General features: G+C 39.2%; 1 protein-coding gene and 2 non-coding genes across 3 annotated transcripts; 2 read left to right on the top strand and 1 right to left on the bottom strand.

Moving 5' to 3' along the window:
* The first annotated feature begins 26,405 nt into the window (after nucleotides 1–26,405).
* Nucleotides 26,406–26,512, top strand: LOC124518555 (U6 spliceosomal RNA). The gene has a single exon (XR_006963685.1). It is a non-coding gene; the product is annotated as a U6 spliceosomal RNA (small nuclear RNA).
* An 18,165-nt stretch (nucleotides 26,513–44,677) lies between these two features.
* Nucleotides 44,678–128,984, bottom strand: IFT81 (intraflagellar transport 81). Its single transcript, XM_047088175.1, has 19 exons — nucleotides 128,721–128,984; nucleotides 125,956–126,114; nucleotides 125,333–125,436; nucleotides 124,748–124,928; nucleotides 122,542–122,631; nucleotides 120,644–120,709; nucleotides 120,221–120,331; nucleotides 118,307–118,391; nucleotides 112,186–112,349; nucleotides 110,450–110,545; nucleotides 102,878–103,024; nucleotides 83,144–83,293; nucleotides 73,594–73,722; nucleotides 71,493–71,582; nucleotides 59,709–59,795; nucleotides 58,631–58,702; nucleotides 58,457–58,546; nucleotides 51,078–51,119; nucleotides 44,678–45,393 (listed from the first exon to the last, which is right to left on the bottom strand). Exons 2-19 carry the CDS (start codon nucleotides 126,097–126,099, stop codon nucleotides 45,211–45,213), a joined length of 2,031 nt encoding a protein of 676 aa, XP_046944131.1. The 5' UTR covers nucleotides 126,100–126,114; nucleotides 128,721–128,984; the 3' UTR covers nucleotides 44,678–45,210.
* Nucleotides 61,112–61,221, top strand: LOC124518557 (U6 spliceosomal RNA). Its single transcript, XR_006963687.1, has one exon. It is a non-coding gene; the product is annotated as a U6 spliceosomal RNA (small nuclear RNA).
* Nucleotides 128,985–134,070: the final 5,086 nt, after the last annotated feature.

Here is a 134,070-nt window from a genome sequence, read left to right as displayed (position 1 = left end):
CTTGCCTCATGGGAATGATTGTGAAGGTTAGTCAGGTTTAATGAATACAAAACTAGGCAGCATTAAAGGCTTCTCGGAGAGGAGCGATGTGTAAGTTCTTATTGGTGCTGTTACCACATTGTCATCACCTCCGAGACTGTTCTTTGCAAGTCTGCTATTTGCGGGAGGTGGGAATATTCCTTTACACTGAAACTGATTTTTAGCCCAGAGTTGGCCCCTTCTGTGTCACATACCATTTATGCTCTTGGTTCCTCAACCTGTGGGTGTCTCTGAAATTTGTTTATAGGTTGCCAAAATTTAGCATAAAGCCAGCCTCCCAAGGGCAGAAAGATCAAGGTTCTCTTATGTAGAAATAAACTTATATTCAATTTATTTTGTGCATTGACCTAAACGTGCTTCTTGTTAACAAGGTTTAAAAAAAAAAAAATAAGAATGGGTTTTGAAAATACTCTATTGTTGGGGCGCCTGGGTGGCTCAGTCGGTTAAGCGTCTGACTTCAGCTCAGGTCACAATCTCGCGGTCCGTGAGTTCAAGTCCCGCGTCGGGCTCTGGGCTGATGGCTCAGAGCCTGGAGCCTGCTTCCGATTCTGTGTCTCCCTCTCTCTCTGCCCCTCCCCCGTTCATGCTGTGTCTCTCTCTGTCTCAAAAATAAACGTTAAAAAAAATTTAAAAAAATAATTTATAAAAAAAGAAAATACTCTATTGTCTTCCAAGGATTGCAGCTATTTTCAATCAATTGAGGACAGGGAGAGGAAAAAGAAGAGAAACAGTAATTCAGAATGATGGATGATTTGATCAAAGAACCTCAAAGGAATTAATAAAGGAGGACATTAGCTGGTAATAGGCAAGCTAGTTAAAAAAGCTAGGCAGACAGAAAAGACCCAGTAAAAAACAGTGACCTGGAAAGCAGGCCCCGGCCAACTTTCCAACCCTCAACAGCCCTCCTGTAAAGCGATGGTTATTGCAAAAGGCAGCCTGTTCCATATTTGGACAGCTCTCATCATTAAAGCCATCTCATTCTGGGCTGAATCCTCCTCCCCTAACTAGCTTCTCCTTTATATTGGTTCTCCTTTAGCTCTCTGGAACAACTCTGAATACATTTAATCCCTCCTCTGTGTGAGATCCCTCTGAGTATTTCATGATATCTATTGTGCTTTATAAAGTCTCTTTTCTCAGCTAAAAGGAACAGCTCGGTCCCTGAGCTATTCCTCCTACAGCAGGAGTCTGCAAACCCTCAGCATCCTCATTGTCCGGGCTTGGAGACACCCAACACTGAACACAAAAGTCTGGGCATAGTCTTGGAGCAAGGACCTAGTGGAGTTCGCACTGTCCTCCTTTGGTTCTGATGCTTTCCCCTGCACGTTGTTGATTTGTCTTAACAATCAACTGAGAACTGAGTCCTGTATACATAAACTGCAGTCATGTTAAATCTTCCCATGGGGTACTTGCACTGTTGATTCTTTTTAACCCAGGCATTGAACTCTGATTATGATGGAATGTTCTCATGTTCATTTTGGTCGTTGCAGTCTGTTGTGGTTTTTTTGGAGTCTTCATCGTCAAGTCATGTTTTATCTCTATGTCCCAGCTTGGGTTACGTATACATTTGGTAAGCATGACTTATGACTTCTATGTCTTCATCCAATAGAATGTCTAGACATTCATCCCAGATTAGAAAATAACTAATAAGCTGGATTTAGTTGTTCACTTGGCTATAAAATCAACTTGGCTATAAAATCAACTTGGCTACAGGTTCCAAAGTCAGGAAAATGAAAATCTTATAATGCACTCTCCTGCCTCTTTGTCTCCCATAATACTTTGTTATATAGCATTGGAATACTTTGCTATACATTCTTTTGGTTGAGCACCTGATGTGGTCAGCTTGATTTAAGGATCATGTTATATGAAAAGTACATATTTATATGCTAGGCTCAAAACAGTAAGGTGTTCACACTGAGAGGCAAGTAGGAACCAAGGCCACCCAACTCAGTCACATCTGGCATCTCCTACTGACTCTGGAACACATGCCTGGTGAATGGAATAATAAGCAGAATTGTTACACTATTACAAGGCTTTGTTATGTAAATTAAAGTCTCTTCAGGTAACTATGGGATGTTAATTCACTGCATTATTATGTAGCCCATATTTCTTGACTTGCCCATAAGAACTTAATGAGAGAACTATGCCAATGTGTTGCTAAGCTCTACATGCCTTGTCTACAACAGACTCAAAGTCCACGTTCTAGTGAACAGTCTCCAAGTCACATTCTAGTGAATTTTCAAATTTCTGTGAAATGTGTTCAGTTTGCATGGCTTGTGTTTTTGAACACATGCCAGTGCCTAGTGACTACCATGTTTTCTACGTGTTCACAAACTACAACTTTAACATCTGAGAATTTGCCAGATACATAATGCCTTTTCCAGAATTTGCCTCCCACCTCCATTGATAAGTATTTTTTTTTTAATTTATTTAAAGAGAGAGAGAGAGAGTGTGTGCGTGCTTGCATACTGGCACAAGTGCAGGGGTTGGGGGCAGAGAAAGAGGGAGAAAGAGAATCTCAAGCAGGGTCCACACTGTCAGCACAGAGCTAACATGGGGCTCAATCTCACAAACCCTGAGATCAAGGCTGGAGCCGAAATCAAGAATTGGATGCTTAACTGACTGAGCCAACCAGGCACCCCAATAAGTCTTCTTTTGATGACTCAGTGTCCAAAAGCCAACTGACTAGTTGATGCTTGTAATAAAGGGACTTACTGGGAGTAGACACCAAATTCAGAACAGCTTGATCCAGGTGCTCTAATAAAATCACTGAGAATCTCTCTATTCCTTGACTCTGCTGCTTCCCTTTGCTTTTGGCTTTGACATAGGGTCTCTCTAGGTGACAGCAGACCTGGCCCCCAGCATCTCCAGTTTATAGTCCCCCAAGTTTAGCAGGTTCATGGAGGGAACAGTCTAATATCTCCTGAGAGACCTGTGCTCCACCTGAAACAGGGACTGTGGTCAGCCCTACCTGAATTACATGGATGGAGAGTTGGGAAGAAGTGTTTCCCTGAAGCAGTGGTCTTCAAACTTTGGCATGCGGCAACATCACGCAGTGGGCCTGCTGGGCCCTATCTCCAGAATTCCCATTCAGTACATCTGGGACAGAGTCCAAGAATGTGCATCTTTTTTTTTTTTTTTTAATTTTTTTTTTCAACCTTTTTATTTATTATTTTTGGGACAGAGAGAGACAGAGCATGAACGGGGGAGGGGTAGAGAGAGAGGGAGACACAGAATCGGAAACAGGCTCCAGGCTCTGAGCCATCAGCCCAGAGCCCGACGCGGGGCTCGAACTCACGGACCGCGAGATCGTGACCTGGCTGAAGTCGGATGCTTAACCGACTGCGCCACCCAGGCGCCCCAAGAATGTGCATCTTTAACAAGTTCCCAGGTGATGTTGGTGCTGCTGGTTTAGGACTCGCACCCTGGAAAACAGTGCCCCTAAGGAAAATCAAATCAAGGAAAGGAATGAATGTTGGGTTGACAAAGCAGAAGAGGTCCACCTCATTGAGGAAAGTCAAAGAGCTTAACTCCTCTTGGAGGAAGTAACTAGCATGGAACACTGGGAAGCCTGGTTAGGAATGGCCCTAGATTATTCCATTGCAGTTTTGTTTTATCTGCCATCTATCTGCCACAGCCTCTCCTCTAGTTCTAAAGCTCCTGCCACAATGGATTATTTATCTGTTCTCTGCACTTTTGCTCAGGCTGTGCCTGCTGCTCAGATCCCGGCAAACCCCTAATCATCCTCCCAAGATGAAGGCTAAATCCCATCCCATCTTGGTGGCCTTCTCTGACAATGGCCATCGCTTCTCCATCACTTCCGATCTCACCACCCCAGAAATGAGTTGTGCCTTGTCCTGTGTCCCACACGGCACTCTGTATCTCACTCAACTATAGTATAGTAACTCAGGTTTGCCTCCTACTTCTCTGACTTCTCCTTCTCAGCCTTTTTTTCTTGCCTTTCCCATCTTGTACTCAACCTGAAATGCAGAGTGTTCCAGAACCGAGGGACGTGCGACATTGTTTCTCAATCCACAGTCTTTCCTTAGGCCCACTGCTTTATTTGCTTATTTTTTTCTGTTGAGCATCTGACTCCTTTCTTTTTTAATGTTTATTTTTGAAAGACAGAGAGTGAGTGCCAGGGAGAGGCAGACAGAATCTCAAGCAGGCTCCACACTGTCAGCACGCACTGTCAGCGCAGAGCCCAGCATGAGGCTCCATCTCACGAACCGTGAGGTCATGACCGGAGCCAAAATCAAGAGTCAGACACTTAACCGACTGAGCCATCCAGGCACCCCTAGGCCCACTGCTTTAAATTCCACCTAAATATTGATGACAGACACATTTGTATATCCAGACTCCTGTACCCCCGTCTACCTGATCTTGCCACTTGACCTTGACATGGAGTCACATGTGAGAGTGACAGTTGGGGGATGGGGGGGTGGGATGGATGGTCACCTCCCTCTGAGAAGTGAGCACACGAATAATATATAGCCATTTGCATAGTCAGAGCTGAGAAGAACAGCATTTGGAACAGAAGGAACAGCAAACTGGCAAATGCACATGTGAATGGTACTCTTTCACTCTGCTTATCAACCAAGTCACTTGTTTGCTGTCTGTGTTCTTCCACCAAATTATACAGTCCAGGAGAGGGGGGCTTGGGAGTCTCAGTCGGTTAAGCGTCGGACTCTTGATTTCGGCTCAGGTCACATGATCTCACGATTTGTGAGTTCAAGCCCCGCCCCCCACCCGGCGGGATTCCACCCTGACAGTGCGAAGCCTGCATTGGATTTGCTCTCTCTGCCCCTCCCACCTGGCTCGCCCGCGCGCGCGCGCTCTCTCTCTCTCTCTCTCACACACACACACACAATAAACTTATTTTTAAAAAATTCCAGGAGAACAGAGATCATGTGTACTTAAAATATGCACAATAATGAATGAATGTATGATAATTATTTGTTTTGAGGACCTGAGGGCTCCCTCATTTACTCTGTCCTCCCAGTGCCTAGCGTGATGCGGGGCCTGTAGCAGGTGTTCGGTACATATCTCCCAAACTAATTCACGAAGCCCTTCACTTCCTTTGCAATTACTGCTCTGGGAAAAAAAAAAAATGTTGCCATTTTAAAAAAAAATTAAAGACAAGAAACCCATGCATCAGTGCCAAACAAAGTACTGCGGAATGGTTTTCAAAACCATAACTCCCTGATGGGATAATGTAGTTTAAATATAGCAGCTATTTTTCCCTCCAGTCGGTTTGTTCTTTGATTTTTGTGGAAAGATTTCAAAAGTTCTCTTCCACTGCCCTCCTGTCTCACCCCCCAAGGTGCTCAGATCTTGAACAGCAAAATGTTTAAAATGAAGAGACGACAGGGCCTTCGGAGCCTGGTAGAAAAATGAACAGTGATTAAATGTGATTTTTAATTTTAAATGATGAGCCACTCAGAGTCTCCCTTCCCTGCCAGGTGCCAGGGTGTTGCTCTGGCGGTGGTAGGGGCACAGTGAGCAGGTAGAGTTTCCGTCGGGCAGAAATCCAAGGCTTGCGAATGTGCCGGGTAGGGTTGCAGTGGACAAATTCCTAGAATAGGATCTTTGTTCCCAAGCTCATGAGCTTGCTCCCTTGATGTCCCACAATAGAAAAAAAAAGGGGGTGGTGGTGGTGGAGGCATGTTTAGGTCTCCTATTGTGATCCCGCTGTCGTTACCTGATAGTTCACACAAGATCCCTGGAGGCTGGCTGCCCTCCCAAGTCACCTTGTGATTCTCTCCTGATTTCAGAGAGGGGGAGGGAGGGGGACACTGTGTATCCTGAGGGAAGCATGTCTGACGAGCCTGATCCGTTCCATCTGGGAGGATGCATCATGAGCCCCATCTGGCTCCAGCAGTCTGCCGAGGCTGAGGCGATGGTCCTCGCCCGCACACCCCCGCCTGCTCCGGTCTCTCACCAGCCCGCTCGGCCTTCATCCTCCCCCGAAAGCAGCAGCTCCTGGCTTCTCCCACTTGCAAGGCTTCCCCTTTTCCTAGCCCTTGCTTTCTTCTCTGCAATCCCCTTTGCTCCTTTCTCCCACCAGAGGCTTCTCTCAGTCTCCCAGTCCTTTTGCAGATGCCTCTTGGGACAGCCTTGTTCATTCACTCAGTGCTCCTGCACCACCCAGATCATGTCCTGATTTGGAGACAGATACACCCAATGTAAGGTCTTGTCCCGTGTCTCACATGCTGGAGTCCAGATACAAGGGTACTGCTTCCCCTTCCTTCCCTTAGTGGTTTTCCGTTTCAAATGGTGGTAGAATCCACAGCCTCTGCTTTAGCCTTCAAGCTTCGCTTTTGAATCTTCTCAGGTGGGTCCAATCTGCACAGATGTGGGGGGGATGGGTGGAGTCCAAGAAAGCAAAGGCTTGGCTGGAGATGTTTGCAAACATTAGACGTTTCTCTTCCATGACTCATCGGAGGAGAGCAGAGTCCTCCCTCTTCCTGGAATGCAGCAAACCCATGGCCAACTCCTACCCCCACCCTACCCCTGAAATAAAACAACCCACACATAGAGCCTTGTCCTTAAAAAATCAGATTTCCCTTAAACATCTGACATGGCAACTTGGGGAGGGGAGCATTTTAAGGCCTCAGAAGAGCAGCCTCTAAGAGGGATCCTCTGACGTGGGGACAGAGGAGTCTGCAGAAACAGCCTGTCATTTGCAAGCAAAGAAAGTGCAAGTGTTGTTAGGTGGGGTCCCTTGAAGAAAAGTGTCTTCACTGCCCTCTACCTCCTCCACTTCCCCCAACCTTTCTACTTAGTAGCTTCCTAATATATAACCTGGGATAGACAACATTTGGATCATTCTAGAGACGCTTGATTTCAGTGGTACATAAAAGGGCTCTAGGAGAAAATAGGCGGATGCAGACAAAAAGGAAGGAAAGGAGACTAAAAGGAAGACATCATTTATTAAACACATATCTGCCATGCATGCAACGTGCTAGGACCTTTTCACGTGCTGGCTTACTCCATCCTTGGGATAAGCCTGTCAGGTAGGTGTCATTCCTATCTCCCCAGATCCTGAAAGCTGATGGTCAGACAGGTTTAAGTCATGTGCGCAAGACACACAATTGGAAACTGCCATTCAGTAAACATTGTTAAGAACAGAAGATTATTTGTATGGGGGAACAACTAGTTAGAACCATTCCTCGCACCATAAAATGCAATACATTTCATAGGGGAAAGAGTTACACACTAGAAAAAAAAATCTGTGAAAACAAAAGCAGCAACAATAAGCATATATGGGTGGAAGGGAGATAAATTTCTAAGTACTTCAGATAAGGAGACATTTTTAGTTTGCATAACAAAACGTTACAAAACAAATGGAGGGAGTATATGCATTAGAGACTTGTAAGAAACTGTGTGATTCCTTGAAAAATCTTTTAAGGAGAGTAATCTGATTCTGTGGCTGCTTAAAGGCACTCAGAGAAAGACACATTCATATAGATCTTGACTGTAGCAAATATCTCAGTGGCTGGTCCTTGGAGCAGGTTAATTTCCTGCCCGGGGAAGAGGCAGGGGTCATTCTGAGTTCTGCAGAACTGTAGCTCCTGCAGGTGGGGAAGGGCCAGCTGTTGAATGCACTGCACACGGAGCCCTGAGAAGGATGCAAAGAAGAAAGTGACATCCGCTGAAAACCGCATGAGGCGGCTTCCGCCAGCAGAATGCAGTGACCTGAGCTGGAATTCTGCCAGGACAGTGGGATTAACTTCCCAAGCGCGCGCCAAAATGGGCCCCGGGATTTTTATTTTTATTCGTTTTCCATTACAAGTGCACAGCAACGCAAACAAGCCCCAAAACAATGAGAGCCACCGAGAGTCATTTTCCCTTGCGGGTGCGGGGTGCCATCTCAGGACCACACGTCTTGCTGACCTTATCTTACCGAAGTTTACAATTGAGAGTTTGATTACTCAGTTCCCCACCGACGTTAATGGTAGAATGGCATAATGATTGCCCAATTAAAGCAGTATGCACACACCAAAAAAAGGGAAATAAAGCAAGAGTGGGCCTAAGAAAAGATAGGTCTAGCTGTCCCAGTCGCCCAAGATCAGGAGCCTGTAGACACGGGGACTGAAAGAGATCTGACCGCAGGCAACTAAATGTCAATTAAAGAGATTGGGGTTAAGAGGGAAGGGAAGGGCTTAGTGCATTAGATCCAGACTTCAGGCTAATGATGCTCTCAGCGGGTACTTTCTGGCAGACGTTAGGTATGTTTTAACTTGTGATTTGTTCTGTTCCTCCAGTTTCATGATTCAGAGTTATCACAGGTCTTCCAAAATACCACCTTTTGGAAATTGTAGGAAAACAGATTCAGGGAATTGCAGCCACCTGGTGAGGAATGTATGCTCTTAGGCAAACTACTTAATCGGTGTCCCTAGTCCCTCTTTGGTGAGATGTGGAAAATAGAACCTACCTCAGGCAGCTTTCCTCAAGTGAAGTGTGTAGCATAGCACTTGGTAGAGCTGGTTGGTGGACAGACACACACCTTTATCTTAGGCTCCTCTTAAGATCCAGCCTCCTTGAAACAAATCATTGGGGTCAATCGTACAACAATAAACACATCTGCTAACATTATTGAGTATATAGAGGCTTCATATTTTTCATATGTTCCTTTTTTTAGTAAGAAATATGCCAGACATATAAAAAAGTACAATAATTATATAATAAGCACTCATATACCCATCATCCATTTGAAGAAAGGTAACACGCTTGGCACAATCGGAGTCCTTGTGAGCTCTGTGAATTCCTCCTCCTTTCTTTCTCAGTGGAGACTTCTGTCCTGAACTCAGAGTTTGTCTTCCTCATGCACAGTTTTATATTTTTACCAAAGATAAATATCTGTATGTATCTCCATAAGCAATTTTGCAAACTGTACTGTTTTGCATTTTCTAATCGTACATACAGACCTCACCAATTCTGTGTGTTTCCTGCATATTGCTTTTTTTTACTCACAATTATGTTGTTTTTTTTTTAAAAAAAAACTTCAGGTTTAGTTATATCTTTATCTACATCTACAGCTACTTCATTTTTCTTGCTCTCTAATTATATATATATTGAAATAAATAAGTAGAACAACACAGGAAAAGCTGAAATCCTCATTGTTCCCCTTCCTCTGTAATCCATATTATTAAGTTTACAATGTCGGATTTCCCAGACCAAATCAAAGATGAGGATTTCACTTTCTCTCTCTTCCCTAAAACACTTAGCTGTTTTTTCCCCCTTGCTTCCAAAATTGATGTGACTTCATTTAGGGCTGCCAAATTTTGCACTGCCGGTGCCTGGAAATAGACTGGTTTGCACCGTAGAGAACTCATCTCTGTGTGATAGGTCCCACCTCCTCTTTCAGACTGTGAAGGCTGCTCGTACCTTGAAGAAAGCATTGCCATGGGATTTGGCACTGTGGGAATATTGGCTGATGACAATTTCTCAATTGTCAGGTTTTTATAGAGCCTTAATATTAAAAGAGAAACAAGAGGCACCTCGGTGGCTCAGTCAGTTAAGTGTCCAACTCTTGATTTCAGCTCAGGCCATCATCTCAGGGTTTGTGGGTTCAAGTCCCACATCAGGCTCTACGCCGACAGCATGGAGCCTGCTTGGGATTCTTTCTCCCTCTCTCTCTCAAAATAAATAAAGGTTTAAACTTTAAAAAATAAAAAAAGAGAGAACCGAGTAAAACCCGCAGATCAGCATAAACTTTTCACTAGCCAGCACCCCCCCACCACCAATAGTTATGAAATGATGTGACTCCAGACATTTGCGTATATACTTTCCTTTTGGTTCCTCTGAGCTACCACAATAATTCAAACAGTTTAGTTTGTATAAGAACTACTATATAGGAGGGTTGTTTACACTAATATATATATATATACATATATATAATGTATATATATATGTATATATATGTATATGTATTTTGTTGGCAATTTAAAGGGCTTTTGGGGATTGGCTTGACTACAGTTAATTTTCATCTTACTCATCATATATAATGTAATTTCTTTGTTGTAAGTTTTGAGCAAATGCTGGTTATTACCATTATTATTAGAGAGAAGTACTTCACTGATTTGTAAAAATACTAGAACAAAATCAGCTTGGGGGAATCATGGGAAATGGCCAATGTATATGAAGATGATGCTTTTGTTCTTCCAGATAATGTGTTCTGGGTGGACCAGGTGGCTTGGTGAGGTTGGGCAGGGGGCCTGCCATGCCGTGTATGGGGTACCCCGCACAGCAGACAGGATTCCACTTCAAGACTCATTACTGAGCTAATCTTAGCACATGCATAATTGGGTTTTATAGTGCCACACCCCCCTTTCTTTTAATTGCAGTCAAAAACATCACATAAAATTTACCATCTTAACTATTTTTAAGTGTATGGTAGTAACTACATACACTTTGTTGTGCAACAGATCTCTAGAACTTTTTCATCTTGCAAAACTGAAACTCTATGCCAGTGTAACAGCAACTTCCCTCTTGTCCCCAGCCTCCCAGACCCTGGCAACTACCATTCTACTCTCTGAGAGTTTGACTGTTTTAGATACCTCATAGAAGTGGAATCATGCAGTATTTGTCTTTTTACAATTGGCTTATCTCACTTAGCATAATGCCCTCAAAGTTCATCCACACTGTAGCATATGACAAGATTTCCCCTTTTTTTTAAGTTTATTTATTTTTGAGAGAGAGAGTAAGAGAGAGTGTGCGTGTGTGATCAGGGGAGGGGCAGAGGAAGAGAGAGAAAGAGAGAATCCCAAGCAAGCTCTGCGCTGACAGTGCAATGTGGGATTCGAACTCATGAACCGTGAGATCATGACCTGAGCTGAAACCAAGAGTTGGACTTTCAACCGACAGAACCACCCAGGTGCCCCTCCTTATTTATTTATTTATTTATTTTTAAGGCTGAATGAAATTCCATTGCATGTATACACCACATCTTTTTTCTCCATGCATCTGTTGGTGAACATTTAGGTTGCTTCCTTCTCTTGGCCATTGTGAACATGTTGCGAGGAACGTGGTGTGCAAATAGCTCTCCAAGATCTGTTTTCAATTCTTTTGGATATATACCCAAAGTGGAATTGCTGGATCATATGGTAGTTCTATTTTTAATTTTTTTTAAGGAATCTCCATACTGTTTTTCTTAGAGGCTGCTCCATATCATTTTGATCCTGGCTGTACTGTCCTGCTCTTGAGGACAATACCAGTTTGGTGAGCTCACCTTTCACCTATGCTCTCTATTCTGCTAATTCAGCTGTAGCTACACTAGGTGCTCTGGGCTCTGGCAGCTCCACCCCACTCCACCCCCTAGGTTAGGCCACCCCATTCTACCCCCTAGGTTAGGCCTTTGAGAGTGATTCCAGATGGAGCAGGGCTCAGGCATAAGACCCAAGATCCCAGTGACCAAAGCATCTCAGATGCCATGTTGGCTATTTTTTTACTTTCTAAATCTGGGAAGCATTGCCACTTGTTTCTTATTTTCCTCCTCTTTCTTCCAGAAAGGCAGATGTAACTGTCAGAAGGAGTTCATCAGCCTCATTCTGTCATTTTTCTGCTCTTGAAGCTACTGACATGGATGGAACCAGGTCTCAGAAGCCCAGGTGCACAGATGTAAACTTTCAGTGGAAGCTTCCTCGTAGCTGTTCCCCAGGGTCACCTGTGGCTCTAAGGCATTAAGAGCACCAAACTCTTACAGGGCAAGGCCCAGAGTCATGCATGATTCAATTCCCAAGTCACAGAATGGATAGAGTCCTCCCTCAGATCTCCCACATAAGCTCCATATCAGACCAGAGAGTTTTAGTCTTTCTTTTTCTGTATGACCATTCCAGGAATGAGCAAACCGGCTCATTACTAGTCCTGAGCTGGTGAATCCTGAATCATCTAACCAGTGTCATTGTGGCACCAGCAGCTTCCCACCTATGCCTAATTCATTGGGCTTCAGCTGTAGATTTGACCTGTTGGGTGTTCAGAGGTCCATCTTAGACTTTTGGGGAAGGGTGGCAGGTATGGAAGGAGACACAAATACCTTCAAACATTATTCTTGCCCTCTGGAACCTTAGTTTCAGTGATGGACAGAGTGGAAGAGAGAGAGAAAACTTTGAAATAGTCTTCCTTCTTAACCCACGAATTCTCAGGCCTAGTGCTTATTGGTGCTATGTGTGCTAGAAACATGGGTAGGCTGGAACCTGTACATATTAACTAACCTATCTGGTTTAGCCTTGGAAAAATGATGTTTCAGGTCTAAAAAGGGATCATGATGAACCTAATTTTCCTCTCTAGACCCTAAGATTCCACTGAAGAGATACCCAGTTGGAGAATTTGGGAATAGAGAAAGATAACTGAAATCTAACTCGATTGGGAGGAAATTTTAAGTTTACTCATGTATATGAGCCTCAGGCTTTGAAAAACCATGCTGACCTCATTCTCTCTATTTTCCTTTCTGATTGCTACCTGTGATCATCAGTGTTATGTGTTAGTGCGGCTAGACTACAGTTCCCAGTTATTCAATCAAACACTAATCTAGTTGTTGCTGTGAAGGTATTTTGTAGATGTGATTGACATTCATGATCAGTTGACTTTAGGTAGGCATCATACTTCCTGATTTCAGACTATATTACAATGCTAAAGTAATCAACACATTATACTGGCATAAAAACAGACACATAGATCAATGGAATAGAATAGATAGCCCAGAAATAAATCTATGCAAATTTGGTCAATTAATTTACAACAAAATGGCCAAGAATATACACCAGGGAAAGGACAGTATCTTCAATAAATGATGTTGGGAAAACTGGACACTCACATGCAAAAGAATGCAACTGGGACCCCTGTGTCATACCATACACAAAAATCAGTTCAGAATGAATTAAAGACTTAAATTCAAGACCCGAAGCCATAAAACTCCTAGAAGAAATCATAAGGGGTAAGTTCCTTGACACCAGTCTTGACAAAGGCAACAAAAGTAAAAATAAAAAAATTGGAACTACAGCAAACTAAAAGCTTCTACACAGCAAAGGAAACCATCAATAAAATGAAAAGGCTACCTATGGAGTGAGAGAAACTATTTGTAAACCATGTGTCTCATGAAGGGTTAATATCTATACATAAAAATAACTCACACAACTCAATAGCAAAAGCCCAAACAATCCTATTAAAAAAAGGGCAGAGGAGTTGGGTAGACAGATTTTCAAAGAAGACATACCATGGCCAACAGGTACATGAAAATATGCTAAAAATCACTAATTATCAGAGAAATGCAAATCAAAACCACAATGAAATATCACCTCACATCTGTTAGAATAGCTGTCATAAAAAAGTCAAGAGATAAGTGTTGGTGAGGATGTGGAGAAAAGGGAACCCTTGTGCACTGTTGGGAGTGTAAATTGGTGCAGCCACTGTGGAAAACAGTGTGGACGTATCTCAAAAAATTAAAAATAGAACTAACTATCATATGATCCAGCAATCCTGTTTTTGAGTATATATCCAAAGGAAATGAAAACAGGATATTGAGATATCTGCACTCCCAAGTTCACTGCAGTATTATTCATAATAGCCAAGACATGGAAACAACCTAAGTGTCCATCAACAGGTGAATATGAGACCATATAGATATGATATATCTATATCTATATCTATATCTATATCTATATCTATATCTATATCTATATCTATATAATTCCTATATATATCCAACAGCTTCTGTTCCTGCTAGAGAGTTTCCTTCTAGTCTCCCCTTTCTGGTGGCACTCTCTATGGGTTTCAGGTTTTCCTGACCAGCCCCCACAATCTCATAAGCCAATTCTTACTATATATCTCCTACTGGTTCTGCTTCTCTGGGAGCCCTGACTGATGCAGAACCCTTCATGCGTGTTCTGGAGCAGCTAGAATGGTCTTGCAATTTCCAAAGGTGCCAGCTGCATTTCCACCTCTGAGTTTTAGCTTGTTCCCTACAGCCTTGCTGGGATGTCCTCTTCCAGGGAGCCACTTGTCAAGTCTTGACTCTCGCCTTCAGTTCAAAGTCCAGCTTGAAGAGCTGCCTCTGTGAAGACTTCCTGGCCACCTCGCCTGTATGAGTTCTCCTTCCTGGGAGTTGTTACAGCGCTGTGGATGACCACTCATTCGGCCTGCAGACCGACTTTATCTTGTTATGATCTGGTGAGGGTCAGAAGCGTGACTTCTATATCTTTGCTTCCCTAACTCTAACTGTTGCCCCACCTGAAGGATGTACCCAGACATTTGTTGAGGATGCCACTGAAGCCCTACCAGCATAAGCGGAGTGCCATCTTTAGCTTTCTGATGCACTTCATAATTCCCGTCGCTTCACAAGTGCCAGCATTTTCATGGTGTGCAGCACCCCCACCCATATTCTGACGCTCGGATAGGCTAGAGTGACAGAAGGTAGTGGTGGGGGGGCTTTTGGAACATGACTCAAAATAGAGAATAGAGCCAAAGACAAGATTTTGATGTAAACACATATAGGAATTGTGTATGTCAAGAGTCTGAGGCAGGGTACCTGGGTGGTTCAGTTGGGTGGTTAAGTGTCCGACTCTGGATTTTGGCTCAGGTCATGATCTCACGGTCATGGGATCAAGTCCTGTGTCAGGCTCTGGGCTGGGCATGGAGCCTGCTTCTGATTTCTCTCTCTCCCTCTCCACCCCTCCCCTACACTCTCTCTCTTTCTCATAAATAAGTAAGTAAGTAAATAAATAAACGGGAGTCCTTGATTTCTAGAGATGCACACTAAAATATTAAAAAAAAAAAAGAGTCTGAGGAAAGGTCTTACTGCCAGATTCCCACTTTCTTCACTTCCCCTGCTTGCAAGCATTCAAAATCTCTGGCTCCATGCAGGGAAAACCTGAAGGAACTGACTATCCAACAACCTGAGCCAAAGATCCTAAGTGGAGGTGCGGAGCAGAAAAATGGGAACACAACACTGGCGCCTGGCAGAGGAAGGAGTCCCCGGAAGGAATCTCCCTTTGGAGGACAGCCTGGAGGAAGCCTTGGGTGGTCCTGGAGCAGCAGGCAGGACAGGGTACCAGGCATCCGGGCATCCGGGAGCCTCACCCGATGGGAACAGATATTTGGGACTGGAGTCTGAGGTGAGGGATTCATGCAAATCCCTCTGGACTCCATGGGTGCATGTGACTAACCTGCTGGCACCTGCCTCTCCCCTCTCCCACAGGGTGCTGGGCTGCACCTTCTGTCCTTCTGACCCTCCAGGGGGAGGAAGGGGATTACACGACCTGTCAACCTGTCACCTGTCTGAGGTGACGGTGCATTCCTGTCTGACTCAGAGCACCGCAGGCTCTTCAAGGGACCCAGGAGCCCAGGAGGTTCCCATCAGGAAGCTCAGTGAGGGGGCACCTGAGAAGGCCCCTTTTCTTCTTCTGGCCTCCCTCCCTTTCTCATCTCCCCTGAGAACAAAAAGAATTGAAACTTCTTGGGAAGAGAAGGCGGGGTGCATGGGCCCTTTGGCTTTAGCTCAGTTACTTCCTGAAAAATCCTATACTGTTTCTAGAATGGTCTGAGCTTGCAGATTGAGTTTCAGTTAAGGGAAATCTTAACTCTGACCTTTCTTCTGAGGTGGGGCACCTCTGAGGGAGCTGACAGGGTGGCAGGGGCTGAGGTGATGGGTCGAAATGGAGACACAAGTCCTCACTGAGAACAAAGTTCTTCTGGATATGTCAAATAGGAAACAATTTTCCTCGCGGAGGCACCCCTAAGTTATCTGGGTCCGGACTGAAAGGCAAAATCAACAGCGTGAGAGCAAGAACGAAGTATGGACAGGAATGACGAGTTGCTCTGTGTGACGATTACTCACGGGTCTACACCGACTAGTTAAAAGATGTGTGAAAGGTAAGTCCAGCCTCACTAGTAACCAAGGAAATGTAAATCCAATCAAAGACATACAATTTGCAGCGACCATACTGCACTGCTCTTAAAGAGGACCTTGTCTTAGACACCCTCAGACACGCTGGGAATGCCTTCTGGCTTTCCGGAAAGGCACTTGGTAATAAGTAACAAGACTTCAAGAAGGATGACTCAGTAATGTCACTTCTAGGAAATGATTCTAAAGAAATAACAAGAGATGTGAGCAAAGATGATTTTATGCAAAGATTATCATTGCTTCATTATGAAAGGAAAAAAAAAAACCACCAACCCAACCCTTAAATGTCCAACAAAAGGGAATGGTTAATCACCATAAATGCATATTGGAGATTATGTCATCACTAATTTAAATAAGGGCACGGGTGTAGCCAGTTTGATGAAACCCTGTGTGTGAAATCCCTTTGCTGGCCAGGAGGAGCTCCTTTACCTCTCTGGGAAAGGAGGGAGGCCTCACTCCCTTCTCTGTAAAAGGAGTTTCTCGGCATCTACCAAGGAGAGCTGCTTGGAGAATGAACCGTGATAATGGGTGTAAAGTGATTAGCGGGGTTCCCAGTCTCATAAGACTCGATCAGTGTGAACGGTGATCATTTCAAAATGGACATGTATTCTTTTTTAATAAGGAAAAAAAATTCTAGTTCATGCTGTTTTAAAGTAATATGTCAGAAGAATTTCTGACGAAGCAGAACACAAAAACACATTAATTGTAAACGCTGATACAAACAATGGGTGTGCATAAAATCCGTCTTGCGCAAACACACACGCATATACACAGAGACGTGGGTGCAATTCAGAAACACGTAAAGGAGCTGCCTCAAGGTATTACCAGGAGTTAAGTTGTGGACTATGGGTGACTTTAGTTTCCCTCTTTATACGTTAGTAAATTTTCTTTTCTTTTTTAAGTTTATTCATTTATTTTGAGACACAGAGAGAGCGAGAGAGCAGAGGAGGAGCAGAGAGAGAAGGAGAGAGAGAGTCTCAAGCAGGCTCCAGACTCTGAGCTGTCAGCACAGGGCTGGATGTGGGGCTCGAACTCACCAACCAGTGAGATTCTGACCTGAGCTGAAACCAAGAGCTGAACGCTTAACTGACTTGAGCCACCCAGGTGTCCCTTCTTTTTTTCAAAAAAAAAAAAAAAATTTAAATGTTTATTTATTTTTGAGAGGGAGAAAGAGATGGAGAGAGATGGAGAGAGACAGAGCACGAGCGGGGGAGGGGCACAGACAGAGGGAGATACGGAATCTGAAGCAGGTTCCAGGCTCTGAGCTGTCAGCACAGAGCCTGACTCGAGGCTCAAACTCACAGACTGTGAGATCATGACCTGAGCCGGAGTCGGATGCTTAACCGACTGAGCCACCCAGCCACCCCTTAAACTTTTTTAAAAAAATGTTTTATTTATTTTTTGAGAGAGAGAGAGAGAGAGAGGGAGAGGGGCAGAGAGAGAGAGAGAGAGGGACAGAGGATCTGAAGCCGGCTCCATGCTTAAAGGCTGACAGTAGAGAGCCTGATGTGGGGCTTGAACTCACAAACCATGAGATCATGACCTGAGCCAAAGTTGGACACTCAACAGGCTGAGCCACCAGGCGCCCCTACGTTAGTATATTTTTAAAATTTTCTACAATCAGCACTTTATAATTTTTAAAAAGTAAAAATGTCCAGCAGATTCCAGATTTGGTGGTGGTGGGGGACCCAAAAGGGAAAACTGTGACCTCCAGCTGTGAGCGGCCCCTCCGTTGGTGTCATCCTCCACAGAAAGCCGAGTCACCCCTGTGGGGCCAGGGTGTCCTGTGAAATATATAGAGCAGGGTCAGGCCAGCTCGTGAGGCACGATGGCCTCGGCAGACCTTTCCAGGGAGTGGGCACTCTGCCACCGGGCCTGTATCGTAATGAGATAATGTTTGTGAAAGCACTTGGCCAGAGAGAAAACTCTATCCAGATAGGTGATTCCGGGCTTATTCTAGAGAAAGGAGGCTCTCAGAGCACATTCCATTAAGGAATTTCACACTCTTGCCTCCTCCTGCAAACTCTTCCCTTTTCCTCCCTCCCCTGAACAGAAATATATTTAGCAACCCTATCTAAACTCTCTTCTTTCCCTTAATTTGATTAAGGGGCTGGGGGGACAAGGGATGAAGTGGGGGCTGAGGAGAGGGGCAGATGGAGCTGCAGGGAGAGATTAGAGCAGGTGGACGGCTATCTGGGGCCAGAGTGGTGCTTGAGTGTGGACAGGACGAGGGCCTCCAGGTACTTAGTACAGAAGTGTAGAGGACAGAGGGAGGGAGCGCTTGGTCACGGAGCACAGCTCTCCGGCGGGATGAGAACCGAGTCGGGGAGGGTCAAGCCTTGAGAACCAACTGGGAGAATGGGGGGCATGTCCTAAGGGAGGCGCTGGCATTTTTTCCGAGTCCCTGCTGGCTTCCTGGAGCTTTAGGGTCTTCAGATCCTTAAGACGTTCCAAGAGACTAACACATGGTGAACCCCTGCTACGTATTAGGTATTTTGACATACCTCAGCCAATTTACTCAAATTAAGTAAATTATTATCACCTGTGAATATCATGCTCTGAAAGAAGAGGCATTTTTGCTTGCAAGCTGGGGACCAGACCCAGCTTGCCTTGCTTCCTCTGCTCCCCCCCGGCTCATGCTACCTTCAGGAGGAAAATAGTTAACAGTCAGTATGTATTCAGTGCCTTAGAAAGAAGTGGTTCTATTCAATCCTCACAATGTCTCTATGAGATAGATGCCATTAATGACCCCATTTTACAGAAGAGCAACCTGAGGCTTAGGGTAAGCAATGAAGCTGAAGTCGCAAGGCTGGTAAATGGCAGAGAGCGGGGCCCTCCAGAGCCTGGAAAGGTAAAGGAGTCTGAGGCATTCCAAATAAGAGGGGCCCATAGCGTGTGCTTCTTTGATAGTCTGGTTGCTTTTTAAGGACAGGGACCTTACCTTGTTTATCCTGTATTCCAAGCCCTGAACACAATGTCGGGGACAAAGGGAACACTTGCTGCAAGAACTAGAGATACTTGATAAGTTTGGCCAAAAGAGTCTCCACTGGGGGCCAGCTCGATGAGGATTAAGTGAGACGTATTTGCCTAGGGATTTCCAAGTATAAAATGTCACAGTGCTGAGCTTCAGAAAAAGGCTCTGTTGGCAATGGGGATCCCTGCAGGAGGCTTTAAAGGTGACCAGGACCTTGACAATGGGCAGTCCCAGGGAGAGGGCTCCAGCTGCCCTCATGGGTTGGATTCAGACCATAGTGACAATAAGGGGGAGGGGGCTGTCTGGCACACACTCCCCACTAGTTCCTTCCACAGGGACATCTCAAGGACATCTGCAAACTCTGGGGGATAAAACATAGTACAGGAGATGGGGGGTGGTTGGTGGGAAGAATGCCATCTGGGCAGCTCAGAAAGATGAGAGAGAGGGAAGTGGATGATTAGTGCTTTAATTAACAAGGACCTAACACCCTTCTAGAAATAGGTTTGAAAGAATAAAGGGCAGAAATCTATTCTCTTCTAGAGAGGACTGGTATCGTCCAGGAAAGGACCTCAGGCTTCAGCAAGTCTCATTGATTAATAAATACCTCATCGCCTTGTGGTCCCGTACAGCTTCAGATGAAGCATTTCGGGCTTCTCTTTTTTCTATAACCCGTGCGGAAGGCTACCAAAGGGCAGAGAACAGAAAGAGCCACCAAGTTCCTGGGCCAAGTCCAGGGTTTCCTGGCCTGTTTTCAGAGAACCTCAGCTTTTCTCCCCCTCTCACAGCAGTCCTTGGTGTCTTTATGTGAGCTGCTTATTAACCAGGGGATATCAGGACACTGGGAGGGGATTGCTCGCACAGTTGCCAGTGAGGGCAATTCAGAAACGCAGAGTGGAGCAAAGCTGATGTGTGCAGCCTGTGTGACAGACGGAGCCTGGCAGGATGGAGCCAGAGTCTGGTCATCAAGCTGGAGCATCGGATTGGAGGGTCCTGGGACCTGCGGGTGGCCAAGAGAGCCAGGGGCTCACTACCAACGGTGCCCATCCATAGAAGAGTTCCATCAGCCAGGACAAAGGATGGTGAATGGCTCTGGGGCCCAGAGCAGGAATCCCAGTTGTGGGGGGCAGGGCAGGGCAGGGATCATCACTCCCCTCAGAGAAACAAATGGAGGCAGCTCTTTCAATGCTGTAGGAGCTCCTCTACCATCTTCCTTTTCCAAAGAGACTACTTTCCAAGAAGAAGCCCCAAATTCAACATGCAAATCCTAGGCATCCCTCCTCCCCTTCTTTTCCAGTAAACTGCTGCTGACAGTCCCAGTGTACAGGATTACTACTGACAGGGCTTCACCAGCCAGCTAACACCCTGAGGTCAAACCGTGGAAGCAGAGCCCCCTGGGCCCAGAGACGAGTCTTGATACTTAGAGCATGGAATGGTTTCCTGCTGGGTCTAAAGACAAGCAGCTTAGCCAGGCTTCAGTTGGGCCACAGTGTTACAGGTCTTAGGTTTCAAGTTGGGATCAGCTGCGCAGAGGGAAATGGTTGGGGAAACTCTCTCTTGGCTTCTTTCCTCATGGTGGATGGCTAAAGGAAGAGAAAGCTTAAGCTGCTGAGCTGGTGTTGGTGCCTTAAAAATAATGATATAAACACAGCCCAGAAGTCAGCCTGTGGAGTCCCTGACGGGGACCAGAGAAGAAACACTGTCCTGACTTACCCTTCAACCCACGCTCTGCCCTCATCTATCACCTCAGAAGCTAAACAACTTCCTCAGATGGCCCCATGGAATATAAATCACAAGGGCCCTAGCTTCTAAGAAACCTGTCCACACAGCAGCCGTCAGAAATACTTGTCTATTGGGGCGCCTGGGTGGCTCAGTCAGTTAAGCGTCTGACTTCAGCTCAGGTCACGGTCTCACGGTCCGTGGGTTCGAGCCCTGCGTCGGGCTCTGTGCTGACAGCTCGGAGCCTGGAGCCTGCTTTGGGTTCTGTGTCTCCCTCTCTCTTTGCCCCCCTGCCCCCTGCCCCCTGCACGTGCACTCTCTCTCTCTCGAAAATAAATAAATATTAAAAAAAAAAAAAAGAAATACTTGTCAATTTCTTCTTCCTCTGAACAGGGAGCTAAGCAAGTCAGACTCGCAGATGAATGTTCCAGGTCACTGCCAGCGTGCTGCTCAACATCTCGGAGACTTGGTCCTCACCTACAGGTTGGGGATCAGTCATGTCTACCTCACAGGTTTGAGGTGGAAAGTGAGATGAGATATTTCAGGTGGGTGCTGTGCTTAGCACAGCAGTACCTCAATGAATGTTAGCTGCTATGTCATCATCATTCCATTGGCTGAAGAGGAGAACAAACACCACTTTAAAAAAAATATTTTTTAATGTTTATTTTTGAGAGAGAAAGAGACAGAGCAAGAGCAGGGGAGGGGCAGAGAGAGAGAGAGGGAGACACAGAATCCGAGGCAGGCTCCAGGCTCCGAGCTGTCAGCACGGAGCCTGACTCGGGGCTCGAGCTCATGAGCTATGAGATCATGACCTGAGCCAGAGTCGGACGCTTAACTGACTGAGTCACCCAGGTGCCCCAAACAAACACCACTTTTTTTTTTTTAACGTTTATTCATTTTTTGATAGAGAGAGACAGAGCGTGAGTGGGGTAGAGGCAGAGATAGAGGGAGACACAGAATTCGAAGCAGGATCCAGGCTCTGAACTGACAGCACAGAGCCCAATGCAGAGCTCGAACTCACGGACCTGAGCCGAAGCTGGACGCCCAACTGACTGAGCCACCCAGGCGCCCCAAACAAACACCACTTCTAATTCTAATCCCAAACAAGAAGGGCAGTGGGCCAGAGCCTCAGTGATTTTACAAAACACCAAGCTTCTTTCTCCTGTTTGCTCTCACGCCAAATCTGTGCCAGACGGGTGTATGCTTGGCAACCTCAGTGGCCTCCAAGTTGTTTAAATTCTCACTGAGTAGCCCAACAGATACCTAGACCCGCTGGGGCACAGACAAAGTCAAACGCTCTGGGGGTAGCAGTGGAAGATGGTATAAGAAATCATCACAAAGAAAGTTTGTGCAAATTCTGAGTGTCTGAAGAGCTGTGGTTCACTCAGAGGGCCCCCTTTTCCAGACAGGCAGGAGAGCTAGCTTACAAATTCTTCCTTTCGTACATATTTCCATGATGGCATCATAACGTGGAACACGTCTGGCTCCCAACCGAACAGGTAAAGACACGACAGCATTTCTGTTTGAAAGCTCTTGAGTTGCCAAAGCCTTTGCCTTCTGCTCAGGTGTCCTAACCTCCCCTGCCTGGGAATTGGATCTGGGGTAATGGGTGACCCAGCAGGCTCCGAGATGACAGATTCCTGCAATCGTGTAGCAAGGCTGGGACAACCTGGGGCATCTGGCCTGGCAGGGAGGCAGGCAGGCTGGGAGAGGCAACCGTAAGTACACCGACCTTTGTCCCTGTTTGCTCTTGGAGAGGACAGGCCCCTGCCAGTACTGGCCTCCTCTTCTCTGTGTGTGCCTGGGACTCCTGGCTCATCAAAATGTTCCCGGGAACCTGAGAAGGCCTGACCCTGGTGGGTGGCAAGCAGAGACCTCTTCAGGCGGTCAAAGGGCAGTCTGAAACTTGCTCAAGACATGGCAGGTATGGGGCTCATAGGCGTGTACGTGCTTCTGTTCCTGGGAGAAAGCTCTTCCCTCTTCTGGCTTTTTTCCCAGCTAGCAGGCTTATAATTAATTAACCACCTGCCCCTCCAGAAAGCTCTGTCTACTATGGGACACTGCTTTCTTCAGACCACTAAGAGGCCCAAGGGAGCATATTGGAGGACAGTAGCCCAAGATCTGAGCTCAGGGGCCTGCCTTCCGCTTTAAGGGCCTGTCCTCTGAGGGGGAAACACTCCTGTTTCTGCCCTGCTCACTGCCAGTAAAGTGGTCCACCCGAGGAGCCCGTATGTCCTTTCTTCTGGCAGGGTTCTCCAGACCCCTGGCTCCGCAGGTTGGGCACAAGGAGGGTGGCGCGCACATGTCTGTCTGGTGGGGGGTGGGGTGGGGCCAACTCCATGGCCCTTTGGTGGTAAACCCTCCTTTTTTTTCCCCCTTTCTTTCTTAATTTCCCCCTGAATGACGCTGCTGGGGCTTGAGGCAGGTCGAGCCAGAAAAGCAACTTCTCTTGAGAAAAGTCTGAGGGTTTTCTCTTTTAAGTAGGAAGTTGTCAGTGCAGGTTCCCTATCCCCTTCACCTTATGGAGGGCACTGTGCCTGGCATTCCCTTCCAGCTGGCAGGGGAGCCTGCGGTCAGAGAGAAGCATCCTTCTCTTTCACAAATAAACAAATCCAATCCATGTGCTAGAGGACTTAGGGTGTATTAATAGCCAGATATTTGTTTTCCTATTCTGGTGCTTGTCCCCTTCCACCAGTAGGAAAGATAAGAGAACACAAAATGTTCTCCACCAGCCACCCTTTCCCCCTCCCCCAGGGAGAGGCAAGCCAGGGGGCGCGAGTTCTTCTGTTTAAAGCCATTGCTGATGTACGAACTCTGAGAAAATAGACTTAAAAGTTTATATTCGGTCTCTCTTGGCTACTGTTGCTGCTCAGCAAAGAAACTCTATATTGTTTAAACCCTCCAGGCAAATGGGTTGCAAGGCAACCTTCAAACAATAGAAAATACCCCAAACCGAAAATAAAGGCCTTAAGGGCTGGAAACCTGAGGTCGTGCTCTGGTGAAGTGATTCCAAAATCCGGGTGAATGAGGATGTTGTTGACCAGGCCGCGCTTAAGTGGCGTCAACCCCTTTGACTGCTTTCAGCCTTCTTCATCCAGTTTCTTCCAGACACATGGGGTCCCTCTTCTTTTTACTCCCCGACTCTTAGTTCTTTCCATGGTCGTCAATGGAGACCATGGCAGGGAGGGGGCTCAATAGGCTTGTAATGTCCAACTGACTCCTGTCTTGAGGAAAGTTCCAAAGGCTCTAATCAGTGTACTCCCCCACTGGCTTCTACCCAGCCCTGAGGTCCCAAGAAACCCAGGAAAGGAGAGGGTGGGGCCCAATTTAATCACAAGGGCCCTTGGCGCAAGTAGGCAGGAGGGTCAGCTAGAGGGAAGTGTGACAGAGGCTGGAATGGCTTGCCTGGAAGACAGAGAAGGGGCCGCGAGCCAAGGAGCGTGGTGGCCTCAGAAGCCAGGCACCAAGTTGGATTCTCCCCTGGAGCCTCCAGAAGGAACAGAGCCTTGATGACACCTTGATTTTTAGGCTCATAAGACTTCTGACCTCCAGAAATATAAGAGAACACATTTCTGTTGTTTTAGGTTTGTGGTTATTTGTTACAGCAACAATAGGAGGCTGAGACAGCAACCAAGATCCCAAGGATCTTTCACCAGGACGAGAAGCTATGGTTGGTTCTTGGGCACAGGGCTGTAGGACTGCAGGCTGGTAACTGGCAGACCATAGTGTCTCCCTCCAGATGCACTTTACCACGGGTGACCAGACCATCAGAGGGCACTCAATCAGCTGGGCTGATTGAACGAACAATCAAATAAACACAAATCAATAAAAAGTCTGTTTCTTCCCCCCCCACCCCCCACAAGGTAGGCTGATCAAGTATTACCCCATAGAAAGACCTGAGCAGCTGGGACATTGTTTTCTACCACAACCTGTGGCCCTACCCCAACGAGTGTCATTCGAAGAGATATCAGACCAGAAAGGGAAACTGGAAGAAAGAAAAATAAAGCATCTCTATCCCCTATTCCAGGTCACTGGCTAGAAACTTGCCAAAGAATCTCCTGGTCTTTTGTCTGGAAGGAAACACTTAAGATACTTCAAGGCTCTTTTTCTTCTCCTTCTCCTTTTCTCCTTCTCCTTATTCTCCTCCTCCTCCTCGTCCTCCTCCTTCTTTTCTTCTTCTTCTTCCTCCTCCTCCTCCTCCTCCTCCTCCTCCTCCTCCTCCTTCTAAGTTCGTTTATTTCTTTTGAGAGAAAGGGAGAGAGAGAATCCCAACCAGGCTCTGCAATGTCAGTGTGGAGCCCAATGCGGGCCTTGAATCCATGAACTGTGAGATCATGACCTGAGCTGAAACCAAGATCTAGAAGCTCAACTGACTGAGCCACCTAGGTGCCCCAAGGCTCTTCTTTTGTGAGGTTTGCTTTTTAAAAAATTTCAGCCTTACTCTCTGATTAAATGTCTTCTGAGGGCTTGCATAAGAGAGCCCAGGAAACCTCCCCTCAATATCCAAAAAAGAGAAAACACAGGACTTCCCTGACTCCTTGACTACTTAGAGGCATAAACTCTCAAAGACCATAGTTTACTTTCTCATGATATTTCTATGAGACAAGAACCATCAGTCCCATTTTATACCCGCGGACCCTGAATTACAGAGAAGGCAAGCAACATAGATATAGTCACACAGCAACCCAGAGCGATTCACCCAAACTAGAGCACAGGCCCCTGGACCCTCGATCCATACTGCTCTCATGTTCCGTGTGGAGTCCCCGGCCCTGCCTAACCAGGTCAGGAGGGTGTGGCCTCTGGGTAGGTGGTCCTTGTGGAATGCAGAGATATGGAACCATTAAACCTGTCATCACTAGGGGACTAACTGACACCCCAGGGGCAAGATTTTCCAGACCAGAGCTTTGAATTGCTAAGTGTGTCTGGTGAGTGTGTGTGTGTGTGTGTGTGTGAACTTGGAAGGTGGTCAGGGGTGCGGAACAACTGCCGGGTCAAGGTGTTTGCACTTTACCTTGCATCTTGCATAAGTAAACCCATGAAGAGCTTTCATTTTTTTCTAGCATCAGTACAAATCTTTTCCTAGCTTCTCTCTTGACCACCCCTCGTCTTCTGTCTCCCTCCACCATTCTTCTGAGACAGTGTGGAGTCTAACTTTAGGGACAAAGCTAATAGATTCCCCAAACTCACTGCAAGGGCACTGAGCTGGCTTACACCAAACAGCTGCTGAGGCTTTAGGGCCAGAAGTGTGGAAGCCCACAGCTCGGTGTAAAGGCCAAGGTATAAAGGTATAAAGAAAAGGTATAAAGAAAAGGTATGAAGAAAAGGTATCAAGAAAAGAGACTGGAGTGATTTGGTTTAAGCATTTTAAAAGTGTAATGGGGGCACCTGGGTGGCTTAATTGGTTGAGCATCTGACTTCGGCTCAGGTCATGATCTCATGGTTCATGAGTTTGAGCCCCATATCGAGTTCACTGCTGTCAGTTGGTCAGTACAGAGCCGGTTCGAATCCTCTTTCCCCCCCTCTCAGCCCCTCCTCTGCTTCCACTTTCCCCAAAATAAATATTACACAAAAAGTGTAATGGACACTGAATGAGGTTGTCCTGTAAAAGTGGACGTAGAAATTAAGCTGATCTTGCTAGATGCCCTCCCTAAGGGCCCAGACTGGGCAGAGCCACCATGTGTAAGGGTTCACATGACACAGGGTGCCATGTCAGGTAGGAGGCAGAAAATGGCAGCTGCCAGAGACAAAGTCAAATGACCCTCAGAATCTGAAAGGAAGGTGCTTGATGTGGCAGTGCACAGACTAAAATTGGAACAATACAGAGAAGATTAGCATGGTTCCTGTACAAGAATGACATGTAAATTTGTGAAGCGTTCCACATCTGGGAAAAAGAAAATCTGAATGGAGGCAGGCGATAAAACCACACCGTGGGGGGTCTAACAATGTCAAGACAAGTGAAAGAAAGGGTTGGTGGAACATGGCACTTGGAAAGACTGGTTGGTGCTTCTTAAAATCTGAGACATCAGTGGGCTCAGGTCTGGGATTGGTTGACCATGTCTCAACCTTATACTAGTCCTAAACTAAAAATAACCAATGTCCCCCAAGTCCCCTTCCCTCGTGCTAGAGATGTACATGCACAGGCAGGGCAGGATGAAGGAATGGGTTTTACTGGTGAAGGAGAAATGGGAAGGGAAGATGGGGGCCCAGGGTGAAGGGTCAGGTAGGAGATAACCCCAGAGGCTCTTTATAAGGTCAACTTCTGAGAAGAAAACTACTGAGAATCCAAAATTACTAAGGTCGGCCACTTAAAGGCAGACACGTCATAAGAAGTGTTGCTGGGGGCAACCGTGAACTTGCAGTTATGGACTAGCCTCTACTCATCCTTCAGTCTCCCTGTACCTGGGGCCTCCCCACCATGGACAATCCAAGGAAACTTCACCTTCTCATTTACTGTCTACTTAGACTCCATCCTGTGTAACAACAAACAGAGGGATCGCCCACAGGGTATTGACCAAAGGAGACCCCCTCCATGACACAAATGTGACAGTATTTGTATAGCATTACACAGGCAAGGACAGGGACACAGTCTCCTGGTCGGTTTCCCAGCCACCACAGAGCTGTACTTACATACTTGGAAGTAAAAATGCCGTAAGAGTCTGCAGCTACTTTCCAGGCTCCCTGTAAGAGCTTCTGATTACCAACTGGGTGTCTCAGACCTTTTGGTAACAGGAAAAGATGCATCTTAGGGACTAGACAGAAACATTCCAGGCCCTGGGATCTGGTTTCTAGACCTGCAAAACATTTTTTTTTTAATAGTGGTAAAATATGCAGAGCGTAAAATTCACCATTTTAACCATTTTTAAGTGTAAGTTCAGTGGCATTAAGTACATTCGCAGTGTTGTGCACCCATCACCACCATCTGCAAAATGTTTAATCAGACTCTAAAGTGATGATCACAGCAAGGAGTTGATTTCCCTGGGAAGGCCTTTTCTGGCCTTCCTTTGTGACATCTTTCTCTCTTAAACTATAGTAGCTCCCTAAAAGGTACCAAAAGTCCTTTTGAGCTGAGCTAGAAATGCCATGGTGGAGTAGTAGTAGTAAACGCTCCTGTGTACCATAGTGACTCCCCGCTTCACTCTCTTTTCAGGCTCTACCATCCCTACCACTTAGCAATGATTTCAGGGCCAATCCAAATCTGAACCAGCTTTATAAATGCCTGTTTCCAAAGATCCCCTCTCCTAAACCTACTCATCCCTACTGGTTTCCCTGGATGACTGCATACTTAATATCTAAACAAAAAGGAAGAATTGAAAGGTTGAGGGGTAATGGTTTTTCAACCTTGGTGAAGTCAGTTCCATAATGGAAAGACTTCTAGAGAATGACAGCATGGGGAAATCTCTCTGGTCTGGAGCACCTAGGAAACTGTGAAGAAATAACTTGAGAAAGACTGTTGGGGGGGAACCCAAGAGAGCACAGAGGGACGGAGCAATAGATGGGAAGGGTGATGGGACCTACGTGCTCTTGATTCTCACATCTTGATTATCTTTATCCCCAGCTCTGTTCTCTCCTTGGAACACCAGACTCCTAAATATAGTTCCTACTGGACAGTTCCCCTTGTGCGTCCAGTAGGCACCTCCAACTTCATACAGACAAAGCAGAACCTAAATCTCCCTCTCTCAACTCAGTGCACGATAAAAATCTGAAAATCATCTTTTGATTATTTTGATTATGGCTGAAACAATCTTAAAAAGGAAAAACAAAGTTAGAAGATAGATCAATGGAATAGAATTGAAAATCCAGAAATAAACTGTCATGGTTTATGGTCAATTGATTTGCAACAAGGGTACCTAGACAATTGAATGGAGGGGAAGGGGGAACAAATAATCTTTCAACAAATGGTGCTGGGACAAATGGATACACGCATGTAGAATACTGAAGATGGATCTCATTCTTACAGCATATACAAAACTTAACCAAAAATGAATCATAGATTTAAATAGAAGAGCAAAAACTACTACAAATTCTTAGAAGAAAACAGGAGTAAATCTTTGTGCTTTTTTTTTTTAAGTTTGTTTCCTTACTAATCTCTATACCCAATGTGGAACTTAAACTCACAACCCTGAGATCAAGAGTCATATACTCTTCCAAGTGAGTCAGTCAGGTATCCCAATCTTTGTGCCTAAGAAGGCAAAACCTTCTTAGATACAACACGAAAAACACAAGTGTCAAAAGAAGAAACAGATAATTGGACTTCATTGAAATTAAAAACCTTCAGAGGACACCATCAAGAAAGTGAAAAAGGCAACCTACAAAATAGGAGAAGATATTTGTAAGTCATTTGTCTGACAAGGGACTCGTAGTCAGGATTCATGAATAATCAACAATAACAAGATGATTAAAAAATGGACAAAGGATCTGAAGAGTCATTTATCTAAAGAAGATATGCAAATGGCCAATAAACTCATGTAAAACTAGCCACCAGGCAAAAGCAAACAAAACCACCATGAGATACTACATCACACTTACTAGTTTGGCTATGATGAAAAGGGTGGGCAATAACAACATTCTTTTCTCCAACATCCTTGGTGAGGATGTGGAGAAACTGGAACCTTTCTAGTTTGCTGCTGTAAAATGATGCAGTTGATGTGAAAAAGTTGCTCAGCTCCACAAAAAGTTAAACATAGGGCTGCCATATGACTCAGCAATTCTACTCCAAGGTAGGTGTCCCAGAGAGCTGAAAACATGTCTATACAAAAACTTGCATATGCATGTTCATAGTAGCATTATTCATAGTAACCAAAAAGTGGAAATAACCCAAACGCTCATCAACTAATGAATGGATAAACAAAATGTATTAAGTATATCCACACAATGAAATATTACTCAGTCATAAAAAGGAACGAAGCAGGAAGGAAATTCTGACACATGCTACAACATGAATGACAAAGTTCTTGAGGATATTGTGGTAAATGAAACAAACCAGTCACAAAAGGACAAATACTGTATAATTCCACTTATATAAGGTACCTGAATCAAATTCATAGAGACCAAGTAGAATAATGGTTACCAGAGGTTGAGAAAAAAGGGAGAACAGGAAACTGTTGATGGAAATAGAGTTTAGTTTTGCAAGATGAAGAGTTCTGGAGATTGGTTGCACAACAATGTGAATGTACTTAAAATACTTAAATGTATACTTAAAAATGGTTAAGATGGTCAATTTTATTTTCCCACAATTTAAAAAAAGGGATAAGTGATACATCCTATAACATGGATGACCTTGAAAACATGCTAAGAAGCCAGGCCACATATCGTATGGTTCCATTTATATGAAATTTCAGAATAGACAAATCCATAGAGTGCAGATTAGTGATTGCCTAGGGCTGGGGGATCTGGGGGAAATGGGGAGTGACAGCTAATGGGCACAGGGTTTCCTATGGGGGTGGCAAAATGTTCTCAAAGGGAATGTAGTGATGGTTGTGAACTCTGGGAATATACTAAAAACCACTGAATTTTTAAACGAGTGAAGCATATGATATGTGAATCATGGTTCAACAAAGCTGTTAAAAATTAAGGTAGGGGGTCACCTGGGTGTCTCAGTCGGTTAGGCATCCGACTCTTGATTTTGGCTCAGGTCATGATCTCACGGTTCGTGAGTTCGAGCCCCAAGTAGGGCTCTTGTGCTGACAGTGCAGAGCCTGCTTGGGATTCTCTCTCTCCCTCTTTCTCTGCCCCTCCTCTGCTTATACTTGCTCTCTCTCTCAAAAATAAACAAACATCTTCTAAAAAAAAAATAAGGTAGGAAGACTGAAATTGAATGAGCTCTGCTTCTTTTTAACACTCAATCTTGTTTGGTTCTGTGACCTAACAATATCTCCAGTTCCCGACTGCATTCTCTTAACACACTGTTGCTATGACAGAATAGGGGAGGAGGGTTATTCTCAAACATGAACACAGCTAACTCAATCTGAAGAAGTTGGAAAGAATGTCTGCAGGCTTGAAGGAAAAAAAAAAAATAACCCAGCAGCAGAGATATATTTGCAGATACTTCAAAAAAAAAAAAAGTTGTACTAGGTCAAATGCATTTCTAGAACAACAAAACAAATAAAAACCTTCAATACAAGTGGCTTGCAAAAGGTCTTCAGAGTCTTGATTGCTAACTTAGCATCAAATAGTTTTTCTCACACTGGGGAAGTCCTACAGTGTTTAATCACTTTATAACCTCTTTTGATTTCTTGACAGGAGAATTCGGAAGGTCAAATGTGCATTCCGACCTGCTTCTCATCATTCTGTATTTGGTTATGGTCTGGAGCATTAAAAGATGTTTAAGGGTAGAATAGACTGTACCACAAAAATGATATTAAAAAGGACGGAGTTCAGTCTTGAAGGAAATCCTGTCACATGATACAGTATGGGTGAACCTTGAGGACTTCAGGATCAGTGAAATAAGCCAGTCACAAGAAGATAAATACTGTAGAATTCCACTTATATGAGGTACTGGAGCAGTCAAACTCAGAGACAGAAGGTGGAATCGTAGTTGCCAGGGGGAAGGGGAATGGAGAGTTGCTTAATGGGTAGAGTTGCTTATAATGTTTTCAGTTTTGCAACATGAAAACATTCTGCCGGTCTACTGTACCAATGTGAATATAGGTAACACTATTGAACACTTAAAGATGGTTAAGATGGTAAATTTTAGAATATGTGTTTTTTTTTTACCACAGTTAAAAAAGATTTTTTAAAAGATAGTGTTGAGTTAAAAGCCTTAGTAAAAATTTCATTTTTATTCTGCTATTAAGGAATGACTGACAAGGAAAGAATTTTCAAATTTGATAAAGGAACTTGTTGGCTGTATTTATCTTCACTTTTTACTCCTGCTGGAGTAACGAAAACAGATCACTTTGTTTAATTTTGTGATTATTTTTACTTCCTGGTTCCTGCCTGATTATGCAATGCTGTTGGTTACAAATAGAAAAAAATTTTATGTGCTAGTCTGTTATTTTTATGGCATTTCATTAGGGTGTACTGGCCTGAGAAATGTTTCTACTTATATCAAGTTTTTATGAAAAATTCTAAAAAATTGTAATTTTAGGGCCTGGGCCATTAGTTATCTTCCCTAAGGGCTAGGAGTTGATGCTATTTAATATTTCCAAGCTTATTCTTACTTTAACTGGTTTTACATCATACCAGCTTTCTCTTTCAACCAACTTAAAAGGTCATAGAATATTTCTTGAGTAAATCACAAAATCTTTCATAGAGGTTTTTTTTTTTTTTTCTTTACACTACTCCAAAATGTAATCGTTACTTGGAATGGGTCTCTGACAATTTGATACAAGATAAACTAAAAAGGACAGGCGTTCATTTGCAATCATGTACAATAGGTCAACTCTGAGAATAGCTACTATTCTAAACATATACCATGTGCCTTCCTGAGTTATCATCTCTGCTTTTAAACATAATCACCAGATGCATTTCTAAGCATGTTAAAGGCACAGTAACATCCATTTTCTATAACTTTACCCTAAGCCTGATGGGACTTCAGTGTTAGATTTATATGATGCCTTTAAAAAAAAAATTTTTTTTAACGTTTATTTATTTTTGAGACACAGAGCATGAGCAGGGGAGAGCAGAGAGAGAGAGAGGGAGACACAGAATTCGAAGCAGGCTCCAGGCTCTGAGCTGTCAGCACACAGCTCAATGCAGAGCTGGAACCCACAAACTGTGAGACGATGACCTGAGCTGAAGTTGGTTGCTTAACCTATTGAGCCACCCGGGTGCACCATAAGATACCATTGAATACTGAGAATGAGGCAGTGGTTAAGATGGCAAAGCCTCCAGGTCACTGGCAATTACTTCTAATTATAAAGCTGCATTGTATTTACTTTATTCTCTGGTTAACCAGGAAGATGATGCGCAGACAGTTGCTGTATACAGTAGGGCCTCCTTACTAGGGCCTGAATGGCAACTATATCTAGCTCCATAAAAATAAGGAGGAGACACAGTCAGCTTGGAGCCGACTTTCAGTCTTACCCACCACCTTCATACATTACCTTATTTTATCCTTTTAGTTATTCTTTGAAGTTGTCAGAGAAAGAAACTGAAGTCCAAAGAAATTAAGTGATTTATTCAAGGTCACATTCATTCACTTTTCATTCATTCATTATTCACCGATCAAAGTTGCCTGTGTGCGTAACTAGGCACGGGAAATACAACTGTGAACAGAAACTAATCCTGCATTCCATGCTCTTCCAGTCCAAAGGAAGAATCAGATAAGGAAACATGATTACCATATGGGACTTGTCTTTGGATGGCTTACCCTGTGTGCTAATCATTTTACTGTTCCCCAGGTGTCCAGCACTCTTTCAGCATGTTCCTATCCTGGCTCACTAATCTCATCTTCTGTTTTGTGCATGTGCGAGTGAGAATAATGGTTATATATATGGGCACACACATAAACATATAATATGAAATGTGTGTTTGTCTTTTAAGGTACAGGATTCCTCTATCTTCCATGCCATTAAAGGATCGTAGAGCTGTCTCCTTTACTAAGAGACCCATTGGCTCCCAGGAAATCTCATCCAGTTTCAGCCCTGGTAGTGACAGTACAGTGTCAAGGAAAGAATGCTAATGATTTTTCCACTAGCTGATCCCAAAAGCTTGGCACAGGAGAGTTCAGTCCACTGAATATTTATATAGCACCTTGATTAAAAGAGCTCAAAGCAATATTCTAAGTAGCTGAATTATAACCTCATTTTGTAAACTGCATATTTTCTTTTAAGTAGTAGTAACGTGGGGCTTAAACTCACAACCCTGAGATCAAGAGTCAGAAGCCTAACAAACTGAGCCACTCAGATGCCCCATTAGCTGTGTATTTCAAATACAAAAATTAGCTCCTTTACCAACCTCATTATCTGCTAAAAATAATCAAAAGATAAATTCCATACAAAGGAGGCCAGAAGAAAAATTGTAAATGGTGATAAACTCTGGGTAGGGGATTATACATGTTTTTAATTATCTGCCGTATTACTCAAAATTTCTACAATTAACACTATGGATTTTTCAATTAGAAAAAATACCACATAATCAATTAAAAACAGGTCATCAAAACTCAACCTCACTCATAAATCTAAAAATACAAATTAATTCTTTCAACTTATCATACTCACAAAGGTGTTATAAAGCCAGTATACCTAGTTTAGGCAACAGAATAGCAAACTGGGCTCTGTCATACACAACTGATGGGATTACAAATTATCACCAGTTTTTTGGAGAGTAATCTGGCAATGTCTATCTATCAAAAGTTTAAATGCACATACCTCTGAATACAATAATGCTACTTCTAAGGTTTTTTTTTTTTTTTTTTTTTTTTTTTTTGCCTGACACATATACTTGCATCAGAGTGCAAGACACATATAGAGGGATCTTCAATCAGGAGCGTGTTAATCAAATCGTGCTACATGCATGTAGTGGAACATTGTTTAAGAATTAGATACTTGCAACTGTTAAGAACAACTCTATATGGACATATTATTATAACTTACTCTTTGATGCAAAAAAGCAAATTGCAGGGGCACCTGGGTGACTCAGTCGGTTGAGCGTCTGACTTCAGCTCAGGTCATGATTTCACAGCTCGTGAGTTCGAGCTCTGCATCGGGCTCTGTGCTGACAGCTCAGAGCCTGGAGCCTGCTTCAGATTCTGTGTCTCCCTCTCCCCGCCCCCCCCCCCCCCTTGCTCATGCGCTCTCTGTCTCTCTCAAAAATGAATAAACATTTTAAAAATTTAAAAAAAGCAAGTTGCAGAATGGTGAATATAACCCCCTTTGTACACAGTTTTAAAAAGCTGTAAATACACATATGCGCTTGTGTGCACAATGAAAATGTCAGCAAGAATATTCCAAAAGCTAGCTTTGGAAATACCTCAAACAAGGGAGAAGACTGAAGTAGGTGAGGGATTTTTGTTTTTTTAAACAAACATTGCTTGATATCATTTGACTTCTGTTACATTGAGCTATATATTCATTTTTAACCGTTTTATTGGGGCATAATTCACATACCACACAAATTCACCAATTTAAAGTGGTTTTTAGTGTAGTCACACAATGTTTCTTAATATATCCACAGAGCCGTACAATCATCAGTGTGCAAAGATGTACACATCCGAAACTCATATAATGTTATATACCAAATTTACCTCAACAAAAAAATTTTTTTGGGAAGATGCTCCAAAAGTGAACTTACTAGTGGCAAGAGAATGTGTGAGACACAATCAGAGAAAGTTTCACATTTATTTAAGAGAGACAGAAAAAGTGCAAGTGGGGGAAGAGCAGACAGAGAGGCAGAGAGAGAATCCCAAGCAAGCTCCTTGCTGTCAGCCCCGAGCCCAACATGGGGCTCGGACTCACGAACCTATGGCATCAGGACCTGAACTGAAATCAAGAAACGGATGCTTAAACAACTAAGCCACCAAGGAGCCCCACAATCTGAGAGAGTTTAAATAGTAATGGAATGGTATGCATAAACAAGGAGAAAAAGATATGAGAACCAACAAAGTTGGAGAGGGTCAGGGACAGAAAAAAGGTACGATGTTAAAATGAGTTTGAACCAGAAACAGACTAGATCTGCCTTCATTAAATAAACACATCTGTATTTTGTAACAAAAAGATCAAGGTAAGATATTTGGGCATGATAAGAAAAAGAAAATAAAGAAACTTAATTTGATGGTACTGCAAATATTTGGGTAAACCAGATTCTATATAAATCTGCAGATAGCTGGATATAAATTCCATCTATGGAAGACACAGATAAAAAGCGTTTAGGGAAATATATTCACTTTGTAGTTGCTAGAAATTTCTCCTGTCTTAGGAAGGCTGACAGTGAGATACTAATTCTCGAGCAATGAATACTTACTGAACATCAATAATGTTCTGATTTGCTTAAGAGTATCTGAGAATATAAGGGGAGCTGGATAGAGAGAAAAGGGCTCCCAAGACATACTGACAGACTTAATAACCACAAACCATGCAGGAATATTCTTTTTGGCTCAAAGTTTTGTATGTTTTTAGATGAAGGATGAGAAAACATATATTTGAAAGATATTTTATGAAAACATTCAGCAAAACTCACATTTAATCTCTGTAATATTTAAAATAAAATTACCTTTTCTCTGAGACTTTTCCATCACTAAAATCTTCTTTGAGAACTACAGGTCTTGGGAGTATTTTGTAGGTATCATCATATTTTCCTTTTTCATATCTTTAAAAAGCACAGTTCAGGGGCGCCTGGGTGGTGCAGTCGGTTAGGCGTCCGACTTCAGCCAGGTCACGATCTCGCGGTCCGTGAGTTCGAGCCCCGCGTCGGGCTCTGGGCTGATGGCTCAGAGCCTGGAGCCTGTTTCCGATTCTGTGTCTCCCTCTCTCTCTGCCCCTCCCCCGTTCATGCTCTGTCTCTCTCTGTCCCAAAAATAAATAAACGTTGAAAAAAAAAATTAAAAAAAAAAAAAGCACAGTTCAGAAGTTTTGTGCAGTTGGAGGAGTTTCTGGCAGCAGTAAGAGAAAACTTTATTGCTTATCCTATAAAATCTATTAGTTTGGGTGCTATTAACTCTTATTTACTTAATTAGGGCAGTGCAGTGACTGTAGCAATTACTTTGGTTCAACATCAATAAAATAATGGAAATGTATACACAATAGCCACACCCATGGAAAAAATCTGTTTTTACTAAGGAATAAATGTCAGATTAAAGATAAAAGTCACCAGTTTTTGAATTAGGAAACTGCAAAGCAAGGCTGGGGCAATAATTTATGACAATTAAAAATTTAAGATCAGTCTGTTATCTGATGGACGGATCATCTTTAAGAGTATCTTAAGTAGTAAGTTTTAAAAATCTGTTGACTGTTCAAAATCACTCACCCTGTGGCTAACAGATGACATAACTGATTGGATACCAAATCAAGCAACAAGGAATCCTTGAGAACAAGTTATCCTTTGAAGTATTATAAAATGGTTTTTCTATGTCTACGTGTGTGTGTGTGTGTGTGTGTGCATGTTAACACATTTTACTGGGCATTCACGTACTGCGTATGCTGGAGACTGTTGCCAACAACATAATCATCTCTATAAATGCTCTGATTGACTATAACATCTTAGGAAACCATATGAAAATAGAAAATGTTACTATCTCTGGTAATATGCCATGTAGGACAATGATAAGACTATAATTCTTAGTTATTCATTTGCTTAAAGGTAAAATTGCTTTATCAAACAGGTTACCTAAGTCTTGTCCTGTGACTGTGACAACAAATTAAAAATGGAACTGCTTGAACCTCCAAAATATGCATAATGGTAACTGAAAGAATGTCACTTTAATGACAGTTAAAACCATCCATCTCCGTGGGCTAAATGTAGATACAACTGGAAGCTAGCCTTGGCTTTCGGGCTTGAGGTTAGACTAGTAGGACTTGTATTGTCATCTGGACAGGTGGCAATAACCTTAGCTGTGGATGTCAGAGCCTCCCCAGTCTTCTTTTAGATCTTACATCAAGTTACAATGAACCCTGGCTTTGAAACAAATTTTGAATGCCAGAAAGCAAAGGCGAAGGGTTAACTGCTTGATATTTTTTATTTCTTAGATGCTAAAATATTTTAAAAAGCAAGGCAGCTCAATTTAGATTACAAAAAGGCGCTCTGATGAAAAGCAAATGTGTTCCTGAATGTATTTTGAAATAGATGGTTAGAAAGCTAGCATAGAGTTTGTGGTCTAAATATATCATTCTTTTAGAGGCAGAACATATTGCTGGGGGAAAAATCCTCTATCATAGGGCTTATGGCATATAGTAACTAAAATGTTTTTCCATCCTTTGAATTTTCAATGCTGGGAAATATTATTCAGTAGACCCAGAGAGAAGTCCTAAATTGGAAAAGCAGCTGCATCCAAGGTCATCTCTCTTGTTTCCAAATATATCTTGAAACAAATGCAAGAAGGGCACTTTGCTGAGTGTTATCTGGACATATATAGTTTCAATCAAATTCTTCAAGAAGTGTCAGAATAAAAGTTGAACATTTGTTTGACACTGCAAAGTCACTAGCAAGTGGGTCTCTTTGAGCATGGAGGCTCTGCTTGGTGACTTGGCAATTACTACAACAAAAAATGAGTTCTTTTTCCTACTCTCAAGAAAAAGAAATCAAGTGCAGTTAAACACCAGCTCTGAAATCTTTTCTCACATTTTTTAATATATAGAAAATCATATAAACTTATAAAAATGTCTCTCAACAGAAGTGTAACTTTTACATATACTGCTTCTAAGCTCAGTTCCCTGGAATTATCAAATCTGTTTCACACATCTGAAAATGTTACATGGAACAAAAAAGTGATGATAGAAATGACATAGAGTTGTAACCTGAATCAAAGAATAACATGCTGAATCTTTGAGTTAGTGTAAAAAATATCTCCCTAAATGCAAAGCAATAAATAACTGGCTTATTGCCTCTCCTTTGTCATAAAAAAAAAAAAAAATCATGTTACCCATGATAACAGCCTCCCATGGCAGTGACTGTTTGCTACTCTCTACGATGTAGTAAGTCTCTCATTTCATCGAGGGTCTAAGGGAAGCAGGGATATTAACAACTCCCTATTAGCATACACCGATGGACAGAACTTGGAATTGCACGGACTCAAAACCTTCAGCAGTTTGGTTTCCAACTGCTTCTCCACCTCCAACTTGTTCCTGATTCCCTCCAGCCTTGTCTGGCTAGTACTTCAGGGCATTCCTTTCTCAGGGCTTCCTCTTCCCCACAAGCTCTTGCTTCCTCCCGGAGTCACATTCTGCCCTTGTGGCCAGAAGAGTTAACTTGTATCTGCATGTCCCTCTCCAGCCTGCCCAAATTGTTCCAGCCCAAAGTGTTTTTTCCTTTGAACGTCCTAGGTCTGTTAACTCTTGATCCCCTTCCAAAAAGCTGAATCAAAACTTTGAGACCCTAAACCCTGAGAAGAGTGTAAGGAAGTCTAATAGCTCTGATTTTCCTAATGAAAACTTCTTTGATCTCTGAAATATCAAACACTTTCAGAAAGTTCAGAGTGTATCAGTTTGCCCACTGGATAATCCAGTGCTGTAAACTACTTCAACCATTGGTTACGTTTTTCCGTTTTCCATCTTGGTAACTAGACTTCAAGTTCCCTGGAAGGAGAGGCCACGCCTTTTCTCGCTTCATATGCTTGATACAAAGCTGGATGCAGCAAAGGGCCAATGAGCACCTGCTGGTTTCATCCCTGCTGCCCTCCCATGCTCTCCCATTCACCTGTCCAAATCCTTATCTTTCCAGGCCCTGATCTTTCCTCCCTCCTTGATCAGACCTCCTTGATCAGACCTCCTCGATTCCTCTTTGATTTCTCTAGATCTCCATTTTGTTTGAACTTCGATAGCAACACAGAATTCAGCACTTGGTTATTAGGTCTTAGTATGTTTGCTGCTGTCTAACGTATTGTAGTCCTTTAAAAAAATTAATGTATCGTAGTCCTGTTAATGACAGGGCCGTGTCTGACACATTTATTGTACCTTTTCACAGAGTTTAGCTGGGTGCCCAGCACACAAATTACAGAGCACAAGGGCTTGGCACGTGACAGGAGCTCCTTCCTCTCCCTAATGGGTAGGTAACTTTACGAGCCATACTAGACTTCTTGTCACTTCCTGAGCATGCCATTTTCTTAAATGCCTTTACATCTTCCTCCTTTCCCATGGCTATCAAAATCTTAACTCCTCCTTACAAACCCAGCTCAAGTCCTACCTCAGTCCCCCATGTCAGAATTAATCGCTTCTTCCTCTGAGCTCCTTGATTTTTTTACATATAAAAGAACTTTTTAATTTTTGCTACAAAGTATTAGAGTCTTCTAGACTGTGAGCTCTCTGAAAGCCAAAACCAGATCATGTTCACTTTATATTTTAGCACTTAGCACAATGTCAGGCACCCAGAAGACAATAAATATTTGTATATAAAAAAATGAATGAATGAATTTACAATTTCATTCTCCAATTAAGAAAGTAATATCTTGCTAATTTCTTTGATTTAGCTTTGGCATTTTCATAGAGAGAGGCAAGAAATGTCTGTAAAACTATTCAGTGGATTTTGGATTTGACCAAATTAAATAAATTTTGTGGTTTTGTTTAATATTGTATTGTATTTCAACTCTTAAGTTGCGTTGCAGCATTGTTCATAAAGTAAGAAACTGGAGTCTATCTATATGTCCAGCAACAAGAGATATATATGATTTTAACACTTTCACAGAGAAAGAGAAAGATTTAAATTATAACCTATACAGCTTCCATTTGTTCTATGTCTAAATTTCTTTTTGCATTTACTTGACATTCATTTAGCGGAATTCCCACATCTGGTTGGTAGAGTTTATTTTTAAACATTTACTAAAGTTTTTTTTTTCCTTTAGGCACATAGTAAGTGAACACATTTTTTAAAATTATAATTTCACATGTATTATAGTTCATTAAATGGACATCAACCTGTCTGCATATACACAGCCAGCATATCCATGGGTCACACTGTAGTACCTACACCGCAATAGTGAAGAGCACAGGTTTTGGGCCCTGGCTCTGCCACAGGTATTAGTGGTGTGATATACTGTGGAAGTTTCTCTGTACCTCAGTTTCCTCATCTATTGAATGGGGGTGATAATACTTACCTCCTAGGGTTGCTGTGAGAGTTACATTCGTTCATACACATAAAGCATTTAGACAGTATCTGGTACATACTGAGGGTCCAAGAATGTGTTAGCTGCTATCATCATCATCATCATCATCATGATTATGATTACAAAGCTTCAGGGAGTTAATTTGTTCAATCTTGCTTTGCCTAACTGCTGTTTTTTAAAAAAACTTCCTTCCCAATCTGAGTTTGCTTCATTTTTAGAACCAAGAGACTAATCAGGCGGTGCTCTTTAACAATGAAACAGGCTCCCTCGTGAGGAGTGAGCCGCATTGCGGTTACTCTACTGTGGCTGGAAAGTGGTCTGCTGCAATAGCCGCGGTACTGAGAGAGAGCTCTCGAAGGTCCCGGTTTAATAAATGATTGCACGACTCATTCTGAGGTTCTTTTCAAGCTCCAAAGTTCTATGGCTGTGTGCCACGTGCAGGGTCAAGCGGCAGCCCTGCAGGGAACCTGCTGTTACACTCTGAACCGAGGTGGAAACTACTACTTTCACTGAAAAGCAGAAATCTTTAATCTCCTCCTGAATTCTGAATAGTGAATTTCCATAGCAGTAAACCAAGTTTGGTGACTCAAGTCGCTCAGCAATTCTAGAGAGGAAATTGTGAAATTATCCGTGTTTGCCGAGAAAGTACTTCCAGTTTTTGCCAAAAGAGGGAGCATAGGAGCAGAAAGCACGTTTGTCCAAGTCTTTCACAAAACACTTGTTTGGATTCTGTGTTTTAGGTTTTTATTTCTTTTGTAAGGATGGGATGGGACTAAATGATTGTTATAGACAACTTTCTCTTCTTAATATTGTCTCAAGATGGGACAAAGATTGAAAATACACAGATAACTTTGAAAGATCCCTCTCTATCCGTCCCAGACAAAGTGTTCACCTCATGCCTGGCTGCCATATACTAAACAGCTCTAATTAAGCTGCTCTCATTAAAAGGAAAGGGAGGAGGAGCGAAGCCAGTGACTCCTCCTGGCTGGAGAAACAATTACAAATTTAATCAAAGTGCCTTTAAAAAAAATCTCCTGGCTGCCACAGATTGTTTAAAAAAGAAGGATTCGTTGTATACATAATCTAGATCTTACCTTCACTACGACGATGGGTAAGTTATTGAAATAACCAAGTTTAATGAAAGTTAATCATCAGGCTGCTTACTTACCTACTCCCTAGGGCTAAACACTCCTTTGTGCCAAACAAGGGGAATGATGTAAGCGCCTAGAACCATTTGTAGAAACAAGTCTTTGATTCATGCTCATTAGTCACTAATTTAGGGAAAATGCCTGCATATGACACAGAGGTTTCTAGAAGACACACATCTCCACACGAAGTCATTTTCAACCCAAACTTGATTTTGCCTTTGTAAAGGTAGCTTTGGCAAGTTATCCATTACTGCGTATTTTCAGATTCAATTCAGGAGAATTCAGCAAATTTATACATTTTTAGTTGGAGCAACATATTTGGGCTTTTATTTTACTCCAATTACCAAAAGTGCTCTGCATCATGTTAGCCTAAAACCTTAAGGAATAATCATACTTGGAAAATGACCAGAGCTTAAAATCTTCCAGAAAATTTATATATGTTATATAAACTAATAAGGCAGAATAATACATTTGGATTTGATAGTTTAATGAAATGGCTTCTTTTATTATTGCTGCCCATGGAAATAAATAAAGCAAAATGATAGAAAGTATTAATCTAAAGAGGAAAGTGAAGCATTTTGTAATTTCTTAAGATCCGGTTTGAGTTCCACAAGCCTTTGAACAATGCTCTCAGACCATTCTGGTACACTCCCTGGACCTGAAAAAGACATGATCTTGTATTCAGTTAATAGACTTATAACAGAAAAGACATTATCCTATTATAAGATGGTTCTTAAAGGACAACCTTTAAAGTTGGATTATTTCCTGAACTAATACAGAAAGCAAGATAAGCGGTGGCCTTTTGGAATTTACAGTTTAGCGAGTCAGTTTCACGCAGCAGCTGGCAGCACCGAGTCTTAGGAGGAGCAAATCCATGAACGCAAAAGCAGATTTCACAGGCTACATTTTTCTCCTTTATTTGGGCCATCATGTGGAAGACGGATTATTTTCCAAAACGATTAAGTACTCTCATCAATTAGCCAGCTAGAGTATTAGTCCTGAAGGAAAAACATAATAAGCCCTTCTGGAAGTGCCAGCTGTCAAAAACTGTCAGAGGTAGTCAAAGCTTTTTAATGTTCCAATCAAATCACAAAATGAGTGGAAAGTCACTGTAGAAAACCCATTAAGATGCATTACTAAATGTCCAATGTTACATAAAAACTATAAATAACTTTGTACTTTTAGGGTGTTTTTTTTTCAATTTGCTTTTCTTGAAGTAATAATGATGCTCTGCCTCAGTTAATAAAGTGATTTTGGAGCTGCCTTAGTGTTTAATCCACACACTCTTTCTGTGTGGAATAAGATGGCAAGCAATAATCAAATCAGAATTATAAGCATTCCGGGGCGCCTGGGTGGCTCAGTCGGTTAGGCGGCCGACTTCGGCTCAGGTCATGATCTCACGGTCCGTGAGTTCGAGTCCCGCGTCGGGCTCTGTGCTGACAGCTCAGAGCCTGGAGCCTGTTTCAGATTCTGTGTCTCCCTCTCTCTGACCCTCCCCCGTTCATGCTCTGTCTCTTTCTGTCTCAAAAATAAATAAACGTTAAAAAAATTAAAAAAAAAAGAATTATAAGCATTCCTTGGAGTATCTGTCATTAACAATTTTAAAAATTAAGGGAAGAGCACCAAAGACAGTAAAGGCTAAAAAAATTAACCACCAAGCTTAATAATCTTACAAGCTGACTTTCATTAGGGGAATAAAATGCTGTTTCTGTGAAGGACATCCAGTCTTTTTCAAATATTTGCAAAGGAATACATACTCTGGCTAAAGGAACATCACTTGCTACAGGCTTAAAAATAACAAGCCAGTAGCCAATACTGAACAAAGACGTCTACCTCAATGTTCAGAAACTGACTTAATTGAATTAAGAAAGGTTTGCTTCCACACTGAAACACAGCCTTTCCTCTTTTAGTATCTGGTGGATCAAGTTGTTGATCCAAAGGCACAAATGGTAGCTGGTATTCTGGTAGCTGATACTTGCCCAAATGAGAGGCTAAAGTAACCTGAGTACCATATTCAAACCACATAAAACATTAAAATGCTTCTTTTTTTTTTTTCTTGAAATTTGTTAAAAGAAGTTTGTTTCCACACTTTCTTGGTAAGTTCTTCCTTGCTCTGAGGGATCCCATCTCTTCTTGCCATAGCTGCTAGAGTTACCAATAATCTCTGTGCTGGTATGTTTCTCTGATGACCAGGAGCTTTCAAACAAAAAAGTAAAAGTAGGAACACACTTGGAAACAAAGAGATCCAAAGCCATAATCAAGTCTGTATGTTCCACACAGGGTAGAAACAATGTTTTAAAAATTAAAAAAAAATCATTTAATGTTTATTCATTTTTGAGAGGGAGAGAGAGTGAGCGTGTGCAAGCAGGGGAGGGGCAGAGACAGAGGGGGACAGAGGATCCCAACAGGTTCTATACTGACAGCAGAGAGCCCAACGTGGGGCTTGAACTCACGAATCATGAGATCATGACCTGAGCTGAAATCAGAGTCGGACTCTTAACCAACTGAGCCACCGAGGCACCCTGAAACAACTTTCTTCATTGAAATGTTCTTCACCTCTCATCGCCACCCCTAGGATAGCTACAAAGAACTAACCCAAGATGCACATGCTAATAATATGAAATCTGTTTTCAAATCTAAAGGGAAGACATTTAAAAAAGTATAATGAAGCTGAAGTGAAGTTAAGGGTAGTATGGGAATTTAATAATTTTCTTTAAGGGAAAATCAAAGAAACCTTCAAGTACCCTGTCCAAATGAAGCAGAAATTAGAAGCACTTTGGACTCTTGAATTTCACTTGGAATCCTATGCTAACTTTTTAGCACATGATAATATCTATATTCCATGACTATTTTTCATACTGTTAGATTTTGGGTAAAAATAACAACTAATCCTTACATTTAATACAATACTATAAAATGAGGGGCACCTGGGTGACTCAGTTGGTTAAGCGTCAGACTCCTGATTTCAGCACAGGTCATGATCTCACTCACAGTTTGTGATTTCGAGCCCCGCACTGGGATCTGTGCTGACAGTGTGGAGCCTGCTTAGGGTTCTCTCTCCCTCTCTCTCTACCCCTCCCCTGTTCACACTCTCTTTCTCTCTCAAAAACAGAAATAAATAAATAAACAAACAATACTATAAAATGAATACTTAAAAAATAATTTTGATGCAACTATATAATTCAAAAACAAATAGCCATGACATGTGCACCAAGTTTTATTTGCTTTTAAATCATACAGTCAGAACAAGTATGTTATTCAAAATAGTAAATTTTCTTGAATTTTACAGAAGAAAGAGAAACTGAAGTGAAACTGTAGGAATTGCTGAACTTCAGATAAATGTTTCTTCAAAACAAGAGATATTAGTTCCTAAAAGATTCCTCTAAAGTTAAAAAAAGATTAAGAAGAACTTTAAGCCATTGGGTTATTACATTTTTTAAAAACTACATGCTTCTTAATGGACATATGTTTACATTTACAGAGAGTAAACTTAGTCTCCTGTCTCATAAAACTCAGACGACACGACTGATATCTAAACTAAGCAAAACAATAAAAGCGGTTTTTATTTTTAAAAAACTTTAAAACCTAAATCTACCTTAATCTTATCTTCCAAGAAAACTTAATAGGGAATGGCTAATCTGAAAGCAAAATGTTGTACAAATCATTTTCAAGAAGAGAAATACATTATGGGATTATGCTTACATCTAGTAGCATCAACTAAAACCCTAAATGATGGCACATGAATTCAGAGTATCAGCCGGTCCTCTCCGCCCTCCTGAATTACCTGACCAATGGAAGTTTGGCTTTGTTGTTTCAGAAAGCACTGTTTCTTACATTCCATCAATTGTTCAAAATCACGCCACATTTTCGCTTGTTTCATATTTGGACCGTGACTTTCTCGTACAGCTTTTTGTTTTTCTCGGAGTTTCTATTATAAAAAAAATCAGGAATAATTAAATCTCAGTTACAGGGATTTACTTCTGTTGCTATAATCAGAAGAATATGGTATGCTTTGAACATTTGATGAGTAGCAGTTAACTAAACCAGGTTCTCCTGAGATGAATGAAAACTAAAATGATAAAAGTTAATTAAATTTATGATAGACGTAGGACAGCTTGAAGATAAAAAGAATAGAAAAATATAAAAGGAGGTGGGGGGCACCTGGGTAGCTCAGTTGGTTAAGTGACCAACTTTGGCTCAGGTCATGATCTCATGATTCGTGGGTTTGAGCCCCGCATCAGGCTCTGTGTTGACAGCTTGGAGCCTGGAGCCTGCTTCAGATTCTGTGTCTCCCTCTCTCTCTCTCTGCCCCTCGCTGGCTTGTGCCCTCTCTTTCAAAAATAAATAAATAAACATTAAAAAAAACCTCAAAATAGAACAACCATATCATCCAACCATTCCCCTAAAAAAAAAAGAAAAGAAAGAAAAGAAAGAAAAAGAAAGGGCGGGGGTGGGGTGGGGTGGGGAATAAAGGGAATCAGGAAAGTAGAAAGTGGTTCAGTATCATGGTGTAGAAAAAAGAGTGTAGATTTTGAAAGTCGGAAGACTTTGGTATATAACTTGGCTTGGTCACTAGCTCTAAGTAAGACAACTTCTCTGGACCTCAGTTTTCTCAATTGTAATTAAAGCTAATAATAGGGGATAATTATAAAATTAACTGCCTTATAAGATTATCTTTTCACAAGATACAATAGATCTGGAAATACTTTATAAACTATCATGTGTTATATGTTATTATTATTAAGTATTATATCCTTTCCTGAATCTGTGTATGCTCTGTGTATACCCAAATAAATAAAATTGTACGTATATATTTCTCAGGGAGAAAGTTTCATGATTTTTTAAAAAGTACACTATTAAATAGGCCCAAACCCCTATCAGAATTATTTTTGTTACCAATAGCCTATATGATTCCATCTGTCAAAACTATTCTACTCACAGACTCTAACATTATAAACAAGAATAAGAAAAGCTTTCAATAAACTGTAAAAATATACTTTGGCAAATTCAGAAAGGGTGACTGAAAGGAGGCTTAGCAGGAAATGAGAGGAAGGAAGGAAGAGGCGAAGGATGGAAGGCAGGTAAGCAGAGGAAAACAGAGAAGATGAGAGCGCACACATCAGGAAACAGTGTACACAGTGACACTGATTATGAGAAATCACTAAGGACAGAAAAATAAGCAAAGATGCAGAAATAGGTAACAGAATGGTTCCCATTCTTTCTGCCCTTGGTATATAGTTGATCTAATAGTTGATGTAAGGACACAAATGAGAAGGCTGGCCATTGGTACTTGCCCAAATAAGAGGGTAAACTAAGCTAAGACTAGATTCAAAACACTTTACTAAAGACTGTCCTCCACAGCTGTTGCTAATGAAAGCAAAATTGACAGCAAATAGCAACAGGAAACAAAGCAGAATTAAGAAAATATAATTTAAATATAACCAGCAAATGTTTGACACAATATCTGGCATGCAAATACATCTATTTAAGTCTATGTTACAAAAAAAGAGGGGGGCAACCCAAGAAACAGACCCTTCACTATAGAGAACAAACTGATGGTTCCCAGAAGGGAGGTGGGTGGGGGAGGATGGGTTAAATAGTTGATGTGGTGGGGAATAAAGATGCACTTATTGTGATGATCACTGGTGTCATATGAAAGTGCTGAGTCACTATACTGTACACCTGAAATATTACACTGTATGTTAACTGGAATTTAAACAAAAGCTTCAAAAAAACCCAAATATTTTTATCCTCATGAACTAAAACAAAAGTAGTAAGTCAGATCTAGAATTTTAAGAGTTCTTAGAATAACTTTTAAGATTAAGGTACTACTTAACTATACATTTTCCTATATTATTGAAATAGTTTCCTTGTCAAAAATCCTAACAACCTATAAAAGTTATTTAAAGAACCAAAGACAGGATGTGGGCATGGTCTATGTCAGAAATATTAAATTTAATGTACTTCATAACCATGTGTGTTTGAAACCTTTAATTTTATGAATACAACTGCCTTAGTATGTAATTTATTTTTAATGTTACTGCCACTTAATCCAAATTTATTTTGTTGATAGTTGTAATGCACAAAGAATACTTGTCACAATTTGATTGTTCTTTAAAGGGGAGGTGGTAGAGTGGGTAAAGGGGAGTTACAACTTTCAGTACAGTATTACACAGTACTTGGTAAGGCAAATTCTAGTATATGATCATGTGAATTTTAGCACTATGATAGATTGGTTAATTCCAGAAAGTCAGTTGGACTGAGGTGGTGAGTGGATGTTCAGTCTATGCTGGTTTGGAAGGCTTAGGCTATCATCACATTGAAAGGCTAGGTTTATTCAGTATTTGCCTTAAAATTTAGATCTACTCTAGGAATGAGAGGATTGAAGAACTTTGTTTCTTAAATGATACATCCTGACAATTGGGGAATGAGCTAATCAATGGCTCCTTTTGCTGAAATAGACTTGTCAGACTGTTACTATCACTTTTCGTAAAGATCCTGCAGTAAAACACTACACTGGAAAGGGAAAGAATAATCTTTATTCTGATTTAGCAGTTACATTTGGGTCTTTGAAAGGATTCAGATTTGATAAAAATTTCTGTACACAAAACATCCATCCACATACTTTTCAAAACAAAAGAAATAGAGGAATGCTTTCATATGAAAAAATATATTACCTAACATATAGAATGTTTGGGTGAAAGCTAGTTATTGACAGTCATACTAAATCCTAAAACCCCAAAATCTCTAGTGAATGTTTACAACTTGATTCAAATATATGCTTTCAAATATGAAATTATTTCTTTTTTCCTTTTTGAGTATGGCATGTCAACCCATAAATGGAAAGAGATGTGTAGAACTCACAATTTCTCTGAGGGATTGGAGGTATCAACTTAAGGTTTCCTTTCTTTTTAAATTTACATTAATATGATGGGCATTTATTCACAAATAATACAGAAAGAACAGATGAACACTTTTTTTAGAGAAACAGAAACACTTTTTAGAGAAATTCCAGGTTTGGAATAGGAAAAGTATAGGATAAGCCCGGAACATTTTGTCATACCAGAAAATAAGCCATCAAAATCTAGCAGGATTGTTTCCAAAGCATTCAGGAGCTGACTTCAAGAGGCTTCTACTGGCTTAAAATGGGGCAATTCGAGAACTGACAGGAATAATAATTATAATAGATTGAAATATCTCCAATAAATTAAATCCAGGAGTCATAAAGGTACTTGTCAAGGATGATTAAAAAAAAAAAAACTCATCATTTTGAAAACCAATAAACAAGCAAATCAGCAGTTATTCTGCCTTTCTTATTTGAGCTGTATCTTAGGGTAACTAAATAGTTGATAAGGAGTTACTCTTTACAGAATTATTCCAGCCAATAAATGAAGAAGGAACAACATAATTAGAATGCCATCATTTTGCAACCTCTAATGAATTAATGGGTCTAGGAAGTGACTTCATTGGCTGCCTATATTATACAGAGCCTCCTCAAAGAATACATACTACTACCTATGAAGTATACTTGCCAAATATTGAATTATATTTAATCAAGCCTCTATATCTAACTACCAATTCAAAGGACATACTGGGGACAGAAGAACATGCTAGTTGACACTATAGGGATGTCATCAGCAAAGTTCAGGATGTTGGAAACCCATCAGGACAAGTAACTAGATTTTATTTTTCTTTTAATTTTCCAACAAATAAATTGTAAAGAAAGATGAAAGAGTAACCGAGAGGAAGATACTTAAGAGCTATATCAACTAATAGCACTGTATGAATTCTTATTAGGATCCTGTTTCAAACAAATAAACAGTAAGAAATGATGAGACAATTGGTGAAGCTTGAACATTGACTGAGTATTTGGTATTATGCAATTATTGTTAAATTATTTTGGGCATGATAATGGTATTGTGGTTATGTTCAAAAAAGGCCTTTACAATACAAACTGAAATATGATCAAAAAAATATAATAGGATCTCTGAGATTTGCCTAAAAATGATTTGGGGTGGGAAATAGGTGGGACTATAGATAAAACAAAATGTGTCATTAAGTCTAATTATTGAGGTTGGATGATGGTTTCACATGAATTCATTACATTATTTCCTCTACTTTTTATATAGGCTTGAAATTTTCCATAATCATTTTTCTAAGTTTTTTAGTTTTTAAAAAAATCTTTTAAAAACACTTTTACAAAGACTATTTAGGAATTATGCCATTGTTTTCCATACCATTTTTTCCCTGAAATTTAGAATATTACTTACAGGTTTATGGGAACTGATTCAGCATTTATGTAAAAGCATAGATACATGTATGTTTTTAATAATAATTCAAACCAGAATATGTAAATAAGGATGAATAATTTTATCATCACCAATATATTGAGTCAGACCAAAAGCTTAATTATACAATGCATTAAGACTGAAACAAAGCCATATTTTTCATTTGTACTTTCCAAATGGGCAAGCATGTATATGTATACACACACACACACACACACACACACCCATATATACATGCATATATATATATATACACACACACACATATAGATGTGTGTACACACACACACACACACACGCACACACATATAGATGTAGTCATTTTTAGGTTGCTGACTCAAGAATATTTGAACAGTAAAATTAGATGCCAATATATAGTCAGTATTTTAAAAGAAAAACTGCAGCAGAGCCCAATATGGGGCTTGAACCCATGAACCACGAGATCATGATCTGAGCTGAAATCAAGAGTCAGATGCTCAACTGACTGAGCCACCCTGGTACCCCAATCTACATATTTCAGTTTAAACATGAGGAAATGAATTCCAAAGTGGTTAAGGAGCTTTTCCAGAACCACAAACCGAGGACTGAACCTAGCCTACTTGATGACTGGTCCTGAGTTTGATAAATATAGATCTTAAAAAAAAAAAAAAAAAAGAATGACAGAGCTGGTATCTTTAAAATGACTGTCAAAATGTGTTGCTTTATGAAGTCAATTAGAAAAATCAGTGAGTTAGTCATTTAAGTCCCGATGATCAAGGTCTTTACCAGCTACCACCTCTTCTACTAGGAGTGGCTCAGAGAACTGAGAAAACAAGACTCAATCCCATATTCCTCCATTCATAAGACTGGCAGGGAGGGAGCTGAATATGACAAGTAAGGGTTTTTGATTATTTGTTAAATGTATCAATATTTGTAAAGGACATAGACCAGTGCCTGGATCATAGTAATGAGCTTTGTGCTTATTAAATAAAATAAATAAGTTTATACTTATTAAGAGATACCTGAGAATTATCTGAAAACTTGTAGTTTATTACACATGGTGCTTTTGTTTCTTAGAACCTTCTCATAAACTCTTTGTTAATTAAACGATATAAAAATAAATAAAACTAGATATTTTTCTTCCAAAAATCCATGTGCCTTCACTTTTGTATACACACACACATAAATTCCTAAGGAAGAAACTTCATCTTTGTAAGAAATTAAGAAAGATTCAATTTCCCTTTGAAAACTGTACCATAACCTTTAAAAAAGAATGACAGTGTCAAAACCATGTACTGAAAGCCTGAATTAGACACACTTAAAAAAATAACTAATACATTCTTACCTTTCCAAGGTTTTCCTGTTCAGCAATATTTTTTGTATACTGCTCCCTGGGGAATCAACATAATGACTTAGTTTCAATTTATCTCAACTGATTTGGTCATACAACTAAATTATAAATTAACATATCTATCTAAATATATTACACAGAGGAGTCAGAATGAAACCAAATACTCTCTTTCCCCATCTTTAGTCAATTCTTCTAGTAAATAGTAATTTATGGGGAAAAAACCCCATAAAACACCACATAATTAAGAGAATTAAAATGTTAAGTCCTATTTCTGTATTTAAAATAGTACTTAAGTACTATTTTACACTTAAAACAATGGCAAACCATCTGTGTAAGTCACAATTTTTAAAATTTTTTATTTATTTAGGTAATCTTTACACAAAATGTGGGGTTCAAACTCACAACTCTGAAACAGAGTTGCATGCCAGCCAGGCGCCCCAGTCACACTTTTTTTTTTAAATTTATTTTTTATTTTTTTAATTTTTGAGACAGAGAGAGACAGAACATGAACGGAGGAGGGTCAGAGAGAGGGAGACACAGGATCTGAAGCAGATACCAAGCTCCCAGCTGTCAGCACTGAGCCCAACGCAGGGCTTGAACCCATGGACTGTGAGATCATGACCTGAGCCGAAGTCGGACGCTTAACCGACTGAGCCACCCAGGCGCCCCCACACTTTATTTTTGAAGAGGTTTATAGAAAGGAGAAAGGATACACATTTTAAATAAACATTAACATCTAACCCTGCAATTCTACTTCTGGGAAGTCATCCTACAAAAAGACTCATAACTTAAGAAAGGTAAATGTAAAGACTATTTACTTCACCATTGTTTATAACAGTAAAAATCTGCAAACAAACTAAATGTCAATAGATGGGGAAATTTTTAATAAATTTGGTATATCCATTCAAAGGAATAATACAGAGTTGTAAAAAGAAAGGAATAGATCTATAAATACTGAAGTGGAAAGAACTCTAGATATAAAATTAAGGGAAAAACTGTATCTTAAGTTTAACTTTATTTTGTATACACACACATAAAATTTCCCCCATGCATTTTCTAACACACACACACACACACACACACACACACACACACTAGCAAATGCATGGGGAAAGAATATGGAGTAATTATACACCAAAATATTAACAGTAGGTATTTCTGAGGCATGGCAACATGGACAACATTCAGTTTTTGTGTACTATACTTCATAATGCTTACTTTTGTTTTTATTTTTATTTTTATTTAAAAAAATTTTTTTTCAACGTTTATTTATTTTTGGGACAGAGAGAGACAGAGCATGAACGGGGGAGGGGCAGAGAGAGAGGGAGACACAGAATCGGAAACAGGCTCCAGGCTCTGAGCCATCAGCCCAGAGCCTGACGCGGGGCTCGACCCCACGGACCGCGAGATCGTGACCTCGGACGCTTAACCGACTGCGCCACCCAGGCGCCCCATTACTTTTGTTTTTATAAGCATCTCTTTTACAAGCTAAAACAGCTCATAATTTTCAAGTAAAAATAAAAATACAATAACATTGTATTGTGTTTTTAAAAATATAAAAGATATAATTATATTTTAACACTCCATAAGACAAAAGTGATATTTAAAGTATTAAGGACAAAGATGGAAGGATGAAGAGAAAGGAACCAATGACAAAGAAGATAAAAAAAGACCTCAGACCTCAAATTTAGAGGAAAAAGACTATGTTTCTGTGTAAACTTATGCTGTAGTAAGAAGTTAAACAACACAAAACTGGGAATCCACGAAATCATAAACCACAAAGAGAAACTCTAGCAGCTTAAGTGAAGGACGATTTGCATTCATGTAACAAGGGAGGTAAACTTGACTAGAACAGAGAGGGTGGCTTTCACAAGTACTCAAAGTCCTCAGGGCACCTGGGTGGCTCAGTCGGTTAAGCCTCTGACTCTTATATATTTATATATTAAATAAGACCTATTATATAAAATATACTTTTATATATAATATAAAATATATAAAAATATATATTTTAAAGATTTTATTTTTAGAGAGAGAGAAAAAGCATGAGTGGGGGAGAGGGGCAGAGGGAGAGAGGGAGAGAGAAAGAGAAAGGGGAGAGGGAGAGAGAGAGAGAGGGAGAGTAGGCTCCATGCTCAGTGTGGAGCCTGATGCAGGGCTTGATCCCACAATGCCCCTGGGACCATGACCTGAGCTGAAATCAAGAGTCAAGACACTCAACTACAGAGCCACCCAGGTGCCTCACAGAATTTCCATTTATATTTTATCAAGAGATCAAAGGCTCATGCTCTTTTACCATGTAACACTAATATGTAATTATTTTAATTGATTCAATGACTTTATTCAAGAAATAACTATGGAGCACCTGTTATGTACCAAGCATGCCCTAGGGTTTCAGGAAGAAAACAGAACAGAGTCCTTGTCCTCCAGTAACTCATGCTATATAATTTCCAAAACACTGCTGCATGCATTATATTTAACTTGATCTTCTGTGGTATAAATTGTTCTCCCTATTATATAGATGAGGAAATGATATGCCCAAGGTCACAAAACTTGGAACTAGAGAAACCAGGTTAGTAAGAAAATTTTATGAGTCCCTCTTTAGTACTCTGAAATAAAACATGCTGCCTCTTTATTTTATTAAAAAATTTTTTTTAATGTTTATTATTTTTGAGAGAGACAGAGAGCAAGCAGGGGAAGGGCAGAGAAAAAGAGGGAGACACAGAATCAGAAGCAGGCTCCAGGCTCTGAGCTGTCACACAGAGCCCCACGCGGGGCTCAAATCCGTGAGCTGTGAGATCATGACCTCAGCTGAAGTCGGCCGCTTAACTGACTGAGCCACCCAGGTGCCCCAACATGCTGCCTCTTTAAATAAAATTAAAATTTGCAGGCAATCTTTCAAAACCATGCTAATTTCTCCAGGTGTCTGGGTGGTTTTAGTTGGTTAAGCTTCTGACTCTTGGTTTTGGCTCAGGTCATGATCTCATGGTTTCATGAGTTCAAGCCCCGGGTCTGGCTCTGCACTGACAGTGAGGAGCCTGCTTGGGATTCTCTGTCTCCATCTCTCTCTTTCCTTCTCCCACTCACACTGTTACTCTCTCTCTCAAAATAAATAAGCTTAAAAACGAAAACAAAAACAAAAAAACCCATTCTAATTTCTTAGACCATTGGCCTTACTCAAAAGTATCATAAAAGAAGAAAACGGGACAACCATAAAAATATTGTAACTATAATAATAATAATAATAATAATAATAATAATAATAATAATTTAAACATATATCAATGAGTTTAGAATACAATTAACACTATTTTATTTATAATATTCTTATGTACTACTCTAGTCAGGGCAAAATATTTTTTCTATGGGAAAACTAATGGTAAAGGTTTATGATGATTTTGAAAATGATAAAAAAGAATACCTGGCCAGAAAACCAATAGTTCAGTGACAATATTTCCTATTTACTATTTATATTGATACCTTTGGAAAAAATGGAACTTAAATTTTTAAAACTTTTTTTCAAGAATAAAAACTTCTCACATTTGTAAAATATTAACATTGACCATACAGATTTGAGCCAAGTTTACACTCAGTGAAAGAATGTGAATAAGTACATTTAATATGTGTAATATGTCAGAGTATTAGAGAAAACATTGTTCTATTTATAGGGTATTTTCAGTCTGACTTGCATTCCAGTGCATTATATATTTTAAAAATTAGATTCTGCAAGACATTCCATTTACTAGATTCCTTTTTGAAACATTACTGTATATGCCACTAAAAATCTCCACTGCAATCTAGAATAAATGTGAATCCTACACTTGGGAGTTCTTACTGGATGGTAAAAGTGAAACATGTGAATTGTGGTAAGGGGCAGAGAGCTTAGCTTGTTCAATTACTGCATTTTATCACACCTAGCAATTAAACCATAAATGTATTTTTTAAAGAATTTGATTAAAAAATTTTTTTTTGATCTTTATTTATTTTTGAGAGAGAGACAGTGTGTGAGCAGGGGAAGAGCAGAAAGAAAGGGAGACACAGAATCCAAAGCAGGCTCCAGGCTCTGAGCTGGCAGCACAGAGCCCGACGCGGGGCTCAAACTCACGAACCGTGAGATCATGACCTGAGCCGAAGTCGGATGCTCACCCAACTGAGCCACCCAGGCGCCCGGGCCGTATTTGATATATTACAGAATGTTGCAAGCTTGGATTACCAAAAAAAACACCATATAAGGACTAGTGATATTTACACACCCTTCTTTGTTCTGAGGCTGGCACACTGCAGACACACAGCTTCTCACTGTAATGCACTCACACTGCACAGTGAACAGGCAGATGACTAGAGTCCAGGTCATGTGGGACTTTAAAAACAGACCAATCTGAATGCTTATAAAAAAAGGAACTATGTTGGGGTGCCTGGGTGGCTCAGTTGGTTAAGCATCTGACTTAGGCTCAGGTCATGATCTCACAGTTTGTGAGTTCGAGCCCGCGTCAGGCTCTGTGCTCACAGCTCAGAGCCTGGAGCCTGCTTCCAATTTTGTCTCCCCCCCCCCTCCCCTCTCTGCCCCGTCCCCACTCATGCTCTGTCTCTCTCTGCCTTAAAAATAAATAAAATATTTAAAAAAAAAAAGGAACTAAGAAATTATATTTTTCCTGGGGAAGGGGAATGGGGAATTACTGTTTAATGATTATAAGAGTTTCTGTTTAGAGTGATGAAAAAGGTTTGGTATTATAGGGGCACCTGGGTGGCTCAGTCAGTTAAGCATCTGACTTCGGCTTGGGTCATGATCTCGCAGTTTGTGAGTTCGAGCCCCGCGTCGGGCTCTGTGCTGACAGCTCAGGGCCTGGAGCCTGCTTCAGATTCTGTGTCTTCTCCTGTCTCTGCCCCTCCCATGCTCATGCTCTGTCTCTCTCTCTCTGTCTCTCAACAATAAATAAATATTAAAAAAAAAAAGGTTTGGTATTGCATAGTGGTGGTGGTTGCATAACACTGTGAATGTGATCAATGCAATTGAATTATACACCTAAAAATGGTAAACATGTGGCACAAGAACAGACACTCAGATCAATAGAACAGAATAGAGAACCCAGAAATGGACCCACAAACGTATGGCCAACTAATCTTTGACAAAACAGGAAAGAATATCCAATGGAATAAAGACAGTCTCTTCAGCAAGTGATGCTGGGAAAACTGGACAGCAACATGCAGAAGAATGAACCTGGACCGCTTTCTTACACCATACAGAAAAATAAACTCAAAATGGATGAAAGACCTCAATGTAAGACAGGAAGTCATCAAGATCCTTGAGGAGAAAGCAGGCAAAAACCTCTTTGATCTTGCCCGCAGCAACTTCTTACTCAACACGTCTCCGGAGGCAAGGGAAACAAAAGCAAAAATGAACTACTGGCACCTCATCAAAATAAAAAGCTTCTGCACAGTGAAGGAAACAATCAGCAAAACTAAAAGGCAAGCGATGGAATGGGAGAAGATACTTGCAAATGACATATCAGACAAAGGGTTGGTATCCAAAATCTATAAAGAACTTATCAAACTCAACACCCAAAAAACAAATCATCCAGTGAAGAAATGCGCAAAAGACATGAATAGACACTTCTCCAAGGAAGACATTCAGATGGCCAACCAACACATGCAAAAATGCTCAACATCACTCATCATCAGGGAAATACAAATCAAAACCACAATGAGGTACCACCTTACACCTGTCAGAGTGGCTAACATTAACAACTCAGGCAACAACAGATGTTGGTGAGGATACGGAGAAAGAGGATCTCTTCTGCATTGTTGGTGACAATGCAAGCTGGTGCAGCCACTCTGGAAAACAATATGGAGGTCCCTCAAAAAACTAAAAATAGAACTACCCTAGGACCCAGCAATTGCATTACTAGGCATTTATCCATGGGATACAGGTGTGCTGTTTTGAAGGGACACATGCACCCCCATGTTTATAGCAGCACTATCAACAATAGCCAAAGTATGGATAGAGCCCAAATGTCCATCAATGGATGAATGGATAAAGAAAATGTGATATATATATATATATATATATATATATATATACACATACACACACACATACAATGAAGTATTATTATTTGGCAATCAAAAAGAATGAAATCTTGCCATTTGCAACTACATGGATGGAACTGGAGGGTATTATGCTAAGTGAAATTAGTCAGCCAGAGAAAGACAAAAATTGTATGACTTCACTCATATGAGGACTTTAAGAGACAAAACAGATGAACATAAGGGAAGGGAAACAAAAATAATATAAAAACAGGGAGGGGGACAAAACAGAACAGACTCATAAATATGGAGAACAAACAGGGTTGCTGGAGGAGTTGTGGGAGGGAGGATGGGCTAAATGGGTAAGGGGCATTAAGGAATCTACTCCTGAAATCATTGTTGCACTATATGCTAATTAATTTGGATGTAAATTTTAAAAAATTGAAAATAAAATTAAAGAAAATAGTAAACATGGCAAATTTTAATTTTTTTAAAATGTTTTATTTATTTTTGAGACAGAGACACAGCATGAGCAGGGGAGGGGCAGAGAGAGAGGGAGACACAGAATTCGAAGCAGGCTTCAGGCTCTGAGCTGTCAGCACAGAGCCTGATGCGGGGCTTGAACTCACAAACCGCAAGATCATGACCTGAGCCGAAGTCGGACGCTCAACCTACTGAGCCACCCAGTGCCCCAACATGGCAAATTTTATATCGTTTTTTTTTTTGCCATGATAAAAAATCAAGCAATCCAGAAAGTAAATTACAGGTATTCCTACTTAGTAGGGCTGGAGTATCAGGAAGATATTTAATAAGATTTAATCCTAAGTAATATCTTAATATCTGCTTATTTAAGTACCCCCAATTTAGTAATTCCATCTTATGTATAAAACTTCTACAGGTCACAGCCATAAAAAAGAATGAAACCTTGCCATTTGCAACAACATGGATGCAGCTGGAGAGTACAATGCCAGGTGAAATAAGTCAGTCAGAGAAAGACACACACCATATCATTTCACTCATATGTGGAATTTAAGAAACAAAACAAATGAACAAAGGAAGAGAGAGAGAGAGACAAACCAAGAAACAGACTCGAAACTCTAGAGAACAAACTGATGGTTCCCAGAGGCGAGGTGGGTGAGGGGGATGGGTGAAACAGGTGATGGGGATTAAGAGTACAATTATGATGAGCACCGAGTATGTATGGAATTGCTGAATCACTATGCTGTACACCGGAAACTAATGTAACACTACAAGAACTATACTGGAGTTTAAATACAGAAGTTAGTAAAATTAAAAACAAACTTCTATAGGTGAAAACGTTAAGTAACTCAATATAGAAACAACAAAATTACTTGCCTAATTGCCTTTCTTTTTTCTTGTTGATCAGAAGAAACATAAGCCTTCATCTCATCAGTAGCACGACGAAGTTGTACTTCTAGGTTCTAAGTGGAAAGATTAAATTTTAGGTTAAGTCCTTGATACAGAAAAATCTCAGAAAAATTCTTGATCCTCTTTCTTTATTTTACCTTAATCATACAATTTGTGTAATGGTATCTACTTTCTTCCTGAAGACATTCTTCACGGAGTCCTCTGACTTCCTACAATATATAATTTTAAACGGGCAATATTATTGAAAGAATAATCAAATGCAGAAAGGATGACTTTAAGTGTACAACAAAATGCCATCAGAGTAATTTCTTCTTTTGTGATTATAATTTTGTTTGCCATCATAGACTAGGTTGCAATCTTTTCTAAAGACTACTCCTATTGCTCCAAAACCTACAGGTTCAGTTATTAATTTATTAAGTACCTACCATGTGCCCAACTCTGTGCTAGGTGCTGGGGACACAACGGTGAATAAGACTATAGGCCCTTGCTCTCATTCAAGTAGAGGAAATAGGCATAAACAAGGAGATAGGTAATGAAGGTAGTTTCAGACTTTTCTTCAGTACTATGAAGAAAAGTCAGTAGTAGTAGAATGTGATAGGGCGACCCAACAGGCAACATTAGATAGGATGATCAGAGAAGACCTCCAGGAGGAGGTGACATTCAGGCTGAGACCTGATGATGAGCAGGCGAGATCAAGGTAAAGAGCTAGAGGCAGAGTGTCCCAGAGAGAGAATAGCACAAGCAAAAGCTTGTCTGATGTGCAAGAAGAAGGCCAGTGTGGCTGTGGCCCTGTGGATGAAGAGAAAAGCACATGAACATGAAGTTCAGGAGGCAGGTGGGCCTTGCAGACCATAGTTTGGAAGTCAGGTTTTAAGTGCAGTAGGAAGCTAGTGGAGGGTGGCCTAAGTTTCCCACAGGTTTCTTTGGCTGCTCTATAGAGAAAAAACCTTAGGAAGGCAAGGGTGAAGGTAAGAGAGCAGAGCTGGGTTACTGTGGGAGACACCTGCTTGTGGCCTGGACCTTGGTGGTTGTGGTACAGATGGAGAATTTGGTGTGTATGCATCACGTCTGAAGAAATAAAGATCTCTTGAGCTTAGGGGACAGGCTCAGAGAATGAGGGTAAAGATTTGGGAATCTTTTGATGTCAGGGTAGTGAAAACATGCATACACAGGCAGTTCTGCTAAATTGTGAAAAAATAAAAACTATCTTCTTACCTGTTCTAATTTGGACCGATTGCTTTCGAGGCCTGCGGCACAGCTATCATACTGGGATTTCTTTTCATCACACTCCTGGGTTAGTTCCTAGTATGAAAGGATAAATGATTGAATAAGTGAAAAACAAAGGCCTAAAATGTGGTTCTGAAACAATACATGCCCTTGTCAGTCTTGTAACTTAACTCTAAGCTTCTTGGCATACTTAAGAGTTATTTATACAACAATCAGACATTTGAGAATTATGACAGATGAAGATGCTGATAAAAATAATAGCTACCATGTATTGAGCTGTGTGCCAGGCTCTTTATTAGGAGCTGGGATACAACAGTGAGCAAAACAGCCAAAATCCTTCCCCTAAAGTATGTTCAGACAAGTAAACAGCCTGTTGAGTGGTATGATGGGCAAATGTAAGTGTTATAGGAGAACGTGGGACTCTCACAGGACTTAACCCAGGCTTGGAGATCAGCAGTGATAGAGAAACTGATACCTAAGTTGAGGGATGAAGGATTAGTACAATAGCTAGGGGGAAGGTGAACAAGGGAGGAGAATGTTCAGAAAAAAAGAACACTGTGTATAAAGGCTTGGAAGCCAGAGAGAAGAACAATTCAGAACGAACAAGTAGTTTATTATACTGGAGTATGTCTGGAAAGTGCGAGAAGATGCTGAATGCTTTGGCAGGGGCTTGGTCAGAACTTTGGAAACCATGGTAGGGCTTTTGAGCTTACCCTTGTCAATAACTCAATCTCACCACAACCCCTTGAGGTAGGTATTAATACCCCCATATCATGCTTGGAGAAAGTTCATGGAAGCCACATACTTTGTCAAAGATTATACTGAAGAAAAGGAGTGTCAGAATTTGAATTCAGGCTGTTTGAGTAGTTTCAAACTTCCTTCTAATGTAATATTCTGGATTAGATAACCCGAAAATCATCTATAAATACTGGAAATGCTAAAAATATCTACAAATGCTTGATAAGGTGGAGCAAATATCTTTTCAAATCCAGAGCTGAAATGAACTTCTCAGGAAGGAAGAGGAATTACCAGGGCCAGAAATGAAGGATGACACACTGTGGCTGCCCTTGGGGAAAGAAGCTGGGAGCAGTCAATCTCAGTAATGGAGTGATTCTAATATCCAGGCAGGGCAGAAGACAGAGTGGGAAGTTAGAACTGAGAACCCCATAGAATCCAGGCTGTTTTTCAACCTGGGCGGCTGGGTGTAAAGCGTTAACACCAGGCTTGGAATGAAGCAAGCCAGCCTCAGAATGACCTTGGTTTCACGCAGCAGTTTTCTGGGGAAGGAACAGGAGAGTGAACACAAATGGGTAATGTTGTGTGTGCTTCCTTTGTTGTGTGGGACTGCATCTGGTTTGGGGTGACTAGCATAGTATAAAAAACCGGTGGGGGTGCTTGCTGTGGCAGCACATATACTAAGAATTGGAATGATACAGAGAAGATTAGCATGGCGTTTCTGTGCAAGGATGAACTGCAAACTTGTGAAGCTTCCATATCAAAACAAAACCAACCTGGTAGGAGCTGTCTCCAGGCCCAGCCCTAGTTTGTGGTGAGTGACATGGCTAAATGCACCAAGGTCAGAAGGTCAGGATCATATGTAAATATGGGCTCCATTATGGTGCCTCCTTCAGGAAAACGGTGAAGAAAATTGAAATAAGCCAGCATGCCAAGTACATTTGCTTGCTCTGTGGCAAAACCAAGATGAAAAGACGAGCTGTGGGGATCTGGCACCATGGTTCCTGCATGAAAAAGGTAGCTGGTGGGGCCGGACTTAACAACACCACTTCTGCCGTCACAGTAACATCTGAAGGAATCGAAAGACCAGTGGAAGCTCTACCATTTCAAACATTACTAGCCTATAATAAATGGGTTAACTTATGCTCAAAATTACTTTGGTTTGTTGTTACATTTATTAATAAGATGTTCTGATTTTCATTGTGTTAGTTGTGCTGTCTCAAAAAAACGCTTGGAAGTTAAAAATCCTTTTAATTTTTATTGGAAAAAAGAAACTGGTTATAAAAAGGAGCTGTGGCTTTTATGTATCAAAGGGACCTACACATATTTCAGACTCTTGTGGGTGATGGTCATTCCCACCGTAAATGGGAAGAGGGGCAACAGTGGCTGTAGCAGCTGGGACTCTCAATGAGATGAAGGTGTTATAGCAGATGGTCGCTTTTGTGTATATGTGCATGTGTGGCCTATGAGTCTGATGGCTACACTGATCAGGAAATGCACCTGTGCTGCTGCAGGGGCAGCTGGAGAGAAGGGCCCATCCTTGGGCAGATTCGTTCAAATCTACCCTTTCCTACACAAACTTCCAAGCCAAGACATAAACTCAAAATTAGCTCTGAGCTTGTCATATTCCCAAAACACCAGGAGAGCCAACTGCAAAGCCATTCTGGAGGGACACATGCTCCATCCTAACTGCTGGGATTCAGAAGACAAAACGCTACTAAAGACAAGCTCACAATCCAAAAGTATAAATACACAAGGAAACAATCAATCCTTATGTGTGAGGATCAGAAGATATAAAAACAGCAGGACTATACCTCCAGGAACTTTGGATACTAGAGACAAGTCTATTAAGAAAGTGTGCTTGACTGCTAGGAATTTACCCAAGGGATACAGGAGTACTGATGCATAGGGGCACTTGTACCCCAATGTTCATAGCAGCACTCTCAACAATAGCCAAATTATGGAAAGAGCCTAAATGTCCATCAACTGATGAATGGATAAAGAAATTGTGGTTTATATACACAATGGAATACTACGTGGCAATGAGAAAAAATGAAATATGGCCTTTTGTAGCAACGTGGATGGAACTGGAGAGTGTGATGCTAAGTGAAATAAGCCATACAGAGAAAGACAGATACCATATGGTTTCACTCTTATGTGGATCCTGAGAAACTTAACAGGAACCCATGGGGGAGGGGAAGGAAAAAAAAAAAAAAAAAAAGGACGTTAGAGTGGGAGAGAGCCAAAGCATAAGAGACTGTTAAAAACTGAGAACAAACTGAGGGTTGATGGGGGGTGGGAGGGAGGGGCGGGTGGGTGATGGGTATTGAGGAGGGCACCTTTTGGGATGAGCACTGGGTGTTGTATGGAAACCAACTTGTCAATAAACTTCATATATTAAAAAAAAAAAAAAAGAAAGTGTGCTTGAAACAAAGTCATAAAAAAGGAACTGAAAACAAAAGATTAAGAAAAAAAGTACAGTGAGTAAAAATAGACAAAAATGAAAAAATAGTCATTGAAATTAAAAATTAAATGGTATAAATGTGAAATTAGACACAGCTCAGAAGATACAAAGAATGAACTCGAAAGCAGAGCTGAAGAAATTATTTAAAATTCATCACCCAGAGACAAAAAAGATAAAAATATGAAGACAAAGTCATGCAATAGGGGACAGACATCCCCTGTTATCCCCACAGGGTCATAAGTATGCCTAACTGCAAATAATAGCAGTCGCTGGAGAATGAACTAAAGAAAACAGGGCAGACAATATTTGAAGATATCCTGGAGAATTCTCCTAGAATTAATGGAAGACAAAAAACACAAAATCCAGCAGAGCAAATAAAACTAAATCTGTATTTAGATCACAGTAGTGAAATTGGACAACACCAAAGACAAAAATAAAAATATTATAACCAATTATAGGCAAGATATTACCTAAAAAGAAATGATAATTAAACTGATGGCAGACTTTTCAACACAAGAGAAACCAGAAAGCAATGAACAAACCATTATTAAAGAAAAAAAAAGGTGGTTTACTTATAGTGATGATTCTTTACTGAGAGAACTGCTAAAAGAAAAAAAACAAGGAAATTTAATTTCAGGAAGAAAGAAACTGAATCCAGAAGGAAGGGTTAAAATGTAAGAAACAATGGTGAGAAGGGTTAAATTTGTGAGTCAATCTAAGCAGGAAATGACCGTATAAAATAGTGATTATAAGTAATGACCACCCGACAACTACTTTTAGAGATGAAGAAATAGGGGTGCTTGGGTGGCTCAGTCGGTTAAGCATCCGACCCTTGATCTCAGCTCAGGTCTTGATCTCAGGGTCATGAGTTCAAGCCCTGTGTTGGGCTCCACTCTGAGTGTGGAGCCTACTAAAAAAAAGAGAGAGAGGAAGAAATAAAATGGAAATAAACTACTAGAGGATAACAACACACATGTAAGGCAAGAGAGGGTGTTAAACTATTCTAAGGTTCCTGTATTGTTCAGGAGATGCCTACTAGATTTAGAATTCATTAAGTCATGAAAATATATGTTAAAAATTTAGGAATAACAATACCAGAATAGAAGATAGAAAAGTAAACAAAGGGAACAAAGAAGATAAAAGAACACAGAGTGATGCGTTGAAGGGCAGGAAAGAAGCAGCAAAGAAAAAGCACAGTAAACCGGATGTACAAAACAGAAATAAATCCCTACGTATCAATACTAAAAGTAAATGTAAATGGTATTAAATACACCAATTAAAAGACAGATTCTCAAACTGAATGAAGAAACCACCCACATAAGATCTAGCTATATGCTGTTTATGAGACATATGACAAAAGTAAGGGCACAGAAAGCTAAAAGAAAACAGAAATAAAAAAATATACCAGGCAATCCTAATCACAAGAAAGCAAGCTGGCATACTTACATTAATAGCAGACAAAATAAAAATCTTAGACCAAAACCTTAGCAGGAATAAAGAGAATTAAAAAAATGATAAAATGAATAATTTACCAGGAAGGTTTTTTTTTTTTAAATCAGGAATCTTTTTCTTAATTCTGGCAAAATAACATAAAATTTACCATTGTAACCATTTTTAAATGTACAGTTAAGTACTGAGTACACTCGCTGTGCTGTGCAGCCAATCTCCAGAACTATTCTCATCTTGTAAAACTGAAATTCTATACCCATGAAACAACTCCCCCTTCACTAAGAAGCTTTAGGTGATACATTTGAAAAGCCTGATCTGATGAACACATAGAGAATCCAGTACTCAACAAATGGAAAATACACATTCTTTTTAGTATCAAGTCACCAAAAAAAAATTAGGTTGGCCTCTGATCTCTCCATGGCCACACTTAACCCTGGAAGACAGTAGAGCAGTATACTTTAAAAATTCTCAAGGAAAGAAAGCACAATGTAAAGATTTTATGCTCAGTCAAGCTAATTTTTAAATATTTAAGGCAAGAAACTCTGGAACATGCAAGAACTCATTAGGGAATATTGTTCTTGTGAGGTTTTTTTTGAGGATTCTCCTAGAGGACAAATCACAGACAATAAAAATTAGGAAAAAGGGCAGTGAAAGGATTGGTAATGAGCACTGAATCTAATAATTACAGGTTTAACACTGAAAACACAAGTGGGAACCAGGGTAATAGAAGAGAATGTAAATGTTACATGCCCTGACAATGTAGAAATGATACTACAAAATCTGCAGGGAAGGGAAAGGGAAAAGAAAGTGGAAGGTAGAATAAATAAGCTGGTTTCCTCAATATTTAATTGCTAGGGGTGAGTGGGGGAACAGATATCTGTTATATCTTTTATATCTGTTAAACCAACAAATATAATTTAAATCTGATGAATCAAGTTATAAGTATATTAAAAGTATAAAGGCAAATAGTAAAAGAGACAATATGATTGACTAAATTCAAGTACTAAAAGAGAGGGAAGGAGGGGAAAAGGAAGAGGAAAAAAACTAATTTCATCACTGCTCACAGTGGGGATTAATAGATCATACCTATAGAAATGGATGATTAATGGTAGAGTTACAAATATCACCACCAGACCAAAACCATAAGCCAGAAACACATACAGGGAGGATGAGGGAGAGGGACAAGGAGAAAAAAACGAGAGAGAAAATGAAAACAAAACAAAACAAAACAAACCCCAGGATTTTTGGGGGGGGGGCTTTAAAATCAAAAGCTACAGACACCTGGGTGGCTCAGTCAGTTAAGCGTCTGACTTCGGCTCAGTCATGATCTCGCGGTTCTCTCTCGAGCCCCATGTCCGGCTCTCTGCTGTCAGACAGAGCCCGCTTCGGATTCTCTCTCCTCCTCTCTTTCTGTACCTCCCCTGCTCGCTCTCTGCCTCTCTCAAAATAAATAAACTTAAAAAAAATCAAAAGCTACACATAACATGTACTAAGATCAAATATGTCTGCATATCAATAAAGTTAAAGGGTCTAAACTTACTTATTAAAACAAACCCTTCAGATTATATCGCATACCAAAACCCAATTCAAGACCTATTCAGAGACACCTACAACAAGATAATTTTTAAAAAGTTAAAAGCAGGGGCGCCTGGGTGGCTGTCAGTTGGGTGTCTGACTTCGGCTCAGGTCACGATCTCACGGTTTTTGAGTTCCAGCCCCACGTGGGGCTCTGTGCTGACAGCTCGGAGCCTGGAGTCTGCTTTGGATTCTGCGTCTCCCTCTCTGTCTGCCCCTCCCCCACTGACACTCTGTCTCTCTCTCCTTCAAAAAAATACACATTAAAAACAAATTAAAAAAAATAAATAAAAAGTTAAAAGCAAAAGATGGGCAAAAGTACAGTAGGCAAATGCAAACAAAAGGAAGCAGATGTTTTATTCTTAATATCAGTCAGAGTTTAATTCTGTCTGCCACCACCAAAAAAAGCCTTTGTCTTTCTGGAGAGTAGAACAAACTTTAGGCAGCCAATAAATAATTATCCATTCATTAGTTCTCAGGAAATTTCTGGAAAACACATAAGGACCTGTTTTACTTCTGGGGAGTGTAGAGAGAGAGATAATTTCTATTCTTCCCCTTTTTAAAGTATACTGCTCTACTGTCTTCCAGGGTTAAGTGTGGCCATGGAGAGATCAGAGGCCAACCTAATTTTTTTTGGTGACTTGATCTTAAAAAGAATGTATTTTCCATTTGTTGAGTACTGGGTTCTCCATGTATTCATCAGATCAAGCTTTTCAAATGTATCATTTAAAGCTTCTTGGTGAATGGTCTGTTTTTAATGGGTATAGAATTTCAGTTTGAATTCTTACCAAGAACATGTTTTTACTTTTATAAGAAAAAGGGATCAATGAGAAATATCTCAGTGAAATCAATAATTGTCAGATTTTATACTCTAAAATGAGCATTTTAGCTCTTTCATTATATTAGCAATTTTATGTATTATGACATTTAATTACATGTAATTTATAGAACTACTCCTAAGAAAATAAACATAACACTTTTCAAGATGCTATTCTCATTCTAGGTGATTATAAAAGATTTAGATAAATGTAAGTTATACATCTGGAGGTGCAGTGCTCTAGTTTTCAAACAGTTGTTATTATTCAAATTTAGAACATACAAGTACAATAGAAAGGAAATGTTCACTATAAACAATTCACTATAAAGTTTCCTAAATATTTCAGAACTGCCCATTAAAGCAAGAAGTATAAAGTATTTTCAAGTAGTCCTGCACTTTAACAAGACATTTATGTAGTTTTGAGTGGTAAGTACATGCAAGTTAAAAATGGATAATATTCAGGGCACCTGGGTGGTCAGTCGGTTAAGTGTCCGACTTCGGCTCAGGTCATGATCTTACAGGTGGTGAGTTTGGGCCCTGTGCCAGGCTCTGTACTGACAGCTCAGAGCCTGGAGCCTGCTTTGGATTCTGTATCTCCCTCTCTTTCCCCCTGCCCCTCTTGCACTCTCTTCCTCACTCTCTCTCAAAAATAAATAAACATTTAAAAAAATAGAAGAAAAATGCTTTCTTCTAAAAAAAACCCAAATAATATTTAAAGTAGAGAACAATTAAGAATTTCAGTTAAGATTTGAAAAGAGCTTACAATCAATGACTTGGCTAGCCTCTTTTGTTTAGTATACTTTTTATCACAAAAGGTTTCTGGATAAAAGTAGAACTATACATGGATGCAGGAGACTGACATATGGAGATAAGCAAAATGAGCATCAGACACTCACCAAATACAATGAACTCAACCACTGGGAAAAAAAACAAAAAACAAACCCAACAGCTAATGCAAACAGGCAAGTCCTGTCCCCTTTTAAAAGATTTTTTTAGATAATTTTTAATGTTTATTTATTTTTGAGAGAGAGAGAAAGAGAGAGGGAGGGACGGAGGAAGGGGCAGAGAGAGAGGGAGACACACAATTGGGAGCAAGCTCGAGGCTCTGAGCTGTCATCACAGAGCCCGACGCAGGGCTCGAACTCACAAACCATTAGATCATGACCTGAGCCAAAGTGGGACACTTAACCCACTGAGCTACTCAGGCGCCCCTAAAAGATTTTTTTATTGTGGTAAAAATATACGTAAAATAAAAATTACTACTGAAACCATTTTTTTTAATATTAAAAAAAATTTTTTTAATGTTTATTTTTTGAGAGAGAGAGAGACAGAGTGTGAGTGGGGGAGGGGCAGAGAGAGAGAGGGAAACACAGAATCTGAAGCAGGCTCCAGGCTCCAAGCTGTCAGCACAGAGCCCGATGTGGGGCTCGAACTCACAAGCTGTGAGATCATGACCTAAGCCAAAGTCAGATGCTTAACTGATTGAGCCATCCAGGTGCCCCACCACTGAAACCATTTTTAAGTGGCATTAAATACATTCACATCGTCGTGCAGGCGTCACCACCTTCCATCTCCAGATCTCTTTTCATCTTTCCACACTGAAACTCTGTCCCCATTAAACACTTAATTTCCTATTCGCTATGGCCCCACAACCACCATTCTACTCTGTGTCTGTGAATGTGACTACTCTGGGTACCTCATGTAAGTGGAATCATGCAGTATTTGTCCTTAGCAGAGTGCCTTTTCAACACGGCAGAAGACAGAGATGAAAATGTTGATGTGGCTTAGGTACCCCTCTGACTTGATGATATGGAAAGAACTGGAGAGTTGTATTATTTGGGACTGGTGGTAAGACGGGTACATTTCTTTGTGATGGGAGTGGTAGGCAGTCTGTCACATACAGAGAAATTGAGTTAAATCACATGAAAATGAGTTTCAGGTTTGGTTACATTATTATAATACATGACTTTATAGGATTTAAGATCTGGTATATAGTTTACTCAGAAAACAATTTGGTTGAAAAGCAATAAATACTATCCCTTCTTTTAAAAGTCTCGTTAATAATTATAATAATAAATACTTTAAAAATATTTATTTATCTATTTATTTAGAGAGGGAATCCCAGCAGGCTCCACGATGTCAGCACAGAGCCTGACGTGGGGTTTGATCTCATGAACCACCAGGTCATGCATAACCTGAGCTGAAATTAAGAGTCGGACACTTAACCAACTGAACCACCCAGGCATGACAGATAAATACTTTTTTTTTTTAAATACCTTTTAACGTTTATTTATTTTTGAGACAGAGAGAGACAGAGCATGAACGGGGGAGGGGCAGAGACAGAGGGAGACACAGAACTGGAAGCAGGCTCCAGGCTCTGAGCCATCAGCCCAGAGCCCGACGCGGGGCTCGAACTCACGGACTGTGAGATCGTGACCTGAGCTGAAGTCGGACGTCTAACCGACTGAGCCACCCAGGCGCCCCCAGATAAATACTTTTTAAAAAGTTCTTATGTATTAGTCATTGTTGTATTAGTCATTATATGCATTATTTCATTTAGTCTTTACAACCACCCTGTTACGAAGAGACTAGTTTACAGATGAGGAAACTAAAGTTTATAGGAATAAAGTCATTTACCCAAGGTTATCCAGGGTCTGCCTGATTCTGTAGTGCATGTTCTTAATCATTCTATCTACACTGTCTGAATAGAAACTTAAACTAAGTGCAGTATATACTAAAATTCCAACCATGTAAAAAAGTATATATGAGAGGACAAGGCTGAAATGCAAAGATGAACACTGTTCAGCTGTTACAAATAGGATAACAGGTGGTGAATTAAAAGATGTCAATTAAAGTACTGACATATCTATAGCCTCTCCAGAGGGAAAATTCTCTAGGTAGCCATACTTGGTACCATATTACCCTCCTTTCTTCTCATCCTGTCCTTACAAGCATAGCTGGCTGGACTAAGAATGGACCCCTGACCTGACCTGAGGATAGCCAAATAGTCTATGAGATAGTTGGGCATGAAAAACTGCCCCCAAAAGAGAAGAGCTGCACCAGGAATTTGAATTAGAAAATGCAAAGAAAATAGCACAGTTAGTGAAATTTCAACATAAAATATGTAGAAAGGAAGGTCTTAGCATTTAAGATGAACAATAAAGAGTACAGGTTATGGTACCTGTACCTGTTCCAGACAGATTATGTTTCTGATCCTTAAAATTCCATAACAGCACTTTTTCTTTACTGTCCTTAATATCCTTTCAATAAAACTCATTTAATATATAAATGAAAAAATATATAAATGAATTTAATAAAAGAATTATTTACAAATAGATTTATTAGCTTACTATTAGGGAGAAATTTTATCATCACTAGAAATACACATAACTAGTCCCTTTGGTTTCCAAGTTGCTTACTCAAGAAAAGCTTTAAGAAAATCAATGGATTAGAATGTAACCATGAAAACAATTCTTGATGTCCTCAATCTCAAAACTTTGCTTAAAAATCTCCTTTCTGAAACTTTTCCTTCCTAACAATCACATCATTTGCTTCCTCTTATCAATTATGATTCTGATTATATATTTCCTTCCTCCTTCCTTCCTTCCTTCCTTCCTTCCTTCCTTCCTTCCTTCCTTCCTTCCTTCAAGTAAGCTCTATGCCCAAAGTAGGGCTTGAACTCACAATGCTGAGATCAAGAGTCAGATGCTCCACCAACTGAGCCAGCCAGGCACCTCTTTTCTATATTTTTCTTAAGTTGGCTTATCTTTTGTCTTTCTTGAATTTCTTCACGTTTGTCTCATCTCACCTATGAGTGTATGAACTCGAGAGACTAGGGACTTGTCTCTCACTTCTTTTGTGATGGCAGTGATGTGTAATGGAAGGAGCAGGAGATTTGAAATATGATAATACAGATGCTGGAGTCAAGCCCCAACTCTCTCACTGCCTATTTGTCTATTTGGATAAGTCACTAAACCTGTCTCAGACTCCATGGCATTTTCTATAAAAAGGAAACGATGTCTATCTGATTTCAAAGTCCATGTGATTTTTCACTGTGCTCTGATGGATGGCATTCGTGAAGAATTTTATAGTTCCACACTCAGGCACATGCAGTACAACCCACATTCAAACCTAAAATTACTACACAGAGAGTGATAAAATAACAACTGCTAATGTCAGATGGCGGAGGCCATCTGATCTGGATTTGCGGAGGGCATTTACCTTCTAACAGTTTAGCTTCAAAGCAGTGGTTAGAATTAGCTTCCAAGTAATGGTATTCCATCACTTATCACAAGCTATCGTAGTTTGCCCCTGGCCCTGCTCCCCAGCTAAGCAAGTCCATTAATCTAAAGTTAACTTGTCACCACTCGCTGGCAGACTCTGAGCTTTTACCTGGCCACAGAAGAACGTGACTTCATATTTATAGCTCTGACATGCATCAGATTTAAAGTAAAAATCTAATCTAGCTGCACTTGTGATTTCGGCTTAAATTCCTTCTCCTTCTCTCTCCCCTCCCCCCGATAATTTGACAAAACAAATAGCATAAATTAAATAAAAAACTTCAAAGTTCATGTTATTACTCTTTTGTGGAATCATCATCATCATCATCATCATCATCGTCGTCGTCGTCGTTTGTTTTCTATAAATTACTCAAGTAAAATATTCAGGATTATAACCAGCACAGCTTAACAAGATCAGGTGCTAAAAGTATCGCACAATCAGATTCACTTACTTGACATTTCTGACGCAACTGTCGTAGTTCTTTTATAACTGGGGCTAGAGCTGACTTCTTTTCAGACACCAGTGAATTCAGTTTTTTTACCTGTCATTTAAATAAAATACATGACATCTAAAACAAGAATTCAAAAGAGCAAAAAACCTACATGCATAAATATATTTATTGAAGTGTTATTTAAAAGAGTAAAAAGACTAAATTATTTCAACATCAAACAATGGGAAAATGATTTAGTAAATGTTGATTTGGTAATATGGAACAGCATTTAACTTAAAAAAAATTTTTTTTAATGTTTTTTTATTTTTGAGAGAGAGTGTGCGCACGCGTGCAAGTGGGGGAAGGGCGGAAAGAGAGGGGAGCAGAGGATCTGAAGCAGGTTCTGTGCTGACAGCAAAGAGCCCAATGGGGCTCAAACTCATGAACCATGAGATCATGACCTGAGCTAAAGTCAGACATTTAACTGACTGAGCCACCCAGGAGCCCAGCATTTAATTATTTAAAATGTTAATTATTGGGGCATGCTCAGTTATTTGACTGTCCAACTTCAGCTCAGGTCATGATCTCATGGTTTATGAGTTTGAGCCCCATATGGGGCTTGCTGATGTCAGCTCATAACCCGTTTCAGATCCTCTGTCTCCCCCTCTCTCTGCCCCTCCTCCATTTGCACTCTCTCTCTCAAAAATAAATAAACTTTTAAAAAATAAATAAAATGTCAATTATTGGGGCACTTGGGTGGCTCAGTCGGTTAAAGCATCTGCCTCTTGATTTCAGCTCAGGTCATGATCTCATGGTTTGTGAGATTGAGGCCCACATCAGACTCTGTGCTGGGCATGGAGCTTGCTTGAGATTCTCTCTGTCCCTCTGCCCCTCCCCTGCTTGTGTGCACACATGCTCTCTCTCTCTCTCTCAAAAATACAATACAATATAATACAATAAAATACAATAAAATAAAATGTCAATTACTAAGGTTGCAAACTATATGGGAAAATACTTGTAATCTAACACTGAATAATGAAAACAAATTATAAAGTTGCCTAAATACAACTACAATCATGTTGTATTATGTAAAAAAAATGTAATTATGTAGGTTATAGAGTATATACGAAACATGAGGAAGTGATATTCGAAATACTTAATAACCCAAATGATATAAGTAATGACCAATCAAAATGGACACCAAGCATGGGGATTAACAGAGTATTGAAAAGGTCTCTGCTGTGTTAATCATTAATCTTTTTAGGAGTTAGACAGTAGTGAGATCCAGAGGGTTCTGGGCAAGTAGCCAATGTGGAAAAGCCAGGTAGAAGTGGGTACTCTGAGAGTTTGAGGCAACAGTTATTTCCTTCTAGTAAGGAAGGAAAGATTTCAACATTTTAATGCCTGCTAAAGCGGCATCAGTTCATTCAGGCTGATAGCAGCTCCAAATAAGGACAGATAGGAAGGAAAAACACAAAAATGAAATAGTTTTATTAGTCAGGGTGGTATGATTTGGGAAAACTTATTTTTTATCTTAAGTATTTCTTTAATGTTATAGAACTTTTACACACTTCAAAAACCACAAGATAAGGCAGGCATTTCAATACCTAACTCTTTTTTTTTTTTTTTTTTTTATTTTTTTTTATTAAAAAAAATTTTTTTTTCAACGTTTATTTATTTTTGGGACAGAGAGAGACAGAGCATGAACGGGGGAGGGGCAGAGAGAGGGAGACACAGAATCGGAAGCAGGCTCCAGGCTCTGAGCCATCAGCCCAGAGCCCGACGCGGGGCTCGAACTCACGGACCGCGAGATCGTGACCTGGCTGAAGTCGGACGCTTAACCGACTGCGCCACCCAGGTGCCCCTTCAATACCTAATTCTATAGGGTATTTAATAACCCTATCGTGTTTCCTTGGGAAAAAACCCTGCAAAATGCCTAAATTATTACAAGTTGAACAACTTACTAAAATGGAAACACTCAAAAGATACTGATAGAGATGAAGGAATATAAGGTAAACAATGTGCAGAAATGAAAATTTCAGTGTTTCACTGAAAACAAAACAGAAAAATATCTGCCTCTAGCTATACAATAAAAAAAAAACCTATAAAAAAGCATAATCACCATTTCAGACATGTCATCTAGTGTTCGGCCTTTCATTTCGTCGACTTCACTCTTCAGTGCAGATACCCTTTCCAGCTCTTCCTGAGTGTAACTATATCCAGATATGCCCTTTTTCTCTTCAATAGTTCGCTAAAAGTAAAGAATAAAAATAGGTGTCAAAATTGGGGTCTACAAAATGGGTGTCAAAACCTTGATGATTCTGTAAGTAGTATACAGACTTAATACATAGCAATAAAGTTACAAATAAAATAAATTAGCTTACAATGCTAAAGAGTAATTTTTATTGACTTCAACAATAATTACATACTGTTGTATGTTATAAACTTAGGCTAAATTTTGCTTTGGTATCTTTGGGTGCATAGTATTTCTAATTTTAGCACTCAATAAATACTTGGTGACTGAATGAATTCTCAAGTGACCAATATACTTGCATTCATTCAGCCGTCCAATATTTATTAGATACCTAAATGTGCTGAGCATAGTTCTAAGCACCAGATAGATAGATAAAATAAAATGTCAATTATTAAGGCTGCAAACCAAATGGGAAAACACTTGTAACAAAACAGGTAAAACAAAACAAAACAAAACATAAAAAAAAAAAAACCTCCCTCACGGAGCTTACTTCTAGTGAGAGTAAACAAGCAATATGTAGACAAGTAAAATACATATAGTGTGAGGTGAGAGTGGGGCTGGAATCTTAAATAACAGGGTGGTTAGAGGTCTTCCTGAGAAGATGACATCTAAGCAAAGCCCGAATGAAGGGAGGGAGCAAGTCATACAGATATCCAGGGGATTGGCAAGGGCAAAAGACATGAGGTAGGAGCAAACCTGTCCCTTCCAAGAAATATCCAGGAGACTGGTGAGCTGAAAACTGAGTGAGAATGAGGTGGGGTTGGGGAGGGATCATACGGGACTCAGATGGCTTGCTGGAACAGTCTCAGTTAATGTCTGTTGTCCTTTGCATTCTCAAAAGTGTCCTACTTTAGATGATAAATTATATGGTTACTTTATTTTTAGGCCAATGAAAGAGCTTGGACTTATTTTAAATGAGATGGGAGGCTTGTCGGGTGGCTCAGAGTAAAGGAATTTTTAAAAGACCACTTTAACATCTGTGCTGAGATCAAACTATAGAGGGACAAAGGAAGCCAGTTAGAAGACTACTCCAGTAATTTAGGTTAGAGATAATGGTAGCATGAATCAGATGGTGGCGGTAGAGGTAATGAGAAGTGGTTGTGTACATATTTTAGAGATAAATCCAAAAAAATATTATGACAGATTAGCTGTGAGGTGTAAGGGAAAATGAGGGGTAAAGAATGATTAAGGTTTCTGGCCTGCAGAACTGAGAGGATGGAGCTGCCATTTATTGAAATGAGAAAGACTTGATAAGACCAGATTTGAGGGAATAATGAAGATAAGAAATTTAGTTTTGGACATGTTAAAAACTTGAAATACCTAGCAGATACCCAATAGAGAGGTCAAGATGTTATAAGTACAAGATTGAAATCTGAGGAGAAATCTAGGCTAGAGATATCAATTTGTGAGTTGTCTGCATAAAGAAGGTCTTTAAAGCCATAGACAGGATAAGATCACCAAGGGAGTGAAACTAGAGAAGAAATCCAAGGGCTAAGCCTGGTGACTCCAATATTTAGACCTTGGAGAAATGTGAAGAAATCAGCCATGGAGTAGAAACAGGAGTGCTAGTAAAGGAGAAAAACCAGGAGAGTGTAGTGTATTAGAAGATAAGTAAAGGAAGAGGGAGTGATCAACTATGTCAAACACTGCTAATAGGCCAAGTAGGAAAAGAACTAAGAATTGCTCACTGGGTTTAGCAATGTGAAGGTATTGGTGATCCTGACAAGAGAAATTTTGGTAAGATGGTGGGTGTGAAGACCTGACTGGAGAGGATTCAAAAGAGGATGGAAGAACCAAAAGGAAAGAAAGACAAGGAGAGAGGGAATGGAAGAGTTGGAATTGGGGGCTGACAATAAGATTGAGATCCCTAAGAAAGGAGGAGTAGGAACTACAAAGCATTAGCCCAAGATTCTGTATGCAATTTCCTCTTTGGGCATTACCAAATCCTAAGCTGTGTGCAAGGAAGGTAAGACTCCCCAAAACCAAGTGAAAATCAGTAGATAGGTGACTAAAAAGCTGGGCAAAGTTTTCAGTATCTCATAGTGCCGGGCAGACAGAGGTAGGAATTCAGGACTTGTCAAAGTATGTTGCTTCAGACTATCAGTTGAAACCCCAGAAGGGCTACACCTTAGGAGTAAGGGTTATAACCTAGGAATAAGAGCTAGGCCCTAGAAGTAAGGGCTACTTCCTGGGAATAGAGTTTCTGCCACAGGTATAAGGGCTGAATCTTAGGAATAAGAGAAAACTGAAAAATATCAGCACTAACAAAACTGGATCTAGATGATCTATGAGGAAAAAAAAAATCAAATGCTCTTTAAGGAAAGAAATGTTTCCAGAGGCTGATGTTCAATAAAAAAGTACTAGGTTAGCAAAGGAACAGAAACAAATGTCTGAAAATCAAGAGAAAAATACAGATAATAGAAACAGACACCCAGATAAATGTATTAGATAGGACATTTAAAATAGCTGCAATTGGGGCGCCTGGGTGGCTCAGTCGGTTGAGCATCCGACTTCAGCTCAGGTCATGATCTCACGGTCCATGAGTTTGAGCCCCACGTCGGGCTCTGGGCTGACAGCTCGGAGCCCAGAGCCTGTTTCAGATTCTGTGTCTCCCTCTCTCTCTGACCCTCCCCTGCTCATGCTCTGTCTCTCTCTGTCTCAAAAATAAATAAACATTAAAAATTAAAAAAAAATAATAAAAAAATAAAATAGCTGCAATTATTATATTCAAGACAATAAATGAAAAGTTGGAGAATGTTACAAATAACTGGCATTGAGGAGGGCACCTGTTGGGATGAGCACTGGGTGTTGTATGGAAACCATTTTGACAATAAATTTCATATTAAAAAAAACCAAATAACTGGAATCTATCAAATGGAATCAAATGGAAATTCTAGAATGGAGAAACATAATACCTGATATTCAGAATTCAATACCCAGATTACATAGCAGATTGGACACAACAAAAAAAGTAAGATTAATGAATTAAAAGAGAGCACAGCAAAAAAAATTCAGATTAAATCACAGAGAGAAAAAAATAATGGAAAAAAAAAAGCAAAACATACAACCCATAATGAATATGGTAAATAGTGAAAAAGCCTAACATACACGTAACTGTAATTGTAGCTCACAGAAGGGAGAAGAGAATGAGACTATAATATTTAAAGAAATGCTACTTGCTGAGGACTTTTCAAAAACTGACAAAAGACATTAAGGCCACACTTCTAATAAGCCTTACAGACCCCAAGCCAGATGAATAAAAAAAGAAAACGTAGGAAAATCACAGTTAAAACTGCTGAAAAACCAAAGACAGAAAAAAAAAATCTTAGCAAACAGAGAATAACACACTACCTTAAACACACACACACACACACACACACACACACACACACACACACACACGAAACAATGGAAGCCAGAAGCCAATGGAATTAAATCTTTAAAGTGCTGAAAGAAAGTAATTGCCACCCAAGAATTCTATATTTGGTGAAAATGTGCTTCAAAATAAGGGTACAATAAAGATGTTTTAAGAAAAGCAAGAATTGAGTGGACTTATCACCAGCAGACCTACACCAAGTGAAATACTGAAAACGAGATCCCAATAGAATAATGATGGTGCTGGAAGGAAAAAGCCATGAAAAGAGTAAACAGGTAGATAAATCTAGAATAATATTAAATATAATAATATCATGTGGGATTTACATTATATATAGAATTTAAAAATATATATCCACAATAGCACATAATATGAGGAAGAGATAAATAGAGCAAAAGTGTCATAAGTTTCTTACATTGCCCCCGATATAGTAAAACAGGGAAGACTGTAATTAGTCAGAGGTGCATGTTATAGTTTCTGGCTTATGCACTAAGAAATAACAGGGATAACAAAAAGAAGCTATAACCAGTAAGCTAAAAGAGGGGAAACATGGAAGATACAAGTATTTGAGTAATGCAAAAGAAGGGAAGAAAGGAGAAAAAAGAGTGAAGAACTGATGGAACAAATAGAAAATGTTGAAAAAAATCAGTAATTACATTAAATGTAAAGAGATTAAATACCTCAAGTAAAAGGCAAAGATGGCCACACTGTACAAAAATAAAAAGCTAACTATATATTTCTTACAAAAAATATACAATAATTACAAAGATGGAGAAAGGTTGAAAGGATGCAAAAGATATATGTCTTTTAAACATTAACTAAATGAAAGTTTATGTGGCTGTATTAATAACAGATAAGTATATATTAAGGCGAAGGCTATTATGAGAGATTAAAAAAAAAGGGTATTTCCTAATTACCAAAGGGCCAATTTATCAGGAAGATAATGATACTAGATTTATATGGACTAATAACATAATCTCAGTATATTTGCAGTGGGGGCTCCATCCTGATTTGCTTACCGGGTCAGGGTACCTAATCCCATAGCTGTTGTGAGAATAGCTGTTGGCTATTTATGGCTTACAGCTACCCCTTCTTCAAAGTATGCGATTGGCTGAACAGGAACTGTATCATACCACCTCCTGGGTGGTAGTGAGGGTCCACAGCAAATGACTGACAGTGAGGTACAAAAGGGTAGTTTTCTTGCCTAAAAATGAGACCAACTTTATGATGCAATTTGTGCTCCAGGGCTCCTCATGGGATCAGACGGAAACTGGGCTCCAAATGAATCCACTCTGCCTCATTGCTTCATTCAGGTTCCTTCACTTCCTTTCTCCTAAGAGCATTCTCTGAATTAATCATACGAAGAGCAAGACTTCTTGTTTCTCTGCTTCTAGAGAACCTGATCAAACTCTAAGAATGGGCTTCTAGAGTGGCATTACTCACTGGCTGAATGGAACCAAGGGCTCCATCACTGCTGGCAGGTTGAATATTGTTAGTCCCATACATGTTATAGCAGTGCAATTGCTAAGACTTGTGGTGAACTGAGGCAGAGTATATGTGGAAGGTGACAGTGGTGGCCATGAGAATGGACTGCTCAGATCTCCTTCAAGAGAGCCTGCCGAGAAGAACAGATTGGACTGATAGCCATAACCGCTGCCCCTCTGGATCCACCATCATGTTCTTACCACGCCCATGTTTCTCCCAGGGTGCTCCTAGCAATGACTGAGGATGGCAATGGTACTAGTGCTGGCCCATTCCTGCCTGACAGGGGGCTCCTCTCGTGGGTGACTAGTTCAGGAATCTCCCTCATTCTAACCAAAACTTTCCCCAAACTGTGCTGCAGTCTGAGGCTCTTCCTACATAACCGTCCTTCCTTCTCTCTCCCTTCATGGATGTCACACTTATATTAAGGCCTAATGATTTTCCCTGCCTCCTCTTGGCTCTCTTGCCTTTACCTTTCATATGTATCTCCTCCAACAAATCTCTTGTACATCTTGGTGTCTGCTTCTTGAATTGTCACAGGGATGCACTATACTAGCTGGTACAATGTTGCTTGTGTTTGAGAAGCATGGAGAAATAATAACTATAAGGACTATAGAATTGGGGTGGCTAAGCTCCAGGTATAGTTGAAGAGATAAAATGACAGGCTCAAATATATTCATCAGTAATTTAAAGTAAAGTGATAAGGTTAGAGAACCTTCTTAGGAACTTCAAAGAAACCCTCATTTCCTATGGCTTAAGGTCAGAGGGAGCTGAAAACCAGGCACACAATTTAATTGTTGGCAGGGCAAAACTTCAGAGAAAACTGAATATATTCTATGCTAAAGTCAGGACTCTGAGAAAGGGTGCTGAGTCTGGAACGGAATACCTGCCAAGACTCACTTGAGAACCTTGAACCCCTAGATTATCCTGTATCCTCTGGCCAAGTGGCAAGTGGCTTAGCTTATTGGCCAGGGGCCTGGAAGAAGCAAGGTGCCAGGACTGGAAGATTGGGAGGTCTGGGGAAGGGGCATGCAGATAGACCTATGGGTGCAACACACTAAGTATGAAGATCTTTTGATCACAAGCTAATGGCCACTAGAGAATGTCCACAGCAGAAGTGACACTAAACAACCAAGTGGAAAGGATGATTTGGCCAGTAGATATCAGCCAGCCTCTGTTATTGGCCACCCAGTGCTTAGACAATGGCTCATGAACAGAATGGCTATGTTGACAGAGATGGGGGCTAAGCAAGGGCCAAATAGCATGGGCTCCCTCACCAATGCCCATCTAGCTATGCCCACTGCCAAATGTCTGACCTGGCAACAAAAGAGAGACCAATCCTGAGCTCTAGATATAATCATACCTTGAGGAAACCAATCATCTTTCTGCCTTAAAAAGGGCAACATTTCATCCTGACTTGGACTGACCCATATTCTGAGTAAGGATTTGCTTTTATTGCCCACAGTGCTGTAGCCAGCATCAGTATCCAAGGGCTCAGAGTATTTGATCTACTGATGTGGAATCTTCCACTGATGTGGAATCTTTTTTATGGCAAAGGAGATATGGTGGGGGACACATGACCATGGGATTCAGTCTCTGTGTCACATACTCCACCATCCAGGAAGCTAATAGCCTGATAGGCTGGTAGAAGGCCTTGTTGAAGGTACAGCTAAGGTGTCAGCTTAGAGTTGATGGCCTGTGAGGATGAGCTCTATTCTTTAGGATGGAATGTACATCTTAGACCAATGCCCACCATTTGGTGCTGTGTTGCAAACAAGGAATATATTGGTCTTAGAGCCACAGAATGAAAGTATGAGTGTCACCACTCACCAGGATGCCAACTTATCCACTTAGGGAGTTATATTTCCTTTCTTGGCACCTTTAGGCTCTGTAGGTGCAGATTTTCTGGTTTCCAGAGTGCATATGCTTTTACCAGAAGGTGCAATAAAAGGCCTTTAAACTTAATGCTTTGGCTACCATTTCGTCACTTGGGCTCCTCATACTCATAGACCAGCAGACAAATAAAGGAGTTATTATATTGGCAGGACATCATAATGCTATACATAAGCTGCTATATAATAAGGGCAAATAGGAATATGTTCGACAGTCAGATGATCCATTAGGGCATATCTTGGTACTCCCATGCCCGGTTTTAACAGTAAATAAGTAAAGACAGCAACCACAGCCTGTTAAGGTCATGATTACGCGCACCTCTTAAAGATGAGGGACTGGGTCATTCCACAAATAAATCATTTAGACCAGTGGAGGTGCTAGCCAAACATGAGGGAAATCTAGAATGGATGGTAAAGGAAGGAGATGTTGATTATTATTATGTCCTTGGGACCAAATGTAGCAATGGGAGTTTTCATTTGTCCAATTAACCCTCCTCCTACAAATTTTCCTAGAAATTGTGACCAGTCAGAATCCTGTAGAAGCTATACCTAAATGGAGTGAGTTTAACATGAAAAACAGGTAGATCCCAACATTGTAAGGGGTAGATTGTAATGGACGTTGTTGGTGCCTCACTCAGACCTTGTCTACAAGCTGCCATGATAGTTACTGGCTGCTAAAGGTTCACAGGTGCCCCTTCTCCAGAGAGTGCCGCCTCATTGGGCTAGGAGGTTACACTGTGCCACAGCCAATGACTGACTGATACAGGAGTATAAAAGGCCAGCCCCCTTGCCTCAAGATGGAATCAATTTCATGCTGTAATTTATGCTCCAAAGCTCCTCACAGAATCAAAATGAAGCTGTCTAGTCAGGACTACATCCTTGCTTGGCTCTTTTCTGCTGTCCTATCTGCTCTCCTCATTCCCCTTCTTCTGAAGGCACTCCCTCCCTCAATAAATCACTTGTACAGAGTACTGCCTTCTCAGGCTCTGCTTCTAGGGAACCCAACTTAAGAAAAAATGTAAAGAAAAAACTGATGGATTTAAAGGAAAGCAGACAAAGCAATAATCATAGAGATTTTAACACACCTCTCTCAATAACTAATGGGACAAGAAAACAAAAATATCAGTAGGAATATGGAAGATTTGACTATCATGGTTAACACGCTCGACTGAATTGACATATAGAGAACACCATTCCTAACAAACTGCAGAATATACATTCTTCTCAACTGCGCTGGCACGATGACCAAAATAGACCATTTGCTGGACCATAATGAAACACTCAACAAATCTTGAAGGACTAAAATCACACAGAATGTTCTCTGGTCACAGTGGAAATAAGGTAGAAATCAATAACAGAAAGGTAACTAGAAAATGTTTAGTTTTAAGCAATAATCCATAGATCAAAGAAATCATAATGGAAATTTGAAAATATTTTGAAGTGAACAGAAACACAATTAACTACCTATCAATTTGGGAAGAAGTGTCATTAGAATCCATGGCTGCTACATAGTAAATTTTCTATCTTAAGTTGCCTAGAACCAAACACCATTAAAAAATTTTTTTTTTCAACGTTTATTTATTTTTGGGACAGAGAGAGACAGAGCATGAACGGGGGAGGGGCAGAGAGAGAGGGAGACACAGAATCGGAAACAGGCTCCAGGCTCTGAGCCATCAGCCCAGAGCCCGACGCGGGGCTCGAACTCACGGACCGTGAGATCGTGACCTGGCTGAAGTCGGACGCTTAACCGACTGCGCCACCCAGGCGCCCCGAACCAAACACCATTTAACAGCATGAGACAGAAAGTTCATATTGCCAGCTTAACCATGACTGGTTGAAACTTCGTTTACTTCCACCAGATTATTGCTAGCTAGTAAACCAACAACCTGATGAAATAATTTCCCCATGGGTGAAAAGACAAAAAAACTCAAATCAAGAAAACTCTGAGGAACTGGTGTCCATAATGAGAACAGCTTTGCTATTAGAGGGACTGCTCTGGACTTAACTCTTTTATGACAACCAAGGCACAAATACATAAGGAGCAAGCCTGCAGGCAAACTTCCATATGGTACCTTTCCCGGATATTTCTTTTCAAAGCTCCATGTAAGTGGCTGCTTAGAAACTTCTGCCCAACAGGCCATGATAAATAAATGTTTTACAGTTACTCTTCTTGGTATGATAATTTTTCTCATATTAACTAGAAAGAACTCATATTTGGAATTCAGCTTCTATTAATTACCCCAATGTCAGCACACATGAAAAAGTTAGTGCTTACGGTTACACTAAAAAAATAAATGAATTGGGGTGCCTGGGTGGCTCAGTAGGTTAAGTGGCTGACTTTGGCTCAGGTCATGATCTCACAGTTCGAGAGTTCAAGCCCTGCATCCGGCTCTGTGCTGACAGCTCCGAGCCTAGAGCCTGCTTCCGATTCTGTGTCTCCTTCCCTCTCTGCCCCACCCCTGCTCATGCTCTGTGTCTCTCTCTCTCTCAAAAATAAATAAACATTAAAAAAATAAATGAATCAGCTTATATGACATCTCTGTAATTAATCAGAGAAAATAAATAATTTTATGATGTTTTCAGTAAAAACAATGACCTCAGTATACAGCTACAACCTATAAACCTCTTGGCATTTGTATTTCTAGCACTCCAGATAATATTGTATTACCAGTTGATGTTGAATATTTTCATGCCGTTGCTTAAGAAGTTCTTCTGTCCTCTGCAAGAGACCGAATTCAGCTTTAAATTCAGCTATTATTTGATGCTTCTTTTTGAAAACTGTACTCTTGCTTCGAAGTTTACTAACATATCGTTTGAACTGTAAAAGAACACAATATGTAACATGAATATAAAAGTAGTTGCTAAATATATTAACTTCAATGTATTAGAAACATTTTATTTTCTATTGTCTAACATTTGTGTCACGAGTATATAATAACTTAGTTTCATTAGAAAACTTGGAAAGACTAACTGCTCAATTAAAATATTTTGTGTAGGTTTTAATTTTTGGACCCATCTAAATGTTGTAAATCCTTATGTAAAAGCTGTTCATTTGGGGCTTTACAAATAAGGGTTTAAAAAACCAGAAACTCAACCCTATTTAAAAAAAAGGTTAAAAAAGGAGGGGGAGGAGGAGGAGGAGGAGGAGGAGAAGGAGAAGGAGGAGGAGGAGAAAAAGTAGGAAACCAATTCTGGCTGTGATCTTACCATGATATCTCTTGCATACTGTACTATTTTGGAAGCACTGCATCTATTAAGATTAATATGGCCAATCAGAATAGTCAAAACCTATAGCTACTATTTATCATTTAAAGAAGTGTACTGTGACCGTATACACTAAGAAGCATCTGAGACATTGGAATGAAGCCCATCCCAAACCTTAAAAAGCTAAGAATATTCCAGGTTAGTGGGAATTTACAGTTGCTTAATTCAGCTATCTACCGACCTTTATACCAAAGGTATAAAGTTATAACTACTCTAGCGGAAAGATCCCCACTATTAAGTAATACCAACTATAGTTTGGAAAAAGCAAATGAAAATGAATAGTAATTACAGGGATTCATTTGATAAGCTCTATTTACTAACTATCACGTATTAGGCACCGGGCCAGACATTGAGAATACAACTCTAAACAAGATACTCAGAAGTTCTGCCCTCACCAAGCTTAAGGAAATAGTGGTGAAAACAAACATTGAACTGATGTTTACAACCATGGTTGAACATTATGAAGGTGTCCTGAGAATAAATAATAGGAGTTTAACCTGGGTTGGGATGAAGGTAGGAAAGGTGGGCATTGGGATTTAGGGGAAGTGGATTATGGCAAGCTTCCCAAAACAATTACATTTGAGCCAAGACTGAAGAAGTAAGAGTGTGTTGTTAGAGGAAGGAGGAAGAGGCAAGGAGGATTCCAGGTAGAGGAAACAGCAGGTGTAAAGATTCTGGCTCATTAAAAGTATTGCTTGATATAAGAAGCACATACCAGAAGCAAATGTGAGAAATTTCTGGTATTTCTGAAACAGAACATAATACTTAAAAAAAAATTACTTCCGGGGCGCCTGGGTGGCGCAGTCGGTTAAGCGTCCGACTTCAGCCAGGTCACGATCTCGCGGTCCGTGAGTTCGAGCCCCGCGTCGGGCTCTGGGCTGATGGCTCGGAGCCTGGAGCCTGTTTCCGACTCTGTGACTCCCTCTCTCTCTGCCCCTCTCCCGTTCATGCTCTGTCTCTCTCTGTCTCAAAAATAAATAAAAAACGTTGAAAAAAAAATTGTTTTAAAAAAAAAAATTACTTCCTCTTATGTACCATTATACTAATAATTTTCAGATTCTCTTACTACATAAAATAATTTTTCTTCCTGCTTTATCCTTTTACTAACTACATTTTTCGAAAAATTCCAACTAAGAATTTGGCCTGTTATATTTAAGCACATTACTTCAAAACAAAAGTAAGCTTAATTCTTTAAGAGTCTTAGCCTTTTTATTTTTTTAATTTTAATGTTTATATTTGAGGTAGACAAAGTGCGTGAGTGGGGGAGGGGCAGAAAGAGAAGGTGACAGAATCTGAAGCAGGCTCCAGGCTCTGAACTGTCAGCCCAGAGCCCAATGCGGGGCTCAAACTCACGAACTGCGAGATCATGACCTGAGCGAAGTTGGATGCTTAACCAACTGAGCCACTCAGGCACCCCTAGAATCTTAGCCTTTTTAATACTCAGTCCTTCTAAAGGCTAACTTGAGAGGAGAGTGAGAAATAATTTTACAAATAATAAAAGTCATGAATTACTGAAATTTTGGAAAACAGAAAAAAGGATAAAATTCACTCAAAGCCATTATCCTACTCTGCTATCCTACCAAGCTCTACTACCATGTTGGTATTTTTCCTTCTAATTTATAAGGCTAAACATGAGGGCAATAATTCTAAATTGTAAGGTATAAAATAGGAAGCACAACATTTCTAACATTTAGGTGATTTTTTCTTTGAAGACTTGATTGATTTTTCAGTACACAAAGAAAGTCCTCAAAAATAGTAAGATTAAAAATTCTTCACAAAAACATAACCTCCTAGGGGCATCTGGGTGGCTCAGCTGGTTAGGCGTCTTGACTTTTGATCTCACATTTCCAGTTTGAGCCCTGCACTGGGCTGCACACTGTCAGCGTGGAGCCTGCTTGGGATTCTCTCTCTCCCTCTCTCTCTCTGTCCCTCCCCTGCTCACACACATACTCTATTTCTCTCACAATAAATATACTTAAAAAAATAACCTTCTAATTCCTAGTTTAGACTTTTTAAACTTGACTTAAACTCTGAAAGAAATGAAGAACCCACTGTGTTTTAGAGGAAGGAAGTTCAAAATATTTTTCTATCCATGATTTAGTTTTTTTTTTTTTTTTCAACGTTTATTTATTTTTGGGACAGAGAGAGACAGAGCATGAACGGGGGAGGGGCAGAGAGAGAGGGAGACACAGAATCGGAAACAGGCTCCAGGCTCTGAGCCATCAGCCCAGAGCCCGACGCGGGGCTCGAACTCGCGGACCGCGAGATCGTGACCTGGCTGAAGTCGGACGCTTAACCGACTGCGCCACCCAGGCGCCCCTATCCATGATTTAGTTTTAATGGTAAGGAATCCAGCCCACACACAGCAAATTATCAGTAGCTGGATTACAGGAGTGGTTTAAAAATTTAAGTCATACCAATGTGCCTAGAGTCTAATAACTTGCAATTTTTCCTTTTAAAGAATAAACGTGTAAGCCTGCCATAACCACAGACTCAGAATCCCTAGAGTAACTATATGTTCTATTAAAAGTGTCCTGGGCAAAGTGCCCAAAGTGAAATCAACCCTATTCATCTGCTATCTTCTGTAATCTAGGCCAATTTTTCCCTTCTTTATCTTGCTGTGCTCCAGAATTATTTTTAAAAGCTAAAAGCTACAAATATTTTTGGTGGAAGAACAAACCCACCAATTACTCAATGTGCTCTATGCTGATTGGTTACTATTTGACATTCACTGGACAGACTACCTAAGTAAGGGAAGGGTAGTTTTGGCCAGATTAATGATGGTTATGTACAATTAAGCAATAGGTGGCCATCAAAGCACTGTAAGGGACCCACTACTCTGGATGAATTAGAGGAAATAAAATACATTATCCATGTTTTTCTTCCATTGGACATTTTTTCTCACTATCATTTGGATTTTAGATTATTTCTGAATTTTCAAACTATCACAAAAAACCCAGATGAATATATTGAAGCTAAATCTTCAGACACATTCTTAATAATTTCTATAGGACATATTTTCAGAAATGGTAAGAAGGAAGTAGGATTTTGATAGATTTTGCCAAACTGCCCTTCAAAGGCTATTTATAGTACTTTTAATAATTGTCAGTTTGATAATTAAAATGGTATTTTACTTTTTATCTGCATTTATTAAGGAAACTCACTTTTTTGTCATGTTCATTATTCATCCATGGGGATTAAAAACATTATTTGCCTTTGGCCCACTTTTTTATTGGAGTTTTTTTCTATAATTTATTTTTTTTTATAATTTATATCCAAGTTAGTTAGCATATGGTACAACAATGATTTCAGGAGTAGATTCCTTAAGTCCCTTACCCATTTAGCCCATCCCCCTTCCCACAACCCCTCCAGCAACTCTCTCTTTGTACTCTATATTTAAGAGTCTCTTCTGTTTTGTCCCCCTCCCTGTTTTTATATTGCTTCCCTTCTCTTATGTTCATCTGTTTTATATCTTAAAGTCCTCATATGAGTGAAGTCATATGATATTTGTCTTTCTCTGACTAATTTTGCTCAGCATAATACCCTCTAGTTCCATCCACGTAGTTGCAAATGGCAAGATTTCATTCTTTTTGATTGCTGAGTAATACTCCATTACACACACACACACACACACACACACACACACACACCCCACATCTTCTTTATCCATCCATCCATCGATGGACATTGGGGCTCTTTCCATACTTTGGCTATTATTGATAGTGCTGCTATAAACATTGGGGTGCATGTGCCCCTTCAAAACAGCACATCTGTATCCCTTGGATAAATACCTAGTAGTGCAATTGCTGGGTCGTAGGGTAGTTCTATTTTTATTTTTTTGAGGAACCTCCATACTGTTTTCCAGAGTGGCTGTACCAGTTTGCATTCCCACCAGCAGTGCAAAAGAGATCCTCTTTGTCTGCATCCTCATCAACATCTGTTGTTGCCTGAGTTGTTAATATTAGCCATTCTGACAGGTGTGAGGGGGTATCTCAATGTGGTTTTGATTTGTATTTCCCAGATGATGAATGATGTTGAGCATTTTTTCATGTGTCAGTTGGCCATCTGGATGTCTTCTTTGGAGAAGTGTCTATTCGTGTCTTTTGCCCATTTCTTCACTGGATGATTTGTTTTTTGGGTGTTGAATTTGATAAGTTCTCTATGGATTCTGGATACTAACCCTTTATCTGGTATGTCATTTGCAAATATCTTCTCCCATTCCGTTCGTTGCCTTTTAGTTTTGCTGATTGTTCCCTTCGCTGTGCAGAAACTCTTTATTTTAATGAGGTCTCAATAGTTCATTTTTGCTTTTGTTTCCCTTGCCTCCGGAGATGTGTTGAGTAAGAAGTTGCTGCAGCCGAGGTCAAAGAGGTTTCTGCCTCCTTTCTCCTCTAGGATTTTGATGGCTTCCTGTCTTATCTTTAGATCTTTCATCCATTTTGAGTTTATTTTTGTGTATGGTGTAAGAAAGTGGTCCAGGTTCATTTTTCTGCATGTCACTGTCCAGTTTTCCCAGCACCACTTGCTGAAGAGACTGTATTCCACTGGATATTCTCTCCTGTTTTGTCAAAGATTAGTTGGCTATATGTTTCTGGGTCCATTTCTGGGTTCTCTATTCTGTTCCATTGATCTGAGTGTCTATTTTTGTGCCAGTATGATACTGTCTTGATGATTACAATTTTGTAATACATCTTGAAGTCTGGGATTGTGATGCCTCCAGCTTTGGTTTTCTTTTTCAAGATTGCTTTGCTATTTATTGGAGCTTTTAATTTTTTCTTGTGGATCTGTAACAGTGATTCTCAAACTTTTTGGTCTCAGAAACCCTTTATATATTTTTTAAATTATTTAAGCTCTCAAAGGGATTTTGTTTATGTAGACTGCTGCTGTGGAAAATTTGAGGGAAAAGAATGGACTTTCAATTAATGGGCCCTTTGCTTCATAACATATAAAAATCCATTCCTACTGGATTACAGACTTAAATGTGAAAGACGAAACTAAAATTCTTCTGGAATATAGGAAAATATCACTATAATTTTGAGATAGGAAACACTTTTTTTTGATATTCAGAGTGAGAGCATGCATGTGTGCAAATGGATGGAGGGGGAGAGGGAGAGGGAGAGGGAAAAGGAGAGAGAGAGAGAGAGAGAGAGAGAGAGAGAGAATATCTTACGCAGGCTCCACGCTTAGCACATATAGCACAGATAGCATGAAGCTCAATACCATGACCCTGGGATCATGACCTGAGCCGAGATCAAGAGTCAGACACTCAACCAACTGAGCCACCCAGGCACCACAGGAAAGGACTTCTTAAACAAGACACAAAATGCACAAACTGAAAATAGATGATTGATAAACTCAACTTGGCTAAAATCAAGAACATTCATTCATCGAAATATATATTAAGAGATTAAGAATATAAATCACAATTTGGGAGAGCATTTTTGTAACACATTAAACCAATAAAGGATTTGTATCCAAAATATATAAATTAAACCTATAAATCAGTAAGTGAAAGACAAATAAATTCAGTAGAAAAACAGATAAAATACTTGAATAGACTTTTAGCAGAGGAGAAACCCAAGATGGCCAATAAACATAATAAAAGATGCTCAGTCTCATTAGTAATCAAATCAGTCATACAAATTAAAACCACATTAATATACTATTTTAACACCCACCAAATTAGCAAAAGTAAGTCCTTCAATACTAAGTGTTGGTGAAGATGAGGAGGAAGTGGGACACCACTGGAGTGGGGGATTTCTAATTTAGAGCAACAGTTTGGAAAACATTTTGTATCTACTTAACTTGACATTGTGTTCACCCTATGCCCCACCAACTCCACTCCATGAATGGCAGGGCATTTCAAATTTATCTATGGTGATGGAGCAGTTTTTAAAATTTCTAATCATTTGTAGAGTGGACACTTTTCTAAAATAATAAAAATATCACATTACTATAAATGTTTCTAAATGTTTCTGCTCAACTTACATGGCCATGGATTAGTAACTAACAGTTTGTGGACTAAAACTCGTCTTCAGACAACTCTGTGAAAGGTACCGCTCCAGAGCAGGGCTTCATAAGTGGGGCATGCTCTATGTTCCACTGCAGTCATGTGGCACAAATATCAAGTGTGTGCCAAGGCATTTATCCACTAAGATTTTGCAGCAGCTGGGTAAGATACTATAAAGAACTCCCAAGCCAGTCACCCTCAGCTATAAGCAGCCTTGTCCTTTTATCTCAGTATGCTAAACAATGATCAAATTTTTTTAAGTGTCATGTTGTGAAAAAAGGTAAGAAACACTGCCTTGGAGAAACTCTGTTCACAGCCATGGGAGACATACATAAGAATTTTGACAGAAACACTGCAATAGCAAAAAAAAAAACCTGGAAAATAAGCCACAATGAATTGTTGTAGATTCAATTTTATATATCTCTATATATTTATATTTCTATACTGGAAGTAAACAATTATAAGTTCAAGAAATAATGTAGAGCAAAACAAGCAAGTTACAGAATATACAGAGAAGGGCTTCCATTAGTATTGCTTAGGAAAACTAAACAATATATCATTTAGGGATACAAATGTGTGGTCAAACAGTAAAGAAAAGTCAGAGAATGACAAATACCTAACTTGAGATGGTGGTTACCTCTGAGAGGGGTGGGAATTGAATGGGATAAAGAAGAGGCACACAGGAGCCACACAGTTTCTTTTTTTAAAGCTGAGTGTTAAGTGTATATATGTTCATGATCTCATTATTCTTTACTCTTCACATATAACACAACACACACATATTGTCACCTACTCTTACTTAACATTTTTTTAATTAAACATTTTGAAAGTAAACATTAAAGAATCAATATAGAAGACTCCAACTGTAACTGAGTTCTAGAACAGAACAGAAATTTTAAAAAATATTTTTTAATGTTTATTTATTTTTGAGAGACAGAGAATAAGCAGGGTAGGGGCAGAGAGACAAGGAAACACAGAATCTGAAGCAGGCTTCAGGCTCTGAGCTGTCAGCACAGAGCCCAACAAGTGGCTCGAACCCATGACCTGAGCTGAAGTCAGACACTTAACCAACTGAGCCACCCAGACACCCTGAAGAGAATTTTTTTTTAAAGAGTAGAAATAATACAAGAGAATCTCCCAGAACTGAAGGATATAAAATAAGATTCTAAATTAAAATGGCCAATAGAATGCCCAGCTCAATGAAAGAAGAAAAGAGTTACATTTAAGCCCATAATCTTAAAAATTTAGAAAATCAGAGGTAGAGAGAGAATCCCAAAAGTTTCAAGAGAGGTAAAATAACAACAATAATAACAATAAAAGGTCACATCAAAGGGCTGGGAATCGAAACACCCTCAGACAGCAAGAACGAATACTAGAAGACAACAGAACAATGCCTTCAAAATTCTCGGGGAAAAAGATGTTCAACTGGAATTCATCATTCAGTCAAACTATCAATCATGCATATGAAGATGGAATAAAGACAGTTTCAAACAAGCAAGTTTCTCAAAAATGTACCTACCCAGTCCCCCCTTTTCAGGAACATTCTCTATTACAACAAGGAAATAAACTAAGAAAGAGAAGACTTGGGATGTGGGAAGTAGGGGATCCAAAACAAGAGAATCACTAAAGAAATTTCCAGGATGATGAATACAAAGCCCAGATTACAGTTTACAATGGATCTACGGTTTACCGCAAGCTTACATAAAAATCTTCCAAGACTGGAACAGAAGAATGAAAGGGACTCCAGGAACAATAAACCTAAGGTTTACAAAATGTAATTAATAGATTACTGTATATGAACATATGCCATATTAAGATAAATTGCATGGTTCTATCAGAAGGTCTGGAGATCAGTGGGTGACAGGTACATTTAAAAACTAACCAAACCAAAAAAAAAAAATGAGGTCAGTATTAATTTTTTAAAAAGTGTACAAGAACAGATATGTAATCAGAGTATATACTATGTGGCTCAGCTGTAAACTATGGTTCTACAATCATCACAATGAATATACTAAATAATGATTTAACCAATTATAATTATATTGGGAGGCTCTAATGAATGAAAGGATGGGTATGGGAGTAGACAGGGAATGGGGAGTGTAGGGCTAAATCCTTATTTCCTACGGTAGTATGCCAACAACTGAAGTTTTAAAGTTTCAGCATAAACGTTATTTAGAAATGTAGAAGTAAACACTAGAAGAGACAACCAAAGGCATTTAGAGTGGTTGCCTCAAGGAAGGAGGACTTGGGAGTGTGAAAGAGGATCATTATTTTCATTATGAGCTGTGTAGTAATGTTTTGCTTTTTAAACTACATATTTGTATCAATCTAAAAAAAGTATAATTAAATTAAAAGTGCAACCCACCTCAAAACCTGCCCATCACCAACAAAAACCTAACTGCTGATAGATTTTATTTTGAATAGACTTTGAGGATTAAAATTTAAATGTACTCATAATTCTGTGTTGTAATAATTTATATGAGCAAAAAAGTCACATTTAGAACTTAAATCATTAAAGGTCCCGGGAGCAGTACAACAGGAGCAGTACAAGCAGTTCAGAGACTTGTCAAGATCATGGGCTTTGGAATCAGAGAAATATAATTTCAAATCCTGGCTCCACCACTTAAAGTGACCTTGCGCAATTATTTTTTTGTCTTTATATATCAATTAATTCAACTGGAAAAAAAAGAAGGTAACAATACTTAGAGTGATACGAAAATGTGCATAAGGCAATTAGCCCAATGCCTAGTGTAGCATTCAATAAATAGAAGCTATCATTGTTTACAGTTTAATAAAATAAAACAAATTATTGACCTAAATATCTGTAATTATTAATAACCATCATTGTCATTATTCAGTAGCCAATTCTTGAAAATACTTTGTTATTGTGTAAACTATACTCTATTATTGTGTAAAGGGTTTTTATAACCTCTGAGGATCAAAACATACAGTGTTTCCATTGTAAAATGAAAGATTATTTGTCTAAAATAAAACCAGGTAGTTTTTAAATAAGATCTAGAAAATACACCAAAATTCTATAAAAGTTGAATAATGATTAATGTCTGTCATTCTGTTTGAATATAGTTAAGGAGTACCTAGAAAATAAGAGACGAGTACTGTTTCTTCTAAACAGTAAAGAAATAAAGACATGTCAAGTAATTAGAGTAAGCAGAAAAGTAAAAATGTAAGTGTGGTAGATGCTCTTTAGAGCTAAAACAGAATAATCACTATTGCAAGCAATTACAAATCTATATTCTTGGAGTGTGTGTATACACACACACACCAAGAGAATTAAGAAATAAAAGTAGCCATTGTGGGGTGCAAGGGTGGCTCAGTCGGTTAAGCATCCAACTTTGGCTCAGGTCATGATCTCGCAGTCCGTGAGTTTGAGCCCCGCATTGGACTCTGTGCTGACAGCTCAGAGCCTGGAGCCTGTTTTGGATTCTGCGTCTCCTTCTCTCTCTCTCTCTTCCCCCCTGCCCCACTCCACTCACACTCTTTCTCCCTCTCAAAAATAAATAAACATTAAAAAAATTTTTTTAAAAAAGAAAAATTGCCGTTGTATTGGGAAAGTAGGATTATTAGTGAATTCTTTAAGGTTTCTTTCTTAAATAACTTAAAAAATATTTTAGTTTAAAAATATTTTAAAAATAATTTTTAAAGGGAGTCTGGCATAGGAGATAAGCAACAAATCCTTGGATCATTAGGGAAAAGCTTTCTATAATGCACTATTGCAGGTCAATCAAGCAAATTTGTCATTAAAATGAACTATAAAGCTTTACATTGTGCAGGAAGGCCCATTATAGCAGCTATTATTAAACATTTGGACCAACATGCATTTGTAACCTAACTTTGTCATTTATGAAAGAACAGCCATCATTCTCTGAGATCAATAAGATTAAGGCTTATAGTGCTAGCTTCTAGCTTCAGGACTAATTTTACTCCTTTGTGATCGAAATGGAATTTGCCAGATGTTCTTTCTCCTTTTATCCACTTAATACGTTTTAGAACCTTTAATAATAATGATCAAAATCTGGGCTAGCTTTTTAAATGGACAAAGCAGCTTATTTCCTTGAGTATGTAACCATTTACGAATGCTCTTCAAGCTTATCTGGAACTCAAAAGCATTATTAGATTCCAGGCATCATTCTGGATATTTACACGGAAACCAGAATCTCTGCTCCTGCTGCAAATTCTCCATCTCAATATCCAGCATGAAACTATTTCCACAGTAATTAGCTGTGAGGACTCCCATTTAATATATATATTGTCAAGAACCATAAAGATCTATTTTTTTTTGAAAAAGCACTACTTCCCTTTTATAAAGAAAGAAACCTATGGAGAAATTAATACAACTCACCAAAGCTCAGCAAGTTAAAAAAACTGGACTAGAATGAATGCTTTTGTCCTCAAATCCTGTTAGTCCAATATGCATGCTATTTTCCATTTATTAATTAAATCACATCTTGGTCAGTTATTTCATCAAATGATTTTTAAGCATGGAAAACTACAGAAATAGGCCCAAGAGAGTTAGGTGTCAGATGACTGTTCAAGAGTAGCATGAATATGCCCTATGGTCACGATTTTTTCACCCATTTGTCAGTGTCTTCTGGCTGAATTCAGACTCGTAGAAAACCTGAAGAGGTCGTCTTTTCATGTTATGCTCCAATAAATCATTTTGACTCCCTGAAGTCTGGTCTCAGACTTGCTACTTGTTTTAAGGCAAGACAAAATGTTTCAAAGCAACCTTTGTTTTCTGTTAAAATGACAGTCTTTTCAAATCACTCATCATAACTAGTGCCAACACAGACACACATACAAATACTATTCTAACCTTTTCCAACCTGTTAGTATTATGTTTTTAACTCTAAATTAGAAAATCTCACCAAGCCAACCATAAGCAATATAATTAACTGCTAATTCTTTTGAGAGAGTCTATAATAAGCAATATGATACATGCTGGTAGAAATCTGTCTTAAATGAAACTTGTGGCACAGGAACATCCATCTGTGAAACACAGTTAATCATACCGTCCAAGGTCTCTATGCTTCTATTATAAATCAAATCACCACTGCACAGCTGTTATTATATTAGAGTTAATGGATTTTTCAATGGCTGTCCAAGCAGTTAACTCTCAAAAAATTTTTCAATGAAAAGTTTTCAAATTTTCAGTTGAAACTGTGGCATTACCTAGATTGCATGCATAAATACACTACTTCTATTCTAGCAGATTGAGCTAAATTTATTTGATTCTGTTTTGTTCCATCTCTTGGGAAATTTTAGGGGCCTTGGGTCCTGCTATGAACTCTAAAGAGTGTGATGTGGTTTGAAAGGTTCTAAAAATATCACAGGTTTGCCTGGGCTCACTTAGAAGGGTGGATGATTCAATTACAAGTGTCAAAATTTGATTCCTAATTTTTCGGGATCTGACAGCTGCAGCAAACCTTGCCAGGATTCCCTTATCTTCGCTGTGCTTCTCTTTGAAGTATTTAAAGAAGATTTCATAATCTTTGCAATTTAGCTCTAGGATTTCTATCAGTAGCTGTAGAATGAACTGGTTGGATCTTTCTAAAGCTTCTCATAAACATTATTTGACCAAGCACATTTTTAAAGCAGTCATAGCTGCAAAACAGGTGAGCTTCTTGTAATGGTTAGGGAACAAAACACAATGGATTCTATATTCACACACCATTAACCAGGAGTGACCTTTGATTGCATGAAGTGCCAGTGGGACTTTAACCAGAGGTTCGTTTGTTGCTATAAAAAAGTTCAGACCCCAAAGGCAGGCATTCATCTGAATGACAGCTCTAGGAAGGGGACCAGCACTATATCACTGGGGCAGATTTTTTGTTTGCTTTTTCAAATAATTAAAGCAGAGATTTTGAGATATGAAGGTGACTAAGACAATAATGATCAGTAGCTATGTGGAACTATTTACAAGAGGCACAGGCTCTTTCTTTGCTCATCTGAGTCTCTCTCTTAATGGAAGAGCAAAGAAAAAAATAGCAAAATTGTACTTACCTAAGAATTAACAGAGGCTACCAGATTAAATGGTAAATTTAGGTGTGTGGTCAGGTATCCAAAAATAATGAATCTGTACAATGAAATATCTATACAATGAAATATGCAACTATGGTTAGGTTGAAGACTTAATATAAACAACTTTTCTTACCAACCAAAGCCTACTAAAAAGGACCAAGACATTTTTAATATTATCACTTTTCTGATGAAAGACATACACACGTCCAGACTACATTATACACTTTCAGGTTTCCACACATTTACCAAGTGTCTGTTATGTGCCAAGTATTAAGTACATGATGGTGAACAATAGATATGATCTTGCCACTATGGAGCTCACTGCTTTCTCAGGGGAAGCAGAAACTGAACAAGTGATCTTAAGTGTGTTATGTTACAACACACAGGAACAGAGTGCTATGGAAGTACATTTCAGGGCCATGGGCTATGAGCTGGGGAAACAATAACAGGGTATATATTCTGGAAGACATGCTACTTAGTTATTATGCTATCTTCAAAAATCACATTGACCACAGCAATGTTAATTTATTGACAACTCAGAGTCAGATGTCTGACCATTAGCTATTATATTAGGGTATAATACTATGTTTTCCTGTTTTTTCTCACACTGAATCCTGCAGAAGGTTAGAGAATTCTGTGTAAACATTTTAAAAGCACTCCAAATTATGGAAAACTAAGGTTACTTAATATTAAAATCCTGTCCAAATATCTGAAGTTACCATAACTTGGAATAATAGCAATAATGTGCACTTAGAAAATCCTAACAGAAAACCACATGAGGATTCTAACCTCAGAGGGGAATTTTTGAGTCATATGGTAATTCTGTGTTTGACTTTTGAATTATTGCCATACTGTTTTCCACAGCAGTTGCACCCACTTCATGGGCAAGGAAACTGAGGCCCAGAGGAGTTTGGTAACATGTTAAGGTTGAATAGCTAACAGGTGGCAGAGCGGAGATCTGCACACAGGTGTTCTGGCTCCAGAGCTGATTCTGTTAACTTCTACAGAATTCTCTTAATCTCTTCATTATGGACATGGAAAAATCTCCAAGACATTTTATTAAGAGCAAGTTGCACAATACACACAGTATAATACCATTTACATTTTTACAAACCACAGAACGGTAGGATCTACATCTATCTTTAGAGAAAGGACTGAAAAGAAAGGGCACACAAACCTGGAAGCAGTGGCTTCTCTTTGGTAAAGGGACTGAGGGACTGGGATTGGGGGTGGAAGACAGTCAAGGAAGACTTTTACTTTATGCCTATTGCTTCATTTTCATACCACAAGAATGTATTCAGGTATTACTTGTATAGTCAGATTTTTTTAAGATTAAAAAAACCCCAAACATTGATCCAGTACAATCTTTCTTCTACTAACTGCACATGTTACTTCTAAAATGTCTCTCATCCAGGTTCTGTCAGAATATTTTAAATGCTGGAGCACTCTGCTTCACCAAAGCAGCCTGCTTCAGTACTGAAGAAAGCTTAAGTTGTAGAAAATTTTCAGTAGTCAATCAAATATTTCTTTCTAACCATTGGTCCTAATTCTGCCTTCTGTCAAACAAGAATATTAACCGATTTGTGTTGGGGGGGGGCCCAAAACCATTCCCAGGTTTAATGGTTTGCTAGGAGGACTCACAGGACTCAGCATATAGTCGTATTCTTGGCTATGCTTTGTTACAGTGAAAACATAAAAGCAAAACCAGCAAGAGGAAAAGGCACATGAGGTGAAATCCAGAGGAAACCAGGGGCAAGCTTCCAAGAGTCTTCTCCCTTAATTCCTCCAGCAATGAGTTGTAACAATATGTGTGAAATGTTGCCAACCAGGTAAGTTCATTAGAGACTCTGTGCTCAGGCATTTTACTTGGGGGCTGGCCACAGAGGCATACTGTCTGCCTAGCCCTTACCTAAATCCCAGGCTCTGAGAAGGAAAGCAGGTGTTCAACATAAACCACTTTCTTTGTACACACAGTTCAGGCACAGTGAGCAATTCTTATTGGGGAATGGTGGAAATCTTTCTAAAATCAAAGTTCCTAGATGCCAGACAAGGGCCAACCTTGCAAACAAGATTTTCTATGAATAGCAGTTTCAGGCCTGCTATGTTAACTCTTTTTCTGCACACCATCCTTTCCATAATCCTTTTGAAATTTAAGTGCAATTCTATTTTGTGTGTGTGTGTGTGTGTGCTCAGTTAATACATAATCAATTCTCTCTACGAAAGTTTCCAGACTTTTCATCCATTTTGGTCACCTACACCTGGACTCTGCCTTGACTATGTCCTTCTTAACACATATGCCAAAACTGTAACATAACATTCCAGGCATGATATCACCATAAATGGGATATTACATTTTTATTAATGGAGTATAATAATTTGTTTTCTAATGCTGCATTATTCATGGGTGATATGTTGAGATGGCAGACAGAACTTGAATTCCACAACATTGTGTTTATCATCCTATTAACAGCATTTTGTTTGTTTCAGCACAATGCTCCTGGCTTCCAAGATGACTTTGAATCCCAATTCTATCATCTGTCTCTCGCTGACTATTCCTTCCGGCTTCCTGTCATGTGAAAATGATTAAGGGTTTAGGAGGCAGACCACCTCAGTTCAAATCATGGCACCACTACTTACTAGCCATGTGATCTTGGTGAGTTAGCATAAATCCTCCCTGTGCCTCGGTTCCCGTAATTGTAAAAACTTGAATAATTATCGTAACAATTAGAGTTATTCAATGAAAAAAATGAGATAATGTATATAAGAAGCCTAATATGGTGCCTGGCACAGTGTAACTGCATAATAAACATTAATTATTAATTAATCTAAATTATTGATAAGAATGGCAAACAGGTCAGTATTAGGGACGAAGCTTCATGGTATTTTTTGGGTAACTTCTCTCAGAGATGACAGCATTCAAGATTCTTTGAGAATATCAATTCAACCAGATTTGTGCTTAATTACTACATACTTAAATCCAATATAAAAAACTTCAAGACACAGAAACATATTCATTAGTATCAATTTTCAGTTATGTTAGGAGACTCTAGTCTCTAAGTTTAACCTTCTTATCACCTGAAAAATACTGGTGTGAAGAAAAAGAAATCAAGATAGACTAGACTGGCAAGAAAATCTCTATCACTGAGAAGATAATTTCAACAGTTCAAGAAATTCCTACCCACGTTAGAAGTCTGGCAGAATAAGAAATAAACACATTCCTATGCTTACTGCCATAATTAAGCAAGGCAATACAATGAAACTAAAATGTTAAAATGATAACCAAAGTACAATGAAAGAAAAAGGAGAATTTTTAGACACTTCATCTATTATTAATAAGAAACATCCAGGGAATACTAATGAGAGTCTAGTGAAGCACAAATGCCTGTAGTACCTGTCATCTGCAAACAGAAGAGCTAAAATTCTCAGACAAAATGCAACATCTGGAATAATAACTTTAATGGCAGGGGAAGCATCAAAATGCATACTTCAATACTGAACTTTAAAAACTGCTAGCTGACCTCTAAAAAGAAAATGACAAAGGAATATAAATTACTCTATGTATAGTATTTATCCTCATTAACAGTCACATTCCTAAATTTTTCCAAGAAAAGATTAATCAAACAATCACATATGGATAATCAAGGAATGAAGGTTTGTATCCAAACAAATGGCTGTCGTACAGTTTCTACCTGGCTAACGTTTCCAGTTTGTGACTGTCAGACCCGAGTTCAAATCCTTACTCTGCAACTCACTAACTGTATGACATTAGGCAAGCTACTTAAACTTCTCTAATCTTATTTTCTCAATTACAAAATGCAGATAATGTTTACCTCACAAGTGTTTTGAGAGGATGAATCAGGATATATTACATGTGTGTTTTACTGTGATTAAACATACACGGTATAAAATTTATCATTTTAACCATATTTCAGGGTACAGTTCTGTGGCAGTAAGTGTATTCACACTGTTGTGCAACCATCACCAACGATATGTTTTTAAAGATTGAGCACACAGTAACTGCTCAGTGGATAGCAGCTAAAACGACTCTCATTAGTGTTATCTCATCCCATCCTGAATCTGTGTATCCACAAACAGAAACTATTTCATATTTATTTCTACTGAATTGCACCCAGTTTGGGAAATACTAAGTTCAAGTTTTAAGCTGCAAACTATATTCTTAGCTTTCAAACTCTTCATTCAAGTGACTGACGAAAATATAAAAATATCAGGTGCTAGCATTTATTGAGCACTTAGCATGTGCTAGTGCTATTCTAAGCACTTTTCAGGTATTAACTCGTTTAATCTGCACAGTAATAATTCCAGGAGGTATATAGCGATAAAAGTCACATTTTACAGCTGAGTACAAAGAGGTTAAGGAATCTGCCCAATGTTGCCCAGCCAGTAAGATGACAAAGCCAGGATCTGCAGTCCAACAATCAAATCCTAGAGCCCATGCCCATAACCATTCCACTACACCGCTTCTCACACATGCAGTGACATGAGACCCATAGGAATGACTTCTGGATGCCAGATGTTATATGTTCACTGGGAAGCTGTGACATCCATTATTTTGTGTGTTCTTCATAATGACAGTGAAGAGCAATCATCCCCATTTTACAGATGGAGAAGTGATTTGCTCAGGTCTATAGGAACAGGTGAGAGAGACCTGGATTCCAGCTTGGCCACTTGTTACCTCGAAGTGCATCTACAATCTCCCTGAGCTTCACCCAGCTGCAAAATGGGAACAGCAGGAATAAGAACACAAGAAGTAAAGGAGTGTGTGTTTGTAAAGCAACTAGCACAGAGCCTTGTATAAACAGTGCTCAATAAATGTTAGCCCGCCCTTCCTTGTTCTCCTATTTGTGACTCCTGCCATAGAAATTCTTTCCAAATACCATGCTACTACTTCTCGATGCCGTCTCACCAACTGTGTTAACAGATGGGTGGCAAAAAAACACGATTTTTTGGTGATTACCATGTGATACCAAATGAAACCTCAGTGAAGTCCAGCTATATTATATAATTTTAAGTATAACAAACTTCCTCCCTTTTGTCCATATGGTCTGCCACTTTATCAAAGTAGAAAATAAAACTGGTCTACCAAGATTTGTTCTTTACAAAATTATGCTTAATGTTCCCCAATACCTTCTGTTCTTTTAGGTAACTGCCAAATGATTTACTTAATTTGTTCTAGTTTCTGACCAGATACTGTTTAAAAATTAGGTTGACCTCATTTCCAAAGTTACCTTTTTCCCTTTAAGAAAAGTATGCCTTTTTCTGTCATCAGACACTTCTATTCACCATAATTTATCAAAAATAAAACCTAATAGGTTGACAGTACGTTCTATACCCTCACATTTGCATAGAAGGAATATCTAACACTGAATTTATAAGCACTATTCATGCCAACTGTGGCCATAGCAATTAGTATTTCTTGTCAGTTGGGCAGCATTTTCTTAAGAAAAAACAAAAATGCTAGGAGGAAGCATGGCCTCTTATAAAACTAGATTGTTGCATAATTAACCTTTCTCCCCTCGGATAGCAAGGATGTCACAAAGCACACCCTGTTGGCTTCCAAGTAACATTTAAAATATTCCCATCTCTTAAAGCAATCTGGACGTGGATGTTAAAAGCCAAAGGAATTTTTCAGTCAAGTGCTGACTGTTGAAATCTACTACTTCCCCAAAAGCTAAAGGCATATTGGGAGACTACAATCACAAGCACCACAGAGAAAAGTGGCACCATGGGAACAACTCACTTGTGTTTGGCACAGGGAAGGTTCACTGCCAATTTGTAACAGTATGAATTCTATAACTATTCAAAGCCAAAACTGAAGTTTGGATGTGAGCAGCTTTTCAAAGTAGCTTTTTCTGAGGCCTAGTAGCTAAGTAGCTAATATAAAATAAGTAAGCTGTAGGAAGTGGTAAAGCATAGGCAATGTTTAGGAATTAAAATATAACCTATACCTATCTCTTGATTTGCTTAAAAAAAAAAAAAAGCGCTGTCCTTCACACAAGATATTTTGCTTCATTCGTTCATTCATTCATTCATTCTTGAGCTAATTTTATGAAAATGAGATGGGGAATTATATTTTTGGTGCTTAAATTTAGCCATATATATAAATGACAATATTACTTGTCCTACTAATCTCATGAGTCTGAAAGAAGGATAAATGAAATAACAGCTATTGAAACATTGTTCAAAAATTTAAGTATATAGCAACATTAGATATAGTTGTATTTTTAAAATTTATAAGCATCTACAATGAAGTCATTTATTTTTTTTTAATATATGAAATTTATTGTCAAATTGGTTTCCATGCAACATCCAGTGTTCATCCCAAAAGATGCCCTCTTCAATGCCCATCACCTCCCCTCCCCTCCCTCCCACACCCCATCAACCCTCAGTTTGTTCTCAGTTTTTAAGAGTCTCTTATGCTTTGGCTCTCTCCCACTCTAACCTCTTTTTTTTTTTCCTTCCCCTCCCCCATGGGTTTCTGTTAAGTTTCTCAGGATCCACATAAGAGTGAAAACATACGGTATCTGTCTTTCTCTGTATGGCTTATTTCACTTAGCATCACACTCTCCAGTTCCATCCACGTTGCTACAAAGGCCATATTTCATTCTTTCTCATTGCCATGTAGTACTCCTACAATGAAGTCATTTAAATGGTACCAGTCTCAGTGGCCAAATACACATTATTGACAAAGTAACTGAGTGATGATATTTTCTCAGCCCTTTATGGAATTACATTTATCAAGGAATATGAATTTTTGTCTTACCTGGTAATTCCTAGTCATTTTGTTTTACTTTTATAACTTAATACTTATAATAAATAAATCCAATATAAATTCACCCAATTAAAAAGGGAAAATTTGGAATATTATGTTGTTAAATCACTAAGATCTATGTCATTATATATCAAGAATATCTTAATACCATTGCAAAGACTTTTCAGTTTTAAATAAATAGGTTTTATAAAATAAGATGAACTTTCGATTACTGACATTTAAACCAAAAAAGTAAAACACATGAATGGTTTCAAACAAGCAATACTCATAACTTTGTCCCATTAGATACCTCAACTTACCTCATCTCCCTTCAAAACTTCAGTACCATCAAATTCGCGGGTCTGATTTGTCTTCACTGATACCTCTCTCTCTAGGCTGGCTAACTTCTCCTTCGCTTCCTGAAGTTCCTCAGCTTTGCCTTCTTTTTTACGAGAAATGATGGATGCCTAATTGAGTATAAAATATGAATGTGAAATTAGACATACAATCAACTTCCTATTATCTTGTGAAATTATTTATTTTTTAGATTTTCCCAAGCTAAACTTTCAATATCTGGTTGGCTTCTCCTAACCAATACCCTACTACCTGTCATCACTAGTTATATGTTTAATATGAGCATGTAATGTATATTAAATATCAACCCAAAGACATTTTGGAAAACAAAAGCCCTGAAAATACCGCTATATCAGCAGAGAAACAAAAATACAATAGTATTATACATATTCAAATATTGTCATGTAACACTCAAATGTTAATGAAGATACTTTCTAGGTAAGCAAATAGAAGCTATCCCTAATTCTAGTGTTTTTCTTCATGGTAGCTTTCCTTTCACCAGAAGAAAACAAGAATGTTTTATTCTCAAAACTACAACACAGGTTATCTTACCTAAATTCAATAGCCATACTTTTAAAATGAAATGTTAAAACATCTATTATATTTGGGGCATTCTAATAAATGAAGTGCAGGTTTAAAACCAAACATCTGACTCACCGGAATTATGCAAATGTTTACACAATCCAAATGGCTGTTCTCAGCCATGAACACAGCACTTTCCATTACTTAGCAACTCTTGGGGGATTTCCTCAAATGAACCACAGCTGTACTAGTGTAAGAAAAACATTAGCCAAACTGTCTTCTTAAGTGAAATAGTACAAATATTTTCTTCACACAAACTTGACAGGAGAGGGGAAATCTCTAATACAAACCCTTTAAACCAGTCTATTCTTTCTGTCTAAAAAATGAAAAGACAGATGACGAAGGAATGTTTCTCTCCATAGAATTATTCCAGCCAAAAAAAGAGAGAGGAAATGATGAGTACCAGAAGCATACAGGAATTGACAGTATACCTCCTTAACACAATAAAATAAATAAATATAAACCTCAGTCCAAAACAGGATCTTATTTAATGAACATGAGAGTATCTCCCACTAAGTCTGGAACAAGGTAAAAACGCCCACTATCTCTACTATAATTTAATATTGTGTTGAAGGTATTTGCTCATACCATTAGACAGGAGAAAGCAATTAGAAGCATAAGAATTTGACAGGAAAAGTTGGAGTTTTCATAGTATATGATTATATGTCTAAAAAAAAGAGAAGAGAAACCATGGGAAAACCATAGTAAACAAATCAGTAGTATTCATAGACAAATCAGTCAGAAGACATAAGGGAGGAAAAGCCCTCAGTTATAAAAGCAAAAAATAAAATGTGGAGCCAAGAGAAGTTCCAAAACTTTGAGGAAAACAAACACTCCTGAAAGACAAAAAACATAAACTTGAACAAATGGAGACACATAACATGTTCTTAGATGGGAAGAATATCATATCACAAAGATCAAATATCATAAAGATGTAAGTTCTGAAGTAACTGATAAATATAAAGCAAACCCAATAATTAAAAACTATGTTTTTTTTTTCAAGAGCTAGGCAAGTTGGTAATAAAGCTTACTGAAAGAACATACAAACAAGAATTGCAAGGAAAACCCTGAAAAAGTAGAGCAATTGGAGGTGAAGGTGGGTACTTTTATCAGTTATTTGAACTTGACTATAAAGTTGGGGCGCCTGGGTGGCTCAGTCGGTTGAGTGGCCGACTTCAGCTCAGGTCATGATCTCGTGGTCCGTGAGTTCGAGCCCCGCGTCGGGCTCTGTGCTGACCGCTCAGAGCCTGGAGCCTGTTTCGGATTCTGTGTCTCCCTCTCTCTCTGACCCTCCCCCATTCATGCTCTGTCTCTCTCTGTCTCAAAAATAAATAAACGTTAAAAAAAAAATGAACTTGACTATAAAGCTTCTGCAAATAAGTTAATATGTGTACCTGGACAGGCCAATGGAACAATAGAAAATACACAAATAAATCCAGTATCATTCTTAAATTTGAAATAAAACAAAGGCAGAATCTCAAATCCATAGGTGAAAAATGTATTTTTTACTAACTGATATTAGGACAATTAGATAATTGGATAGCCATATACAATAAATAGCATATAACCAGAAAAAATCTAAATAAATCAGGGATTTAAATATAAAAAATTAAATCATAGAAATCCAAAAGGAAAACCTGAGTAAATTTCACTATAACTTACAAGAGGGAAAAATGTTCCTAAATATGACTCAAAACGTAAAATAATAAGAGAAAGAACTATTAAATTTGATTTCATAAAAATGAAGAACTTTCCCATGGTGATATAACAGCACCATAAACAAATAAAAAGGCAAACACCAAGCTGGAGGAAAACGTTACAATTATAAACCAGACAAAGAGTAAATACTTCTAATACATAAAGAAAAAAGGCCAACAACCCTATAGAGAAGTGGGGATATAGACATGAAGGGACAATTCACAGAAAAAGAATTAAAACAACTGTTACTCATGTGAGAAGATGCTCAACCTTGTTTATAATAAGATAAGTAAAAATTAAAACTATCACAGGATACCATCTCTTATCTACAAGGATGGCAAAACTCTAAAAGTTCAACCACATATTGGAGGCAGTGAGGAGGCAGGCACTCTCTTGCATGGCAGGTGGGAACAAGAAATGCTGCAACTTCTATGGAGAGGAATTTGGCAACATCTAACAAAGTTACATACACATTTACCCTTTGATGGAGCGATCTCACCTCTGGGACTATATCCTAAAGATAACGCTGGCAAACATGTGCAAAGACATAGGCAAAAATCTGTTCATGGAAGCATGACTTGCAATTGCAAAAGAATGGCAACAACCCAAATGTCCATCAACTAGTGACTGGCTGAATGAAAGGTGGTATAAGCACTCAGTGGGATACTATGTACCGTGAACTGGAATAAGCATACCAACTAAGAAGGCTATGATAAAAAGGAAAAAGCAGATAATAACAAGTGTTGGCAAGAATGTGGAGGAATGAATGTGTTCATACACTGTTGGTAGGACTGGCTTGGAAACAGTCTGGCATTTCCTCAAAATGTTAAACACAGAATTATCAAATGAACCAGCAATTCCACTCCTAAGAAATGAAACCATATTTTCATACAAACACTTGTACAAGAATGTCCTCTGCAGTATTATTCATAATAGCCAAAAGGTAGAAATAACCCAAATGTCCATCAACTGATGTATAGATAAACAAAACATGATCTATCCATACAATGGAATATTATTCAGTAACAAAAAGAATGAAGTACTGACTCATGCTACAACATGGATGAACTTGAAATTTTTTTTTAATGTTTATTTATTTTTGAGAGAGAGAGAGAGAGAGATGGAGGATGAGCGGGGGAGAGGCAGAGAGCTAGGCAGACACAGAATCCAAAGCAGGCTCTGGGCTCTGAGCTGTCAACACAGAGCCTGATGTGGGGCTCGAACCCACAAACTGTGAGATCACGACATGAGCAGAAGTTGAATGCTCAACCAACTGAGCCACCAAGGTGCCCCAACACGGATGAACTTTAAAAACTATGCCAAGTGAAAGAATCCAGTCACAAAGGATCACATATCATTTGAGTCAATTAATATGAAATGTCCATGACAGGCAAATCTATACTGACAGCTTGGTCTCTGGTAGTTGCCTACGGTTGAAGGTTGGGAAGGAAATGGGAAGTAACTGTTAATAGGTTTAGATGTTCTAAAATTGATTGTGGTGGGGGGTGCCTGGGTGGCTCAGTCAGTTAAGCGTCCGACTTCAGCTCAGGTCAATGGTCTCACTGTCCGTGGGTTTGAGTCTCATGTCAGGTTCTGTGTTGACAGCTCAGAGCCTGGAACCTGCTTTGGATTCTGTGTGTGTGTGTCTCTCTCTCTGTCCCTCCCCTCCTTGGACTCTCTCTCTCAAAGACAAATAAACACTAAAAAAAAAAAATAAAATAAATAAAATTGATTGTGGTGATGGTTACACAATTCTGTGAATATACTAAAAACCACTGAATTGTGCATTTTACAAGTGAATTATATGGTATGTGAATTGTATCTCAATAAAGTTATAAAAAAAAGGAATAAAGATTATTCTATTTAGCAGCATATACTGTTAAGAATTTTAAAAAGAAAAGTGTTGGGGCGCCTGGGTGGCGCAGTCGGTTAAGCGTCCGACTTCAGCCAGGTCACGATCTCGCGGTCCGTGAGTTCGAGCCCCGCATCAGGCTCTGGGCTGATGGCTCAGAGCCTGGAGCCTGTTTCCCATTCTGTGTCTCCCTCTCTCTCTGCCCCTCCCCCATTCATGCTCTGTTTCTCTCTGTCCCAAAAATAAATAAACGTTGAAAAAAAAATTAAAAAAAAAAAAAAAGAAAAGTGTGTATGTGATTCCTTCTCTCAGAAGGGAGATATATGGATCTATGTATATATAATATTATTATTTTGTTTTGTTTTTCACTTTAATCTTGAGAGCGAGAGAGAGTGCATGCGAACATGTGTGCACCCGTGAGCAGGGGAGAGGGGCAGAAGGAGAGGGGGAGAGGGAGAGAGAGGTGGGGGAGAGAGGGAGAGGGAGAATGAGGGTGGGGGGGGGAGAGAGAGAGAGAGAGAGAGAGAGAGAGAGAGAGAGAGAATCTTAAGCAGGCTCCACCCCCAGTCCAGAGCTCGATGCTCTCATGACTGTGAGATCATGACCTGAGCCAAAATCGAGTTGGATACTTAACCAACCACCCAGGTCCTCCATATATAACATTATTTTTTAGTGGAATAATTAGCTTTAAAAATTAAAAAAAAATTTTTTTTAACATTTATTTTTGAGACAGAGAGAGACAGAGCATGAATGGGGGAGGGTCAGGGAGAGAGGGAGACACAGAATCTGAAACAGGCTCCGGGCTCTGAGCTGTCAGCACAGAGCCCGACGTGGGGCTCGAACTCACGGACCACGAGATCATGACCTGAGTGAACCAAAGTCGGACGCTTAACCGACTGAGCTACCCAGGCGCCCCGACTTTAAACATTTTTAAAAAATTACCTATGAGGGAAGAAAATATTAGGATAGATAGCACAGGAGTAGATGCTAGAAATGTCTTTGAATATTTTTTTGTTTTTTAGAATTGACTTGGAATCATGTAAATATTTTAAATAATCATAAAACTAATCCCTAAAAATAAAAATAAACATACATATGTATCCAGTTTAATGTGTGGCATAACCATATAGAGGACCTATTCTAAGTGACTTCAAAACAGTAATTTGTATATTCCTAGTGGCATATATCCTAAGGACAAAACAAAATAAAAAACAATTTTCAGCAGTAATCATATTTTTGGTGGTAGTATTGTTACTTTTATTTTGAAACTGTTGTGTGTAAAGTGTGGATTAAAGCAAATAAAGGATTAAATGATGTTGGTATTATTGAGAACCAGAATTTCCAGTGTGGGATAAGGAGAAAGATGTGAGACTGATGAGGTTAAGCAGAAGCCCAGTACCCTTGAATCTAAACTGGAAGGGTAAATATGAGCTCAGGGTGACATTAGGAAGAGAGGAAGAAAAAAACTACTTCTTAGCTTTGTCCACAAAAAAAAGACCTAAAAATAAGGGCCACTCAAGGAGCAATGAGAAATCCTAATACCCAAATTTCAGTCGCTATATATCATTTCCTAATGAAACAAATCAGGCTCATAGAAGGAAGTCTAATTCCAAGCCTAGAGAAGGAAATATAAAAGATGAACATAGAAATATTCTTATCAAACCAGAAAGCAAAGACATTATCAAAGATGAAGAGAATATTAAAAAGGAACCAAAAGTTAACTTGAAAAGCCTCCTAGTATTAAAAAATGGGACAATTTGAGCATCATCAAGGAAAATACTAGAAACTTATCAAATAGAATTAAATCTATGATTCATAAGGATGTTAAATATCTAGATGATCTGTCCATTGTTATAAGTGGAGTATTCAAGTCCCCTGAAATTACTGTATTCTTACCAATAAGATTGCTTATGTTTGTGATTAATTGTTTTATATATTTGGGTGCTTTCAAATTCGGTGCATAAACATTTATAATTGTTAGCTCTTCTTGATGGATAGACCCCATAATTATTAAATAAATGAGGAACCAAAAAATTAAAAACTAACCTTAATTGATCACTTTTACTGTTGGAGGATGAAAATGAGGTGGAGGAAACAAATTCTTTTTGAAAACTGATAAATAAAGAATCAAGCATGTACCCTGCCTTTCCTATGTGAACTATAGCTCAGTTTAACCAAATAGTTGATGAGAGGTTTTTCCATAGAGGCAGTCAAGCTAATAATTGAAGAAAGAATCACAGTATCAACAGATTTTAACAACACTTATTTTTGAGAGAGAGAGAGAGAGAAAGATCGGAGGAGGTGCAGAGAGAGAGGGACAGAAGATCTGAAGTGGGCTCTGCGCTGACAGCGGCGATGTGGATATGGGGCTCCAACTCACAAACTGTGAGATCATGACCTGAGCCAAAGTCAGACGCTCAACCAACTGAGCCACCTAGGTGCCCCAAGTATCAACATTTTATAAACCCTAATGAAATTAACAGATGAGCAATGATAATCAATGGCTGTTAACATTCCAAAAAAAAAAAGAGACAATTAGACATTATCACCTCCAAATGGAAGTACATAATGCTACCTAGAAAGTATTCTTGCCAAAAAATATCAAACCAGAATTTTCAGGAAATACAGGAAACAAAGGAACATGTTAAAAGAACACCATAGGGTCTTGGGGCACCTGGGTGGCTCAGTTGGTTAGGGTCCAACCTCAACTTGGGTCATGATCTGACGGTTTGTGGGTTCGAGCCCTGAGTCAGGCTCGGTGCTGACAGCTTGGAGCCTGGAGCCTACTTTGAATTCTGTGTCTCCCTCTCTCTCTGCCCCTCCCTTGCTCATACTCTGTCTCTCTCTTATCTCTCAAAAAGGAATGTTAAAAAAATTTTTTTAAATCAAATTCCACACTTAACAGATATAAGCACAAATAGATCTATCATCACAGTTGGCAGATGCTAAGGAAACTAAGCATTATCAGGTGTATTGAATTTCAAACTCAAACATGTGTCTTTATGGTTTTTCCACAAATTCTTTGTTATAATCTGGAGATTAGCAATAAGAGAAGAACATTTATTCTTTAAAAAAAAATTTTTTTTTAATCTTTATTTATTTTTGAGAGAGAGACAGAGGGCGAGCGGGGGAGGAACAGAGAGGGAGACACAGAATCCGAAACAGGCTCCAGGCTCTGAGCTGTCAGCACAGAGCCCGACGCAAGGCTTGAACTCATGAACCGTGAGATCATGACCTGAGCTGAAGTCGGCTGCTCAACCAACTGAGCCACCAGGCGCCCCAAGAACATTTACTCTTTACTTCCTTCTCACTTTAAGACTATCCACAACACAGCCTAGGGTATTTATGAAGATGTTCACCAATAAGATTAGAGATCTAAATATGAAAGCCAAAAGAGTGGTCTTACCTGTTGCCTGTATAGTGAGAGTTTGCCTTCAATTGGCTCATTTCTCATCATTTTCTTTTCAATCAGCTGATTTATCTGTGTGTTTATTTCATTTATCTAAAACAGCATGAAAGTAAAAAAGGTTAAAACTCTCCCTATGATTACATAAACTAGGGAACATCTAGCCAAACGAAACTTTGAACTTACATAGTTGTGTGTGTGTGTGTGTGTGTGTGTGTGTGTGTGTGTGTGTGTGTGAGACAGAGAGGGATGGGGGGAGAGGGGGAGACAGAAAGAGAGGAGGGGAGAGGGAAAGAGAGCAAGAGAGAACACACAAATGGGGGAGAGGAGTAGAGGGGAGAGAAAGAGAGAATCTTAGGCAGGCTCCACCCTCAACACCGAGCCCAACATGGGGCTCAATCCCACAACCCTGGGATCATGACCTGAGCCAAAATCAAGAGTCGGATGCTCAACCGACTGAGCCACCCAGGTGTCCCTGAATTCAGTTTTTATCTCAGTGATTTCATGGGAGGAACAGGTCCATTAACATTCTAAGTAGGTTACTATGATTATTTTTAGAAACAATTTACATTTCATAGTTCATGATATATATTTACACACTTTGATTATTTATATGGATTTAACCATCCATGTTGAAATTATCCTGAAGTATTCTACATGAAATTTTATACATTATTATCAAAAAGACAATTTCTAAAAATCTGAAGTTATCCCTCACCTACGTCGTGACTTACAAGTCACTGCAAGTGATAAAGAAAATCCAGACTAACATTCCCGAGGGATTTAGTGTAAGGAATTCATGAACCCAACTGAGAGTTTTTGGGTTCATGGATGACATCCAATAACCCTTCCTGTTCTAATGATCTGTGATTCTATATAGCTGCCATTTATCTTACTCATTAACCCTTTACCAAATGTAATAAAATAAAAGTGAATAAAGCCAATAAAAGTAGATAGTCCCTCAAGAAATAAAAAAAAAAAAATTACATGGCTTCAGTATAACTATCCTTTAAAAAGACTAGAGTACTCCTGTTAATTCTATGACATTAAATTTGAGCTAAATGTTACTTGAACATCTAATTTCTTTAAGTAGATTAAAAGAATAAAATGGCTAGAATTATGTATTTAATCAGAGTGGGCATTAAGCACATATTACGCACATTAATGGATTAGTGAGCCAAAATCTTTCAATCAATCATCATACCATTTAATTCTTATTTTTAAAAAATATACATCTGATTGGTGCTTTATTTCTATGGAACAAAAATGTAATAATATGAAACCAAGTTTCAATGAACATTACAAGAAACTTTAGTAATTCCAAAGCAGGCATGAAAAAGCAAATAAAAATATTAGCTTTAAATATAAAATTGCTATAATATTATTCTTGGAAATAAAAAATAATGATATGCAAAATATTTAAAAATTTACCATCTAAATGATTATATTATGAATACATAAACCTGTGAGTCAATGATATGCATTAATTTATATATTCAAGCTGTTTAGTTTCCTAATCAGTTGACTAAGTCTGTATAACATCATGTAGATTAAGTAACGGCATTACATGCTATAATTTCTCACAAAGAACAACTCCTCATAAAAACTGTCAACTCAGCACAGGGGAACTTAAGAGTCAAGAGCAGGACACCATAGAAAGCAGTTCATATAATTTTCACAGGACTGGGGATGAGATAAAATTGGGAGTTATAAAAAGAAGACTGGTTGCCACTTACGTTAGATTCTAGTTCAAGAAGATCAGAATGGCCCATGGCAGGCTCTGAAACCACTTTTTGTAGAAAATGCAATTCTTTTTTCTTGCTCTCTAATTCTTTAGGGAATTTTTCAGTTACCATATAAGAATTAAACTTTATCTCTTCCTCTAGTCTCTTCATTAAACCTTTAAAAATAAAATAATTATTCAGCCCAAGAGAGTAGGTATAGTGATACTTTGTACACTTTAAAATATGAGACCTGAATAATAGGCTTATCTATTGAAAGCATTCTGTATAATAAAAAATTGACCATTGAAATATTTTTTCAATTTTTTAAAAAAGTAATCTACACCCATGGTGGGGCCCAAACTCATGACCCCAATATCAAGGGTCACAAGCTCTACCGACTGGGCCAGCCAGGAGCCCCAACCATTGAAATCTTTTGAATGACAACACAAATGAAATTCCACCCAGATTCTTTGTTCTGTAAGTGGCCATTTATTCTTTTTCTTTAACAATATTTCTGATGCAATTTGTATTTCTATTCTAATATTTCATAAATGGTAATACATTATAATTTGTCAGCTTCAAACCAATGAAAATATTACTAAAGGTACAAGTCAGAATCCAAAAAAAAATTATCTACATTCATAAACATTTTTGGCTTTCCATGTTGGTAGTTTTGATATTGTAAAGTATTAGCTTACAGTAAGTGGCAACTTAAATTGTATTTTAAAGGTTTTAAAGTGTTTGAAAGTTTTCTTATTTTGGCAGAGTACACATACACATACACAGATTTTCAGTGAATAATAGTTTTGTTATAAATTCCCAGCCTAGAGAGCTTTAAAAGGTTTATTTCAGATCTTTCCATGACACGTTTACAAATTCTGGCTTGACTTTTTAAAACACTGGATTTCCGGTTTAAGTAATCTACGTAGGTAGATTGCTTAATAAATTTGGCCCAAAACCTTAAAAATTATTTTTAGTTCTGTTGTGCTAACTATATATTAACATGTAAAACTTTATTAATGGCAAAATCACAAGTTTTCCATTCATCCCTACAATTTTTCCCCCTTTTTGGGGACTGGGGAAAGGGAGGGAAGAGAGAATATTTAATGAATCACACTATAATTAGGCAGTCATTCCTATGTGGTTTCCGATTAAATCTACATCCTGGCTCCTTTGGCTATTAGGTGACTGTTTTTTCCATTGTCAAGTTCTTAAACATACTACACGTAACCAGAGATATAAAGAATCAAATACTAAAATGTTTTCAAAGATTTAAAATTCTTAAATATTATCTTTTCTACTTAAAAGAAAGATTCTAATTTTAGAAAATACAAACTGCTGTATAGTGACAGAAAGTGGTTGCCTGGCAATGGGTAGAGGGGCACAAAGGGGCAAAAGTGAGATATTACAAAGGACACAAGAAAATGTTTGGGAGTGATGGTTATATTTGTTATCTTAAGGTTGATGGTTTCAACAGTGTGTGTATTTTGTCAAAACATATCAAATATACACTTCAAATACGTGCAGTTTATTAAACATCCATTTTACCTCAATAAAACTGTTAAGAAACATAAAAATAGGGTTTCCATCACATTTAAAATTCTTCTCTTAAAAATTTTAACTTAAGACCTTCAAGAGTAGTCATATTCTCAATGCAGCTTTAAAAAAAAATATCTTTCGGGGCGCCTGGGTGGCGCAGTCGGTTAAGCGTCCGACTTCAGCCAGGTCACGATCTCGCGGTCCGTGAGTTCGAGCCCCGCGTCGGGCTCTGGGCTGATGGCTCAGAGCCTGGAGCCTGTTTCCGATTCTGTGTCTCCCTCTCTCTCTGCCCCTCCCCCGTTCATGCTCTGTCTCTCTCTGTCCCAAGAAAAATAAATAAACGTTGAAAAAAAAAATTTTTTTTTAAAAAATAAAAAAAAATATCTTTCAAAATCCTGGTGAAATTAAATATATGGTCACTAAGATCTCAGCAAACTTTCTGGTTAAAAACCCTCTGAAAACATCTCTCTGACCCTACAACAGAATGAGTAGCTTCTTTTATATAATAAATCTCACGAATAAGTATAGAGTATAAAGATGAATTAACTTCCATGAGTGTTTTATAATATGGCTGTTACTCTGAAAAAATACAAAGCACATTCCTACACTAAAAACACTTTTCATGTTATTCAAGTAAATAGAAACTTTCTATAAGCTATTTTTTGTTACTTAAAAAATTTAGATAGACCTTCTTAAAGGAAATACCTGGATCAATTAAACATGTTTTATCTACTCTTTTCCTAGGCTGCTGAATACAACCCTTAAGACTATTTCCCAGAAAGATGTCCACAAAGCAAGAACTCCTTAATTTCCTGTTCCTTACACCCTGCCCCAAAGAACACATATTACACACATAATACCTTATTTTTATGTTTTCAGCCCTGTTTTTCTCATTTGATTCTCCTCCTATCTGTGGAAAAGATCATTTTCTTCCTATCCAGGGTTTTGGTCTCTACTCCCACCTCCTAACTACTTAACAGACTATTTACTGAATGCCTGCTCTGTGTAATTTAGCATGCTAGGGCCTGGAAATAGAAAGACCAATTATGACTTGGTAACTAGTCTGGAGTTCAGTTGAGTCAGTCAGATACGCCAACAATTAACATATTGTGGCAATTGCTGCAGAACACTCAATGCCCTACACACAGGAAAGGCTGTTATCAACTCTCACCTTCTCCTCCCAAATCTTCAATTTCTGTTTGTCTAACTGACTCTCTCCTCCAGCACACAATCACCCCTATCACAATCACTATCACAGTCACCAGCACACAATCAGTCTAGGCATGGTACTGTCTTTCTCATTCATTTGCACACTCCCTCTATTGCCTTTTCTTTTCTTTTCTTTTCTTTTCTTCTTTTCTTTTCTTTTCTGTTTTTTTTTTTCTTCCTTCTTGCCTTCTTTTCAAAGACAAGCAGTCAGGAATAGCCTACCCTTTTATCTCTACTTCATCTATTATATTTATGTTCTTTCTGGTTACTGTGCCTTGGCATGGAATGTCTTCTATTCCTTACCTTTCCAACTTGAACTTAACTCAGGTGCCACCTCATCCAGGAAGCCATTTGACTCTGTGACAGGGTTTGGTGCTTTGTCTCTTTGTTCTCATAGAACCCTGTGATGGGCTCCATCAGCAAATTAGTGATGCTGCATTATAACTGTTCACTGCCTGTCGTTCCTGTATTAGACTGTGAGATCCTAAATATCTTTGCTTTCTATTCCTAGCACCCAGCACAGTACCTGACATGTAGTAGATGTTCAACAAAAATTGAATTAATGCACTATAGGTTTGAGCCAAGTATTTCTATTACTACTTAATAATGTAAGTGATTTTATTTAGTAGCATCTATGAACATTACTCACATTAATATTTTACACCAGCATCCCAAGAGATGCATAAAATACAATTTTATTTGTAAATTTTATTATAAGTGAGTAATTATGTACTCCCTGGCCCAAATAATTTCTCTTTAGGTAGAAAGCCAAAGTAAAATAAAGACTATCAATTCAAATAAAAAATGAAGTATTACAAATGCTATAAATACCTTTGGATATTATGTTTAGTTGTCAGAATTAATACATAATAACAACGTATTTAACCTAATAAAATTGAAGATAACAGATATTGAAGAACATTTTACACTGTATAAAACTTCACTGATCAATTTTTTTCTGCATACAAAATCTTTCAATTCTTACACACATTACCTTCATTTCAAGAAATTCACTATTTGTTTTAAAATTTTTTAATGTTTATTTATTTTTGAGAGAGAGAGAGACAGACAGACAGAGCATGAGCGGAGGAGGGGCAGAGAGAGGGAGACAAAGATTCTGAAGTAGGATCCAGGCTCTGAGCTATGAGCTCAGAGCCCAACACGGGACTCGAACTCATAGACTGTGAGATCATGACCTGAGCTGAAGTTGGATGCTTAAACAAATGAGCCACCCAGGTGCCCCTCAATAAATTCACTATTAGTGGTAATTTCTAATAATTTCTTAGTAAGAGTAGGCCTATGCAAATTACTTATTGATATTAATTTTTAAATGGCTATAACAACAGATTTCTTTTGAAGATTTGTCTTAATTTTTACAGTAAGTTTTGAAGGAAACTACATCAAATCCAAAGAATATACACTAAAAAGATATACATCACACTGAGGAGAAAAAAATCATAAGAAGTTATTTTCTTGGGGGTACCTGGGTGGCTCAGTCAGTTAAGTGTCCAACTCATGATCGCGGTTCAGGGCATGATCTCGCAGTTTGTGAAATCCTAACAGTGTGCTAACAGTGCAGAACCTGCTTGGGATTTTCTGTCTCCTTCTCTTCCTGCCCCTCCCTACCTCTCTCCCAAAAAATAAATAAATAAACATTAAAAGAAAAAAAAATTATTTTCTTTGTCCTGAAAATTAACATTCTCCTAGAAAGTGAAAACTTAATGAATAAAGAATGAAATGACACCAACAACTAAATGCATGGCAACTTCCAGGTATTGCTTGAACCTGAATTTATAAGACTAAGAGGAGTGAGAGAGTCTATGGAAAGTCACCAATTAACATGTATTAACCATATATTTTAGAGGCAACACTATACTGGTTTTTAAAACATGAATTAAATATACCATACTTCCTTGATTCTAAGATGCCATTGATTAAGTAACAAATACCATGTTAAATGTACATATAAAATGTAACATATACCCCAATGGCAAAAACAACTAAAATGGGAAAGAATATGTGTCTAGAATTAAGGAAATACTGTATTATCTCTTTTAACAGCTGTATTGAGATACAATTTACATGCCATAAAATCCATCCATTTAAAGTATTTAATGGTTTTTAGTAAATTCACAGAGTTGTGCAACTAGCACCACAATCAATTTTAGGACATTTTTATTGGCTCCAAAGGAGCTCTATACCCATTAGCAGTCCCTTCCTCCCTCCACCACACACACACAGCTGTCCCCCACCTTAAAACTCCCGAGCCCTAGGTAATCACTAGTTGGATTTTCTCTCTCTGGATTTGCTTATTCTGGACATTTCATACACATGGAATCATATAATATGTGGTCTTTTATGACTAGTTTTACTTAACATGTTTTTGAGGTTCATATGTGTTGTAGCATGTATCAGTACTTCATTCCTTGGCATTCCATTGCATGGATACGCCACATTTTGTTTATTCACTCATCAGTTTAAGGACATTGGGGTTGTTTCCACTTTTTGACTATTATGAATAAGGCTGCTATGAACATTTGTGTACAAGACTTTGTGTGGACATATGTTTTCAATTCTCTTGGGTAGATACGTAGGAATGAAACATGCTGGGTCATTTTGAGAAACTGCCAGATACGTTTTTCAAAGAAGTCACACTATTTTACCTTCCTGCCAACAATTCCACATTGTTGCCAACAATTGTTATTGTTATTGTCTATCTTTTTTATTCTATGAATTATAGCTTGGAGCGTAGTATTTCATAGAATACTACAGAAAGATGAATTAACACTTGAACAGCCAGATATTTACACTGAAATATTTCTCCAGTACCAATGATAGCTTTCCACTGCTCCTCCAGTTTACATGGTCTCCCTTCTGATGAGCAAAAACACTTTTAAAATGCTTAAGAAGGGTTTGGTGGTATTATCTCAGGTATTAGAACAATTTATCCTCTATGTAAAGCTAATGTGCCAAGAGTCAAGTCATTAGCACAGCCCAATATAAGAAAAAACATCAAGCTTTAAGAGTCCAGCATTTTATTCCTTTTCTTTATGGCTCAGGCTCTAAAACTATTCACATTTTTCCCATCCATCTTTTTCATAACATCCATCCTAGGTACATACTCACATACCAGAGAGCCTCCCTCCATGGTGGTTTTCACTATCTTTACCTTCTGACCAAACACTGAATGGGAACCATAAAACCACGGTAAAAGTTAAGGATGTCTTCAATAGGACTCTCATTAATTAACTAGAAAATGCCACTCTAAAATGCTGAGCTATCACTCAACAATAATTAATTCCCATGAGTTGATTGTTTTAAGGAAAACTACTGATTTAAACTAATATTCTCTGATCATCTAGATCATATAACGGTTTCCACTTACTTTCAGGCTTTGCATCTGCTGCTGCGTGGCGCATACTTTTCAGCTGATTTTGTACTCTTTGCAGTCTCTGCACCGCATGAAATAGCTTTAAAATGTAATTAGATCCATTATTTCTTTAGGGTATTGAGACCTACCACTCACATGGACAAAGAAAAATACAAGTTCCACGTAATTCTTATGATGTAAAAAGAACAAATAATAAGAACTAAGAAAATTACTATGTTGAGCTCAAAATGTAATTGGTTTTCTCAATACCTTTTCACATAAAGCTTTTTAAAAAAAGCTTTCAGATATTTTTTCTTTAGTTATCTGTTGTACTTAGTGATCAAGGAAAAATACTTGGTAAAAAAATATATGCATCAGGCTTTTCTTGTTATAACAATGGTTTTCTTTTCTTTTTTTTTTTTTTTAATTTCATTTTTAAGTAATTTCCACACCCAATGCTTGAACCCACAACCCCAAGATCAAGAGTTGCATGTTCCACTGCCTGGCCAGCCAGGTACCCCTAACATGGTTTTCTTAATTCTGAGGAATATTAGCATTTTCACAAATAAGGTCTTAGGTCAAGAGTTGCATACTCTACCAACTGAGCCAGCCACAAAATGATGTCTTAGACTCAGACACTGATGTGTGACACCTGGGTGGCTCAGTCAGTTAAGCATCCAGCTCTTGATTTGAGCTCAGGTCATGATCTCATGGTTGTGAGATTGAGCCACGCATCAGGCCCCACACTGAGCGCTCTTGCTCTCTCTTTCTCTCTCTCTCTCAGTGTCTCAGACACTGATGCTAGGTGACCATTCAGGGACCAAGCAATGCAGCTTATTAGTGCAGTGGAACTACCATGATGCCAAATCAAGTTCCAAAAGAGCCAAACATCTCATTGAGTAGGAAATGGAGCTGTTTCAAAGTGTATTTTTAATGTATAGTCTACTCAGTTTTTAAATTTTTTTTAACATTTATTCACCTTTGAGAGACAGACAGAGACAGAGTATGAGCAGGGGAGGGGCAGAGAGAGAGGGAGACACAGAATCCAAAGCAGGATCCAGGTTCTGAGCTGTAAGCACAGAGCCCAACATGGGGCTCGAACCCACCAACTGTGAGATTGTGACCTAAGCCAAAGTCGGATGCTCAACTGACTGAGCCACCCAGGTGCCCCTAGTCTACTCAGTTTTAAGACAAATTTTTAAAAAAAATTTTTTTAAATGTTTATTTATTTTTGACAGAGAGAGAGAGAGACAGAGCATGAGCGGGGGAGGGGCATAAAGGGAGACACAGAATCCAAAGCAGGCTCCAGACCGAACTGTCAGCACAGAGCCTGACGCGGGGCTCGAACTCACAGACTGTGAGATCATGACCTAAGCTGAAGTCGGATGCTCAACCGACTGAGCCACCCAGGTGCCCCTAAGACAAATTTTTAATAAAGTAAAAATAATCTTTTCTAGCCGAATTATTTTTTCTTTAAGGCAAAGTCTAAAAATGTGGAATGTGGGTGATTTGCACCTTTTCATGATTTGCTTATTCGCCACTGGAATAAAGTCTAGTAGTGGATACTGTGATCGGTGGAATAAAATGGATGTTCTCATAGGCCCCGAATCTCAGGACACCCTTTGGAGATTCTGGAAGTTTTATCAGCCGTTAATCTTAATGCTTAACATTATGATGAATGCTCTGTGATGTTGGCTCAACATGAGTTAAGCACAAGCTAGAAGGTAGTATACAGATATATACTGGGTACTGAACCTAAAAAGTAGCATTATTGTTACTGGTGACACAAAATCCTTTGAAGAAGTATTCCATCACATTAACAAAAGGAAACATGAACTTCCACAATCTAGAATTCTTTTTTCTTTACATTTGGATAACCAAAAGGAACTATTTCTTTCACCATAAGAATATAAACTTTTGTGAGGATACCTGATTCTTTTGTTCCTGTTTCTGTTGTGCAAGAAATTCTTCTCTCTCTTTTTCAACTCGAAGTTGCCTTGCTATTTTAAGCATCCGTTGATGATTCTGAACTGTCTCCACCTACAGTAAAGGAATAAGTAGTACATGTTACTGTCAAGTTTAAGAAAGAAATTAGCATGTCATGTGACTCAGACATCCACTTATCATTTCCTTTTGGCAAACAGTACTCCCTAGAGATGACAGTAACGTTCCAGACTCCAGGTCTTAAAAGTTCTGGGCTACTGCCTGGGGAGATTCCCTTTCTGTCAATGTTATTTGAGTCCATCCTCAGATGTACACCCATGCCTTGCTTAATCTTCATTTTCATTCCTAAATCTGTGCAAGTGCTTGGGACTTGGGGCCAAAGTCTCACAGTGCTAATTCTTGCCTTACCCTTTTCTTCAAACGTTCAACTCTCTTAATGAGCTGATCCTTTTCATCCTCCATTGCACTGATATCCTAAAAAGTAGTCAAGGAGACATTATCAGGAAAAGTATTCTTTGTAGAATTCAAATAAAGTTGTCATATGATTGTGCATTGACCGTTTTCACTACATATAGTGAATTAAGAGAATTAAGGAACAAAGATCCTCTTTTGGATAAAGGGCATTTTTATTTCTCCCCAGGGTTCTTTATGCAGGGTAATTTATTTGGCAGCTTGGTGTTCATTTAGAAAAGCAAATAAAACAGGTTATAACGTAGCAAGGTAAAGCTGCCAACCAGCACATTTGTGCTCTGATTCCAAATATGGGCACATGATTTTTCAAAAGTCTTCTATGATGGAAAGTGTGCAGGTCTAAAAACATGAACAACAGCTGCTGACATCCCATCTGCTCTGTTAAATACCAAACTATATATTCTGCCAATTTTCCATCAAAATTATTTTTAAGACTATGGTGTTTTCAAGACATAAATTTGCATCTGGTTTTGTCAATTAACCAATTCCCTTCCTAAAAATAAAGGCTTCAAAAATAAACCACCTTCCTGTTAAACAGCTCCATAATATTTGCAAGTGAAAACAAACAAAAATTCCTTCCTAAACCTAAAGAATGAATAGCCTAACCATCACAGTAATACTAAAGAGAAAAACAGACACACTAGTCAGTATTCACAGGATCTGAGGATATAGGCACTCTTCCTCATTCCTGGTGGCATTGTATTGAAGAACAATATCAACAGTCTTAAAATAAACATATATACCATCTAGCCTGATAATTCCATGTCTGGGAATTTTTCCTAATAAAATATTCATGGAAGGCCAAAGACTTCTCTATGAGGAGTTTTACAGATGCTAATTATATCTAAAATTTGTAAATTATCCAAATGTCTGAAGATTTTTAAGTAAACTATGGCACGATACAATGAAAGTCATTAAAAATTGTGCAGAAGAATGTTTAATGACAGAAAAAGTCATGATATGACATTACTTGAAAGAAGCAGATTACAACATTTATATATAGCACAATATGAAGAAAAAGATTTAAATATATTCACTAAAATGTCAATAGTAGTTATCTATACAGTGTGGGATTATAAGTGAATTAATTTCTATCTTGCTTACCATATTTTCTACAAAGAATATGTTCAAAAACACCCTGGTAATAGTGAAATTAAAATGACAGACTCTCGGTTATTTTATCATTTCAGTTTACTCATATGACATAATGGAGGAAGAATGGATGAAGGTCTATAATTCTTCCTTCATACTATAAGTATCCTACTTATGGATCTTTCTCTCCCATTAATATGAGTTCATCTTTCATTTCGAATATGTACGGGGCACTGTGATAGACACTGGGGTAGAGTGGTGAACAAGAAATACAGACATGGTCCTTGCCCTCATAGGGCATAAAAATAGTTGGGAAGACAGACATTCAAGTAATCCTAAGTCTGGTAAGTGTGATAAAACAAAAAGAATTGGGGGAACTAATTCATGTAGGAGATCAGGGAAAGCCTCCCTGAGGAAGCAACTTCTATTGTTTCCATGCCTGGTTGAGAATGTTAAAAATTTTTTTGGAGAATGTTAAGTAACATGTACCAAAAGTCCTAAGGGGCACCTAGGTGGCTCATTTGGTTAAGCGTCCGATGTCGGCTCAGGTCATGATCTCACAGTTCATGAGTTTGAGCCCCGCATCGGGCTCTGTGGTGACAGCTCAGAGGCTGGAGCTCGCTTCGGATTCTGTGTCTCCTTCTCTCTCTGTCCCTCCCCTGCTCAGGCTCTGTCTCTGTCTCAAAAATAAATAAACATTAAAAAAATTTTTTTTAAATATTACTGTATTTTCTTTTCTTTACCCTTCTTATTTCTGCTGTAGAAAATCCAGATGTCTTGAGTTGCTCACATTCTTTATGCAAAGTTTTAAAGGCTTCCATCAGCTCTTCATACTAAAAGATAAGTTAAAAAAATTATAAATCAATGACTAGATCCAATAGGCTTTTCTTAATCAGGTTATTCATTAACTTATAGTGATTACTTAAACCATTATAGAATGGCATTAAAAATACTTTCATATAAGATATAAAAAAAGTAGGTATATAAGATCTGGTCACTAAGTACTTCTCCAGCTTCCTCTCTGGTTTCTTCCCTAACTCACATCATCCAACTATGGTGATCTTTAAATCTTTGGAATATTCTTGGTTCTCATCTCCAGTCTGCACACCCTATTTCCTCTGAGAACACTCTATGACTTCCTTACTTGGATAATTTCAGCTCATCATCTGTCAGGTCTCAGCATAGATAACACCATCTTCAGAGAAGACTTCTCTAGCCCTATACCTATCTAGATCAGAGTGTCATGATTCCAGAGTAAATAGCATGTAAAATTATAATTGTCTAGCTACTTATCTCTCTCCCACCATTAGACAAGGAGAGTTAGGGGGACAAGAATCCTATTGGTCCTGTACAATTTTGTATCCCTGGGACCTAGCGTGGTGCATAACTGATATAGATATTCAATAAAAAGTAGTGGAATGAATGAAAAAAATCACAACTCTTATCCAAAATTCTTTAAAAATAGTATTTTTTGTGAGCAATGACAGAAAATTAATAATATTTTTCCTGACTGATAATATCCTACAAATCTGTAAATCATTTATTCTAAAACTCTTCATTCAGGAAGACAATGTGCATTTTTTATTAGGGTCTGTGCTAAATGACAGGCTAAGTATATAAGCCATTTTATATATATATATATATCTCAGATATGCTTCAAGAACAAACATGTCTTTATTATCACTAATTCTTCCATGAATTATATGGACAGATTTAGTAAAAACTATTAATAAACTTCCTCCAGGGGAATTAGTTTTAATCAAGTTTATTGATGGGGGTGGGTAGGGAGGAGAAAAGATTTCACATTTATGCTTCTCCATTTCCTACATTATGTAAAGCCTTCAAATGTAGGGGTTGGGGTGGTCTCATTCTGCTGTATTTCTCCCAAGGTATCTACTATAACATTTGACATGATTATTTACATAAACTTTTCAATCCCCAAAATGTCTTAAGAGATCAATATTGACTCTATTTTGAATGACTGCCATGACAATCCAAAATAACAAAACATGGATGAAGAAACATTTAGTTTTTATTGCTTTGATTCAATCCCAATTTTGAGTACATGCTGTATAGAAGCAACTCTACAAAACCCTGGAGGAAAACAAAGATGCATAAGACAGGATATCTGTCTTCACAGACCTCATAATCTGTTGGGAGAGAAAGACTGACAAACTATTCACAACAAACTGGCACAAATCAGTCTATGTACATAGCATAGAATAAAAGCACAAAGTGCTAAACTGAGACACCTTTTAGAAATCAAAGTCCTTTGAAATCCTAAGCTTGAATCCTCTCTTTCCATGGTCTTTGATCAGCGATGCGCTTTGAAATCCCAGGACCAAGAGCCAGATCAGCCAGAATCCTCAGCAGTCAAGAGCTTTAAGACTGTAAGGCCAGAACCCAATATCCTAAAACTCTAGAAGGAAAGTACACTGAAATTTCAAACTCCCAGCCCTTTCTCTACCTTCTGCCTGACTGGGAAGTCCTTTGAGGTCTCAAACCTAGCTTCTTTGTCTATACACAATCCTCTCAGGGGCTCGCATATCCTGATTTGTCTGGGATAGTGTCAATCTATACTTTTGCCCAATTATTATGATAGTTCCTTTCTCGCTGACTTGGATGACAAATTGTAATAGTCACCTAATTGACCAGGAAAGTACTCTACAATCCCAAACCTAAAACCCTATTGACCCACAATTCTTAATAAATTACTTTAAAATCCTAATTTCACGATTTTTTTCTATCACTGAAATGGCATTTGTGTGCAAAAGTCAATATTTTCATACATGATTGCAGCTGAACATTACTAAAAACTATTTTACCTTTTGGTGCCACCTGGAAATACAGAGAAGCAAGTAAGCTAGAGAGAGATTAACAAGTATTTAAACATGTGCACATTGACATCCATTACAGGTAGTTTAAAAGTGCCATTTGTGTATTGTATACCTGTTTATTGGTATCAGCCACTGTTTCGTCCTGAAGAAACTCACTTGGTACCTCAAGTTTTATTAAAAAACGAGCTAAATATGCTCTTTTCTTCAGTTCATTAGTCCTCTGAAGAAGCCAGTGGAGCACTGGGTAAATTACAGGTTTACTTCCAATCACCAGACCCTGACGAAAGGTACTCCTACAAAAAGAAAATATCAACAATAAACGTAAAATTAGACCTTTAGTATATCTCTGGACTACATGGGGAGGTTGTATTGGAGCCATAAATTGGTATAGTCAGCCTTAATGCTTTATTGACTGGGCAGGTTTACATTATTGTTTCTACCTAAAAGGGCAGATAAAGGACAAATGATAAAATGGAATAGATTTGCCTGACTTGTTTGATTAGGGGGAAAATGACCCACTTAAGACTCTCCATGACAAAATAATATTAAAAGTTCAAGATTATTTTGATATTCAGTGATATTCTGAAGTCATTGACTAAAGGAGACTGGGTTTAACTTAGAAATTCTGACTGTAGACTATGAAGGTTTGGATATTAAAGCATAGCTTCAGGAAAGCAACATGTGATCAGATTCTTACATGTCTGTAGCATTTCCTGGAGGTTTGTATTTAAGGATACCAAGAAGGCTCAACATCCTTTTGGCTGTATGCTCTGGCATCTCCTCTCTGATATCAACAACTTGCTAACAAATAAAGAAATTGAAAAAACATGTTATTGTTGTATATCTAACAAAGAACGATATTTAAACTCATTGACAAAATTGTTCTGCTAGAGCATAACAGGTACAATGGACTCTTCATAAAACAGATGAAGTATGGAGGCCCCCAGATTCCAAGTGAGGGTACATACAAGTCAGATCAGGATTCGTATTAAGAATGTCAAGCTCAAAAAGTATCCAGTGGAAAGACCAGTGTATAAGAAACATGAACTAACTTGCAATACAATAAAACCTTTTGTAAAAGCATTTTCATTCCAAGACCAAATCTATTTATGTTTGAAGTAGAGAAATCATTTCTAAATAAGGTACAAGTAGGTAATTTAATTATTAAGTTAGTAGAGAAACCTTAAAGATCATTTATTTTTACTTTACAGGCATGGAAAATAAGGCCCAGAGGTTAAATAAATTGCCCAAGACTCACAGATACTTACAGGCAGAAACTGGCTTTCCTGCTACCCTTTTCATCACAAGAAAAACTCTTACCTTTGGGTCAATCTCAGCCAGAACATCATTGAGAATTTGCAATAGTTGCATTGGCTCCAGGGAATCAAATGTTATTAAATTATAGTTCTTCCTAAAAGGCTCCTTATTGAGATTGTCCACAATGAATTTGATTTGATCGCTCATAATTAGGTCTTATAACTAAAAATAGAGATAAAATTCCTTAATACTTGTTATAAACATTCTGGAAAAAAATCAGTATTAAGTTTATAGGAGGTAGGCATGAAAAGTATAATTCTACATAGTACACAGAATGCTAAGAAAAGGGTTGTTTTGCTGAAAGAAATCAGAATATGAAGACTTTATTATGAATGTTACAGTACATACTGTTAATATTTAATACCAAATGTTTTTATATATGCATCTGGTATGATAGCAATCATCTGAGTTAACATTGAATTAATATGGACAAATGAGTAATAAATTCCACCTATATTAACATCTCTTCCACTCAGCTCCACAACTACCCAGGGGTAAAGATTTGTTAGGCTGCAGACATGCTTCTCATTTTGTTTTAATTAGCAGCCCATGCTTAAAAATTGGGCGATTTTTTTACATTAAAATCCAGACACCTAATTTCTGGTCAAAATAAGATCTGGCAACCCTGGGCACCCATTTGTGCACAGCCACACCCAACTGAAGCTGAACGGATGCCGCAAGCTTTAGCCTAGGTATGCTCTCTTTGGTTTTGTTCTGGTTTCCTCCACCAAGCACTCTTCACCATCATCGACTCTGCCACCCTTGAGTAATTCAGGCCTATGTTTCCTTGTGTCTTCAATAAGGTAACAGCCTCAAGTTTTCTGGCCCCCGCTTCTATTCCAAATCATTTGTATGATTTTCATTGCTCACAAAGTCCAAATTTCTTGGATTTCGAGACTCTTTAAGATCTAGCTCAATTTAGCTTTCCCAACTTTATTTCCAAATTGTTACCTTTCACTCTTTTAAACTTCACCGGACTGAAATAGTCACTGCTCCCTAGTTTTTCCACATCTGCCTTCAGCTGATGCTGTTTTCTTGCCCAGAAAGCCTGTTCCTTGCCTGATCTCCACAGGTGCAAATCCTAAGTCTTTCAAGCCCTGCCCTCCAAATGCACGTTCCTCCGGGAAGTCATTCTCTATCTCCCATGTTCTGTGTCAGAATAACAGCAGTCCCTGACCTCCAAGTTAATCACACTTTATCTGCACCGCTTTCTTACAGTTACTTTTCTGTTTTGTACTAATTATTTATGTACATTTTCTCTTCTTTACTAAACTATAAATTCCATAAGGACATATCTGTGCCTAATTCCATCTGTGAATATCCACTGCATCAAAACAGTGACTTCTTTCCATAGACTGAATAAATGTATTCACAGGCCCAAGGCCAGGAAAACACACACACACACACACACACACACACACACACACACACACTCATGAGTAGGTTGGTGGTGATTATAACTTTTAAAAGGTTAAATATTTGATTATTTAACAGCTGAAATGGCTTTACCAAGGTTCCTAGTGTTTCCTGCATGAAGATATCACTTGTTTAGTAGGGGCAGGAGTGGTAGAAATTTTGCAGGCAGGCAATTTTTTAAACTAGCAATTTTAAAAATGAATTAAAAAATGAACTGCTAAAAAAAGAAATACAGAAAGAACTACTTCAGTGTTCCTTAACAGTTTTTAACTATGAAATGAATAGATGCTATTTTATCAAAGTTGGGGCTGCCTGCATTTTGCTCTAAAATAGATTCTTTTTAATTGGTGGAGCTGGATATTTGGAAAACATCAAATGTAAAGATATTATGATTTCTCCATAATTATAATAAAGTTATGAGTAAAGGATTATTATTGTTTAAAAGTCAAAAGACAGAAAAGATAATGCGGTTTAAAATTTTGAGGTGCCCTTCAATCCATAAAAGGAAAACTTTTACGTAAATCAAGTAAGAATCCACACTGGAGATGCAAATTTTTCATTGTTAAAAGTATTTTAAGTAAAAGTCCATGTCCTAATCTTCACACACATATTTACTTAATTTTAATGATTTAGAAATTATGTATATATAGTATATAACATACACACACATATACTTCTCTTCCCTTTCAGAAACACAAATCACTTGGATAAACGAGTACAATGTTACCACGAGAGGAAAAAAAGGTAGTTGGGTTCCCCCCTGGTTGCCCACCAGCTTTCAGGTGGTCACCCGCTGAGGACAAAGATGTACTGAACAGGTAGGTTGTCTATGCCCAGTGGGCTCTGAGCTCTAAAATTAGCAAAAGCAATTACTCTCCCTCTGCCAGCGGAAAGTCGCCACACTAATTCACAAGCACTTACCCACATAAGAGCCCAAGGGGGTGGGGGTGGAATTAAAACCAGGACGTGCGTTTATCTGGCACAACTCGGGACAGAAACGACACTGCCCTGGTCCCAGGCTGGCACGGGCGCTGGACCAGCAGCCTCCTAGGATTCCCCAAAATAGTGTTCCCCCTCCCCCGCCCCCGGGGCTTGGGAAACAGGACAGGGGACCCCACATCGGACCCAGGCACCTCGCTGCGGGTAATCTGGGCTCCCCGACTGCTCAGCCCATTGGGAGCGGCCTGGACCCCCGCGAGGCTCGGCAGGCACAGACCCCGGCGTTGGGGACTTAACCGCTGCGACCCTCCATTGGCGAGGTGCTGCACTGGGAAGGGGGAGGAGGAGGAGGAGGGAGTTCTTTTCTTTTGGGGGGCTTAGGGGAGTTTCCGAGCGCGGGTTGGCGAGGTTACCTCAAATTCTCGTCAAGAAACCACTTTTTTCCCCCCCGCAGGAGGCATCCAGGCTCTAGTGGGTTCCTAGAGACGAGCTCCTTGGCAACGGTTGCTAGGACGTGGCGTTACGTCACTTCCGGCGGGTGGGCCAGGGCATTTCCGCGGGGCCCTCGGGGGCGCGCGCTGGGGCCCAGGTCCCTGACTGGGAAAAGTGGCGTGCCCGACCCACGTGCAAAGTGGGTTCACGGGTCCTGAGCCAGGGCGAGGACTGGAGAGCACTGTACTTCGTGATGTCAGCTGGCAAGGAAAATATGAGAGGAAGAAAAAAAAAATTGAATTCCTCATGCCCTGAAAATGTAGTTGCCTGTTCAAACGTCTTGGAAAAAACCAACTACAGATTTAGCATCAGTCTTAGAGAAAAATAAAACAAACAAACAAAAGGAACAAATTCCATATTAGGCATCTCCTATATGCCTGGCCCTGTGCTAGCTGCTGGGGATGCAAAGGAAGCCAGGACTATGAGGGTCCTGTCTTCAAGGGCAGATAGAAACAATTTAAAGGCAACTCTGATACTACTATGATAAATGCTATCACAAAAGGACCCAAAGATGGGGGGACCCAGATGAAGTATCCCAAGCTTATTTGGGGCTGAACGGACGATACTCTTAGGAAAGTTTCCATCGGTAAAAATGATGTTTAAGGACCAGTGAAAATTAGCCAATTGGGAAAGGGGATATTTTTTCCGGCAGAGGGAACAGAATATTTTGCAAGACGAATCCATTGCTGGCTGCCTTCTGACTATTGAACTATCAAGCAGAGGCATCCTGTGGGGCGGTTGGAAGAAAACAAAGACCCATCCTGGCTCACAGGTGCTCATGAGGAGTTGGAGGAGGTAACACTTCAAACCTTGAAAAATTAAATAATTTAAATAACTTTGGTAAAACAAAAGATTCTGCATAGGGATTGCATAATTAATTGATCCTGGTCGGCGTATTGGTGATTCTCTGGGCGAGCTGGATTTGAAAACTGGGTCTGCCATTTTGTGGCTTCACCTTTCAGAACTTTCCTCATCTGTCTATAAAATGTGGCTCTAAGAACACCTTCCTCAAAAGGCTGATGTGAGGATTGAGTTAATAAAAGGAAAGTGATTAGAACAGTGCCTGGCATTGGAAGAGCTAAGGACATTTTACCTTTTTTCCCCTACTTAAAAAAAAAAAAATGAGATGGTTAGATTTATTCCTTCTGTAGAGTCTACAGATGTAGGCTATAGAAAGAGAAGAGTGGTTTATCAAGTAGTTTTTAGTTCCTCCTCTGCCTGTTGCAGCTATTATAGAAACACTATACTTTTCAGTTATGAGAATGCAATCCTGGGTAAATTCAAGTAAGTAATGCAATCCACTCTGCACTCAAACTTGAATGGATTCTATACTTAATGTAGTTGCTCTGGAACACAAGAAAGAATTTGAGGCCAGTCAGCCTACTTCCCGGATCCATATACTGAGAAGCTTATATTCCAACTTGAAGCAAGAAAAGAGAGAACATAGAGGAGCCAGCTCATATTAGGTGTCTGCCTATCTATAGGGCCTAGATACAGGCCAAAGGAAGGCTTGCTACCACCCTCTGATTCGTTTAAGATAAAACCTTGAATGGATTCATTGAAGAGCCCAAGAGGAACTTCTCAGCAATAATTCCACACCACTGAAGGCTGATAACATACCAAGTCAAGCCACCCACATGAAGACTTTTTTTTCCTCTTAGATGCTATATTGAGTCTTCCTTGTAAACCTCCAAAGATGCCTCTTGGCTGAACTATATTTGGCATTTTTAAAGCATTTTAATAATTTTTTAATGTTTATTTTTGAGAGAAAGATAGAATGAAAGTGCACCTGCATGCGAGTGGGGGAGGGGCAAAGAGAGAGGGAGACAGAGGATCTGAGGTGGGCTCCACGCTGACAGCAGACAGCCTGATATGGGGCTCAAACTCATGAACCATGAGACCACGAGCTGAGCCAAAGTAGGATGATTAACTGACCGAGCCACCTAGGCACCCCTGTATCAAACATTTTTAATAGCTGAGGGGATGCCCAGTTATATGAGACAGTATTTCTGAAAGGTTTCCACCCCTACCCTGACTCTATATTTAAAAAAAAAAAATTTCATTAAGGTATAATTCACATACATACAATTCTCCCATTTAATTAATTAACTAATTTAAAATTTTTCAAGTTTATTAATTTATTTTGAGAGAGACAGAGACAGTGTGAGCTGGGAAGGACAGAGAGAGAAGGAGACAGAGAATCCCAGGAGACTGCCAGTGCACAGCCTGACACAGGGCTCAAACCCACGAACCGTGAGATCATGATCTGAGCTAAAACCAAGAGTCAGATGCTTAACTGACTAGGCCAGCCAGGCACCCCTATTTTATTTATTTATTTTTTAAAGTTTATTTGAGAGAGAGAGAGAGAGAGCAGAGGAGGGGCAGAGAGAGAGGGGACAGAGGATCTGAAGTGGGCTCTGCACTGACAGCAGAGCCCGATGCGGGGCTTGAAATTGCAAACATAAGATCATGACCTGAGCTGAAATTGGATGCTTAACCAACTAAGCCACACAAGCGCCCCCAATTCACCCATTTAAAGTGTATAATTCACATTAATCCCAAAGATATATGCATCCCTATGTTTATTGCAGCATTATTTACAATAGCCAAGAAATGGAAGCAACCCAAGTGTTCATTGATAAACAAATGGGTAAAGAAAATACACACACACACACACACACACACACACACACACACACACACACACTGGATATCACACAGCCATAAAAAAGGATGAGATCTTGCCACTTGCAACAAGGATGGACTTAGAGGGTAGTGCTACGCGAAACAGAAAGACAGATACCATATGATTTCACTCATATGTGGAATCTAAAAAACAAAACAAATGAATAAACAAACAAAAAGTCAAGTCATACTATAAATACAGAGAACAAACTGGTGGTTGCCAGAGGGAAGGGGGGGATGGGCAAAATAGTTGAAAGGGAGTGCAAGAAACAGCCTTCCAGTTAAGGAATGACTAAGTCATGGGAATAAAAGGCACAGTGTAGAGAGTATAGTCAATGATATTGTAACAGTGACGTATGTTGACAGACGGTAACTACACTTGTGCTAAGCATAACATAACATACAGCGAATCACTATGTTGGATACCTGAAAACAATGTTAACAATGTGTGTCAAGTACACTCAAATTTTTAAAAATTATTGTAAAAAATAAAGTGTACAATTCAATGGCTTTTAGCATACTTACAAAGTTGTGCAACCATCACCACTATCTAATCACTGAACATTTTCATCACCCAAAAAGAAACCCTGGACCCTTTAGCCATCAACTCCTAGTTCATGATTTCCAAAACCCCTATCACCGCTCAGCCCCTGGCAACCACTAATCTGCTTTCCTTCTCTATGAAAATACCTTTTCTGGACATTTCATATTAAAGGAATCATAAAGTATGTGACTCTTTGTGTCTGGCTTCTTTCAGTTAGTATTGTGTTTTTAAGGTTCATCCACGTTGTAGCATGTATCAGTACCTCATTCCATTTTTGTGGCCAGGATAATATTCCATTGTTCATCTATTCCTCAGTTGGTGCACATTTGGATTGTTTCCACTTTTTGGCTATAATGAACAATGGTGCTGTGAACATCCATGTACATACCTCCACCGACTCATGGCTAAAGCACTTCCATTGGCCAAGTCAGATGAACAGGGTATATAACGTCAAGGGCATGGGTGAGTGGGAGGTGAGTGGCCATTCACTCTTGGGTTTGTCTTTTCAATTCTTGTTAATCTTAGCCTCTTGGGTGCTCATGGTTGTAGACTACAGAACCCAAAATGTGGATTCTTTAGCAGTTTTTGGTTTTTAACAACAAACTGTTGTTGAAACCTACTTGTCCCTTGCTACCAAAGCACTAAAATTCCCAATATGCTTCGCACCTGAAGCCCTCTGATAAGACGCTGTTACAAGGAAGTGTGCTTTAAAAGTTCACCAGCCTCTAGTGGAGAAGAGGGTGGGGACAGGTGTGGAGTTGGTGAGAGAATCTAGAAGCTGCCCCTTATGACTCCCTTATTTAACCTTGTAGATACTGCAAGGCCATCCACGGTTGTGAATCCCTGCTCTGGTTATTCAGAGGGGGGAAAAATCACTCCTGGTCAAGTGTATTTTTTAAGAGTCAGTTTAGTACAAAATTAAAACAAGGAGGGGCTCATCATTTCATGCAACTGTGAAGTCCAAGGATATTCTACCTTCAGGTATGGCTTGATTTGGTCAGTGATGTCATCTTGACATTCTTTCTCCCTCCATTTCTCTGTCTCTTGTCTCCACTTCCCTCTGAATGGGCCGCTTGTAGCAAGAGGTTTACATTCTTCCAGCCTAGCAACCTCACTAAAAGTAGAATCTTTTCTCCAATAGTTCCAGCAAATTCCCAGAGCCGACTCTTCACTGGTCTCAAGTGTGTCAGACCATTCTTGATTCAATGGCTATGACTCTGATAGATGAGTCACGTGAGGGCAACTCCCAAAAAAAGGAAGAGCCGGGTTCTGTTACCAGAGATAGAGATTCAATGCAAACAAGAACAGCAGATGTCTCCTACAGTGAAGGTGGTTAAATTTTTTTTTAAGTTTATTTATTTGAGAGAGAGTGTGTACGTGCATGCACACACCAGTTGGGGAGGAGCAGAGAGAGAGAGGAGAGAGAGAAACCTACGCAGGCCCCACGCTGTCAGTACAAAGCCTGATATGGGGCCCGATCTCATGAACCGTGAGGCCATCATGACCTGAGCTGAAATCAGGAGTCAGCATTTTAATCGACTAAGCCACCCAGGTGCCCCAAGGGAAGGTGGTTAAATCTTAAAAGCTGGGTAAGCAAAACCAGAAGAGGAAGAAATAAGCCTGTACTTATTGTGTGGAGTATCTGTATCAGTGCAAACCTTCTCCCTGATTTCCTCCCAACAAATCATCTTTCATCAATCCAAGCTTCCATCATGGGCCAACTGAGGTCTTGAGGTATCAGCAGACTCCCCAGGTCTCCATGAAAATCTGAGGATGCTGTGAACATAATGCCTCCAGCCCCTTCTCATTTCAGAACTTCCAAACAAGAACTTTCCTGTGCAGAGTACAGGGAAGCTAAGCCAATTTTCTGTTTTTGGTATTAAATTTAGACCTTTCATCCTGACCATGAGATATTTCTGGATTCTGCATGAGTATTCAGAGAATGCCAGTTTTCAAGATGCTATCCCATCTGGGGCTCCTCTGCACACTGCCCGCTTTAGCTCATTCTTTCAAAACTGGGAAAAATGACCCAGACACAGGAA

This window comes from Lynx rufus, unplaced genomic scaffold (assembly GCF_022079265.1).
Source record: "Lynx rufus isolate CCGP_SWC_20201006 ecotype Redwood Valley unplaced genomic scaffold, mLynRuf1.p SCAF_24, whole genome shotgun sequence".
NCBI lineage: Eukaryota > Metazoa > Chordata > Mammalia > Carnivora > Felidae > Lynx > Lynx rufus.
This window is presented reverse-complemented; position numbering and strand designations above follow the sequence as displayed.

Bases quoted from the DNA above. Each gene is read 5' to 3' on its own strand.
- IFT81 (XM_047088175.1), bottom strand. From the start codon at position 126,099: ATGAGCGATCAAATCAAATTCATTGTGGACAATCTCAATAAGGAGCCT. The intron at 83,294-102,877 runs GTAAGTTGAGGT...GTTCTTTTACAG, and splicing joins AAGTTTTGAAGGGAGATGAG to TTCAAACGATATGTTAGTAA. The intron at 71,583-73,593 runs GTGATTATGCTT...TTTAAATGACAG, and splicing joins TAGATGACATGTCTGAAATG to GTAAAAAAACTGAATTCACT.